We start from the raw sequence: 144,179 nt of genomic DNA, 5'->3' as shown, positions 1-144,179 counted from the left end.
TGAGTAAAAGTTTTCTTTTGCTTTTTTTTATACCGGTTCCTACCTGTGCTAAATAAAAACTAAAAACATTCAGAAAACCCTTTGAGCATTTCATAACACTGATGGAGATGGAGATAAACAGATTCTTATTATTAGAATCTTCCCAGTTTATATTATTGTTGTTTACATCAATGATCGCCATCTAGATAGCCCATCGCACATCTATGGTTTCCTTTATGTTGCACAATGCATTAGTGTTCTCTACTTATCTGTAGATAAATGATGTTTATTCTACAAATGTTATAGTTTTATTTTTAGTATCAACAAGAAGCTAATGAAGATTGCTGCCATTACATTATGTCTGTTGTGAGGGTTAGAAATACAGATTTAATCATATACCAAATATTTCCCCGTGCCCTCTGACCTGGTATATTGGTGCGGTGCCCAGTATAGTGTGAGCTCAAAGCACCTCTGGTTTATAACAACGCGGAGACTCCAGAACGTTGTTACCATAGAAGGCTGAGCATTCCTTCTGTGCATACAGATAAAAGTCACTAAAGATACAGCTCATTCTGCTCACCGAATGGTAGAAAACACATGAGAAACCTAAAGAAAATAATCATTAATCTAAGGAAAAGTGAATATTATGTGGTGAGGGTGTGATGAGGGCAGATGGAATTGCCCCAGGGGCAGATGGCATTAACCCCTTGTGTTCATGACACCAGGGCATGGTTTATCCTCTACACCACCCAAAGGAATACCGCTGGATCCTGGACTAGGCACAGGGGAAAATAATGACTCCGACGCCAAGTTACGGAACAACGGCAGCTTTACTGAGTCAGACAGGTGTAACAGTCTATACAGCTTGGCTAAGCCCACAAAGGTGACCAGTGACTTCAGAGACCTTAGGGCTTGCTGGGACTTATAGAGGACTTGGACAATTTAGATGCAGGCCAAGCTGACTTGAAACAGGATGACTTGGACGGACTTGAAAATCTGCGGCTGCTTGACTGACTTAAGGCCTCCTCTGGACTCCAGACACACACCTAGAACTTGACCTCACTGCAACTCAGCATGCAAGAGGGAGAGAGCAGAGGCTCCACCCAGGGCTTATATGGGGAGACTCTGGAGGAGTCCCATAAGTCACGCTTAGGTCACATGGTCACTGATACCTCACTGGGTTACAATCACATGACAACAGGTTAATCACATGTCAACTGTTCATAAACTATAACACATTTTAGGTATAATACATTATTTAACACGCTTACAAATGAATAGACAATAGAACAAATGCAGGGGGTGGGGGCAGGGGACACTGTATGGAGGCTGCCTGACAGAGCAGCAAAGGTACAGGGGTGCAACTCCTGTACTGGACCACCACAAACTCCCTCTTTTAACAACAGCCATCCTCGGTGACCAGTCCTGGAGGGCGGATGACATAAAAGTGGCCACTGGGGCCTGGTGATGACAAACAGTACCTAGGGCATTGACATCGAATGTCTTTCACAGGTCTGGTGACTAAATAATAAACAGTAGGGGATAAGTCCATGTAGAATAAGTTGGTAATGTCCTTACATGCTCCTTTTGTTAGGGTATGAATAACAGGGATAAAAAGACATATGAGGTTCTTGAGTCTTGCAATTGCATACATGAACACATTGAACATACTTCATTCAGATCAGGCTGCTGGAGGCTTTCTACCCAACTGCCTTAGCTACTGGGGCCCTTTGGCACTAGCTACTTCTCCCCAGAACACTACGGACATTTCTGGACAATATTACAAGATTACTTTTATACATGGCAACTCTGTCACTATACGTGTTTATCTAGCTCCCAGGAGACCTCTCTGGCCAGTACAGTAGCCTGTACATGATGGACAGGAAAATGGTTAGACATTACTGACTATTATGGACTGGAATATATATTTTTTCAGCTACAGTCCTAACTAGACATTACATTTGACTAGTTTATTCATAATACACTAAGTACTACATTGGACTTGACTGTACAAAATGACAATTAGCAGTATCTATGTTAGACTGACTAAATATGACCAGACTTTACACTGACAACTTTATACAAGGTACTATGACTATTCTCTGTACCTAGCTGGTAACTGTCATGACAGTGAGGTAGTGGATACGCTTCTCCTGACCTAGTCAGGATACCTCCTATATAAATTGCCATAGACACAAAGAGACATTCTTGTATGTACACGTTATATACACTTTATTACTAGTGTTGAGCGGCATAGGCCATATTCGAATTCGCGAATATTCGCGAATATATGGACGAATATTCGTCATATTCGCGAATATTCGCATATTCGTAATATTCCCGTTTTATTTTCGCATATGCGAATATTCGCGTGTGCGAAATTAACATATGCGAAAATTTGCACATACAAAAATTAGCATTAGCGAAAATTCGCACATGCGAAAATTAGCATATGCACATTTTCGCATATGCGAAAATTCGCGCACCAGTCTCACACAATAGTATTAGAGCCTTCTTACACCACATAAGCTGGAAGCAGAGAGGGATGATCACTGTGATGTGTACTGTAAAAAAAAAACGAAAAAAAAAAATGAATATTCGTAATTACGAATATATAGCGCTATATTCGCGAATATTCGCGAATTCGCGAATATGCGATATTCGCGAATAAAATTCGAATTGCGAATATTCGTGAGCAACACTATTTATTACAACACAGCTTAAACAACATAGTACAACAACATTTGCATTAACCTGTGCAAAAATATAAACAAAAATACATTACTCTGACAGTGTGTATATATATATATATATATATATATATATATATAAATGATAGTACCGCTCCACAGTTCTGGTACGGTTAGAGTTCTCAGTAAAGGATCACGGTTAGAAGCTGGGCACTTACACTTACGCAAATGGATACAGGAGTTCTTGGTGAGTCCACCAGGCACATTTTTTAAACGTTGCTGAAACTTGAAAAGAACAAGAATACTTCACACACAAAGTTAGTCTCACGACTTATTAGCAAAGTGGGTACATGTAGACTCTTCAGCATGGTAACTTGCAATCCCAGTCTCGCTTGTTAGACTGCTTCTGAGGCTGGGAAATGTAACGGGGTCCACAGGACTGTGACCCCTCCAATGGACTCACTCAGGAGTTCCAGTTTACCCGGGATAAGGTAGACCCAGTAATGGTGGGGCTGATGGTGACCACCATTTGTTTGTAAGCTTGCGCCACTGGGGGAATAGACGTTGGTGTCTGATGGACCGGCCAAACCTCCTCTGCAGGAGTAGCCGAAGCACTTTAGCTGGTGCCTGCTGATTAGGCCAAACTTCCTCGACAACAGGAGTAGGCCTGGGCACTTCTGTACATGACTCGTGCAGAAACTTTGGTGCCATGACAGGTGCCTCGGGCAAGTAGACCTCTTCCTCTTGGACGGTGCCTCTGACTTTAGGTGGCAGGAAACCAAAGGGATCTGTGTCCCAGTCGTCCGATGGGAAGTAGGCAAACAGAATCTGTTTTCGGATTTTTCGGACTGGTCACCGCAGTGGCCCATTCTCCTCATACTCTGTACAGGAGTATACTCCACAATCTCCCCGCTCTCTAGAGAATGCAGTGGTGGGGGGAGATAGTTTATTTGCACTGCTCGACAATTGACAAAGATGGTCCCACCATGACGACAGTCCAAGAGGGTGCCAAAGCCCCGCAGTTTGTAAAATTTTACAACCGTGGCTCTGCGGCGTCCCAGGGGCGGCTCTCCCTCTCGGGGATGCCCAAACTTTCTGATGTACATGGCCTCTAATGCTTTGGTGTCCTGTTACTGCGCCTGTCGCACCTCATATGGCAGCAGCTTTGGTCCATATTCTTTCATTGTTTGTGCCCATAGTCCTTCTACAATTGCGGCCACCTGGGCTTCTTTCCTAGCCCTCTCGGACTGGGCCGTCGGAACTGCGGGATGGGACTTCCCTGGCAAGGAAAGAAGGTGCTCCCTCATGTGCTGAATTAGTCCAGGCTCATCGCCAAATAGCCACCGGGGTTACGTGGTGACCGGGGCGTTCAGCATACTTCTGAATCTGGGGGGTTTGCTCTGGGCTAGGGGTAGAAGGAGGAGTAGAGAAAGCAGCCTCAGCCGGGGTACTCACTTCTGACTCCTCTGTATGGATTTCGGCCCAGGATCCCCAGGTCCGTTGGTGAGAGGAGAGCCTCAACAGCAATGATCCTCGGGAAGATGCCGGCGTTCCCTTTGCTGGGGTTGCTGGCCAGTCTCCATCATCCTCAGGCAGTGGGACTTGGTAGCAGGCCTCTTCGGCCCAGATGGAGATATGTTGTAGACGATCTGCCAGCTCCTGAAACATTTGTGCCGCGGCAACTTTCTGGGCCTCCAGCGCCATCTTGGGACTCTCCAACCTTATGCTTGCCTGTTCTTCAATGTTGCTCCACTTGCAGACTTCCGGCAAACTGAGAGGATCCGGAGGCGCTGCTCCTTATATGCAGGGCTTCGGGACTTATGCTGACTTCCGCTCCCACGGGAACAAGGTGCGGATCTTTACAGTTCCACTTCGGCATCCATACAGCAACATGGTTTCAACACCCAGGGGCGGGACAATGACCAGCATGGGACATTTTTGCCCACTTCTCCAGCACATCTTTAACCCTTGCAGGTACAGAAAACACTTTGTAACGTAGCATAGCTTCGGACCTGATTTTGCACATGGTCGGCACAGTACTTGAACGATTCACAATGGCAGATAACAGTCTTTTCTTCACCTCCCCCTCTATTTCACAAGCGCCTCGGATTAAACACTTTTCACTGACAGTCCCGTACACTTTCTGGGGCAAACTTTGTTCGCATCGGCGTGCAAATTTTACTCTTTAATATTGGACACAGTTCAGACTGGGGGGGAGGGGGTACTTTAGGTATAAGGCACACACCTGTATCCTGTTTGTAGGATGCCAAAAGTTGTGGTGAGGGTGTGATGAGGGCAGATGGAATTGCCCTAGGGGAAGATGAATTTGACCCCTTGTGTTCATGACACCAGTGCCTGGTTTATCCTCTACATCACCCGAAGGAATACCGCGCTAAGCACGGGGGCAAATAATGACTCCGACGCCAAGTTACGGAACAACGGCAGCTTTACTGAGTCAGACAGGTGTAACAGTCTATACAGCTTGGCTAAGCCCACAGAGGTGACCAGTGACTTCAGACACCTTAGGGCTTTCTGGAACTTATAGTGGACTTGGACAATTTGGATGCAGGTCATGCTAACTTGAGACAGGATGACTTGGACTGACTTGACTATGACAGACTATGACTGACTTCACCCCTTCTGTAACTTACCAGGCTTTGACTTAACCTGTGGGGCAATGGACTTGAGAATTTGTGGCTGCTTGACTGACTTTAGGCCTCCTCTGAACTCCAGACACACACCTAGGACTTGACCTCACTGCAACTCAGCAAAAGACTAAGAGAGAGAGCAGAGGCTCCACATAGGGCTTATATGGGGGAGACTCTGGAGGGGTCCCATAGATCACCCTTAAGTCACATTGTCGCTGATACCTCCCAACAGGTTAATCACATGTCAACTGTTCTTAAACTATAACACATTTTAGGTATAATACATTATATAACACGCATACAAATGAATAGACAATGGAACATGTCGCTCAGGGGACACTGTATGGAGGCAGCCTGACAGGACAGCAAAAGTACAGGGGTGCAACTCCTGTACTGGGCCACCACAATTATCTAAGGATCTGGTAACTGTCTTCATATACATGTATGTACAGTATCTGGAGGTTCTCAGAGCTGGAGATACGGATATGAGATAAGGTAGTCATTCTGGAGGAAAGGATTTTTCTGTGCTTCTGTATTTCCTGTAATTCGATAGACATTAGTCAGCCTCTGACCATCCACAGTGGCTGCATAAAGAGAACAATAGATTGCCAAAGACAGGAGTCCCTGCTCCTTTACATCTACTGTCCCACAAGTGAGAGGCAATGCTAATCACTATGGGGAGACTTCCATTAGCTCAAATTTTTGCGTATGTAAAACTAGCCGAGCAAGCGTGCGGTTTTCCCAGTTGCTGTGCAAAATGTATTCCGTTTCACACGTCACTTCATTAGTTTGCACAAATGACAGGAAGCCCTTGGATTAGACAGTACAGAGTGAAACATTTATATATATTCAAACTCCAGCTGGTCACTGGAGTACATATGTGCAAAAAATTGCTACCCCCCCCCCCCACCCACAGTTGATTCCTACCAAAGTGTCTCCATGTTAGGAACCCCAGAAATCAGCTGTAGCGTGTCAGAAAATGTCACAGTTAGGCCATGTTCACGTGGCATAAAATGTGCAGAACATTCCGCACATTTCAATAATCTGTCAGGTGCTAGGACCACTGGGAAATAGACGGCAATGCATTTCTATTGTTTTTGCAGATGCCAGGAATCGGGATTCCACTGTGTGAACAGTGCAGCAGAATCCCATTAAAATTAATGGAACTCTGCTGCAGTGGAATGTCTGTGCGGAATATTCCTGCTGAACTCCGCACGGACATTCTGCCTTATTAACATGGCCTTAGGGGGAATTTATCAACTGGCGTGCACCAGCAAAATGGCATGTGCAGTGGGGGAGATTTATCAAAACCTGTCCAGAGGAAAAGTTGCTGATTTGCCCATAGCAACCAATCAGATCACTTCTTTCATTTCTGAAAAGGTCTCTTAAAAATGAAAGAAGTGATCTGATTGGTTGCTAAGGGCAACTCAGCAACTTTTCCTCTGGACAGGTTTTCATAAATCTCCCCCAATGTGTTTTTATTTTGCACATTGACTTGTGCTACAATTATCATCTAATTATGTGCTATTTTTTGTTGTCTTCACTGGCTTTGTCATTTTCTTGTTTTGCGCTTCCAGGGGGTGTAGTCAGAAGATACACTGAATTTATCACTTGCACATAAGTTATTTTCTTCAAATATTTGGGCAAATGTACTCCAATGACCAACTGGTGCAGAAATGTGTGTGAATGTTTCATCTTTGTACTATTAAGGCTAGGATTCCACTTTTTTTTTCTTTTTTGCTGCATTTTTTTCACAGAAAAAAACGCCAGAAAAAACGCCAGTGCAACTTCCTGCATCTGACATTTTTTCTGCTGTCTGACATTTTTTCTGTGTTTCACTTCTCTTTCTTTATTTTTTTTTTTAAATTTTTTAGGTAGTACTACTAGTTCCAGCATGGAACAGACTGTTCCATGATGGGAGTAGTAGTACCTGTACAAATAGACATTTCGCCCGATGCGATGGTCCATAATATAGCAGAGATGCGGAGCGGCTCTATACAGCGCTCGCATCTCTGCTCTGTACTCCGGCCAGTGATGTGAATAGAACATCACTCATTCATATTTTCCGCCCAGAGTGGGGATTGGTCGAATGGTTGCAGCCAATCACCGCTTTACGAGGGAAATATGAATGAGTGATGTTCTATTCAGATCACTGGCCGGAGTATAGTGCAGAGATGCATAGCGCAGAAGAAAGACGCTCCACATCTCTGCAATAGATAGGACGATCACAGCGGATGACAGGAGTGATACCCACTGTGATCTGTCCTTAACTGTAGGTACTACTACTCCCATCATGGAGCACACTCTGCTCCATGTTGGGAGCTGTAGTAACTGCATTAATAGATCGCAGCGAGTGTAACTTCTGACACCTGTTGCAATCTGTCTATTAATGCAGGTACTACAGCTCCCATCATGGAGCACACTCTGTTCCATGTTGTAAGCTGTAGTACCTGCAGTTAAGGAAAGATCACAGTGAATGTCACTCCTGACACCCACTGTGATCCTCCTGTATAATGTTTGGATGTGGCCGGCCGCTCTTCTATGGTCCCCTGCACTGACGTATATATACACCTATTCATATTTCCCTCAGAGAGTTGTGATTGGCTGGAACCATCTGGCCAATCACAGCTCGCTGCGGGAAATATGAATAGGTGTATATATACGGCAGTGCAGGGGGACCATAGAAGAGCAGCCGGCCACATCTATACATTATACAGAAGGATTGCAACGGAACCCGGGCGATCTGTCAATTAGTACAGGAAGTACTACTCCCATCATGGAACAGTAGTAGTACCACCTTAAAAAAAAAAAGAAAAAAAGTGTAAAACACACACGCACTAGATTTTTATTATTGTCGGCTATATTTTTAGTGCCCTGACTGCCCACATAAATTGATCCCTGTTTAAAAATTTATAAAAATTTTGTTATAATAAACATTTCGTTAATTACAATTTTTTTCCATCACTACTGTATCTTTTTTATTATAATTTTTTATAATTTTTGAAAAACGCCAAAAGGATTAAAAAGACGCCAAACTGAAAAACGCCAAGTGGAAAAAGAATTTAGCCATTTCTCATTGATTTACAGCTAACATCTGGCAACAGAGTTTTTTTGGCCAAAAAAAACGCCATGCGGCAGAATTCCAGCCTAAGGGGCTTCCTGTCATTTTGCACAAATTTATGACGTGTGCGGAAATCTGCGCAAATGATCAATTACCCTCTTCAATTTAGCACTTCCACATGAGAAATTAAAGGGAATTTGTCAGCTTTTCTCTATAGCAGCATTTTAAGTTGTACAATAAGTCAGGGTTATTTATAGTGACATTATTCACCTTACAACGAGGGAGCAGTTTGTCAAGTCTGTGTGCATATTTATGTGCAGGCTTTGCCTAGCCATACCTGTAAACTTCCTTGCAAAATTCTATGTGTACCCCTGGTATAATTTACCTGGTATAGTATATGAAATGTAGGACAACCTGTATTTAAAGGATTTTCACCTTCATGATGATAATAAAATTCAAAAATAAGTTATACTCACCCCCCTGCATGCAGGTGGAACTGCCCAGGTGACATCACCATACAGTGTTCACGAGATGCTGCAGCCAATCACTGCCTCGCTGCAGAATCCTGTGCACAGTGTATGGTGATTGCAGAATTCTGGAGCGGTAGTAGTGCTTGATCTGAAGAGATCAGAGGTGTTACTTTAGGCTTATTTATTTGTTTGTTTATTTATTTAATTTGTTTATTTATTTAGTTATTTTAGATTTTTTATCCCCTGTTCCTGGATTTTTTTTTATGAAGCCAGAAAACCTCTTTTATGTTTCACACAACTAAATTGTTCATTACAGATGTGTTCTCCTTCCCTGAAATGATTAACCCAAGCTCACATGAAACAGTCAATGTTTAGTGGAGAATTCACATTTGGCTGTCCGGACATGCTGGAATTTGTAGTTTTGCAACAGCTAAAGGTACACTGGTTGGGAATTAATGTACTAAGATTTAAAGGGGCTATCCACCATAAGGTGATTTTATTACGTACCTGGCAGACAGTAATGGACATGCTTAGGAAGGATCTGCGCATGTCTTGGGGATAAATGGCTATGCTGTGAGATTACCATAACACTGTGGCTAGCTTTTTGTGAACTGGTATTTCCTTTTCGACTTTTCTTTTTTGCCTACAAATCCCATAATTCAATTTTCCTCCCTCCCACACATCAGCCACCCCACCCATTGAACATAAATGAGCTGCATCCATTCAAAAAGACCTGTGGTTTTCAATCAGGGTGCCTACAGCTGTTGCATTAGTTGCAGTTTGATCCCTCCAGCCATTGAAGCAGATAGGCTCCCTGTCATCAGCTGACTAGTGAATCAGGTCTCGGCCGCATTGCAACCTGGGGAAAATCTGAGACAACAGTAATATTGTATGCTGTTAAAAATAAAGATTGGGGTGAAAATCACAGAAGAATTGTGAGAAAACCGTCACACACAGGTAAAGACACTATATTATGAACTACACTAACTTTACAGCCCCTGTAGCATTGTCAAATAAAAAAAAATCCTGGAATACCCCTTTAAGCATTGTTCTAAGCATTTGCAGGTCTGAGTCACCAACTTTCACTTAAAACGTACCTGTTATATGTTGTATGTACTGTACCTGTTATACTGTTATATGTCACTCAGTTACTAGATCATGTAAATGTAAGTTTTTATGTCTCTATTAGAGATGAGCGAAGTTACAGTACTTTGATTCTGCACGAACCTTGCGGCTCGGCGGTTGCTGACTTTATCCTGCATAAGTTAGTTCAGCTTTCAGGTGCTCTGGTGGGCTGGAAAAGGTGGATACAGTACTAAGAGAGTCTCCTAGGACTGTATCCACCTTTTCCAGCCCACGGGAGCACCTGAAAGCTGAACTTATTTATGCAGGCTAAAGTCAGCAACCGCCGAGCCGCGAGGTTCGTGCACAATCGAAGTACTGTAACTTCACACATCTCTAGTATCTATCACCCATATTTCACAAAAAAATTGCATATTACAGCTGATAAATGTCTTTTCCTTCTTGTCAAAGGTTCAGTAAAAAGGATCCATTGCTGGGGAGATTTGTATGTGGTTTAATGGAGGGTGCTGTGCCCTCCCTGCAGGAAGGGGGCGCCACTCACCCGGTCATTATCAGCTATTTCTCTGCTTCTCTCCACACAGAGGAGACAGGAGCAGAGGAGGCAGAGAGAAGCCCCACCCACAGTCTGCCTGGCCAGAAACTCCAGTCTATACAGAGGGGGATGGAGCCCTTACTTACTGTAAGTGATTGTGTATAGATGTGGGTGATTGTATGTCAGTGTGTCTGTATGATGTGTATATGTGTGTGTGTGTATCTCTATGTATGTGCCTGTGCAGAGAGGGATGGCTGGGGCCTTAGTGTAAGTGAGTGTGTATATATTGAGTGACTGTATGTCAGTGTGATGTGTATATATGTGTGTGTGTATCTCTATGTATGTGCCTGTGCAGAGAGGGATGGCTGGGGCCTTAGTGTAAGTGACTGTGTATATATTGAGTGACTGTATGTCAGTGTGAGGTGTATATATGTGTGTGTATCTCTATGTATGTGCCTATATATGTGAGCAAGTGAATCATTGTATGTGTGTATGTATTTATGTATGTGTTTGTGTGTATATATATATGAGCAAGTGAATCTATGTATGTGTGTATGTATGTGTGTGTGTATGTATATATATATATATATATATATATATATATGAGTAAGTTAATCTATGTATGTGCGTATATATCTGTGAGTGATTGTATGTGTGTACCTGTATGTATGATGTGCTTATTGGCTATATCTTTTAGTATATATTCCATGTTATATGTGTGTCTGTGTATTTATGTTTCTATATGTATATTTGTACTTGTATGTATGTGTCAAAGTGTCTCTTTGTATGTGTGTATATTACCTATGTACTAGGTAATAACTATGTAAGCACAGTATATAGGGAATTTATGGAAGTACAGTATATATTTCATTATATTGGAACATTATATTTTTATGTATGCTGGCACTGTGTATAGATCCTTAGGGTGCGTTCACATGTGCCTATTTTTGCTGCAGATCTGCTGCAGATTTTGCTTCCCATTCACAATGGGAAGAGAAATCTGCTAAAGCAAATCTGCAGCAGATCTGTAGCAGAAAATACGCATGTGTGAACGTACCCTTAGTGGTGGCACAGTATAGTTAAATAATAGTGACACAGTATATAGTACATTAATAGTGACACAGTATATAGTTCATTAATAGTGGCACAGTATATAGGGAATTAATAGATGAATGGTGGCACAGTATATAGGGAATTAAGGGGGGTACGGTATATAATTAAAGGGAAACTGACAGGCTGTTTACTCGCACTAAACCCAATACACTAGGTTACAGTGCAGTATACAAAAATTGGTCTTCCTGTTTTCTAGGTATTGCCCCACATTGCTAGTAAGCGAAGTCAGTCTTGTGCACAATGGAGGCGGAGCTTCCCTGCCTCCATCCTGTATGCTGTGCTATGCCCGGCCGTCTTTGTATATTTATAATTCTTTTTTTTTGCCAACTTGTATATTGTAGCATGTAAGCATATATTAGTGTGGTGTCCATCTCTTCAGTGTAAGAACCAGAGCTGTGTGGAGATTCCTGCATAAGGTGGGTGCTGGGTGATTAGGGATGGGTGCTGGGTGATTGGGGATGGGTGCTGGGTGATTGGTGATGGGCGCTGCGTGATTGGGGATAGGTGCTGGGTGATTGGGGATGGGTGCTGGGTGATTGGGGATGGGTGCTGGGTTATTGGGGATGGGTGCTGGGTGATTGATGATGGGTGCTGGGTGATTGGTGATGGGTGCTGGGTGATTGGGGATAGGTGCTGGGTGATTGGTGATGGGTGATTGGGGATGGGTGCTGGGTGATTGGTGATGGGTGCTGGGTGATTGGGGATGGGTGCTGGGTGATTGGGGATGGGTGCTGGGTTAGGCCAGATACAATGCACGTTCTGTCATATAGAGCTCAGGTGGGGGCATATAGGGGGAGATTTATTAAAACCTTTGCAGAGGAAAATCCCTCTGCAAACTGAAAGAAATGTGATTGGTTGCTATGGACAACTGCACCGCTCTTTCTCTGCACAGGTTTTATATAAATCTCCTCTATAATACAGTATATTATAGGGCAGCTGTCACATGTTTTCTGTAAATAAGACTGACAGCACAGCCAAAGTGTATATACACATGGCAGACCTCAGAGAAACTGTTCTTGACTTTATTTTACAAAAACACCAACTTTTATGGGGATAGGAATGTCAAGGAGGCCTGGCGGAGTCTACTGTGTCCCTGGGCCGCAGCACATCTGCCCATTAAGTCTGGCAGACGTTTTTTAAATTATGAAAAGTGCCCTCTTTTTTTTACTTGAGCCCCTGCCCTTCAAAATGTCTGTGCACGTCTCTGGTGAGTGTATAACTTACATCTTCCTCTGTCATTCATGTGTGTCATCCTTTGTCAGTCCTGTAATGCTGGGACTTGTAGTTTTGGAATAGTTGGAGGTATAGTTTTTGGATAACTCTTTTTACAACAATGTTGCCTTCAGCAGTGTGCCTACAACTTTTGAAAAACTACAACTCCTAACATGCTCAGACATCCTTTGACTGTCCAGGCAAGCTTGGAGTTGTAGTATTGCAACAGCTGGAGGCACATGATTGGTAAAACTCTCTGTTACAGCAGAGTTGCTGCAGGCTGTGTTCCTCCTACAGCCTTGTCAATCAGCCATCTCATATGCATGACCCTTGGACACGCTCATGCTGTGGGACTCTTAAAGGGGTACTCAGGTGAAAAACTTTTTTCTTTTAAATCAACTGGTGGCAGAAAGTTAAACATATTTGTAAATTACCTCTATTAAAAAATCTGAATCCTTCCTGTACTTATTAGCTGCTGAATACTACAGAGGAAACTCTTTTCTTTTTGGAATGCTCTCTGATGACATCACGACCACTGTTCTCTCTGCTGACGTTATTATAATAAGCACTATGTTCGTGATGTCAACAGCATTCCAAAAAGAAAGGAATTTCCTCTGTAGCATTCAGCAGCTAATAAGTACTGGAAGGATTAAGATTTTTTTATAGAAGTAATTTACAAATATTCGTAAGGCAAAAGGATATGGATACCGCTCTCACCAGCGCTGGACACCTCTCACACCAGTGCAGCGGACTGCCGGCACCACCTCCCGCAACTCCTTATGCTAGAAAAGAACTCCGTCCGGCACCAAAGTATGGGGTAAAAGGCTTGTCTTTATTTATTCCACAGCAGGATACATACAGATCAAGATGTCTGACGTGTTTCGCCCTTTACAGGGCTTAATCGTAGACTCTAGTCTAATCGTAGTCTACGATTAAGCCCTGTAAAGGGCGAAACGCGTCAGACATCTTGGACTGTATGTATCCTGCTGTGGAATAAATAAAGACAAGCCTTTTACCCCATACTTTGGTGCCGGACGGAGTTCTTTTCTAGTTTACAAATATGTTTAACTTTCTGCCACCAGTTGATTTAAAAGAAAAAAGGTTTTCACCGGAGTACCCCTTTAAGTGTCCTAGGAGGTATGGGGACCCCTACTGGTGGGATTTTCTATGGCAGTTTTCTTTAACCCCTTAAGGACTCAGGGTTTTTCCGTTTTTGCACTTTCGTTTTTTCCTCCTTACCTTTTAAAAATCATGACCCTTTCAATTTTCCACCTAAAAATCCATATTACGGCTTATTTTTTGCGTCACCAATTCTACTTTGCAGTGATATTAGTCATTTTACCACAAAATTCACGACAAAATGGGAAAAAAATCATTGTGCGACAAAATCGAAGAAAAAACGCCATTTTGTAACTTTTGGGGGCTTCCATTTCTACACAGTGCATATTTCAGTAAAAATGACACCTTATCTTTATTCTGTAGGTCCATATGGTTAAAATGATACCCTACTTATATAGGTTTGATTTTGTCGCACTTCTGGAAAAAATCATAACTACATGCAGGAAAATTTACACGTTTAAAAATGTCCTCTTCTGACCCCTATAACTTTTTTATTTTTCCACGTACGGGGCGGTATGAGGACTCATTTTTTGCGCCATGATCTGAAGTTTTTATTGGTTTGATTTTTGTTTTGATCGGACTTTTTGATCACTTTTTATTCATTTTTTAATGGTATAAAAAGTGACCAAAATACGCTTTTTTTTACCGTGCGGTTTAATTAATACTATATTTTTACAGTTCGGACATTTACGCACGCGGTGATACCACATGTTTATTTTTATTTTTATTTACACTGTTTTATTTTTTTTTATGGGAAAAGGGGGGTGATTCAAACTTTTATTAGGGAAGGGGTTAAATGACCTTTATTAACACTTTTTTTTTACTTTTTTTTTGCAGTGTTATAGGTCCCATAGGGACCTATAACACTGCACACACTGATCTTCTACACAGATCACAGGCGTGTATTAACACGCCTGTGATCAGTGTTATCGGCGCTTGACTGCTCCTACCTGGATCTCAGGCACGGAGCAGTCATTCGTCGATCGGACACTGAGGAGGCAGGTAAGGGCCCTCCCGGTGTCCTGCAAGCTGTTCGGGACGCCGCGATTTCACCGCGGCGGTCCCGAACAGCCCGACTGACTAGCCGGGATACTTTCACTTTCGTTTTAGAAGCGGTGGTCAGCTTTGTCCGCCGCTTCTAAAGGGTTAATACCGCACATCGCCGCGATCGGCGATGTGTGGTATTAGCCGCGGGTCCCAGCCATTGATGAGCGCCGGGACCGACGCAATGTGATGCGGGGTCGCAGCGCAACCCCGCTTCATATCGCGGGAGCCGGCGCAGGACGTAAATATACGTCCTGCGTCATTAAAGGGTTAATAAAATCTGATTTTTTTTTTTTTTTTAAAAGAAGTATATTAGAAAAACTATTGTTTTGCCAAGATGTACAACATATAAAAAGTTTTTGTATCTGACAGTGCCCATTTAAGTGTTACATTTGCCACCATGCTAAAGCTTGGCATATACACTGAATGAACATCATTGATGATATTGATAATGTTAATAAGGGCATCTGAATGGTTTACACAAGTGTTATCTAACCCGTGTGCCTCTAGCTGTTGCAAAACTACAACCCCCAGCAACAGCTGGAGGCACACTGGTTGGGAAACACTGGTCTAAACCATTAAACGGGAAACCCCTCTAAGGCTGGGTTCACATCACGTTTTCTTAAATACGGTTCCCGTATACGGTTTGGAGGAGGGGGCGGGGCTTAATCGCGGCGCCCGCACTCAGCCGTAGTTGGGAACCGTATTTAATGCAAGTCTATGAGCCGACCGGAGTGAACCGCAGCCTCCGGTCGGCTTCGTTTTCGGCCGTATGCGGTTTCACGACCGCAGGCAGAAACGTGGTCGACCACGTTTCTGCCTGCGGTCGGGAAACCGCATATGGCCGAAAACGAAGCCGACCGGAGGCTGCGGTTCACTCCGGTCGGCTCATAGACTTGCATTAAATACGGTTCCCGAATACGGGCGCCGCGATTAAGCCCCGCCCCCCTCCTCCAAACCATATACGGGAACCGTATTTAAGAAAACGTGGTGTGAACCCAGCCTAAGGCTAAGGCTTGGGGTTTTTTTTCCCTGCGTTTTTTTTGTGTGAAAAAAAACATGCCAGAAAAAATGCCAGTGCAATTTCCTGCATCTGACGTTTTTTCTGGTGTTTTTTTATGACGTTTTTGCATTTGAGTGGAAATTGCATTTTTGGCCCCTTTGGCATTTTTTTCTAAATTTGTAGGGTACCCAAAAAAAAAAAAAAAAAGGATGCAGTAGGGATGGGAAAAAGAGTATTTAACAAAATTTTTTATTTTTTTTTATTTTTTAAAACAAAATTTTTATGCATTTTTAATAAAAAGTGTGTGTGTTTCACTTTTTTTTCTCAATGTTTTAAATATTTTAGGTAGTACTACTACTCCGAGCATGGAACAGACTGGTCCATGATGGGAGTAGTAGTACCTGTACTATTAGACAGATCCCCCCGGGTGTCACTCCTGACACCCGATGCGATCATCCATAATATAGCAGAGATGTGGAGCAGCTGTATACAGCGTTCGCATCTCTGCTCTATATTCCGGGCCGGCCAGTGATGTGAATAGAAATTCATATTTTCCACCCAGAGTGGGGATTGGCCGGATGGTTGCAGCCAATCCCCGCTCTCAGCAGGAAATATGAATGAGTGATGTTCTATTCATATCACTGGCCGGCCGGAACTAGGTGCAGAGATGCGGAGCGCAGGAGAAAGCCGCTCCGCATCTCTGCAATAGATAGGACGATCGCATCGGGTGTCACGAGTGACACCTGCTGTGATCTGTACTTAACTGCAGGTACTACTGCTACTCCCAACATGGTGCACACTCTGCTCCATGCTGAGAGCTGTAGTACCTGCATTAATAGACAGATCGCAGCGAGTGTAACTTCTGACACCTGTTGCGATCTGTCTATTAATGCAGGTACTACAGCTCCCAGCATGGAGCAGAGTGTGCTTAACTGCAGTTAAGGAAAGATCACAGTGGATGTCACTCCTGACACCTGCTGTGATCCTCCTGTATAATGTATAGATACGGGCGGCTGCTCTTCTATGGTCCCCTGCACTGACGTATATATACACCTATTCATATTTCCCACAGAGAGTTTTGATTGGCAATGGAACCAGGGCGATCTGTCAATTAGTACAGGTACTACTACTCCCATCATGAAACAATGTGTTCCATGCTGGGAGTAGTAATACTACCTAAAAAATATAAAAAATCAAGAAAAAAGTGAAAAACACACACACACTACATTTTATTATTGTCGGCTATATTTTTAGTGCCCTGCGCGCACACATAAATTGATCCCTGTTTAAAAATTAATAAAAATGTCATTAAAAAAAGATAAATTTCGTAAAATACTATTTCTTCCATCACTACTGTATCTATTTAATAATTTTTTTTAACCTCTTAAGGACGCAGGCCGTGACCCTGCATCATACCGTGTCGGTCCCGGCGGATTATTATAGCCGGGACCCTGGGCTAATAGCGTGCGGCACCGATCGTTGTGCCGAGCGCAATTAGCCCTTTAGACGCGGCGATCAAAGTTGATTGCCGCATCTAAAACGAAAGTAAAAGCTTCCCAGCAGCTCAGTTGGGCTGATCGGGACTATCGCGATAAAATCGCGATGTCCTGATCAGCTAGGACACGAGCGGAGGTCTCCTTACCTTGCTCCGTCGCGTCCGATCGGCGTTTGATTGCTCCAAGCCTGAGCTACAGGCTTGAGCAATCAACCCCCTATAACGCTGATCTATGGAAAGCTATGGCTTTGCAGGGATCAGTGTAAAAGATCAGTGTGTGAAGTGTTATAGCCCCCTATGGGAGCTATAACACTGCAAAAAAAAAAGTTAATAAAGGTAATTTATTCCCTAATAAAAGTTTGAATCACCCCCATTTTCCCATAAAAAAACAGTGTAAATAAAAATAAACGTGTGGCATTGCCGCGTGCGGAAATGTCCGAACTATAAAAATATATTGTTAATTAAACCGCGCGGTCAATGGCGTACGCGCAAAAAAAGTCCAAAATAGCGTATTTTTGGTCACTTTTTATATCATGAAAAAATGAATAAAAAGCAATCAAAAAAGTCAGATCGATACAAAAATGGTACCGATAAAAACTTCAGAACATGACACAAAAAATGAGCCCCATACTGGCCCGTATGCGGAAAAATAAAAAAGTTATAGAGGTCAGAAGATGAGAATTTTTAACATATACATTTTCCTGCATGTATTTATGATTTTTTTCAGAAGTAAGACAAAATCAAACCTATATAAGTAGGGTATCATTTTAACCATATGTACCTACAGAATAAAGATAAGGTGTCATTTTTACCAAAAAAATGAACTGTGTAGAAACGGAAGCCCCCAAAATTTACAACATTTAAAAAAAAATTAAATTTTGTCGCACAATGAATTTTTTTCCGTTTCGATCAAAAATAAGCCATCATATGGAATTTTATGTGCAAAATTGAAAGCATTATGATTTTTAGAAGATGATGAGGAAAAAATGAAAATGCAAAAACGGAAAAATGCTGAGTCCTTAAAGGGGTATTCCCGTGGAAAACTTTTTTTTTTTTAAATCAACTGGTGCCAGAAAGTTAAACAGATTTGTAAATCACTTCTATTAAAAAAAAAATCTTAATCCTTCCAGCACTTTTTAGGGGCTGTATACTAAAGAGAAATCCAAAAAAGAAATGCATTTCCTCCGATGTCATGACCACGGTGCTCTCTGCTGACCTCTGCTGTCTATTGTAGGAACTGTCCAGAGAAGGAGAAAATCCCCATAGCAAACATATGCTGCTCTGGACAGTTCCTAAAATGGACAGCAGAGGTCAGCAGAGAGCACTGTGGTCATGACATCGGAGGAAATGCATTTATTTTTTGGATTTCTTTTTTGGATTTAGTATACAGCCCCTAAAAAGTACTGGAAGGATTAAACATTTTTAATAGAAGTGATTTACAAATCTGTTTAACTTTCTGGCACCAGTTGATTAAAAAAAAAAATAAAATTCCACGGGAGTACCCCCACATGGCGTTTTTCTTGGCATTTTTACTTCCATAGCCTTCTATGGAAGAAAAACGCCACGATTTCAGGGGAAAAAATGGCATAGGCTCAATATGCTGCAATTTTGCAAAACCACCAAGGAGCTGAAAAAGAGTGAAAAAAAGCCAAAAGGATTTTAAAAAATGCCAAACTGAAAAACGCAAAGTAGAAAAATAATTTAGCGATTTCTTATTGATTTACAGCTAACATCTGGCCGCAATGTTTTTCTGCCCGAAAAAACGCCATGCGGCAGAATTATAATTTTTCTTGGTATTTTTACAAAAAAAAAAAAAAGTGGAATTCTAGCCTTATAAAGTTATTACTATTTGTTACTTCCTTGGCAAGAACACTAGATGGCACTAGTTACTATTCCATTCTTGCAGTCTGCCTTTAACCCCTTAAGGACTCAGGGTTTTTCCGTTTTTGCACTTTCGTTTTTTCCTCCTTACCTTTTAAAAATCATAACCCTTTCAATTTTCCACCTAAAAATCCATATTATGGCTTATTTTTTGCGTCGCCAATTCTACTTTGCAGTAACATTAGTCATTTTACCCAAAAATGCACGGCGATACGGAAAAAAAAATCATTGTGCGACAAAATCGAAGAAAAAAACGCCATTTCGTAACTTTTGGGGGCTTCCGTTTCTACGCAGTGCATATTTCGGTAAAAATTACACCTTATCATTATTCTGTAGGTTCATACTGTTAAAATGATACCCTACTTATATAGGTTTGATTTTGTCGCACTTCTGGAAAAAATCATAACTACATACAGGAAAATTTATACGTTTAAAAATGTCATCTTCTGACCCCTATAACTTTTTTATTTTTCCACGTACAGGGCGGTATGAGGACTAATTTTTTGCGCCGTGATCTGAAGTTTTTATCGGTATGATTTTTGTTTTGATCGGACTTTTTGATCACTTTTTATTCATTTTTTAATGGTATAAAAAGTGACCAAAAATGCGCTCTTTTTGGACTTTGGAATTTTTTGCGCGTACGCCATTGACCGTGCAGTTTAATTAATGATATATTTTTATAGTTCGGACATTTCCGCACGCGGCGATACCACATATGTTTGTTTATTTATTTTTTTACACTGTTTTATTTTTTTATGGGAAAAGGGGGGTGATTCAAACTTTTATTAGGGAAGGGGTTAAATGACCTTTATTAACACTTTTTTAAAACTTTTTTTTTGCAGTGTAATAGGTCCCATAGGTCCCTATAACACTGCATAGGGACCTATAACACTCCCATAGGGACCTATAACACTGCACACACTGATCTCTCATCCTGATCACAGGCGTGTATTAACACGCCTGTGATCAGTGTTATCGGCGCTTGACTGCTCTTGCCTGGATCTCAGGCAGGGAGCAGTCATTCGCCGATCGGACACCGAGGAGGCAGGTAAGGGCCCTCCCGGTGTCCTGCAAGCTGTTCGGGACGCCGCGATTTCACCGCGGCGGTCCCGAACAGCCCGACTGAGCAGCCGGGTCACTTTCACTTTAGAAGCGGCGGTCAGCTTTGACTGCCGCTTCTAAAGGGTTAATACCGCACATCGCCGCGATCGGCGATGTGTGGTATTAGCCGCGGGTCCCGGCCGCCGGGACCGACACCATATGATGCGGGATCGCGGGGCGATCCCGCTTCATATCGCGGGAGCCGGAGCAGGACGTAAATATACGTCCTGCGTCGTTAAGGGGTTAAAGACAAATCCTCATCAAAGAGAATGTTACATTAGAAATGGACCTCTTGTCTGATTTACTTTTTATCCACCATAAGGTGATTTTAGTACGTACCTGGCAGGCAGTAATGGACATGCTTAGGAAGGATCTGCGCATGTCTTGGGGCTAAATGGCTATGTCATGAGATTACCATAACACTGGGGCTAACTGTTTGTGAACTGGTATTTCCTGTTAGACTTTTCTTTTTTTTTTTACTTCAAATCCCACAATTCCATCTTCCTCCCTTCTACATATCAGCCACCCCACCCATTGAAACATAAATGAGCTGCATCCATTCAAATCAGTGTGGTTTTCAATCAGGGTGCCTACAGCTGTTGCATTAGTTTCAGATTGATCTCTCTCCCACCAAGCGATCCCTTCACCCATTGAAGCAGACAGGCTTCCTGTCATCAGCTGACTAGTGAGTCAGGTCTCAGCCGCATTGCAACCTGGGAAAAATCTGAGACAACAGTCATTTTGTATGCTGTTAAAAATAAATATTGGAGTGAAAATCAAACAAGAATTGTGAGAAAACCGTCACACACAGGTACAGACACTATATTGTGAACTACACTTACTTTACAGCCCCTGTAGCATAGTCAAATAAAAAAAAAATCCTGGAATACCCCTTTAAACACATTTATAAAAATAAATAAATGAATGCTAATGTTTTTCATGTTACAATGTGTGTTTAATAAAAAAAAATCTATCATAAGCAGAATTAAAGAGGTTATCCACCAAAACTGGGAATTTCCTGTTGAACTTTGTTCTCTAAACTACACATCCCATAGTTCCATGCTTGTAAGTGTGAGGTCCCTTTCCTCCCTCCCACACATCAGCCACCCTACCCATTGAAACACACACCTGTGATCCCTTCAATGCAATATACCAGTGTTTTCTAATCAGGGTGCCTACAGCTGTTGCAAAATGAACTCTCTCCCACACAGCGGTTACATTACCCATTGAAGCAGGACTGACTCCCTTTGATCACCTGACTAGTGATGTCAGGTCTCGACGCACTGCAACCTGGGAAATCCCGAGACATGAGTAATTTTGTATGCTGTTAAAAAAAAATATTGGGGCGGAAATCACAGAATTGTGAGAAAACCGTCACCCACAGGTACAGACACTATATTATGAACTACACTAACTTTACAGCCCCTGTAGAATAGTCAAATAAATAAAGATCCTAGAATACCCTTTTAGCCATTTTATACCGAAACGTAGCATGAAGTAAATAGAGGCTCTTGAATTTCTGGGTAGCACTGCCTTATTTTTGGACATAACTGGACCTTGGATCAGGCCTGGTGAGGCGTGTGCCCTGAGACTTTAATATTGACTCTCTTTCTGTGCTGTTTATTTTTTGTTTACAACTTGGGGAGGAATATTGGATTTTAAACCCCTTAAGGATGCTGCCTGTTTTTACCAAATTTTTCAAATCTGGTATGTGTATTAAGTGGTAATAAATCTATTAAGTGGTAATACCTCTGACATGCTTTTACTTAGTGACATGATTCTGAGATAGTTTTTTTGTGACATATTGTACTTTATATTAGTGGTAAATCTTTGTTGATTCATGCAGCATTTTTTGTAAAAAACTCTAAAATATTGTGGAAAAAGTGGAAAATCATTTTTGCAATTCATGCTACCTATTGATCTTTGTTATTCCACATTTTGAACCAAAATTAGAATTTTTAGCGTTTTGTTTATTGTTTTATTTTTTTCACGATGTTCACATGCGGGATGAATACATTATCATTTTATTGTACAAGTCATTACTGCCATGGAAATACCTATTATGTATAGGCTTGGGCATTTTTTTCATTTTTTTGGTGATAATATAGGGTTTTATTGGGAAAGGTGTATTTATAAAATTTTTATTTACATTTTATTAATTTATTTAAAAACCTTTTATTTTTTTTACTTTTCATTTTTATAGGCTATACTATGCTGTAGTACATCTGTACTGCAGCAGAGTATAACAGTATGTACTACACTGACTAAACGCCTGTGCGATCCAGCCTATGGCTGGACCTCACAGGCTGCCACACTAGGCAGACAGGAGGCCATCAGCTGGCCTCCTGCTGCCATGGCAACCAACGGAATCCCGTGATCGCCATTGATGGACGGGGGGAGCCCCTTCCCCCTGTCAACCCCATAGATGTCGTGATCAGGATTGATCTCGGCATCTATGGGGTTAATGCTGCCGAGACCGGCGCGATCCCAGTCTCAGAAGCTGCGGTGGGATCCCAGCTGTGATTGACAGCTGGGTCCAGCCAGCGATCTCCTGCAGCGCATGGCACTGTGAGGGAGATCGCTAGGCCTTATGCATATGTCCAGTTGCGCTAACTAGCTAGCAACTTGGACATATGCATACGTCCTAGGGCGGGAAGGGGTTAACTTGACAGATCCTTTGTTCTCAAGGGAGATAAGCTGTCCATGCATGCTGGAAGTTGTTGTTTTGCAACAGCTTGGGGCACACTGGTTGGAAAACATCTGTCTATACTATTCAAAGGGGAACTCCTCTTACAAAGTCATTAGAACTTGTTACTTCCTTGGCATAAACACTAGATGGCACTAGTTACTTTTCCATTTATTACAGTCTATCTTTAGAGACAGACAAGGTGTATGATGCAGATAACACAGGATCCACCATGACAATAGGTGATGGTCACCTTTTTCCCCTGCCATACTGACCTCAAACTCTTCACATTATATACAGTATTTTTGTACCCCAAGTGTTATAGGAAACTATAACTATATTGGGGCCGGGGGTTGGCTAAAACTACAAAGGGGAGAAAATTCCTAAATTTATTGCAGGATAATTTTATGGGCCAGTTTGTGGAGGACCCAACAAGAAGTGATGCCTTGTTGGATCTGATCATTTCCAACAACGCAGAGCTGGTTGGTAATGTAACTGTGAGGGAAAACCTTGGTAATAGCGACCACAATATAGTTACTTTTGACTTAAAATGTAGAAAACAAAGACAGGCTGGGAAGGCAAAAACATATAACTTTAAAAAGGCAAACTTCCCTGGGTTGAGGGCTGCACTACAGGGCATAGACTGGGGGGAGGTGTTCTCAAATACTGATACAGAAGGTAAATGGGACATCTTTAAATCAACTCTAAATAACTATACAGCTAAATATATACCAAAGGGGAACAAATATAAACGATTAAAACTAAATCCTACATGGCTGACAAATGAGGTTAAAAGAGCAATAAACAACAAAAAAATAGCCTTCAAAAAATACAAATCTGATGGGTCAGCTATAACATTTAAACAGTACAAGGAGCTTAATAAAATCTGTAAAAATGTAATAAAAACAGCAAAAAATCAAAATGAGAGACAGGTGGCCGAAGAAAGCAAAACTAATCCTAAATATTTTTTTTGATATATAAATACAAAAAAACCAAGGACAGAGCATGTAGGACCCCTTAATAATGATAATGGGGAGGTTGTCACGGGCGATCAAGAGAAGGCGGAGCTACTGAATGGGTTCTTTAGTTCTGTATATACTATGGAAGAAGGAGCTGACATTGGCCAGGTCAGTGCTGGTAACACATCATATAATGTATTGAACTGGCTTAATGTAGAGATGGTACAAGGTAAGTTAAGTAAAGTAAATGTAAGCAAATCTCCAGGGCCGGATGGACTACATCCAAGAGTTCTTAGAGAGGTAAGTTCAGTAATATCTGTACCCTTGTTCATGATATTTAGAGATTCTCTGGTGTCTGGTATTGTGCCAAGGGACTGGCGCAAGGCTAATGTGGTACCAATCTTCAAGAAGGGCTCTAGGTCTTCGCCAGGCAATTATAGACCGGTAAGTCTAACGTGCATTGTGGGTAAATTGTTTGAAGGACTTATAAGGGATTACATACAGGAATACATAGGGGATAATAGTATTATAAGTGATAGCCAGCATGGGTTTACTAAGGATAGAAGTTGTCAAACCAATCTAATTTGCTTTTATGAAGAGGTGAGTAGAAGCCTTGACAGAGGAATGGCTGTGGATATAGTGTTTCTGGATTTTGCTAAAGCGTTTGATACTGTCCCTCACAGACATCTGACAGGTAAGTTAAGGTCCTTGGGCTTGGAAACTTTAGTTTGTAACTGGATTGAACACTGGCTCATGGATCGTACCCAGAGAGTGGTGGTAAATGATTTGTACTCTGATTGGTCCCCGGTTATTAGTGGTGTACCCCAAGGTTCAGTACTGGGCCCGCTGCTGTTTAATTTATTTATCAATGATATAGCGGATGGTATTAACAGCTCTGTTTCTATCTTTGCAGATGACACCAAGCTTTGTAGCACGGTACAGTCTATAGAGGATGTGCATAAGTTACAAGATGACTTGGATAGACTAAGTGTCTGGGCATCCACTTGGCAAATGAGGTTCAATGTGGATAAATGTAAAGTTATGCATCTGGGTACTAATAACCTGCATGCGTCGTATGTCTTAGGGGGGATTAAACTGGCAGAGTCACTGGTAGAGAAGGATCTGGGTGTACTTGTAGATCACAGACTACAGAATAGCATGCAATGTCAGGCTGCTGCTTCCAAAGCCGGCAGGATATTGTCATGTATAAAAAGAGGCATGGACTCGAGGGGCAGGGACATAATACTCCCCCTTTATAAAGCATTGGTACGGCCTCACCTGGAATATGCTGTTCAGTTTTGGTCGCCTGTTCATAAAAGGGACACTGCGGAGTTGGAAAGGGTGCAGAGACGCGCGACTAAACTAATATGGGGCATGGAACATCTTAGCTATGAGGATCGATTAAAGGAGTTACAATTGTTTAGTCTTGAGAAGAGACGTTTAAGGGGGGATATGATAAACGTATATAAGTATATAAATGGCCCATACAAAAAATATGGAGAAAAACTGTTCCAGGTTAAACCCCCCCAAAGGACGAGGGGGCACTCCCTCCATCTGGAGAAGAAAAGGTTTAGTCTAAAGGGGCGGCACTCCTTCTTTACCGTGAGGACTGTGAATTTATGGAACGGTCTACCTCAGGAACTGGTCACAGCAGGAACAATTAACAGCTTTAAAGCAGGGTTAGATACATTCCTGGAACAAAATAACATTAATGCTTATGCAGAATTATAAAACTACATCCCTTTCCCTTATCCCCTTACATCCTTCCCTTCAATCCCCTGGTTGGACTTGATGGACGTATGTCTTTTTTCAACCATACTAACTATGTAACTATGTAACTATCAGAGATCAATTCAATTTAGCCCACTTACTATTGCTTGTTCAGCAGCTCGGAAGACATAGCATATGCTTTGTTGATGTGGGACGTCTTCTACCTTGAGCATACAGGCAAAACAATTGGGATCCTGACTATTGTGTATCAATTTCTTCACAAACTGCGGCTTGTGTTCAAAGATGCTAGACCAGATGAGAGGATCCCACTGGTGACTGTCACCGGGATCGGGCTCACAACAGATACATGTGGGCGATATGTACAGCCGGACAGGGCGCACAGGTTGGGAATCCTTTGACTTCACCAAGCTTTTCCTTTTGATCTCTGCCACAATCCACGGTAACATGGGCATCGTAGTAAAAGAATTCAGAGTCAAAGAGCCAATCAGCTGAAGTCTGTATTCTAGAATTTCACATGGTGCTGGGGTTTTAGGAGCCGTAAAGGATATAGGATCCATGGCAGAGAGTGAGCAATGTTCCTGTTTCCAGTCCCTTTCCAGTTTTCAGTAAGATAGGTGAGATCAGTAAGATTCTTGCATTTCAGTTACAAGGACATCTATAGGGAAGAAATACAGAAAAGAGCATTTTGAGTCATATATATATATATATATATATACATATATATATATATATATATACTAGTAAATGATAAATTATTAAAAAACACTGTTCTACAGATGTAGCCAAAGGTCTTGAGACTGACAAAAATTGGGTTTTCAGAAAATTTGCTGCTTCAGTGTTTTTAGAGAAATACATCAAATTTATGCAAAGACTTAATAATTACACCGTTAACTCTTCTAAGACTTCTGTAGTTCACCCTGGCCTCCTGGATATCAGCTTCTGGGCCAAATCCTGACTATTGACAACCCATTCTTGTCTAGTCAGTGCTTGGAGTTTATCAGGATCTCTATCATTTTGTTTGTTCACCAGCTCTTTGAGGATTGAGATCTGGGCAGTTTTCTGACCATGGATAATGCATTTGGGAAGTTTTCGGGCCCTTCCACTTTTTCACAATTTATGTTGTGCCCTTGTGCTAAAATTTAAAAAACAACTTTCCCCCCATCATTCTGCACTCAATATGCTATAATGACAAAATGAAAACAGAAATTTAGATTTTTTTTTTTATTAAAAAGGAAAAACAAAAATGTTGCAAAGAAGTATTCAGACCCTTTTCTATGATACTTAAAATTTAGCTCTGGCTTCTCCCATTTCTATTGATCATCTCTGAAATGTTTCTACACCTTGGTTGATCAAACTCAGTAGAATGGACATTATTTGGAAAGACAAATTCCTGTCTAGATAAGGTATCACAGCTAAGGCTGCTTTCACACTGTAAAACAGGTTCCGTTATGAACGCCCGTTATGAAATCTGCAGTTATACGGCCGGTACTCTATCACTAATGGCCGTTAGAAAATCCCATTATAGTCTATGGGATTTTTCTAAAAGCCGTTTTAACCTGTTATCGCCCATTATTAATATCAGCCGTTATTTTGTGACGGGCGAATGAATGGGAGAAGTAGTGCATGCACTAATTCTCCCGTTACTATCGCCTGTCACAAAGTAAATTAGAAAAATCCCATAGACTATAATGGGATTTTCGAACGGGCGTTCATAACGGAACTTGTTTTACAGTGTGAAAGCAGCCTAACAACATATATCAGAGAAACAACCAAGCCATGAAGAGGAAACAACTGCTTGTAGAGCTCAGAGACAGGATTGTATGGAAGCACAGAGCTGTAGAAGGGTGAAAAAAATTCTGCTACACTAAATGTTCCCCAGAGCAGAGTGGCCTCCATACTTCCTAAATGGAAGATTTGTGGAACAGCCAGGACTTTTCCTAGTACTTGCTGCCCCACCCAGGACTTTTCCTAGTACTTGCTGCCCCACCCAGGACTTTTCCTAGTACTTGCTGCCCCACCCAGGACTTTTCCTAGTACTTGCTGCCCCACCCAGGACTGCTGGGACAGGGAGAATGGTCGGTTGTTGAGGGAAAGCTGAATAAAGTACATAGATATTCTTAAAGGATAAGCATCATGAAAAAAAAAATGTATCCCCTATCCGAAGGATCGCGGGGGGTCCGAGTGCTGAGGCCCCTCGCGATCTCCTGTTTTTAGCCCCGGCTCCCCTTCACAGTGGCGCATCACGCCCCCCGCACAAAGCAGGGGGCTACCACGCCCCCTCCATATAGCGCTATGGGAGAGCCAATCAGCAATCTTCGGCTCTCCCATAGAACTATATAGAGGGGGCGTGGTGGCCCTGCTTTGGGCGGGGATCATGACACGCCACTGTGAAGGAGAGCAGGTGCTCTTAACAGGATTTAAAATGTATCCCCTCCTTCTGATAGGGGATACGTTTTTTTACATGATACTTGTCCTCAGACTAGGCTGAAGGTTCAACTTCCATCAAGACAATGGGGGAGATTTATCAAAACAGTGCAGAAGAAAAGCTGCCCAGTTGCCCATAGCAACCAATCAGATCGCTTCTTTCACTTTTCACAGGCCTTCCTCAAAATGAAAGAAGCGATCTGATTGGTTGCTATGGGCAACTGGGCAGCTTTTCCTCTGCACGGGTTTTGATAAATCTCCCTCAATGACCCTAAGCACACAGCCAAGACAACACAGGACTGGCTTAGGGACAACTCTGTGAATCCCGAAAATGTCTTCCACTGACCGTCCCCATCCAACCTGATAGAGCTTGAGAGGATCTGCAGAGAAGAATGGCAGAGAATTCCCAAATCCAGGTGTATAAACCTTATGGCATCATACCTAGACTAGAGGCTGTAACAGCTGGTTAAAGGGGTACTCCCGTGGAAAACTTTTTTTTTTTTAATTTTTTTTTAAATCTACTGGTGCCAGAAAGTTAACGTTAAACAGATTTGTAAATCACTTCTATTAAAAAAAATCTTAATCCTTCCAGTACTTTTTAGGGACTGTATACTAAAGAGAAATATAAAAAAAGAAATGCATTTCCTCTGATGTCATGACCACAGTGCTCTCTGCTGACCTCTGCTGTCCATTTTAGGAACTGTCCTGAGCAGGAAAAAATCCCCACAGCAAACATATTCTGCTCTGGACAGTTCCTAAAATGGACAGCAGAGGTCAGCAGAGAGCACTGTGGTCATGACATCAGAGGAAATGCATTTCTTTTTTGGATTTCTCTTTAGTATACAGCCCCTAAAAAGTACTGGAAGGATTAAAAATTTTTAATAGAAGTGATTTACAAATCTGTTTAACTGTCTGGCACCAGTTGATTAAAAAAAAATAAAAAAGTTTTCCACGGGAGTACCCCTTTAAGGGTCTGAATACTTATCTCCATGCAATACCGTATTTTAGTTTTTTTCCTTTTCAATAAATCAGCAAAGATTTCTCATATTATGCTACACTTCTTGAGCGCAGAACAATGGGGAAGACTTGATTTAAATTTTTTTTAAATTTTAGAACAAGGTCTCAACATACAAAACTGTGAAAGCGTCTGAAAACTTTCTAAATGCATTGTATATAAAGGACATTCAGACGCTACAAAAAAAGGGGAAGGAGTTGAGTATTCTGACCTTATTGCTACATGTGATTCTATGGAGGTTTGTTACCTTAGCACATTCTGTGGTCTGTGAACGCATGTGTAAACTGGTGTCAAGGTTATAATTGTAGAAATGGTAGACTGCACCCCCCTCCTCCCATCCCCAACCCCCCCCCCCCCTCCGGCTCACACTAGATCACGTTACATGAACTTTTCACAAACACCAAGCAGGCAGACATATTTAGAAGCAGGCTACTACTAAATAGCTAAATATTGTGACTGGTTGTTCTATGGGAAGTGAATGTATATGGAAGACGTACTAAGTAGCATAAAGCTAAAGTAAAATCCTGCATCTTTGTAACAAACTGTAGCTTAAAGGGTACCTCTCATCAAAAAAACTTTTGATATATTATAGATTAATGTATGCAGAATAACTTTACAATAGCATGTTATTAAAAAATATGCTTCTTTCTATTTAATTTTCCACTTTGAAGAAATGACCACTAGGGGTCTCCCTACCAGTCCTGGCAGCAAGCATTTCAGACTCATGCTGGAGTCCTAAACACTACGAGCTGCCAGTCTGCTTTGTTCACAAAGGAGAACACTCAGAACTGCCAGCCTGCTTTGTTCACAGCCTGTTTGGCTGTGAACAAAGCAGGCTGGCAGCTCTGAGTGTTTAGGACTCCAGCATGAGTCAGAAATGCTTGCTGACAGGACTGGTAGGGAAAAATACAATAGAAAGAAGCATATTTTTCATTAACATGCTATTGGAAAGTTATTCAACATTCATTCATCTAAAATATATGAAAAATGTATTTGATGAGAGGTACCCTTTAATGTTTTCCAAACAGTGTGTCTCCAGCTGTTGCAAATCTACAACACCCAGCATGCCCGGACAGCCTTTGGCTGTCCGGGCATGCTGGGAGTTGTAGTTTTGCAACAGCTGGAGACGCACTGTTTGCAAAACACTGCTGTAACTTTAGTGCTATATTTTATTTTAACCATGGCTTGGGTGAATATCCAGTGCAGATGAACTAATAATGTAAAAAAAAAATTACTTATTAATACTAAATTAATACTTTGTATTGTAGAATGTTAGAGGGGGCATGACACAGGGATTTAAAGAGTACCTTCCATGATCTTGTTACATTTTATATGCTATGATTGGATAAGGCTGCACACAACCCCCTCAGCATTTTCTGATTTTTGAATTTTGCCAGGCCAGCAGGAGTCCAAAGTCTGTGCAAGAGATAGGGGGAAATGTGCTCTGGACAAGTGGGGAGACACCTAGTGGCAGATTTCTTAAACACAAATAAAACATAGAAAACTTCATTTTTCTATGTTTTCTTCATTAGAAAGATTTTTTTTTAACTAACCATAAGGAGTGCAATAGCAAAAATTCTTTTAATGTGAGTGCCCATTTAAAGAATATAAAAAACAACAAAAAAGCAAACAACCAAATGTGACATGTTAACACCACGTACAACCTTATACGAGGCATAAGGCAATGTGACAATTTTGCCTGCAGTTTTCTTTTAATAGGTGATCACTATTGTGAAGGGTTGAGGGGTAGTTAAGGAGAACAAAATAAAAGTACACTTTAAATGGGCACTGTCAGATACAAAAACTTTTGATATGTTGTAAAGCATGCAAAACCAATAGAAAATGTTCAGTATTTCATACTGAAAAAGCCAGTCAAAGAACTGCCCCCCCCCCCCCCCCTGCCTGCTTGGAGACATACTAGTCCTGCTGTGTCCATGCATCATCACCTATGTCATGGACACACTTCCTTGATTGACAGCTGTGAGTGCAGGGCTCACAGCTGGAGGAAAAATGCTCCCCCTGTCAGCTTGTGTCCTGCTACTGTCAGTGAGGACAAGCTGGGAGTTGTAGTTTTGCTAATGCTAGGGGAGATGTGAGCAGACAGCATACTGAGGGAGGGGGCGGAGACCTGCACAGTAGGCCACGCCCCCTCCCTTTGATAGGAATTCAGACTAGTGAGCTAAATTAAAAGTGTAATAAAAAAATAATAAAGGTGCTAGACGCATAAACATTAGATGTACATGGTCAGGATTAGGTACTGAGTGATATATTCAAAAAAATGTTTTTTGTTGGATCTGACGGGTATGCTTTAAATAAACTTTTTATTTATTTATTTTAGGTACATTGGATAAATAAATTTTTTTTTTAGAATGGAGGGTATTTTAATATAAAAAAAAAATACTTTTAGAAATGTTTTTTCCTCTGACCCTGTACAAATCCGTATATTTTCCTACTAGTGTCTTTATTAGGAAGATATCAACACTCATAATTGGTGAAACTTAAAGGGGTACTCCAAGGAACTAGATTCCTGTGGATAGGGGGTAAGTGTCTGATTAAGGGGGTATAATTACTGGGACCTCAGCGATCTCCTCTATGGGGCCCGGCAACTCACCTGTTCTCGGAGTACTCCGGCTTCCACCCTCAAAGATAAGCAAGAGAGACAGACCGCTCAGTCAATCATCAGACTAGGGACCAGAGTGTTTCAAGGCCGGTGAGTTGCCAGACCCTGTACAGGGCACATTGTGGCTGCCCCCCCTGCTCTATGAGCTAGGCCGAGAGCTGCCGCGATGTGAGAGTATACTGCGCATGAGACTCGCACATCACACTGTGGCTGCTCGTAGTGACGTAGTGCCGCTCCGAGCAGGCACATGTAAAGGCAGAATACAGAGGTCATTCAGTGCTGGATCCACTGCGTAAAATCCGCTGCAAATCCGCTTATGTGAACGTACCCAAAGAGTGCAAAATAGCTACTTCAGCTGTTTTTCAGCTTTCCCAGTCAATTTCAGCCACTACAAGTGGCCCTTGTTTTCAAAATAAGTGCCGATCCCAAAATGCAAACCACATATATTAGACATTTTTAGAGCATATCCTAAGGAGATCCAGACAGGAAACCCCCTTTAAGGGTCTATTCACACGTACAGTATTCTGAACAGATTTAATGCACAGATTTGCTGTGCAGGATTTGAAACGGTGTTTAATCATTTACATTACATTGAAATCTGCAGCAGAAAATTCTGCGCATCAAATCTGAATATGTGTGAATACACTATAAAGGATTTTATGTGTGGAATGAAATTAGCTTTATCCATGCATTCCAATAAAAGTAGCTATGAGTCTCAATACACGGGATAAAAAGGTGACTGTATAGCATATTCCACATAATGGCATGCTGTTCACAGTGAGGATACATCACGTGGTGCAGCGGCCATGTCCATCCCAACTTTGGTACCTAGAAACCCGTTTAAAGGGACGTTTTAATAATGTCAACTGAGCCTCCCATCCTGCTATGGTGGCCTATTCTCTTAGGTGTCTTCCAAACATGGTTTTTACTTAAAGGGGTATTCCAGGAAAAAATTTTATTTTATTATTTTTTTTTTTTATATCAACTGGCTCCAGAAAGTTAAACAGATTAGTAAATTACTTCTATTAAAAAATCTTAATCCTTTCAATCATTATCAGCTGCTGAATTTGAGTTGTTGTTTTCTGTCTGGCAACAGTGCTCTCTGCTGACATCTCTGCTTGTCTCGGGAACTGCACAGAGTAGAAGAGTTTTGCTATGGGGATTTGCTTCTAAACTGGGCGGTTCCCGAGACATGTGTCATCAGAGAGCACTTAGATAGAAAAGAACAACTCAACTTCATCAGCTCATAAGTACTGAAAGGATTAAGATTTTTTTTTATAGAAGTAATTTACAAATCTGTTTAACTTTCTGGAGCCAGTTGATATATGAAAAAAAGTTTTTTTTCCTGGATAACCCCTTTAAATATGAAGAGATTTGTAAGGTGAGCTGCTGGTGCGTTCCCTCTTTCTTCCTAATCCATACCCCTGAAGGACAGATGGCTAGTGAATGCCTCAGATAAGAGAAGAGGAGTATTTACAGGTCCCCGCTGCCCAAGGAGTATGGACATTGAGCATCTTCTCTCCATGAGCCTAATAGTAATCTCAAGGTCTGTATCTTCATGGTTGATGGCCTATCCTCAGGGTGCTGAAGTAAATAAGAGCCAGGATGGAGTTACTTGGCGTCACCACTTTGACCAGAGCAGGCCTTCCAGCACCATTCATTCTATAGTCAGGGCCACCAAACATCTAATTGGAAGAGGGTGCTGGGTGTCAGCACCCCAATAATCTGCGTTTGATTGCCTATCCAGTGGAGAGACCATCAATCTAAAACCCCATTAAAAGGTACCTCTCATCAAATAAACTTTTGATATTTTTCAGATTAATGAATGTTGAATAACTTTCCAATAGCATGTTAATGAAAAATATGCTTCTTTCTATTGTATTTTTCCCTACCAGTCCTGTCAGCAAGCATTTCTGACTCATGCTGGAGTCCTAAACACTCAGAGCTGCCAGCCTGCTTTGTTCACAGCCAAACAGGCTGTGAACAAAGCAGACTGGCAGCTCTGAGTGTTCTCCTTTGTGAACAAAGCAGACTGGCAGCTAGTACTGTTTTGGACTCCACCACGAGTCTGAAATGCTTGCTGCCAGGACTGGTAGGGAGACCCCTAGTGGTCATTTCTTCAAAGTGGAAAATTAAATAGAAAGAAGCATATTTTTTAATAACATGAAATTGTAAAGTTATTCTGCATACATTAATCTATAATATATCAAAAAATTTTTTGATGAGAGGTACCCTTTAAACATGGCTGAAATCTCATAGCTAAAATCTTTTCAAATGTTACTAATGTGATGTGGGCAAAATACTAGATATATATTCCAACTTTCCTACATTTATCTGAAGTTCCTTTTTACAGAGCTGTAATTTTTTTTTTTTAACCAAATCTGTTGGTTGTTTTACCTGTTTATCAGTAGACACTGGAAGAAAGGTTGTCAGACGTATGAATATATCTACACTACAGCGGCCTGTGTGTGTGCTTTTCAGACCCATTGAGGACTGGTTTTGATGTGAGTGATGAGAATCTCTTTACGGAGATTGGGAATGTGGTAAAACCCTTTTAAAAGGCCATTTATTTGAGAAGACCACCCCCTTACCAAGACCAGGTTTTCTGTTCCTCATTATACATTGTTTGAGACCACCACCCTAGAAGAACACTTTTTTTTGTACATTTTGAGTGGTCATCTCAAAGAGGTGTTATTTTTCTTCTTTTTTTTTTTTTTTACGGTATATTGATGCTATATAAACAACAAACAACATCATTCTGCCTGGCGAAGCAAGGTCGGGATGTAGGGTCTCATAGGTCTGTATTATCTCTGCTGGTCCTTATCCCTATGTTTATATTGAGTTATTTTCTGCATGATAACGTAAGTGCAGAGTGCAAAAAGCATCTTCCTCTGTTAAAGACATCTATGCATTACATAGACCAGTGTTTCCCAACCCGGGTGCCTCCAGCTGTTGCAAAACTACAACTCCCAGCATGCTGGGAGTTGTAGTTTTGCAACAGCTGGAGGCACCCGGGTTGGGAAACACTGACATAGACAGTCTACTCATCTCAATGGGCACCATGTAATACTGTATATGTCCAGTGGTGGCACTGCAGAAGTCTGGAATTCTTTACCATTTCTCTTGGCTCAACATATCTTGAGATGAATGGCTCAAGATTATAAAAAAAAAAAAAAATATTACTCTATCACAGACAGTATTTCCCAACCAGGGTGCTAAAAGCTATCGAGGCATGCTAGGAGTTGTAGTTTTGCAACAGCTGAAGGCACCTGGGTTGGTAAACATTGCTCTGTCAGGAGATGTTTGTGTTATATTTGTCTATTTGTGGCCACCCAGAGGTTATTATGTGAATTGCAGGTTGTAGATTTGCTAGCATGCTGCAATAATGTATAGAATTTACAGTGTAAGAAATTGAAGACCTCAACAAAATTTGCAGAAGGACAAGGATGGACACATCTATGAGTGTTTAGTTCCGCTACAGACTACAGATGATCGTTGGGTGTCGTAGCAATAACGCACCTATAATACTAATTATTGTCCATATTTTAAAGGGTTATATATTGGGTTAAAATGGCAGTTTTATTTCCAAAAACACCACCACCCCTGTCTGCAGGCTTGGTGTGGTGTTGCATCCCAGCCCAATTTATTTCAATAGGGCTGACCTGCAATGCCATATACAATCCATGGACAGAGGTGGCGCTGTTTTTGAAAGAAAGCTGTACCCTTTTACGTTTCAGGACATCCAATGGCTGTTTCTTAAAGAGTACCTATCACAGAAAAAAATAATGCTTATATATGTTTCTCACTAGGTCATGCAGATGCTTAAAGGGGTACTCCGCCCCTAGACATCTTATCCCTTATCCAAAGGAGAGGGGATAAGATGTCAGATCGCGGAGGTCCCGCCGCTGGGGACCACCAGGATCTCGGCTGCAGCAGCCACCTGCTGCGGCTTCCGGAAACGTCACCTGTCACCGTGGTCGTAAGGCGTTAGGATGAGAGCCTCCAGCGCTGCCGGAAGCCACAACAGGTGGGTGCTGCAGCCGAGATCCCGTGGGTCCCCAGCGGTGGGACCCCCGCGATCTGACATCTTATCCCCTATCCTTTGGATAGGGGTTAAGATTTCTAGGGGCGGAGTACCCCTTTAACATGTTTTTATGAGTCTACCTTCTGTATTTGGCTGACAAATAACTCTATTCTGCTGCATTCACTTCCTCCCTGAGTCTGCTGTGATGTGCCGGGTCTCTTCATCCAATCACTGCAGGCTCCTCTGTAACCCTTTTCTCTCTGTTTTAAGACAGGAGTCTGATAGGACAGGAGTGAGCACAGAGGAGTGATAGTCCCACCCTCACTTTCTGGACTTTGTTCCAGACTGTGCTTCAGCTGGGACAAAGATGATGCTGCAGCTGGACAGGATTATGTTCTGGATGTTATGGGGACCCCAAACCATGACTTCTATAAAAAGGAGATAGTCTTTCTTATAAAGTATATTAGAAAGGTTAATGTTTTTCCAAGATGTAAAACATATAAAAAGTTTTTGATTCTGACAGAGCCCATTCAAGACTTATTGATCAATGGAAGTAACAGGTAGCCTTAAAAATACTTCAAACAGTACAAAAGAGACTCCCAGCAACCTAAATGTGCAATCAAGTTACATTATTGGAGCGGTCTTCAAACTGCTGACCTCAAGTTGATGCAAAACTACGACTCCCAGCATTCCCGGACAGCCAACGGCTGTCCGGGCATGCTGGGAGTTGTAGTTTAGCAACATCTGGGGGGGGGGGGGGGGCGCACAAAGACTTGTGATGAGATCAATTTGAGTCTACATTGTACATCGCTGCGGAATCTGTGTGCGCTATATCAATGAAGAGTTATTACCTTAAGAATTATTTCTCCAGTGTTGAATCTATCAAAGTAAAAATGCAAAGTCTAAAGGGAATGATGCATTCAATGTAGTATTAATGAAATTGGTTGTCACGCCAGGATCCTGTCTGTCCTCAGCATCTTCCTCTATAATATATAAGACTGATCACATACGTTACATTCTCATCAATGACTACCCCCTATAGGCTTGCTATGCTGTCATGTACACAGGTAGCAGTGCATAAGCCATCCCACTATATATACATTAATAAGACCCTGAATAGATCTGCAGGAGACGTCCAGCCTGGGCACAGCATCAGATCTGCATAGACTGCAAATACATGGTACAAATCAAGTGTCACCTACCTGACTGCAGAGTCTGGGGATGAATGAAGCATTAGGGGGGGGGGGATGATCCTCAGGCCAGCAAATAGCAACTCACAAGGACCCCAGAAGAAGCAGAGCCCTGTGCTCCCCCCTCTACTCTCTCAGCCACATTACACTGCAAAGCAACAAGCACAGTACAGCATGAGAGGGACAGGGATGGGGAGGGACAGAAAGAGGACATAAAAAGGATCAGTGCGGTGTGATTGGGTCTTGTGGGGGGAGACGAGTGCATGTTGTATAGGGTGGTATATGTATAGCAGGGAGGATTAGACTTGGAAGGACGCTGGGGGACTTTATAGTGTGAGAGTATGTGCCAATGTGTGAGGCAGGGGGGTATAGGTATGGGTAACAGGCTGGCAGTTACCATTATGGTGCTAGTTTTGCTAGTTACTTGTTCTCTCTGCTTTGTGCTATAGTTTACTAGGGCAATAAACATAACATTCAACAAATGATTCAACAGATGATTTATCATCTATAAAAAATAATGGCACAGAAAACATTTTAATATTTGACGCATAGAAAATACAATAGTGGAAATAGAGAAAAGAAAAAAAAAACTGACGGTATTTTTCAAAATAAAATCCAGGATCCGAATGGTTAGTAAGGCTGGGTTCACATCTTACCAAGTTCACCCGTCCGGTGCCGTGCAGTATCTCTGACGATCCAGTGTCCACATCGAGCTGGATGAATGTGAACTGTCCTTTTTTCAAATGAATTGGATGAATTCTAACATCAGTTTCCCTCCGGCACCGGATAAACAGCTGGTGAAATAAGCATTGAACACGTCACCATTTTTCTGACTACATATATTTCAATAGGTGCGATTTTCAGCAGATGTTGGTAAGAACTCAAGAAATCCATACATACAAAGAAACCAAAACAAATAAGCTCAGAAGTTATGTGTGATAATGAGAAATGCCACAGGCGAAAAAGTATTGAACACAAAAAGGCATGGAAATCCAAGACAACAGCTGGAATCTGTCAGTAATTAAAAAAACAATCCAGCCCCTTGTTAGTTTAAAGTAATATAAAAAGGTCTCATTGCCAAGATGTCATCCAAGACACATCTCATGCTGTGTAAAAGTAAAGATCTGTCTTTAAGGGGTTATCCAGGAATAGAAAAACAGAGCTAATTTCTTTCAAAAACCACTCCCGATCTGTCTCCAGGATGGGTGTGGTTCTGCAGCTCAGATTCATTGAAATGAATGGAGCCAAATTCTAATACCACACACAACCTGGATAACCTTTTAAGACCTTCACAACCTAATTGTAGCTAAACATAACAATGCCATTTGTTACAGGTACATTTCTAAGCTTCAGAATGTTCCAGTGAGCACTGTTGGGGCCATCATACAGAAGTGGAAAGACAATAATTTCACCATAAATTTGCCTTAACCAGGTGCTCTTCACAAGAGTGAATAGAAAAATCTGAAGAGTTGTCCAAGAGCCAAGAACCACTTGTGGAGAGCTTCAAAAATACCTGGAATTAGCAGGTACAGTATTTAGTGAGAAAAATTGTGACATGTTCAATACTTACAGTACTTTAACCGCTGTATGTGATGGGGGCTAAGTGGTCAAAAATTACTTAAAGGGGATGTTTATGTTGATACCATAGTGTGCATGTTTTTTTTTATTCTTTAATTTACACAGTGACCCCCGACCCACGACAACCCCAACACACGATGGCCTCAGCCACCGCCAGACAGCCACCAAAGGTGCCCCGCGTGCCGCGGCGAACGCCACCCACCCGTCCCCGATGCTCCGGACTGCCCCCCACCCCACAGGATCCCCCGCACGGACGACACCCCCCACCGCGCTGCCACGCCATCCAATAGCAACGACTCGACAATGGCGATGAACAACGATCCCGGGCAGTGCCGACGGCCCGGAGCGGCTGGGACACCGCGGGGACGCGACGACAAAGATGGAGAGTGACGGTCCGGAGCGGTGGGGACACGCGAGTATATATTTCTACACTATCACTGCACGGGTCCCTCAACACACGACGGCCCCAACAAACGACGGCCCACCCAGAACGAACCACCATCGCATGTTGAGAGATCACTGTACTCACGTGTCCCCACCGCCCCGGACCACCACCGCCGCCGCCAATGCACACAAAGGGAATAAATGTGTGTATAGCAAAACATGTGTTACTGCAATCCCTTTCTGTGAGAAATACTTCATTTTCTTGAAAAAATTCAGGGGTGCCAACATTTATGGCCATGACTGTATTTACCTTCATAATTGAAAAGTTGAAATGTGCCAAATATAGATTACCACCACTGATGTAAATCAATGCATTCCATTTCTGAACTCCAACTAAAGCCCTTATACACTGTAGAGAAATTTATTTTGAACCCAATAACATCGGTGGTGACAAATAAGGGATCGCGCATGCTTAATTTCAACACTTGTTTAAAATCTGAAGCATATTCAATTTGGTGTCATTTTTGTTGCCGATTTCCTCAGTGGAAAAACAAAAGTGTTTATCGGTTGGTTGGTACCTGGAACATTCAATTACTACATTAAACTAATACAGTATACAATACTAATATATGAAGTAAAAATTTTGCCTAAATAAATACAACCTTAGAGAGTTCAGGGGCATTATCCATGGCTCCCCTCTGCGCACCACACATAGCTCCTCCCTGTTTCCTCCCAAAATGCTCACACATTTTAAATGTAAAGATTTTTTATTTTACTTTGTATTAACTTAATAAAGGCTTAATATTCAAATAGCACTGATAATGGATTTGGCCACAAGCACAGGTAAAGTTGGTACTTGAAAATATATCATTTCCATAGGTCTTGAACGCTTTCTTGTACCAGTCCCGTCCTGGTGTTTCTCCAGTCATATTGATTCTTGGTAAAGCCACAGTATGTGTAGACAGTAATATTTGGCATCAGCCGTGTAATCTGCGATGTAATGTCTTGTCACAGTGATGAAGCAGTGAAATGTCTATGGCTTGTCACATCTACACGACAGCTGCCAGCCGGACCTCCCTTGTGCTTGGCCTTTTCTCTCAGCCGCCTTGTGTGTCTTCAAGGGAAAACATGGTGTAATTATAGAATGCAACTGGCAATAGCCCACATGTTCTGGACACATTGTAATCTACAGCTCCAAAAATATATTCCAGCAAAGCATGTTACTAGATCCCAACTTTGATAGTGAATCTGAACTCTGCTTGGACAGTATCAGAATATACCTAATAAAGATGCTTTAGAACCATACACATGTACATGTATTTATTGGCAGATCTCAGACAGGCCAGTTCATGTGCTTTCTTTAGCTGGAGGACCTTGCGGGTGCTGCAGGATTTCAGTCCTTTACAGCGTATTGTATTACCAATTGTTTTCTTGGTGGCTTTGGTCGCAGCCTTTGACCACTGACAACATCCTCCTGTGTAGTTCTGGGCTGATGCCCAACCATTCTGATAATCATTGGAACTCCACGAGGTGAGATCCTACATGGAGTCCCTAACCGAGGGAGATTGACAGGTATTTTGTAAACTGTTGTAATCATAGAAACATAGAATGTGTCGGCAGATAAGAACCTTTTGGCCCATCTAGTCTGCCCAATAATCTGAATACTATGAATAGTCCCTGGCCCTATCTTATATGAAGGATAGCATTATGCTTATCCCATGCATGTTTACACTCCTTCACTGTATATACAGCGACCACTTCTGCAGGAAGGCTATTCCATGCATCCACTACTCTCTCAGTAAAGTAATACTTCCTCATATTACTTTGAAACCTTTGCCCCTCTAATTTAAAACTATGTCCTCTTGTGGTAGTTTTTCTTCTTTTAAATATGTTCTCCTCCTTTACCGTGTTGATTCCTTTATGTATTTAAAAGTCTCTATCATATCCCCTCTGTCTCTTCTTTCTTCCAAGCTATACATGTTAAAGGGGTATTCCAGGCAAAACCTTTTTTTATATATATCAACTGGCTCCGGAAAGTTAAACAGATTTGTAAATTACTTCTATTAAAAAAATCTTAATCCTTCCAATAGTTATTAGCTTCTGAAATTTTTTGTCTAACTGCTCAATGATGATGTCCCGTCCCCAGAGCTGTGCATGATGGGAGAATATCCCCATAGGAACTGCACAGCTCCCGGGATGTGAGTCATCAGAGAGCAGTTAGACAGAAAACAACAACTCAACTTCAGAAGCTAATAACTATTGGAAGGATTAAGATTTTTTAATAGAAGTCATTTACAAATCTGTTTAATTTCCGGAGCCAGTTGATATATATAAAAAAAAAAGTTTGGGCCTGGAATACCCCTTTAACCCCTTCAGGACGGAGCCCATTTTGGCCTTAAGGACCGGAGCGTTTTTTGCACATCTGACCACTGTCACTTTAAACATTAATAACTCTGGAATGCTTTTAGTTATCATTCTGATTCCGAGATTGTTTTTTCGTGACATATTCTACTTTAACATAGTGGTAATTTTTTGTCGATACTTGCATCCTTTTTTGGTGAAAAATCCGTAAATTTGATGAAAAATTTGAAAATTTAGCATTTTTCTAACTTTGAAGCTTTCTGCTTGTAAGGAAAATGGATATTACGAATACATTTTTTTTGGGTTCACATATACAATATGTATACTTTATGTTTGCATCATAAAATTGATGAGTTTTTACTTTTGGAAGACACCAGAGGGCTTCAACGGTCAGCAGCAATTTTCCGATTTTTCACAAAATTTTCAAACTCAGTATTTTTCAGGGACCAGTTCAGGTTTGAAGTGGATTTGAAGGGTCTTCATATTAGAAATACCCCATAAATGACCCCATTATAAAAACTACACCCCCCAAAGTATTCAAAATGACATTCAGTCAGCGTTTTAACCCTTTAGGTGTTTCACACGAATAGCAGCAAAGTGAAGGAGAAAATTCACAATCTTCATTTTTTACACTCACATGTTCTTGTAGACCCAATTTTTGAATTTTTACAAGGGGTAAAAGGACAAAATTTTTACTTGTATTTGTAGCCCAATTTCTCTCGAGTAAGCACATACCTCATATGTCTATGTAAAGTGTTCGGCGGGCGCAGTAGAGGGCTCAGAAGGGAAGGAGCGACAAGGGGATTTTGGAGAGTACGTTTTTCTGAAATGGTTTTTGGGGGGCATGTTACCTTTAGGAAGCCCTTATGGTGCCAGAACAGCAAAAAAAAAACACATGGCATACCATTTTGGAAACTAGACCCCTCGGGGAATGTAACATGTGATAAAGTGAACCTTAATACCCCACAGGTGTTTCACGACTTTTGCAAATGTAAAAAATAAATAAAAAATTTTACCTAAAATGCTTGTTTTCCCCCAAAAATTTTATTTTTAAAAAGGGTAATAGCAGAAAATACCCCTAAAAATTTGAAGCCCAATTTCTCCCGATTCAGAAAACACCCCATATGGGGGTGAAAAGTGCTCTGCTGGCGCACTACAGGTCTCAGAAGAGAAGGAGTCACATTTGGCTTTTTGAACGCAAATTTTGCTCTGGGGGCATGCCGCATTTAGGAAGCCCCTATGGTGCCAGGATAGCAAAAAAAACCCACATGGCATACCATTTTGTAAACTAGACCCCTCGGGGAACGTAACAAGGGGTTAAGTGAACCTTTACACCCCACAGGTGTTTCACGACTTTTGCATATGTAAAAAAATATTTTTTTTTTTTACCTAAAATGCTTGTTTTCCCAAAAATTTTACATTTTTAAAAAGGGTAAAAGCAGAAAATACCCCCCAAAAATTTGTAACACAATTTCTCCCGAGTACGGCGATACCCCATATGTGACCCTAAACTGTTGCCTTGAAATACGACAGGGCTCCAAAGTGAGAGCGCCATGCGCATTTGAGGCCTAAATTAGGGATTGCATAGGGGTGGACATAGGGGTATTCTACGCCAGTGATTCCCAAACAGGGTGCCTCCAGCTGTTGCAAAACTCCCAGCATGCCTGGACAGTCAACGGCTGTCCGACAATACTGGGAGTTGTTTTGCAACAGCTGGAGGCTCCGTTCTGGAAACAGTGGTGTACCAGACGTTTTTCATTTTTATTGGGGAGGGGGGCTGTGTAGGGGTATGTGTTTATGTAGTGTTTTTTACTTTTTATTTTAATTTTTGTGTTAGTGTAGTGTAGTGTTTTTAGGGTACAGTCGCACGGGCGGGGGTTCACAGTAGTTTCTCGCTGGCAATTTGAGCTGCAGCAGAAAGTTTGCGGCAGCTCAAATTTGCAGCCCGATACTTACTGTAAGCCTCCGCCCATGTGAGTGTACCCTGTACGTTCACATTGGGGGGGGGGACATCCAGCTGTTGCATAACTACAACTCCCAGCATGCCCGTTGGCTGTCGGTGACTGCTGAGAGTTGCAGTTTTGCAACAGCTGTAGGCACACTGGTTATGTATCACTGAGTTTGTGACCTAACTCAGTGTTTCACAACCAGTGTGCCTCCAGCTGTTGCAAAACTACAACTCCCAGCATGTACGGTGCATGGTGTACGGTGACTGCTGAGAGTTGTAGTTTGCAACAGCTGGAGGCACACCGGTCGTGAAACACTGAGTTAGGTAAAAAAAAACTGAGTTTCACAACCAGTGTGCCTTCAGCTGTTGCAAAACTACAACTCTCAGCAGTCAGCGACAGCCAACGGGCATGCTGGGAGTTGTAGTTATGCAACCAGCAGATGCACCACTACAACTCCCAGCATGCACTTTAGCTGTTTGTGCAAGCTGGGAGTTGTAGTTATACAACAGCTGAAGGTACACTTTTCCATAGAAAGAATGTGCCTCCAGCTGTTGCAAAACCATAAGTCCCAGCATGCCCATAAGGGAATGCTGGGAGTTGTGGTGGTCTGCCTCCTGCTGTTGCATAACTACAGCTCCCAGCATGCCCTTTTTGCATGCTGGGAGCTGTTGCTAAGCAACAGCAGGAGGCTGTCACTCACCTCCAACGATCCAGACGCTGCAGGTCAGTCCCGCCGCCGCAGCTGCTCCTGGGGCCCCGATCCCAACAGGGGCGCCGGGGATCGGGGTCCCCAGCACCGGGGGTCGTCTTCCCACACCCGCTCACGTCCTCCGGAAGAGGGGCGGAGCGGGTGCGGGAGTGACACCCGCAGCAGGCGCCCTGATTGGTCGGCCAGTAATCCGGCCGACGAATCAGGGCGATCGTGAGGTGGCACCAGTGCCACCTCATCCCTGCAGGCTCTGGCTGTTCGGGGCCGTCAGAGACGGCCCCGAACAGCCAGTAATTCCGGGTCACCGGAGACCCGATTGACCCGGAATTGCCGCAGATCGCTGGACTGAATTGTCCAGCGATCTGCGGCGATCGCCGACATGGGGGGCATAATGACCCCCCTGGGCGATATGCCGGGATGCCTGCTGAACGATTTCAGCAGCCATCCGGCTCCGGTCCCCAACCGGCTAGCGGTGGGGGCCGGAATTCCCACGGGCGTATGGATACGCCCTCGGTCCTTAAGGACTCGGGATTCAGGGCGTATCCATACGCCCTATGTCCTGAAGAGGTTAAGGTCCTTTAACCTTTCCTGGTAAGTTTTATCCTGCAATCCATGTATTAGTTTAGTATCTTCTCTGAACACTCGCTAGAGTATCTATATCCTTCCGGAGATAAGGCTTCCAGTCAGGGGCATTGCTAGTCTTCAAAACACCCATGGCTAAAGCCCATAGCCCCAGTCATGTCTCTAACCACGCCCTCAGTCATGCCTCATACCACGTTCTCATCCACGCCAAATTGCACACAGGTTGTGTGAGGGTGCTAGGCATGTGGATGCAGCAATCACACTCCTATCTCTCTCAGGCAGCCTGTACAAACTTCACTTCTCAAACATAGAAAGTAAGATATATATATTTTTTTAACTAAGTATAAAGAAAAGTATGGAAAAAAATAAATATATATATATGAATTCAGGTAGAAGACAGACATGGTGCACATCTACAATCTTGCACAATGATCTAATTGCATCTCAGCATAATTTCAAAAACTAACAGGTTGTTAGTATACGTTTTGATCAAAAAGTACAAAGCCCACTCGCCATGTCAAGGCCACCTATTTAGAGTGGGTCCCTAACGTCCCTAGCATAAAATGGTGTAGCACTGGGCGGTGACCACCACCGCCGCGACACCAGTGCCCACAGGGGGAACGACCCACTGGCAGAGCGGCCCCAATGCCACTCAAACCCGTCCATGGGTCGCACCTCCCCACAGACACGGCAGCAACAGACGCCGCACAGCACCACACCAGTGTGAACAGGGTGCTACAGCTCACTTACCATGCTCTCCCAGTCAGACTGGGAGGCTGCTAGGAAAGAAATGGCCCATGTGTAGCTAACTACTACTTATATAGGGTTGGGCTGAGGGGGTGGGGAAGAGTGCAGACACATGTTCAAAACAAAAAAAAAATGCTGAGAAGCAATCAGATCATTATACAAGATTGTAGATGTGCACCATGTCTGTTTTCTACCCGAATTCACACTGTGTTTTCTATCCCCGCCTTTTTTTTTTTTGTTTGAACATGTGCTGCACTCTTCCCCACCCCCTCAGCCCAACGCTATATAAGTAGTAGTTAGCTACACAAGGGCCATTTCTTTCCTAGCAGCCTCCCAGTCTGACTGGGAGAGCATGGTAAGTGTGCTATTACACCTTGTTCACACTGGTGTGGTGCTGTGCGGCGTCCGTTGCTGCCATGGCGCCGTGTCTGTGGGGAGGTGCGGCCCATAGACTGGTTTGAGTGGCATTGGGGCCGCTCTGCCAGTGGGTTGTTTCCCCCCCGTGGGCACTGGTGTCGTGGCGGTGGTGGTCGCTGCCCAGTGCTACGCCATTTTATGCTAGGGACGTTAGGGACCCACTCTAAATAGGTGGCCTTGACGTGGCGAGTGGGCTTGTACTTTTTGATCAAAAATGTATACTAACAACCTGTAAGTTTTTGATATTATGCTGAGAAGCAATCAGATCATTATACAAGATTGTAGATGTGCACCATGTCTGTTTTCTACCCAAATTCATAATTTACAAATCTGTTTAACTTTCCGGAGCCAGTTGATATATAAAAAAAAGTTTTGGCCTGGATAACCCCTTTAAAGTTTGGCATTATTAAAATTGTTATGACCAGCATGTCAGTTGATTAACTCTAAAAATAAATAATTAGTGTAATATATGTAAAATATATATGTAAAATTACATACTTTTACATATCATAAAATAAGGTGCCAGTAAGAGACAATGAGACATGTCAAATGTTTTTATAGGTCGGGGTTTGGACGTTCGCACCCCAACCGATCACTAGAAATAGAGAGGAGAAGGCATGGCTGACCAAGACAATACCATAGGCTTACATTGTAAATTTGGCTCGCTTAGCATGCGGTTTTCCTAGCTAGTTTTAGCTATTGGTCACAATCTAAACACTCAGACCTCAACCAATCAAATCCTTTGACATGTCTCAAGTCTAAAGTTTTTTTTTTTTTCCTATGGTTTATGGTTTTATGGTTGTTTAAAATTTTTTGAAAATTTAATAAAGAAAACAACTCCTGAAAATCCCACCACTAGGGGTCCCCATACCTACTGGGACACTAACCAGTCTTGCAGCAGCATCAGCTTGTCCATAAGTCACAGACAAGAGAAGACTCATGGACAAGGCTGAATGAGAAGACACCAATCACCTCCCAATCATAATAAGCAATATGGTCAATTTTTACACCTGTGACGTATTAATAGTTCGGGTGAGTAATTTTTATCACAAGTTGGAGCATTGAGAGAGAGTTGAGGCACGAGTAATCAGATCAGATATCAATAAGAACTGGTCGTTGATTAAAAATGATGCAGAGCTAGGTAAGCTGGTACATTAGAAGGCCATTGATTGTGTTTCACGTAGTTACCAGTAGCAACTTCACTTCTAAAACAAAGAACACTGATTAGCTGTTGAAAACTGGCCCTATAGGAAAGCATAAATGCGGTTCATGTGCATGGTGTCAGCATTTTAAACCTGGAAAAATTGTGTTTACAGGAGGGGAGGAAATTCATGTGCGCAGTCTGATTACATGTAGAACCCAATGGGTAGTTTATGCGATGTCGTGTACATGCGGCCGTTTCCATATTGGTAGCACCAAAAGGTCTCAATATACCAGGTTTAGAGAACACATTCTGTTCGTTCTAAAAAAAGGTTCTCCCCACTTTATTGAGCATATGAATATTGTCCACAGAGGTAACTGCAGTGATCTCCTCTTTCAAGGCCTGGAACAACTTAAAGCTAAAGAAAACGCAGATAGAAAAAACGTCTTCAACAAACGGAGGCAAAGTGGATTATTAAAATGAATACCGCCGAAAACTTGGGGCTCAACGAAAGTAGATTACAGTGGGTTTCTCTAAATTGGTTTTAGAATGTCCGTTTTGCTTTTAAATTTTATGTATTTGTTTCACTATTTGGTTTTTCTAATTGTACACCTGTGTCTGAACACGTCATCAGGTGGAGCTTCTTTAACAGTGACGCGGGGCAGAACAGGTAGGGTATGACGAAGTGTGCTGATGCACACACAACAGCTATTACCCCGGCTCATTGCTGACTAGCTGCATCCACGAAAGTCTTGTCCGTGTGCACCCTGTCATGCTGCATCTTCAATAAAGATATTGTGACAGCGCTATCCTGGTGAGTGATGCCCTTCATTGCTCATAGTTTACTATTCGGATAGACTTGTTTCTTACAAGCTTGTGGAGCCCCAGTGATGGCTTGTGTCTACCGGCATTAATGGAACTATACTGCATATAAGCGTGTGCATACTGCTGTGAAGAGCCGTTGTGGAGTGAGGAGTTCAGGGGTAGGAATGCCGACTGCTTGAACTCTGTTTTATAATAAGCAATATGCTTGTTATGAAAAAGATCCAGCGAACAGATGATGAATGAGAAATCGCATGTTTGTCAGCAGATCACTGGGATTTCACGGTAGCAAAAATCATTGTTGGCCAGTTGCACATCTACCTAAGTAAACGGGATGTTCGACAGATGATGGACTAAGTAAAGAGAGACACATTCATTAAGCTGTGTAGAAGGCTCAGGTATTCTGGTGTTGTACAAATATTTAAAAAAACAGCTGGGGCCTAATAAAATAAAAAAGAAAAACACATTACTTAATCAAAGTACCCCAAGTCTAGGATCATACACTGTGCTGCCCATTTAAATCACAGTGTGAGTACCCCTTAAAGACATGGCATGCACCCCCTGAAGTAGACATTCTACAGGTAGTTAAGAAACAGAAATTGAAATGAGACATTTATTTTCCTTCTTAACCCCTCCAGGCTATAGAGGTAAAGCATACAGTGACCTTATGACTTTGTTGTTCTTCAGAAGTTTAATGGGAGTTCTTGGACTATAAATAGATAGTCTGTACTGTGGGTTTCAGATATCAGACAGAAGTACAGGCTGAAGGTACTGATGACATCATCACAGAAATAGTCATCGGTTCATTTATACCATTTCAACATAAATCTGTTGAATGGTATAAATCCTGGGTTTATTACATTTTACCAGCAGGAAAAGCAGCCAGGAAAGGAATACTCTGCAGTAGTTAAATGCCCCCATTATAACTATGGGACATACTTATTGATGCCAACTTAGAACTCAAGTTTAAGTCCATTGAAAAATGCATTCAATGCGGGCATTAAATAAAACTGCCTGCGCCATAAATATGGAACGATAATGGAGTAAGTTAAATGGTCTTTTCTCAATAAGAGGCAGGGCTTAAGCCCTTAAGGACCCAGGACCTACTAGAACGTCCTGGCACCCTGGGCTTTAAAGGACCCAGGACGTACTAGTACATCCTGGTGTTTCTCCGGTCTCTGCCACGCCCCGGGCAGAGATCGGAACGGCTGGCCGGCTGAAATCTTTCAGCAGGCTTGCCGTGCATATGCCGAGGGGGGTCCCGGGACCCCCGCATGTCGGCGATCGCTTGTGAATTCACGAAAGCGATCTTCGGCGATTCGGGTCACTTGTGACCCGATGACCGCGAAATACAGGGTGATCAGCGGTGTACGATACACCGCCAATCACCTGCCGTTGCTGGGGAGCGGTGACAATACTGTCACCGCCCCAGCATTGCTACTATTGGCCGGCGATCATCTGGCCAATAGTAGCGCAGCAGAGGAGGGGTTAACGGTCCTTCCCGCCGCTGTACCCGCTCGCTGCGTTCAGTCAGCGGGTACAGCAGTGCAGAAAGGACCATGGATCCCACCCTCAGAGCTCCGGAGCCCCCTCTAACTGCTCCTGACCATTAAGAGTCACACTTCCCCGCCCCCCCCCCCGCACACACACCCTCCCCCCGCCACCCCCCCCCCCCCCCCCCCCCGCCACTGTAGAAAAAAGGCGATGGCCCGCCAGGCATTTTTGGCAGCGGAGGCTTACGCTTTTTTAGCCTCCGACTCCGAATCTGCCAGTGAGGACGAGGAAGATCCTACTTTTTTGTGTTCTTCCTCGCCCTCCTCATCATCTAGTAGTGATTATGAGTCCCCTGTATGGCGGCGGAGACGCCGCCAGGCGAGGCCACGCACCCCCCATGAGAGTGACCCAGTGGCCGACATTATTACGAGTGGCAATGCCGCTCGTAATAGGAGTCCGGCCCCCCACACAAGTGCACCAGAGCCCCCTTCCGATGACCCTGTCTGGAGCCCCCCAGAGGATTATCAGCCACGGATTCCTGAGTATGTTGATGACTCAGGAATCCGGATTGACACGGCTGGCTTCACTGATCTGGACTTCTTAAAAGTTTTTTTTCAGTGACAGCCTGGTCAATCTAATGGTGGAGCAAACAAATTTGTATGCCCAGCAGTTCATTGCCCGCCACCCCAATTCCTTTTTGGCCAGGTCCAATGAATGGCGCGCCATTGATGCAGCGGAAATGCAGACATTTTGGGGCCTCTCGCTGCATATGGGCCTGGTCAAAAAACCAAGTGCTCGTCATTACTGGAGCCCGCTTTACAGTATAGCCATGACACGTAGGCGGTTCAAGGCCATTCGGAAATGCCTGCATTATGCAGATAATGCAGCATGTCCGCCCCGAGGTGATCCCGCCCATGACCGGCTTCATAAAGTGAGGCCGGTCATCGATCACTTTGGGGCCAAATTTTTGGAGGCCTATGTACCGCTCAGGGAGCTCTCGGTAGACAAGTCTCTCATCAGTTTTAAGGGGAGACTCATCTTACGCCAGTATATTCCCTCGAAGCGGGCGCGGTATGGCGTGAAGCTCTATAAACTCTGCGAGAGTACCTCCGGGTACACTTGCAGGTTTAGAGTATATGAGGGACGGGATTCCCGTATTGAACCCCCAGAATGTCCCCCCACTCTGGGTGTTAGCGGAAAACTCGTTTGGGACCTTGTGCACCCATTGCTGGATAAGGGGTTCCACGTATACGTGGATAACTTTTATACCAGCTTCCCTCTGTTCAGATCCCTTTCCGCCAGATCCACGTCCGCTTGTGGGACCGTGCGGAAGAACCAGAAAGGCCTCCCTCTAAATTTGGTCCAGACGCCTATCCCCAAGGGTGAGTCCCGTGCCCTGACCCATGATAACCTGTTGTTGGTGAAGTATAAGGATAAGAGGGATGTCCTTATACTCACCACTATTAATGGGAACGGCAGCACCCCTGTCCCTGTGCGAGGTACCGTGGGACCGGTCCTCAAGCCCGATTGTATTCTGGACTACAATTGGTATATGGGGGGGGGGGGGGGGGGAGTTGATCTCTCAGATCAAGTCCTCAAGCCATATAACGCCATGCGGAAAACACGGGCATGGTACAAAAAAGTTGCGGTCTACTTGGTACAGGTTGCCATGTACAACACTTTTGTACTATCCCAGTACGCTGGCAACACAGGGACATTCCTCCATTACCAAGAAGAAGTCCTAAGGTTCCTGATCTTTGCTGACCGGGAAAGATCAGGCCGGACTTCCCAAGGGTCTGGATTTATAGGCGCCAGGATCCCAGAAAAAATGCAGAGTGTGTCACAGGAAGGGGAGACGAAAGGACACCACGTATCAATGTGACACTGTCCCAGATAATCCGGGCCTCTGCATAGGCTGCTTCATGGAGCACTAAATTTTCCCTTTTCATTCGAATTTTCCATAATTTGACCAATGTACCAAGTCCAGAGTACATTCCAAAATTTAACCCCCATAAATCACTAAATTGCCCAAAAAAACCTGAGAAAAATAAATTAAAATCTGATAAGACCTCTGGGGGTGTTTTTTCAGAAATGGGTCATAGGTCACTGAGTCACTATCATCGGGGACTTATGTTGCCTGAAATGCGCAGCGCTCTCTCTCCACCTGAGCGGGTGCGCATTTGAGGCAACAGGTTAGGGACGGCCACACACATCACATTCCCAGAATTAGAGATGAGCGAACTTACAGTAAATTTGATTTGTCACAAACTTCTCAGCTCGGCGGTTGCTGACTTTTCCTGCATGAATTAGTTCAGCTTTCCGGTGCTCCGGTGGGCTGGAAAAGGTGGCTACAGTCCTAGGAAAGAGTCTCCTAGGACTGTATCCACCTTTTCCAGCCCACGGGACCACCTGAATGCTGAACTAATTTATGCAGGAAAAGTCATCAACTGCCGAGCCGAGAAGTTCATGACGAATCGAATTTACTGTAAGTTCGCTCATCTCTACCCAGAAGGATGATTCAGAGCATAGGGTTTGGGGCGGGCATATTTTTTTTAGTTTTGGCTATGCTCTGGGTCATCATTCTGGAAATATATCATTTTAAAAAAAATATGATTTATAATTTTCTGGCCCACTGTACCCCATATTACGGGCCTCTGTATCCCACCTGTCTACCCCAGTTACGGCTCGTTGTCCCCCATAGTGTTCCCCTATTTTAGGGCTCAGTGCTCCCTCCATTAATGCTCTTTGAGGGGGGGGGGGTCCCACATCCTGGCTCCATATCAAGCTCAAGGTCCCTGACTGAGCTCCCACTCAAGCAAGACCTGCTGTGCAACCGCCATGCCAAATTCATCAAAAAAATAAGGTATGTTCTTACTCCAAATAAATGTATTTACAAATTGTGGGGGGGGGGGGGGGGGTCTTTTCTATTAACCCTTGTAAAAATGTAAAATTTTTGGGAAAACCCACATTTTAGTGAAAAAACTAAATATTTTTTTTGACATATGCAAAAGTCGTGAAACCCCTGTAAAGGCTCACTTTACCCCTTGTTACGTTCCTCAAGGGGTCTAGTTTCCAAAAAGGTATGCTATGTGGTGTTTTTTTTGCTGTCCTGGCACCATAGGGGCTTCCTAAATGCGACATGCCCCCCCCTAGCAAAATTTGCTCTCAAAAAGCCAAATATTACTCCTTCTCTTCTGAGCATTGTAGTTTGCCCGTAGTGCACTTCAGGTCCACTTATGGGGTACCGCCATACTCAGAAGAGATGGGGTTACAAATTTGGGGGGGGGGGGTCTTTTCTGCTATTAACCCTTGCAAAAATGTGGAATTTGAGGGGAAACACATTTTAGTGAAATATTTTTTTTTTTTTTTTACATATGCAGAAGTCGTGAAACACCTGTGGGGTATTAAGGCTCACTTAATTCCTTGTTACGTTCCCCGAGGGGTCTAGTTTCCAAAATGGTATGGCATGTGGTTTTTTTTTGCTGTTCTGGCACCATAGGGGCTTCCTAAATGCAACATGCCCCCCAAAAACCATTTTAGAAAAACGTACTCTCCAAAATCCCCTTGTCGCTCCTTCGCTTCTGAGCCCGCCGAACACTTTACATAACATTTGAGGTATGTCCTTACTCGAGAGAAATTGGGCTACAAACATAAGTGTAAATTTTCTCCTGGTACCCCTTGTAAAAATAAAAAATAAAATGGATCTACAAGAACATGTGAGTGTAAAAAATGAAGATTGTGAGTTTTCTCCTTCACTTTGCTGCTATTCCTGTGAAACACCTAAAGGGTTAAAACGCTGACTGAATGTCATTTGGAATACTTTGGGGGGGGGGGGGGGGTGTAGTTTTTATAATGGGGTCATTTGTGGGGTATTTCTAAGATGAAGACCCTTCAAATCCACTTCAAACCTGAACTGGTCCCTGAAAAATAGTGAGTTTGAAAATTTTGTGAAAAATTAGAAAATTGCTGATGAACTTTGAAGCCCTCTGGTGTCTTCCAAAAGTAAAAACTCGTCACTTTTATGATGCAGACATAAAGTAGACATATTGTATATGTGAATCAAAAAAAAAAAATGTATTTGGTGTATCCATTTTCCTTACAAGCAGAGAGCTTCTAAGTTAGAAAAATGCTAAATTTTCAAATTTTGGGATTTTCACCAAGAAAGGATGCAAGTTACCACAAAAATTTACCACTATGTTAAAAGTAGAATATGTCACGAAAAAACAATCTTGGAATCAGAATAAGTAAAAGCATTCCAGAGTTATGAATGTTTAAAGTGACAGTGGTCAGATGTTCAAAAAATGGCCTGGTCCCAAGGTGTAAAATGGCCGGTCCTTGAGGGGTTAAAGGAGTACTCTGGTGGAATTTTTATTTTTTTTTTAAATGAACTGGTGCCAGAAAGTTAAACAGATTTGTAAATGACTTCTGTTAAAAAAATCTTAATCCTTTTAGTACTTTTTAGCAGCTCTATGCAACAGAGGAAATTCTTTACTTTTTTAATTTCTTTTTTGTGTTGTCCACAGTGCTCTCTGCTGACACCTCTGTCCGTGTGAACTGTCCAGAGTAGCATAGGTTTGCTATGGGGATTTTCTCCTGCTCTGGACAGTTCCTGATATGGGCATCAGGTGTCAGCAGAGAGAACTGTGGACAACACAAAAAAGAAATGTTAAAAAATAAAAATTTTCCTCTGTAGCAAACAGCTGCTGAAAAGTACTGAAATGATTAAGATTTTTTAATAGAAGTAATTAACTTCCTGACACCAATTCATTTAAAAATAAATAAAATAAAAAAAAAAAACATTTTCCACCGGAGTACACCTTTAAATGGGCGAAAAATGCACCAAAAACCAAGCCAACCTATACAAGGTAAACAAAGTAGAGAGTCCAAAAAATGCACCAGACATTCAAACAGCCTGAAAGCAAAAAACGGTCACCAAAAATATGCTTGTGAAGCTGCACTAGGGCTTCACAAGCATATTCTAGGCATACCTTTATTGTCACATTGGGCTGGTTTATACTTACACAATCAAGCTTTATAACCCTCTCCGGAGTCAGACTGACAGTCAGAGAGGTGGAGCCCAGGGTCAGCTCTGAACCAGATCGCACCGCCTCTTTCTACCTACATTGCGCAGTAAATAGACAGGTAGGGCTCGCCTTGGGCTGGGCGGTTCACCGGTTCATACCGAATTTTTTGGGCTGCACGATATGAATTTTCCCCCATACCGCAATACCGGTTGGTATTGCGCTGTTCTGCCCCCCCCCCCAATTAATGATCAGCCCAGCGGGGTACTACTCACAGATGTCACCTTCAAGCACTGCCCTCCTCCTCTTTGTTGGGGGCCGCCGGAAGTCTATACTGTACCCCAGTGGTCTCCAACCTGCAGACCTCCAGCTGTTGCAAAACTACAACTCCCAGCATGCACGGACAGCCGTTGGCTGGGAGTTGTAGTTTTGCAACAGCTGGAGGTCCGCAGGTTGGAGACCACTGTAGTACGCTGTATCCCTATGCCCGGGCTACAAAAGATACAGAAAAAAAATAAACGTTAAACTCACCTACGTCTGCCTCAGGCTGGGGACTGGAACGCTGGACAGCCGTCAGCCTATCACCGGCCGGAGCGATGTCCCACCCCTGCCAGTGATAGGCTGAGCCCACTGTCATGTAAGCAGCCGGCCAGAGGTTAAAGTTTATTTTCTGTATCTTTTGCAGCCCGGGCATAGGGATACAGCATACAGCAGTGGTCTCCAACCTGCGGACCTCCAGCTGTTGCAAAACTACAACTCCCAGCATGTCCCTGGGAGATGTAGTTTTGCAACAACTGGAGGTCCGCAGGTTGGAGACCACTGGCGTACAGTGAGTTCCAGCGCCAGCGGCCCCCCCAAAAAAAGAGGAGGAGGGCAGTGCCTGAAGGTGACATCTGTGAGTAGTACCCCGCTGGGCTAATCATTAATTGGGGGGGAGCAGAACAGTGCTGGTGGGTAACTAACATGATTTGGGGGGGGGGGGGGGTCGCCGAAACACCGCACGTGGGTCACATGATTGGGGGGGGGGGTGAAAATACCGTTATATACCGTGGAACCACCGTAAGTTAAAAAAATACCATGATACACATATTTGGTCATACCGCCCAGCCCTAGGCTCGCCTGCTTGCAGCGGCTCTGTGTAGCTATGCTGCCCGCGCGCCATACCTGTCAATGAACTGCGCAACGTAGTTAGAAAGAGGCGGTGAGGACTGGAGCAAAGCAGACCCCGGGCTCCACCTCCCTGACTGTCAGTCTGACTCCCGAGAGGATTATAAATCTTGATTGTTTAAGTATAAATTAGCCTAAGATGCCACTAAAGGTATGTCTAGAATCTGCTTGTGACGACCTAGTGCACGGTGTGTGCAGCTTCACAAGCATATTCTTGGTGATAGTTAAGTATGGTTATAAATCTTGCGCATTCTTACACTAAGTTTACACTGTAAGGGTATGTTCACACTATGGAAGCTGCTCAGCGATTCCGCTGCACAAACCTAACAATGGTGTAAATGGGTTTTTCGTTGACCCATTCACACTGCGGAATTTCAGCGGCGGAAAATTCTGCTGTAATTGATCTGCTGAAAGAATGAACATGTCCATTCTTTTGGTGGAATCCCCAAGCAGAGTCCCTTTTGTTTAAAAGGGAAAGAGACACCACATTTGCCCTGCCACTTCCCCTGCTAAAACATCTAGTGATACCTTTGTAATGTAAATGCGTTGAGCTTACAGCCTTCCACGTCATTGCTGAGGGTTCAATGGCACAGGCTCAGGCAAAGCTGCAGAATGGGACAGGCGACCACCCACAGTGCACCAAGGAAGTGTTAGCGCAGCGCATTTACATTGCAAAAAGTATCACTATAGCTTTTTGGAAGTGGCAGGGCAAACGGGGTGTCACTTTCCCTTTATTCGAAATTGCAGTGGAAATAACTCTCCACATAATTTCTGATGATTTGTAACATTAATTCAGGTTTCCAAGCAAGGGCAACACTACAGCAGCTATGCATGGAGGCTAGGGGCCTTTTTACATGAGCTGACGCTGCTAAGATAATGAACGGTGATCTCGTCCGCTGACAGCTTAAAGACAACACTGTTAAAGCGGCGTATTCAAGAGTCCCAGTCTCAACCCCACTATTAGGTTGAAGGGTGTTCCAAAATTTTTTTTGCTGGAGGACTGGTAAAAATAAAAAAGGAGTGATAAAGGTTACCTATCCCAGTCCCACGCAGCTCCTCGTCCTGTGATTTCTCAGTCCCCTATTGGTCTCAGTTCCTACTTCTGAGATGAGATGTCTCAGCAGGACCTGCCCGCTGAGCGGGCAGGTCCTGCTGAGACATCTCATCTCAGAAGTAGGAATGAACGGTGGGCAAGGGTAGGTGAATATCACACTATCACTGACAATTCGACACAATAGTGTCCTATAGCTAGTTGTAATCAAAATGACACTAAACCATGAAGCTAAAATTTTTAAATGTATTAATTCCGTATTAGAAAAAAATCCCAATACAATTATATAAAGTATAGAAAAAAGCATAAACACACAAAGAAAATTCTCCTATGATGAACACCTGTATATCCCAACGCGTTTCCCCGTGTATCTTATGGTATTACAGCGGTTCCCCTGATGAACCGCTGTATACCATAAGATACACGGGGAAACACGTTGGGATATACAGGTGTTCATCATAGGAGAATTTTCTTTGTGTGTTTATGCTTTTTTCTATAATATAATTGTATTGGGATTTTTTCTAATAAGGAATTAAAAAATTAAAAAATGTTAGCTTCATGGTTTAGTGTTATTTAGGTAAATATCACTTCTTTTTCATTTATACCCCTTTAAAGCTGGATTGACATTTTGTTGATTGTAACAAACTGAGGAAAGGAATCTTAGAATGTATTATAACCCTGAGGTAGACATCTCATTAGATGAGGAAAAAATAAAAAATGATATTTATAAAAGAGCAATCTGAAATGGAGGTACTGAGAACCACAAGGTTTAATGCACATAGAATTGTATATATAAAATTTAATGGAATAATGTGCGTCTACTCTAGAACACGTAAAGAGAAAACTATGGAATTGTGTAGATGTAATAAAAAAATGGATTTGTATAGCTGTAATAAAATATGTTTACAATGCAATAATATACCTGTTCTAGATGTTAATAATACAATCTCATAAACCATTGTCCTCTCATATATCAAATCTGCCCAAGTGGTCCCTATTGATACATGAGGGACAAGATGGTTTTTATTCTGCTTTTCTCTGCAATTTATTCTTTTCAGGCTGAAAGAAATGTTCTTCGATGGAGTCAGCGAGCTCGTTCAGTTCCTTTTTTAGTTGACTGTAGTCACTGTGAACACACAAACAATGGAGGTTTAAAAGGGGTCTCCAACCAAAAAGACGCAAAGCAATCACTGCTGTACTATCTGAAATGGCTAAATGGTCCAGAAAAAAAAAATTATAATAAAAATAAATAAATAAATAATAAAATAATAATTAGAGATGAGTGAATTTACAGTAAATTCGATTCATCACAAACTTCTCGGCTCGGCAGTTGATAACTTATCCTGCATAAATTAGTTCAGCTTTCAGGTGCTCCGGTGGGCTGGAAAAGGTGGATACAGTCCTAGGAAAGAGTCTCCTAGGACTGTATCCACCTTTTCCAGCCCACCGGAGCACCTGAAAGCTGAACTAATTTATGCAGGAAAAGTCATCAACTGCCGAACTGAGAAGTTCGTGACGTATCGAATTTACTGTAAATTCGCTCATCTCTAATAATAATAAGAAAAAAAAATAAAGATCTATTTCTTCTGCAAGCATAAAAAGCATGAGAGGATATCAGACACCCATCATATACCTGTTTCCGGGTGCAGCACACAGCTCTGCATAGTATTTAATTTTTGGTTCAGTGCCACTGGTTCTCATGGTTGCTACTCCGCCATTGGCAAATGTGAAGGTGATCATCTGGCTGCTCTTACTAGTTGGGAGAATCTGCAGGACAAAAAAAAAAAGAAAAATGAGCAATGATCAAAATGAGCAAGTGGATCTGTGCAGCCTAAACTGTCCAAATACATTAGATCAATGGTTTATAATATGTGGGTCCCCTATTGCAGGTCATCAGGGAATGCTGGAAGTAGGAATTTTGCAAGAGGTGAAAGATTTTGTCAGCTAATCCCCTGAGATTCTTATGTATATAGGAGAAGCCTAAAATCTGAGAAGGAAAGCAGGTTTGATTCCACCTGAGGTGTCCTGAAACTACAGTCGTGGTCATAAATGTTGGCACCCCCGAAATTTTTCTAGAAAATGAAGTTTTTCTCACAGAAAAGGATTGCAGTAACACGTTTTGTTATACACATGTTTATTCCATTTGTGTGTATTGGAACTAAATAAAAAAAAAAAAAAAGGGAAGAAAAAAAGCAAATTGGACATAATGTCACACCCAACTCCAAAAATGGTCTGGACAAAATTATTGGGAGAGCAGACGTATACATTTTTGCATTTTAAAAATGTATACAACCATATTGCTTGCCGTATCTATTGACCACCCCTATAAAAACATACACAAAAAAATGTATCCGGTTGTGTAGGTTTTTGTATGTTTCTGTTTATCACCCGTGCACAAAACTGTTGTCACCACGGTTTTCTGTCCATATTCACCGGATATGATTACATTGCAGTCAATAAGAATGTATGGGTCTATGCTACTATACGTTTTATTGTGTATGTTTTTTTTTACTTGAGCATGTGCAGTGGGACTTCAATTTTATTTATTTTTTTTAATTAAAAAAACGTAAACTTTATTTATTTTTTTACAAAAAGAGATGTAACCGGACATCAAAACACAATGAAACAACATCATGTGATTTAAAGGAGAACTCCAGAATATTAAAAATTGTCCCCCATACTGCCAGCAGTAAAAAAAATAAAGATGTACGTACCTTCCTCCGCTCCCCCGGCGCCTCCGGTAACCGGCTCCGGTCTCCGCCGTGATCCTCTTCCTGGTTGCCGGTGGTCGGAGAGTGTTACTGCGCTCAGCCAATCACCAGCCGCAGCAAAGTCCCGACTTGGCCGGCGATAGGCTGAACTGCAGTGTGATGTTTTCGGCCCCGGCAGCAGGTGCCGGTGTAGTGAAGAATTTTGTGTTCTGAAGCGTTCGCACACTGCCGCTCAGCCTATCGCCGGCAGAGTCGGACTTCACTGCGGCTGGTGATTGGCTGAGCACAGTAAGATTCTCCGACCACCGGCAACCAGGAAGAGGATCGTGGCGGAGACTGGAGCCAGTTACCAGAGGCCTCGGGGGAGCGGAGGAAGGTATTTACATCTTTATTTTTTTGACTGCCGGCAGTATGGGGGACAATTTTTATATTCTGGAGTTCTCCTTTAAGAACACACAATTTCATACAGTTTTGTTAAAACGGATTTAAAACACTATGCCAAAATCGTGATGTGAATACAGTCTTAGCTTCAGTTCCCTTTGGCTGGTATTTACAATTGATACTGTTTCTTTTGTGGCTAAAAACGAGAGCATCTAAGCAACAAAGATACCTGCGAGTAAAGGATGAATTTTACTTATATCACTAGGGAACGGAGGCTTTTTATATTCAAATGAATGTTTTACTCAAAGTGCCCTTCATATGTCGGATGTAAAAAACTCACTGAAAACATAACTGGATGAAGACGCTGTAAGATCCATGCTTGATACATAGAGAACAAAGAGGAACACAGGGACACTCACAGCTATGTTATCAGGCTGGTTGTCATCAAATCCTGTGGTTAAGTCACGTACTCCAGTAACATCAAATTTACCACAACGTTTAGGATATTTGGAGTCTTCATCAAAGTTCCGCAGGTTGTCAAACAAGTTTCTGATAGTAGTTTGGTCATAGCATAGGAAATAGGAGTTTCTGCTTATGTGGTAGCCATACCTGTAAAAAAATCATAATACATATTATAATAATACTGCTAATGTAACAAAACGTAGTATGTAAGAGACAAAGGACCGTTGTGTATGTCTGTGCAGTCATTACATGCGAACATACACTGGATACTCTAGATGTATATCTGTAATCCTTGTGTATCTTTTGCTCTGAAAAAGAATATATTCTGGGAATACAACATAAGGAAAGGCCATCAATAGCAGAATGGTAAGGGAATGATTCTTGGCACCCCTGCTGATCATGTGACTGATTTTCAGGTGCCCCAGTAAGCCTGGTATTACAGCTCAATCCTATGATATCTGCTGCAGTTTATATCTTCTTCCTATAATGGTGTAGATTTCCTTACCGAAAATGGGTGTATTCACACATACAGTATCCTAAACTAGTGCTGGGCGATATGACCAAAAAGGAGTATCACGGTATTTTTTTTATTTATTTATTTTTTACATTGAGACTTGCATTGAGGTGGCGTAGGGGAACTAAATGGCCTTTTGGAACTAAATGATCTGAACACGGGGGCAGTGGAGTACCCTTTTAAATAGATGTAACAAACAACCCCTACAGCCTCCAGCTGTTGCAAAACTACAACTCCCAGCATGTTGGACTATATAGTAGTGTATAGTATAGGTCAGTGTTTCCCAACCAGGGTGCCTCCAGATGTTGCAAAACTACAACTCCCAGCATACTACTCCCTACTATATAGTAGTGTATAGTATAGGTATAGTAGTGTTTAGTATAGGTCAGTGTTTCCCAACTAGGGGTGCCTCCAGCTGTTGCAAAACTACTACTCCCAGCATGCCCGGACAGCCGTTGGCTGTCCTGGCATGCTGGGAGTTGTAGTTTTGCAACAGCTGGTGGGCCTCAACAGCTGGAGGGCCTACTGTAGGTATAGTATATTATACAGACCCCTGTCCATCCCAGAACCCTGACTCACCTTCCCAGTTGCTGCAGGGACCGTCCGGGGAGGGTGGTCCGGGCCATCCATCCTTCCTGTAGCGTCCGGCGGCATTCCGGGTGGAGGGTGAACTGGTCCGGGCTGTCCTTCTCCACTCCGGGCAGGCTCCAGCCTAGTAACGCTGCATAGACGCCACGGCGTAGCGGACGTCACGGCGTAGCGGCGTCTATGCAGCGTTACTAGGCCGGAGCCTGCCTGGAGTGGAGAAGAGGACCCCTGGAGAAGGACAGCCCGGACCGGTTCACCCTCCACCCGGAATGCCTACACTACAGGAAGGATGGCCCAGACCATCCCCATTACGGGTAAGTAAAAAATTTTTTTAATAGACTTGGAGGGTGGGGGAGGGGCCCGACCGGTATAGCGGTATGGGCAAAAATCCATACCGTGGGAGAAAAAAAAAAAAACGGTATCCGGTTCATACCGGTATACCGCCCAGCACTATCCTAAACATATTTGATGCTCTAAATAGGAGGCTGCAGTTTTTATGCTGTGTTTTTATGCTAGTTTACATTCAAATCTGCAGCATAAAATCCTGCACATGAAATATGCGCAGGATACTGCACGTGTGAATAGAGCCATAAACTGACCTTCTATAAAGTTGGGCGATTGGGAGATACACATTGCTGCGTACTTCGCTGTGACATAGGTTGGTGATATCTATGCACCCGGAAACAATTATCTATAAAAAGCTTACTTGTTGAAGATGGCATCAAGCTGCTGAGTCAAAGTGAGGTTTTTAGTTGCTAGGTAACTGGCCATTTCTGCAGCGATGACCGCGGCACTCACTCCATCTTTGTCCAAGACCAAAGGGCAGCACATGTATCCTGAACACAACACATTCATGGATTAGACAGACATGGGCTCTATCAATAACCCTATGACACATTCTTTAACTACTTAAGGACCAAGCCCATTTTCACCTTATGGACCAGAGCATTTCTTGCACATCTGACCACTGTCACTTTAAGCATTGATAACTCTGGGATACTTTTACTTTTCATTCTGATTCCAAGAATGTTTTTTCGTGACATATTCTACTTTATGTTAGTGGTAAATTTTTGTTGGTACTTGCATCATTTCTTGGTGAAAAATTCCAAAATTTGATGAAAAAATTGAAGCTCTCTGCTTATAAGGAAAATGAATATTCCAAATAAAAAATATATTGATTCACATATACAATATGTCTACTTTATGTTTGCATCATAAAGTTGACATGTTTTTACTTTTGGAAGACATCAGAGGGCTTCAAAGTTCAGCAGCAGTTTTCCAATTTTTCACAAAATTTTCAAAATCGGAATTTTTCAGGGACCAGTTCAGTTTTGAAGTGGATTTGAAGGGCCTCCATATTAGAAACACCCCACAAATGGCCCCATTCTAAAAACTGCACCCTTCAATGTATTCAAAATGACATTCAGAAAGTTTGTTAACCCTTTAGGTGTTTCACAGGAATAGCAGCAAAGTGAAGGAGAGAATTAAAAATCTTCATTTTTTACACTCGCATTTTTCATTTTCACGGACCACTGTTTCAAAAATCTGTCAGGTACCTGTGGGGCGTAAATGCTCACTGCACCCCTTATTACATTACCTGAGGGGTGTATTTTCCAAAATGGGGTCACATGTGGGAGTCCATAGTCCTGGCACTATTTGGCTTTCTAAACACACGTGGCCTTCAATTCCGGACAAATTTTCTCTCCAGAAGCCTACAACTCCCAGCATGTACTGATCGCCGAAGGGCATTATGGGAGATGTAGTTATGCAACAGCTGGAGGTACGCAACTACAACTTCCAGCCTGCCGAGACAGCAGTTTGCTGTTTGGGCATGCTGGGAGTTGTAGTTTTGCAAGATCTAGAGGGCCACAGTTTAGAGACCACTGCACAGTGATCTCCAAACTGTAGCCCTCCAGCTGTTGCAAAACTGCAAATTCCAGCATGCCCAAACAGCAAACAGCTGTCTGGGAATGCTGGGAGTTGTAGTTTTGCAACATCTGGAGGGCTACAGTTTAAAGACCACTGTATAGTGGTCTCAAAACTGTAGCCCTCCAGATGTTGCTAGGCAACTACTCACCGGCTTCCGTGGGATCGCTGCACCAGGGAGCCGCATCGCCATCCGCTGCCGCCCGCCGATGGTAAGTGGACCTCTGGAGCCGGTGACCATCGGTTCCCCCGTTCTGCCCAGACTACTGTGGGTGGGCAGAACGGGGGACCTGAACTTTAACCTGCCCCCGATCTGCTATTGGTCGGTTACTTTTGACTGACCAATAGCAGGGATAGGAGGGGTGGCACCCCGATCCCCCTTATTTTCCGGGTCACCGGAGACCCGTATGACCCGGAATCGCCACAAAAAGATTTGCGCTGGTCGCTGACATGGGGGGGGGGGGGGGGTCCTGAGCATCGGCACGGAGACGTCTGCTGATAGATATCAGCAGTCATCCCAGTCTGGTCCCCACCTGGTACGCCCTTGGTCCTTAAGTACCAGGGTGTCAGGGTGTAACTGTACGCCCGTTGTCCCAAAGTGGTTAATAGACCTGATCTTTGCAATTTTACCTGCCAATTCCCATTATTTCTATGATTGTAGTATGTAAATGTATTCAGCATAGAGGGCACCATATGTGCCTCAATGTGTTCCTCATGTAAAAATATGTGCCATTTCCCCTTTATTCTAGGAAATGGAGGAGGTTCTTTTTAGAGGATTAGTTTTACCTTAGACGAATATGGCATAACCATAGGATATATCATATCAATACCTGGTAAAAGAGTCTTCTACCTTCAAAACTCTAGCTCAGTGTTTCCCAAGCAGTGTGCCTCCAGCTGTTCCAAAACTACAACTTCCAGCATGCCCGGACAGCCAAAGGCTGTCCGGGCATGCTGGAAGTTGTAGTTTTGCAAATGCTGGAGGCACTCTGTTTGGGAAACACTGCCCTAGCTGCTACAACCTGACGTAGACTGAACAGAGAGTTGGCCGAGATTATAGAAACAGCCAAGCTTGTTGTGTTCCATTGTATCCTTAACTCTCATAGTGGCAGAACCAGCTCTGCTGTTTACAGACGTTCCAGTGACTTCTGTGGTAGTTGTGGAAACTGTGGAACACTGAACACTTAGTTACTTATATAATCCTTGCCATGTCTCAGTTTTTGCCACCTCACCACACAGGAAGTTTTTGTTCTGGAGATATCCACAGGATCCACCTCTGGGCGTCTAATTTGGGAATAATGCTGTACTAGCTATAAGGCTACTTTGACACTGCATTTTGCAACATCCACTTCCCATATGGCATTGGGAAAGCTCCTGCTACATAGATCCATTGTATGAATAGGGCCCCATTCACCAGACAAGGGCCAAATCCTTTATCAGGTCAGTTTCTCTTCGTATAGTATACTGTTAGCGTCCATTCACACTATGGAATCTCCGCCTGGCAATATTCCTGGCAGAGATTCCACTTGCCGTTGTGACTGCCAAGATCCATCGATGGTAAGACTGCGAGGACAAGCACTGAAAGAAGGATAATGTTCATTCTTAGGCAGAGTATGGAAGTTAAATTTCCACAGTGGAAGACCTGTAACATATAGGCCCAGATTTAACAAACTGTGTGAGAGAAAAAGTGGAGAGAGAGAGAGAGAGAGAGAGAGAGAGAGAGAGATTTTCCCCCAGCAACCAATCACAGCTCAGCTAACAAGCTGTGGTAAAGTGAAAGCTGAGCTGTGATTGGTTGTAGTGGGAAAAACACTCCACTTTTTCTCTCACACAGTTTGATAAATCTGGGTCATAGGGTATGTGTAAAATTCCCAAATAATACATCTTCTATGAGCTCTAGCGACACAAAGTCTACCACATGCAACTCATGGCTCGGGATTTACCAATCTATCGGTCATGCCTCACCTATTGCTTCCTCAAAGGCAAACAACACCGTTTTCCCCTGGTCAATGAGTTCTTTAGCTCTATTTCCCATCCATTTAAATCCGGTCAGTGTTTCCTGCACGAAAGAAGAGATCGGGTTATTCAGTATAACATGTAGCATATTAGCAGACAGGAAAGACAGAAATAAGTACCTCAAAGTGAAAGCCTTCCTGCACAGCAATGGCTCGCAGTATCTTCGAGGAGACCGTGCTCGCCAGCATGTAGACGTTCTTCACTGCACTTGGCTCTGGGTTCTGTTCTTTCCAGCAGGTAAAGATCCACCAGCCTAGAAGTGCGCCAAGCTCATTGCCGGAGAAGACTTTCCACTCGCCACTGAAACGCAACACACAAGCCTTTAGGGCTGCAGCTAACGATCATTTTAATAATCGATTAGTTGGCGATTATTTTATCGATTAATAGGAAATAAACGTCAAAATAAGGGGTCCAGCTGATTATACTTGAAGAATTATGTACAATGGCCATATTAAAAGTATTCTAGCATGTGATGTGACCAAACAGCAGCAATTTTTTACTTTTTTTTTGTTTTTTTTAAGTTTATGCCGGTTGCTATACAGGGTCATTATTAATGATCCTGTACAGAAACCAGTGTAAATGTGATACTGCTGCATGGGTAACTGTCTGAACTATTACAATAAAATGAAAATCATTTACTAACATTTAATTTTAATAGTTCAGACAATCAATATCAGATATGTAAAGCAATGGGAAAAGGTGGAGCTAATTTTTATTGGGGGGTGGTCTATTTACATTTGATTTGTTTTTACTTTACACTTTTTTATATAGCACTCCTATACACATGGGGGTATTTGCAGACTGCAGAGCATTGCACCCGACCCATGTTTTTAGTACAGACAATAGGATGCAATGCTCTGCCCCCCCCATGTGTATAGCAGTGTATATGTACTACATACACACTGCTTTACCTATGGGGTTGTGTGCAGAGCATTGCACCCTTGTGTCTGTACTACAGACACAAGGGTGGAATGCTCTGCACAAACCCCCGTGGGTAAAGCGGTGTGCACTGCTTACCGATATACACATAGGGGTATATGCAGAGCGTGCACCCTTGTGTCTGTAGTACAGACACAAGGGTGCAATGCTCTGCACATAACCCCATGTGTATAGTAGTGTAAGTGTGTACTACATGCACACTGCTATACACATGGTAGTATGTCCAGAGCATTGCATCCTAATGTCTGTACTACAGACACAGGGGTGCAATGCTCTGCACGCACTGCTATACACATAGGGGTATATGCAGAGCATTGTACCCCTGTGTCTGTAGTACAGACACTAGGATGCAATGCTCTGTACATACTACCATGTGTATAGCAGTGTGCATGTAGTACACACTTACACTACTATACACATGGGGGTATGTGCAGAGCATTGCAGCCTAGTGTCTGTAGATGACACTAGGGTGCAATGCTCTGAAGATACCCCCTATGTGTGTGTCAATAAGCAATGCGGCAGTAACAGAGGCAGGGCGCATTAAACTGCAGGAAACTGTCCTACCGGCGGCAGTAGTACAGAGTCCTCCACGGCAGGCTGAGGCTCCATGAGTGTAGAGCGTCCACAAGCGGTGGGGGAGGGGAGGAGTTAAGAGAAGCAGCCGCACACGTGATTGGTGAGCAGTGAGTAGCGGATGGTGGGACAGGGACTAGACACAGAGGCTGCGGCGGTGCGGACTAGCATCTGACCGCGCGCACGCAGCAGTGTTATCACAGCCGGAACCCGGACAACGAATCGGCCGATTATTCGATAACGGGATTCGTCGACAACAAATTCAGTTATGGATTTTTATCGATAACATTGATTAATTGTTGCAGCCCTACAAGCCTTAGTCTCCAATCATTGGCAATTCTTACAACATTCATACTTGAGTAAGGAGCTGTTCACACAACTTTTTATCAGCATTTAAGTTTTGGGGGTTTAAAGGGGTATTCCAGGCAAAAATTTTATACATATCAACTGGCTCCGGAAAGTTAAACAGATTTGTAAATTACTTCTATTAAAAAATCTTAATCCTTCCAATAGTTATTAGCTTCTGAAGTTTTCTGTCTAACTGCTCATTGATGATGTCACGTCCCAGGAGCTGTGCATGATGGGAGAATATCCCCATAGGAACTGCACAGCTCCGGGGACGTGAGTCATCAGAGAGCAGTTAGACAGAAAACAACAACTCAACTTCAGAAGCTAATAACTATTGGAAGGATTAATATTTTTTAATCAAATTAATTTACAAATCTGTTTAAACGTTCAAGAGCCAGTTGATATATAAAAAAAAAGTTTTGGCCTGGAATACCCCTTTAAGTACAACGCCAATATGTTAAAATAGGTTAAAAAGGTATTTCAACGCATACTGTGGTGAATCCATGGCACAGCCACACACTTTAATAGACTAAGTTTAGATTGGTGTAAGTTTAGATATAGTGTATATAGTGGGATATCAACCTGGGAATTATATTACCACAATAGGTTGTGGCATTTGCCCCTTTTACAGCAGCTCAGCTTGGTCACAAGTGGACAGAACCCCATACAAGATCATTTTCCTACAGCTACTGGATATAGCATCAAAGTCATTCATCCTCTTGAGTGGATATGTGCGTCACTGCGGACCCTTCACACTGATTAATAAAACAAGGAGCGCTGAGGATTTACGTCACTGCAATGTGGCATCACCATAACAACTAGTGGGGGAAATGGACTGAATAACTTAATAAGAATCCATATTATACTATGGGAGGAAGGACTGTGCTGGAAATACACACAGCTTAACCACTGATTATTAGTTGTCTATTATGCAGAATATGCTATTTATCAGATTTTTTTATTAGATTTGCAGATTGCAATAGAAGAAACTGTACATAATACTGAGTTCAGAACTGCACAAATTTCACTTTTTTTTATATATATATATAGCAATTTCAGGCATTTACCCTAATCTTATCCTTTGCCTTGGCTCCTTTAGACTACAGTGGTGGCCAAACGGGAGATGATGCCGACATCCCAGCACATATGGGAGAACGGTAAACAGACATGCTTCATTCGATCAAATATAGTAGGATACATGTACCTGCCTTTGTAGGCAGCTATAGTTTGATCATGCGATTACGCTATTGCAGCCATGATTAAATTGGCACTGACAGATACAAAAACTTTTGATATGTTGTAAAGCATGCAAAACCAATAGGATTTGCAATTGCTTTCATTAGAAAATTTTCAGTATTTCATACAGAAAAAGCCAGTCAAACAACTGCCCCCCTGCCTGCTTGGACACTTACTAGTCCCGCTGTGTCCATGCATCATCACCTATATCATGGACACACTTCCTTGATTGACAGGCGTGAGTGCAGGGCTCACAGCTGGAGGACAAATCCTCCCACTGTCAACTTGTGTCCCGCTACTGTCAGTGAGGACAAGCTGGGAGTTGTAGTTTTGATTAGACAGCATACTGAGGGAGGGGGCGGAGACCAGTACAGTGAGGTCATGCCCCCTCCCTTTGGGAGGAATTCAGACTAGTGAGCATGTGCAGGGGTGATCTGGATTCTACTGCTTCTCTGTAATAAATCAATGGAATAGCCACTGTAAAATAATTAGTCCCAATGTTGTTCAATAGGCTTATTCCTATTTTTTCTGTGTGAAATCTGTTGTAATATATAATAGGCTACCTACTTCCAAGGAAATGGCAAATGTCCATGTGGAAATTTTTCATTGCATGTGAATAGGGTAAAGGAAACTCCACACATTGGTGCAGTGTTCCATGTGGATGAACAAGGTCTAACACAGACTAGCATGGAGCAGAGGCAGGAGTAATTTATACATGTAAGAGGTGACAAAGGTAAAAAACAGACAAGGCCTCATATCCATGTCTTGTACAATGATCCTTTTGCTTTTCAGCATATTTATAAAACCAACAGATCATTAGTGTGCATTCTGATCAAAATGTGCAAGTCCGCTCGTCACATCATGACCACCTGAGTAAAGCAGGTCCCTAACTTAAATGGTGTAGCGCTAGGCAGCGGCCACGTCCGCTGTGACACCAGTGCCCATAGGGGGAAGGGCCCATTGGTCAAGCATCCCAAATATTGCCCGACCTAGCCCCTGGGTCATGCCATGGCATCAATAGGTGCCGCACAGTGCCACACCAACGTTAACAGATCGTAAAGTTCATTCAGGTAGAAGAAACAGACATGGTCGCACATCTACATCTTGTATAATGATCTAATTGCTTCTCAGCATAATATCAAAAACAGGTTGTTCGTATACATTTTTGATCAAAAAGTACCAAGCCCACTCGCCATGTCAAGGCCACCTATTTAGAGTGGGTCCCTAACTTCCCTAGCATAAAATGACGTAGCACTGGGCGGCGACCACCACCGCCGCGACACCAGTGCCCACAGGGGGAACGACCCACTGGCAGAGCGGCCCCAATGCCACTCAAACCAGTCTATGGGTCGCACCTCCCCACAGACATGGCACCATGGCAGCAACGGACGCCGCACAGCACCACACCAGAGTGATCAAAACGTATACTAACAACCTGTTAGTTTTTGAAATTATGCTGAGAAGCAATTAGATCATTATACAAGATTGTAGATGTGCGACCATGTCTGTTTCTTCTACCTGAATTCACATTGTGTTTTCTATCCCCTCCTTTTTTTTTGTTTGAACATGTGTCTGCACTCTTCCCCAACCCCCCCAGCCCAACCCTATATAAGTAGTAGTTAGCTACACATGGGCCATTTCTTTCCTAGCAGCCTCCCAGTCTGACTGGGAGAGCATGGTAAGTGTGCTGTTGCACCTTGTTCACACTGGTGTGGTGCGGCGCGGTGTCCGTTGCTGCCGTGGCGCCGTGTCTGTGGGGAGGTACGACCCATAGACTGGTTTGAGTGGCATTGGGGCCGCTCTGCCAGTGGGTCGTTCCCCCTGTGGGCACTGGTGTCGCGGCGGTGGTGGTCGCCGCCCAGTGCTACGCCATTTTATGCTAGGGACGTTAGGGACCCACTCTAAATAGGTGGCCTTGACGTGGCGAGTGGGCTTTGTACTTTTTGATCAAAACGTATACTAACAACCTGTTAGTTTTTGAAATTATGCTGAGAAGCAATTAGATCATTATACAAGATTGTAGATGTGCGACCAAGTCTGTCTTCTACCTGAATTCAGATCATAAAGTTCACTTACCTGCCTGAGGACTGGTAGACTATGAGTGAAACCTACCATCTGTTTACACTGGCGTTGTGCTGTGCAGTGACCATTGTGCCTCGTCTGTTGAATGGTACGGACCAAAGCAAGAGGGGTAGGTTGGGTAGTATTTAGGATGCTCGACCAATAGGCTATACCTCCTCTCAACACTGGTGCTGCGGAGTGGGTGGTCAATGCTCATCACTACGCCATTTTAAGTTAGGAAAGTTAGGGACCTGCTCACATACACTAACAACCTGTTAGTTTCATAAATATGCTGAAAAGCAAAGAATCACTCTACAAAACGTGGATGTGCAGCCTTATCTGTTTTTCTTCATTTATATCAAATGTATAATAAAAAGGTATGACTGCAGATAATTAATAACTAGTAACCAACTATAGCTGCCACCATTGTTATGTGGTTTCAGTGAATAAGGCCCATGCAACAGGGCACTACTTTTAACTATCCCACATACCCTGGTCGATCACCTAACTGTCACGCCCCCTCCTATAGGTTTGCATTGAGGGGGCGGAGCGTGATGTCACACAGGGGTGGAGCCGTGACGTCACAATGCTCCGGCCCCGTAATCGACAGTAATCAGACCCGGAGCGAACACGCTCCGGGGACTGATTTTAACGGGGTGCGGCGAGCAAGATCCCCAGCAGCGGGAGCCCCGCGATCAGGCATCTTATCCCCTATCCTTTGAATAGGGGATAAGACGTCTAAGCGCCGGAGTACCCCTTTAAATGTACCCCCAGACTATATAAATGGCCAGCAAACTGCAGCACTGCGCCATAATCTCACCTCTCCTGCTTCTCCGCGACAGCCAGACGGTCAGCATCAGGATCATTTGCCAGGATAATCCTGGCCCCTTCTCTATCAGCCAACTCAAAGGATAATTTCTGCAAAATCCAGAGATAAGTAACCATCAGTGTCACCTGTATTCAATCCCATACAGCCCCTAACAGATATTTAATTTTATTAAAGCAAAATTGAATAAAATGGCTTAGAACAATATAACAGAAATGGTGCATATATAGGTCTCTGGTTCTTGAAGTGAATTGGTAAATCATCTACAGTATTATCATATTAACTATTGGCATGTATAAAGAGTAACACTATACAGTACTTTGCTTTCACTGCTGCCATCTGGAGGACAGATACTGTGGATGTATTGCCTACACTGAAGGAATTGCTGCTGGTTTGGAGGATGTACAGACTGTCCTCTTCTGCTATGACTTCAAGTGCACATAGTGAAACAAGGTCATGTCTCTTTATATCCGGCCTTGTGCCTTTCAGTCAGCCAAAACACATAGAAAACCAAGGCCAATGTAACTACAAGTTAAATGTTGTGCAGACCTGGACTGATTCAAGACCAGTCAAGGAAGAAAGGGAATTTGTCTATAATCACTAATATAACTTTTTACAACACCACCATCATTGTGGCAGGGAGGGATAGATCAGGTACCTTGTACAGAAGCCTAAGTGTGCATTCACACCACGTTTCAGCCATATGGCAGCTGGATCCGTCAGGGAAGTTTCAAAACCGTCCGCTACTGTATCTCTCATATAAATGCACCGACTGCCGTATGGCTGAAACCTGGTGTGAATGCACCCTAAGACTGCCAGTCTGTGTAAAACTAACATTCATGACACTCTGTAGTGCAAAGGTATTGCACTATATCTCATCAGTAATCAAACAATCGCTTGCTCAAGTTTGTTTGCGGGACTAGTAGTGCAAAAAAAAAAAGTTAAATAAAATAATTAATGTATTTCATTTATTTTCTTTTTTTCAATGGGGAAAAAAAAACAAACAAACAAACAAACACTCTTCATAACTGGTATAAATAAATAAAAATTAGCAACAACGACAAAAGCAACCAAAAAGGTACAAACCTTGAAGAAAAAAAAAAAAGAAAAAAAAAACCTTAAAGGACCAAGCCCATTTGGTCACCAATTTTATTTTTTTTTTTATATGTTGTAGTACTTATGTACTAAAACATCTCTCTAATATACTGCACAAGCCAAAGAAACATAGATCCGGCACTGCGATCCACTTAATGTCCCATCTTGGACAGCACGGGCCGGCACATAAACCAGTGTGGCTATACTGAGGGTGCACTCCTAAACAGGCAATAACTGATGCAAGGGAGAAAAAAGAGAGGATGCACTCACTCAGATAATCTTGCGAGACGAATTCTTTATTCCAGATCCATAAAAGTCAGGTATAACAGGCAGACACAGAGGAGCAGCCTCGCAGCGACAGACTGTTTCCTGCGCCCTAGACGCACATCCTCAGGCTGCTAACTTTTTGTGCCGTGATCTGTACTTTTTATTGATACGATATTTGCGTATATAAAACTTTTAATACAATTTCTATTAATTTTTTGGGAATATGATGCGACAAAGAAGCGGCAATTTTGGACTAGTTCGGACATTTATAAAAACGCGGCGATACCAAATTTGTTACGCTTTTTGGGGGTAAAATGCGAAAAGCGGATGTTTTACCTTTTTATTTGGGGGGAGGGGGAGGGGATTTTTCACTTTTTTTAACTTTTTTTTTTTAACACTTTTTATTACTCACTTGATTGCTAATACTGTTCAGTGCTATGCATAGGGCATGGCACTGATCAGTGATCTTCTGCTCTGGTCTGCTCAATTTCAGACCAGAGTAGAAGACCCCGGGAGACGGATGGAGCCAGGTGAGGGGACCTCAGTGACTGAGGTCAGATTGTTACAGGAACCAAAAAGCAGCAGTGAGCAATGGGGACTGGAAGACACCAGAGAAGCAGCCGCAGGGCATTGGGGCAGGAGAGTATTGTTTCATTCTTTATTTTTGTATCACCTGGAGTTTACTTTCAATTTTGTTCTGGGGCTGGAATAACCCTTTAATGGAGCTAACAATAAATATGAAGGTTTCTATTAATTGCTAAGTTTGTTAAACTCATCAGAACTGAACTACTTTCTGCTGGCTCCTTAGCATTGACAGCCAGATGCTTCTCTTATGTGGCCCCTGTAGGTGATTGGTCTATATTGCTGTGAACACAAAGCATATGAAGCATCACATCACATCACACTGCTTACCTCACACACAAGGAATTCATTCATTTCTATTATACTCAGGATTTAGAAATCAGACACAAGCAGTAAAAGAAGAAGAGGACATAAAGCACACGCTCATACCAAGACTCCTTTGCCCTCTTCAGGATTGGGGTATTTCACTGTAGGAAATTCTGGATCCGGATCCTTTTGTTCTGGGACAGCGAGTGGGGGGCTGAAGCTGAAAGCCTGGAACGCTGACTGCACAAACTCATGGCCCACACCGTGCACAGACGTGTGCACAAACTTCAGCTTGGACTCCTTGTTTATGTCCCTGAAACAAAGAGCAATTCACTGTTTATTATTATGTCCCTGAAACAAATTCACTGTTTAGGCTGAGAATAGAGATCGAGCAGGAAAAATATTACAACACAAGGGAGCATCGCTGCTAAAACTAAATCGCACAATAACCATCCATACAATGGACAGCTTCTATATAGAGATGAGCGAACTTACAGTAAATTCGATTCGTCACGAACTTCTCGGCTCGGCAGTTGATGACTTATCCTGCGTAAATTAGTTCAGCTTTCAGGTGCTCCGATGGGCTGGAAAAGGTGGATACAGTCCTAGGAAAGAGTCTCCTAGGACTGTATCCACCTTTTCCAGCCCACCGGAGCACCGGAAAGCTGAACTAATTCATGCAGGAAAAGTCATCAACTGCCGAGCCGAGAAGTTTGTGACGAATCAAATTTACTGTAAGTTCGCTCATCTCTACTTCTATACTTCCTGTATTATCAGTGATAAAGAGGATATTGGAGGAGAACGATTAATACCTGTGTAGAGGAAGAGTGGTGCAGTTGCCTATATCAACCACTCTGATCGCTTCTTTAATTTTTAAGCGGCCTTAATAAAAAATATAAATAAAAATAAAAAAAGCAATCTTATAGGTTGCTATGGGCAACTGCCCAGGTTTCAATAAATCTACCCACTGTCCATGCTGATTGGTGCTACTGCCATTTTGGCCCTTGTGTCATTTTATTTTTTAACATTCCTGCTGGCCTCACTGTATCAGTCTTTTTGCAGGGCGAGATTTATTTTTTAAAATTCATAATTTTTTTTTTTTACTTTATTCCACGCAATTACACGGATACCAAATTTATATAGTTTTTTTTTTTTTTTTTTAATATGTTTTACTACTTTTTTAATATGTTTTACTAGCTCCAGAAAGTTAAACAGATTTGTAAATTAATTATATTAAATCTTAATCCTTCAATCTATCAGCTGCTGTACACTATAGAGAAAGTTGTGAAGTTCTTTTCTGTCTGACCACAGTGCTCTCTGCTGACACCTCTGTCCATGTCAGGAACTGTCCAGAGCAGAAGTGTCAGCAGAGAACACTGTGGTCAGACTGAAAAGAACTTCACAGCTTCCTCTTTCCACCGGAGTACCCCTTTAAGGGGATTGAAAAATCAGAGGAGGAAGGAGACCAACCTTCAAACTTCCCTCCAGAAAAAAAAGATTATAAGTCTGTGCAAGAAAATATGAATAATGGAATACTTCCCCCACATCAATTCAACACATTGGAGAGGTTATAGGAAATGTTCTATGGAAGCAGGTAGGGACGCTGTACCATCTGGACAGAAGCTTGGGACAGGATATTGAGGAACAATGTGCCCAATGGAACAGCTGATGCTGATCAGGAGGGGAGCCCAATATGGCATAGATCACAGACTGGATGGGGGAGATTTATTAAAACCTGTGCAGAGTAAAAGTTATCCAGTTGCCCATAGCAACCAATCAGATTGTGCCATTTTTCACAAACCTTCCTAAAAATGAAAGAAGCGATCTGATTGGTTGCTATTGGCAACTGGACAACTTTTATTCTGCACAGGTTTTGATAAATCTTCCCCGATATGTCTAGTGCATAGAATTTCGGAGAAAGTTTTAGTTCTTTAACCCCTTAATGAACACGCGCACCAGGATGTACATTTCTGTCCTGTGTATGACCGCGAGCATCGGGGGACCCGCTGGTAATGGCGGACAGCGATCACGTCGATGTCAGCCATTAACTCCTCAGATGCAGTCATCAATACAGATCACGGCATCTGCGGCAATGCGCACGTTTAAAAAGATGATCGGATCATCTAAGATAGCGGCCGGATAACGTAAAAAAAAAAAAAAATTATAATTGCTACTTTTTTGTCACAATTTATTCCCCCCCAAAAAATGGAATATAAAAAAAAAAAATAATAATAATAATAATAATAATAATAATATAACACGTACAGATCACGTCACAAAAATATTAGCCTTCATACATTCCCTCCCCCCCCCCCATATAAGAAAAAAAAAATAGTTATAGGTGGTCAACACAGGGCGATTTTAAAAATACAGGATTTTGTACAAAAAAAAAGTTTGACTTTTTTTAACCTGTTAAGGACACAGGACGTACCGGTACGTCCCGAGTCCGCTCCCGTTCTATAACCTGGGACCTGTGGCTAATAGCGCACGGCACTGATCGCGGTGCCGCGCGCTACTAACCCTTTAGAGGCGCCATTCAAAGTTGATCACCGCGTCTAAAGTGAAACTAAAATGTTGCCGGCTAGCTCGGGGGGCTGTTTGCGAAATAGCGGCATCCCGAACAGCTGACACACAGCAGAAGGGTCCCTTACCTTGCCTCCTGGTGTCCGATCGCCGAATGACTGCTCAGTGCCTGAGATCCAGGCATGAGCAGTCAAGCGGCAGAATCATTGATCAATGGTTTCCATGGAATAAAGATCATATAACCCCTTCCCTAATAAAAGCTTGAATCACCCCCCCCCCTTTTTCACATTAAAATAAAATAAAAAAATTAAAAAAATTAAAATAAAAATAAAAGTAAACATATGTGGTATCGCCACATGCGGAAATGTCCGAATTATGAAAATATATCATTAATTAAACTGCACGGTCTATTGCGTAAGCGCAAAAAAATTCCAAAGCCCAAAATAGTGTATTTTTGGTCACTTTTTATATCATGAAAAAATGAATAAAAGCGATCAAAAAGTCCGATCAATACAAAAATGGTACCATTAAAAACTTAAGATCATGGCGCAAAAAATGAGCCCTCATACCGTAGAAAAATAAAAAAAAGTTATAGGGGTCAGAAGATGACAATTTTAAACGTATAAATTTTCCTGCATGTAGTTATGATTTTTTCCAGAAGTACGACAAAATCAAACCTACATAAGTAGGGTATCATTTTAATCATAGGGACCTACAGAATAAAGAGAAGGTGTCATTTTTACTGAAAAGGAGATTTATTTTATGCTTACCGTAAAATCTCTTTCTCAAAGGATCCATTGGGGGACACAGACCATGTGATATGCTGCTGTCACTAGGAGGCTCGACACTATGGCAACAAGAGAAGCCGGCTCCTCCCAGCAGGGTATACCGCCCACAGGCACCTGAGGTAATCAGTTTTAGTCCCAGAGCAATAGGAGAAGACCGACAGGTCAAGAGAAAACCACAAACTGTCCAAGCAATCAGAAGAAAAGGCAACGGAACACACCTTCGCACTTATAACTGAAATAGGAACACCAGAAAAAAGGGGGGGGGGGGGGGCTGTGTCCCCAAATGGATCCTTCAAGAAAGAGATTTTACTGTAAGCATAAAAAATCTCCTTTTCTCTATCGGCTCCATTGGGGGACACAGACAATGGGACGTACCAAAGCCGTCCCTTGGGTGGGTAAGGAATCAGACAGGTGGATGGTTGGACCACCGCTGTCTGCAACATCTTACAGCCCAGAGTAGCATTAACTGATGCGAAGGCATGAATCTGGTAGCACCTTGAGAAAGTGTACAAAGACGACCACGCGGACGCCTTACAGAACTGCAAGGCCGAAGCCATGTAGCAGAGGGCCCAGGATGCCCCGAAAAACGGGTGGAATGAGCCAAACCCCTGAAGGGTGGGATCTTCCCCTTGCAGCGGTAAGCTCCCAAAAAGAGCAGACCGGATCCACCGAAAAATGGTGGTCATAGAAGCAGGTTGTCCTATACAACGACCTTCCGGAAAAACAAAAAAAGGAATAAAAAACAAACACATCCCTAACTAGGAAAATAATAAAACATAAGACCTGGTCTCGGGAGAACTCCAGACCATGTCCACCTCCTTAAGACACTAAGCTAAAACTGATTACCTCAGGTGCCTGTGGGCAGGTATACCCTGCTGGGAGGAGCAGACTTCTCTTGTTGCCACAGTGTCGATCCTCCTAGTGACAGCAGCATACACCCATGGTCTGTGTCCCCCAATAGAGAAAAAATGTACTGCATAGAACCGGAAGCCCCCAAAAGTTTTTTTTTTTTCAATTTTGTCTCACATTGATTTTTTTTTTTCGTTTTGCCGTAGATTTTTGGGTAAAATGACTGAAATCATTACAAAGTAGAATTGGTGGCGCAAAAAATAAGCCATCATATGGATTTTTAGGTGCAAAATTGAATGAGTTATGATTTTTTAAGGTAAGGAGGAAAAAAAGAAAATGCAAAAATGGAAAAACCTCGGGTCCTTAACCCCTTAAGGACGCAGCCCATTTGGGCCTTAAGGACGCAGAAAATTGTATTTTTAAGTTTTCATTTTTTCATCCTGGCCTTCAAAAAAATCATAACTCTTATATTTTCATCCACAGACTAGTATGAGGGCTTGTTTTTTTGCGCGACCAGTTGTCCGTTGTAATGCCATCACTCACTTTACCATAAAATGTATGGCGCAACCCAAAAAAAAAAAAAAATACTATTTGTGTGTGGAAATTAAAAAGAAAACCGCAATTTTGCTAATTTTGGAAGGTTTCGTTTTCACGCCGTACAATTTATGGTAAAAGTGACGTGTTCTTTATTCTTTGGGTCAATACGATTAAAATGATACCCATGAGAACATACTTTTCTATTACTATTGCGCTTAAAAAAAAAAAAAAAAAAACTTTTTAACCAAATTAGTACGTTTAAGATCCCCCTATTTTGAAGATCTATAACTTTTTCATTTTTCCGTATAAGCAGCGGTATGGGGCGCATTTTTTGCGCCGTGATCTGTAATTTTTATTGATACCATATTTGCTTATATAAAAAACTTTTAATACATTTTTTATTAATTTTTTTTGGAATAAAAGGTTATAAAAAAAAAGCAGCTATTTTGGACTTTTTTTTTACGTTCACGCCGTTCACCGTACGGTATAATTAACATTTTATTTTAATAGTTCAGATATTTACACACGTGGCGATACCAAATATGTATATAAAATATTTTTTTAACACTTTTTGGGGTGAAATAGGGAAAATGGGACAATTTACGTTTTTATTGGGGGAGGGTGTTTTTCACATTTTTTTCTACTTTATTTTTTTACTTTTATTTTTACACTTTAATAGTCCCCATAGGGGACTATTTATAGCAATCACTCGATTGCTAATCCTGTTCAGTGCTTTGTATAGGACATAGCACTGATCAGGGTTATAGGTGATCTTCTGCTCTGGTCTGCGGGAAGGCAGATCAGAGCAGAAGACTCCCAGGAGACAGCGGAGGCAGGTGAGGGGACCTCCGGCTGCCGTGCTGGATGATCGGATTGCCGCAGCAGTGCTGCGGGCGTTCCGATCATCCAATTAAGTGACCGCGATGCTGCAGATGCCGTGATCTGTATTGATCACGGCATCTGAGGGGTTAATGGCGGACATCCGCGGGATCGCGGATGTCCGCCATTACAGGTGGGTCCCTGGCTGCGATCAACAGCCGGGACCTGCCGCGCATGATTCGGGCATCACTCCGATGCCAGCGGTTATGCTTAGGACGTAAATGTACGTCCTGGGGTGTTAAGTACCGCATCACCAGGAGGTACATTTACGTCCTTCGTCGTTAAGGCGTTAAGCAGTACAATAATAGAAAAGTATGCAAGCATGGGTATAATTTTAATCGTATTGACCCACAAAATAAAGAAAATATGTAATGTTTACCATAAAGTGTACAAGTGTGAAAACGAAACCATCCATAATTCGGGTTTTCATTTAAATTTCCTCCCTAAAAAAAATTATTTTTGGGCTTCGCTGAACATTTTATAGAAAAATCAGAGGTGTCATTACAAAGTACAATTGGTCACACAAAAAACAAGCCCTTATTTGGGTCTGTAGATGGAAATATTAAAAAAAGTTATGGATTTTAGAAGGCGAGGAGGAAAAAACGAAAATGCAAAAATAAAATTGGCTGGGTCCTTAAGGTAAAAATGAGCTTGGTCCTTAAGGGGTTTAAAAAAAATATATATATATATATAAATAAATAAAAAAGGATGAGGATAGTGAGGTAATGTTGAAGTTGTTGAGATCTCTAAAACTTGAGCCAGAATCCATCCCCATGAAGTTTTGTGTCAGAAACCTACCTGAGTCTACCCACTGAGCGAATACTTGGTCACACAGACCAGGAGAGAAGGCTGGGGAGATGTTGAAAAATGCGAGGTAACAGAAGGGTAGGGGGCAAGGTACCTATTTGCTAGGAATTTGTTGTAGATTTTTTATTAAGTAGGAAGGATGGTAAGGTGGGTAAAACTAGGCCTTAGAGAAGAGGTCAACCAGTGGGCTGAAAGGAGAGATAGGAGAAATTGTGTTTTTTTCAAAGAAAAGCATAACTCTGTGTCTATAACTTGGGAGTGATGTTAGGCAACAGAATAATGGTAAATGTGTGGTAGCCCTACCCTGATGGCAGTATGGGTCTATACAATATACAGATTTGGCAAGCCGGACCAGTTTGTTTGCCCAAAAAGGCACTGAGTGTATTAATATATTAATAATAAATACAGAGCATCTAGCAAAGTAAAAAAAAAAAAAAAAAAGTTTAAATCTCTGTATTTCAAGTGATTTTTGTTAAACTGACTTGGTAGATGTATTTCACTGGTTGTGAATGCTGTGGTCAGAAATTCATGAAGTGCGAACAGTCTGATCCGTAAAGCCTGACCAAAAGGAGCATAACAAATCCTGTAAATCAGGAGGTCTTCGTATCCCCATAGACTATAATGAAAGTTACTAAGCACAGCCTCTTCCCAGAATGGGTATCAGGTAAGGACATGATGGTGAAGTCCCAGCAGTCAGGCCCCAATGACAGCAGTTTTATGTCACATGAGGGGATTTCTAAAAGCCTACAAATCTGTATTACTGCCTTGATTTTTATTGGAACATTTACATAAATATAAAAAACACCCCTAACTATTTACCTGTGGTAGCAAAGAGTCTGTATGTCCGAGAAGTAATCCTTGTTTATGGAGCTGTAAGGATCTTTAAGGAGCGGGCTGCCATCAATAAGAGAGTCTTCCCAGGCTTGTGGCCATGGCTCTAGATTCTCCTCAATTGCCACAGCAATGCCCTTGTCATGTGGAGGAATGATCTGAGCTCCATTCTCCCAATAAACCTACATTAGATATAAAAAAGAACATTAGTAGTTTATTGCGACGGGACACCAGGGAGGAAAAACGTTGTCTCAGCTGATGGATGAACGGCATATATCAGTGGTCTTCAACCTGCGGACCTCCAGATGTTGCAAAACTACAACTCCCAGCATGCCCGGACAGCCGTAGGCTGTCCGGGCATGCTGGGAGTTGTAGTTTTGCAACATCTGGAGGTCCGCAGGTTAAAGACCACTGGCATATATCAGACAGCAGTAGTGCGAAGAGAGTTAAGAGTTAACCTGTTAGTTTTGGCAACAGGAATAACACAGTGAGTATGTGTAGGCCCCCGCACTATTATTAGAGCACTGAACAGGTGTCTGCACTAGGCCATGCTCAATGTCACGGGGCCTCAGCTCTGGCTGCTGTCAGCTCATTCATCTGCTTTACTCTTTCCTCCCATCACATTAGCACGTTGTGTAGATGCCCAAACACCTTCAATAAGCTGTCAGCCAAATACTTGTAGCTATCCCTGCAATCCTCTCCATACACAAGAATGTTTGCTTGGCCGATCCTGCATGTGTCCTCCATGGCGAGAGGGATCTCCCTTGATCGGACCTTGAAATTCAGCATGCCTTATCCCTACTTCTCCTGACAATCTGTTTTGGGAGAGTAAGCACAGGCCTATAAAGGCTGCATTCACCTCTGGTTTTTGCAATACAGTTCCCGTATCCGGTTTCAGTAAAAAAACGTAACGTAGGAAACCGTATGTATAGACATTTCATAGAAAACCGTATGCCAGACGTAGCATCCGGTTGTATTTTGCAACACTTACGGTTTTATCCATTTTTTTCCAGTACACAAAACCGTAGTCTAATACAGTTTTATGTCCGGGTGAAAAACCGGATACAACCCGTATACGTTATTTTTATTTTATTTTTTTAAATGGTGGTCTATGGTAACCATACTGAGCCGTATGTGCGTACGGTTCCATCCGGTGTGCACAATACAGTTTTGAAGTTTGCACATGTGCAGTGCCCGCTGAAAGTTCTTCCCACAAATAGAACAAGAAGAACTTTAATTAAGGACAAACATAAAACCGTATCAGTTTTTTTTTTCTCAAAAAAAACTTATTAAACCGTATGCAATCGGACATCCATTTTCTAACCGTATACGGTTTAAAACCGTACAGAGGTATATACGGTTGTACATGGTTGTATACGGTTCGGTCCAGTTTTGATACACACTTTTTTTTTTTTTTTTTTACAAAAAACCTCATATGGGAACCGTATTGCAAAAACGAGATGTGAATGCGGCCTAAAACAGTTGTCTAGTCCCACAAAAACATACGGTACATATTCTGCCAGCTTTCCTCTTATATGTTTAAATATCTTTAGAGATACCAGAAGGATGAGGCTGAATCAGAGGATAAATAAAAGCGGAGCACCCGAGTCTGCCGGGTGAGAGCTAGGTGGGGGTGATGGGTTGGGAATTTCTAAAAACTCAACATACCTTGTATCCATTGTCTTGCTTTGGATTGTGGGAGGCCGTAACCATAATCCCTGCACACAGATTAAGGTGAATCACGGTATATGGCTAGATAACAAAGAAAATGTGCCTGAATATACAGGTAGACTGATTTAACAGACATAGCATTACTTACAGATTAGGTAACATGACATCAATGAAACTAGAAGTCAGACGCAGCAAAAAAATAAATAAATAAAATTAAATAAAATTTAAAAAAAATAAATAAATAAATAAATAAAAACACCTCTTCAGTAAGGCTAGGATCACAATATGGCATTTCTGGCCTTGAAGCGCGATCAGTTGAATCAGTTGGTATTAGGACAGCGCATACCAAAAGAATTATTCTTTATTATCCACCACTGAAATGCCGTACTGTGCAGTGGAATCCGAATTCTGAGTGGAATTTTAAAGTGGAATTCCACTTGGAAATTCCATAGTGTGAACGTAGCCTAAAGCTTACAACTAGAGATGAGCGAACTTACAGTAAATTCGATTCGTCACAAACTTCTCGGCTCGGCAGTTGATGACTTATCCTGCATAAATGAGTTCAGCTTTCAGGTGCTTCGGTGGGCTGGAAAAGGTGGATACAGTCCTAGGAAAGAGTCTCCTAGGAATGTATCCACCTTTTCCAGCCCACCGGAGCACCTGAAAGCTGAACTAATTAATGTAGGATAAGTCATCAACTGCCGAGCCGAGAAGTTTGTGACGAATCGAATTTACTGTAAGTTCGCTCATCTCTACTTACAACTTGTAATTACCCTGACTCCACTACACCATTGTATAGGCAACTTCTATCTGGGCATACTGAAAAACATGGCAGTAATAATCCTCTAAGCAGGAAAAAAAAAAAAAAAAATAATCATACTGTGGACACAGAAGCAAAGTCATTTTTCAGGGGTTATCCAGGATTAGAAAAAACAGAGCTGCTTTCCTAAAAAAATAAAAATAAAAAATAAAACACACACCTGTTCTCAGGTTGTATGGGGTTTTATAAACTTGATTCCATTAAAGGGGTACTCCAGTGCAACACTTATTTTATTTTTTTGAATCAACTGGTGCCAGAAAGTAAAACAGATTTGTAAATTACTTCTATTAAAAATTCTTAATCCTTCCAGTGCTTATTAGCGGCTGTATACTACAGAGGAAATGCTTTTCTTTTTGGATTTCTCTTCTGTCATGACCACAGTGCTCTCTGCTGTCCATTATAGGAACTGCCCAGAGCAGGAGAAAATCCCCAAAGCAAACATATGCTGCTCTGGACAGTTCCTAAAATGGGCAGCAGAGGTCAGCAGAGAGCATTGTGGTCGTGACAGAAGAGAAATCCAATAAGAAAAGCATTTCCTCTGTAGTATACAGCCGCTAATAAGTACTGGAAGGATTAAGATTTTTTTTAATAGAAGTAATTTACAAATCTGTTTTACTTTCTGACACCAGTTAATTAAAAAAAAAAAATACAAAGTTTTCCACCAGAGTACCCCTTTAAAGGAGATGTCCGGTGCTCACTTTTCTTATTTTATCCGTTCCGGGCTGAAAAAAATAAAAAATAAAAATAAAAACATTTTCTCTTAGCTGCCTAGGCTCCCCCGGTGCTTCAGTACAGGTGTTCGGTACCCGGGCTGTATTCTTCTTACTTCCTGTTAGCCCGGCACGTCACACAGAGCTTCAACCTATCACCGGCCATAGCAATGTCCCACCTTGGCCAGTGATAGGCTGAAGCTCCGTGTGACGTGCCGGGCTAACAGGAAGTAAGAAGAATACAGCCCGGGGACCGAACACCTGTACCGGAGTGTACCGGAGCTCCGGGGGAGCCTAGGCAGGCAAGAGAAAGCTTATTTTCTTTTTTTTTTTCTGCAGCCCGGAAAGGATACAATAAGAAAAGTGAGCACCGGACATGTCCTTTAAGTTTAATGGAACTGACCTGCAATACCACACCAACCTGAGGTCAAGAGTGGCACTGTTTCTGTAGGAAAGCAGCTATGGTTATTCTAGTTCTGGACAAGCCAGGTATTTCTATTCATAAGTAATAACTGTGACACATGCAGCCATAACCTATAGTTTCTTCAAGAATAAATCTATACTAGAACTTACCACAAATGGTGTCGGAGTGATGCTGGAGAACAGGTAGACTGGAATGCCTTGACTAACAAATGTTGTCGCAGCAAGTCTGGCAAACCTGGACAATAAAAAGATACATTAAACTGCTTATGACTTAGATAACCATCTGCCATCTTTGTACACCTATTAAGCACTGCCAGAGGAGAAGTTGATTTTGGCTGGGACAACCCGCGACCCTCTACAGCAGTGTTTCCCAACCTGGGTGCCTCCAGCTGTTGCAAAACTACAACTCCCTGCATGCCCAGACAGCCGAAGGCTGTCTGGGCATGCTGGGAGTTGTAGTTTTGCAACAGCTGGAGGCACCCCGGTTGGAAAACACTGCTCTACAGTGATGAGTGACTTAGTCATGTCAATGCAGAGGGGTGGATGAATACACATGAGGAGGCATTGTTACACCAGTAAGTGGCCAGTGGTGTTGGTCTACTGACTGAGTACTTCCTATGGGTTGGGAAACAGAAGCTACAGCAGCATGTGAATACACGTTTTATGTTTTACTGCCACGCTGAACACTTCTAAATGAAAAATCTTTCCATGGACAACCCCTTTAAGCTAAATGATTAATGATAGGAATATATGGTGAGCTTTGAGGTACCAGCGCGTGTAAGGATAGTGTCCTGACCTATGACCTGGAGTCATGCCTATAGCCTGGCATTACAAGGATGACCTCCTGTAGCTGATGACCTCCTCATGTGATTATGGTAATATACAGTACAATAGGAATCCCAACCTCTTACTGCTGCCTCCACTAGCTGGGTGAGCTCGGGCATCATAGCCAATGACTACCCCTCTTTCCTTCAGGTCACTGATGTTCTTCTCCAGGTACCTGCAGAACCCCTGAGGAGGAAAACAAAAGAAAAAAAAAAAAAAGACAATGAGAACTTCTTAAACTGCACCTTTACCAGGTAGTGAAATATCTTATAAAGACCTGGGCCCTCCTTTTTCATAGAAAATCCATATTCATAGTTATTCATATTATTCAGTAGCACAACTCTACCCCTGATCTATCGTACCGTTTACTTAGGGCCTAAAAATAACCTAAATGTATATAATAAATGACTGTTTAGAAATTTTAGAAAAGGAGGAGGATGAACACAGCTGAAGTTCAGTTTTCTTTTGGTTGACAGGTCAGTGACCAATGACTAAACTAACCAGAGTAGGTGAGAGCTCTGTTCCATCTGAAGTTAAAGGGGTACTCCGGTGGAAAACATTTTTTTTAAACAGCTTTGTAAATTACTTCTATTAAAAAATATTTATCCTTCCAGTACATATTAGCGGCTGTATATTACAGAGAAAGTTCCTTTCTTTTTGGATTTCTTTTTTTTCTGACCACAGTGCTCTCTGCTGACATCTCTGTCCGTATCAGGAACTGTCCAGAGCAGGAGCAAGTCTTCATAGTATGGATCGACCGATTATCGGTAAGGCCGATATTATCACGATAATCACGATTTTGGGCATTATCGGTATCGGCAATTATCTTGCCGATAAGCTCATAATGCCCCGCCCCCCGCACCGCCCCCCGCACCGCGATGCTGGGCGGTATACCGGTATGGATTTTTGCCCATATCGCTATATCGGTCGGAAAGCCTCCCCCACCCTCCGAGTCAATAAAAAAATGTAACTTACTCGTAATGGGGGTGGTCCGGGCCATCCATCCTTCCTTCCTGTAGTGTCTGGGGGCGTTCCGGGTGAAGAGTGAACCGGTCCGGGCTGTCCTTCTTCTCCGGCGGTCATCTTCTCCACTCCGGGCAGGCTCCGGCCTAGTACACTGCATAGACGTCACTACGCCGTGACGTCAGGTGCGTCGCTGCGCACGGGTGTCACTGCGCAGCGGCGTCTATGCAGCGTACTAGGCCGGAGCCTGCTCGGAGTGGAGAAGATGACCGCCGGAGAAGAAGGACAGCCCGGAACGCCCCCGGACACTACAGGAACGATGGATGGATGGCCCGGACCACCGTGACAGGTAGGGGGAGAGAAGCGGGTGGCGGCGGCGGCCTATGGCCCCGCAAAAGCCACTGCAGATCATTGATTTAAAGTGCCCGCTTTAAATCAATGATCTGCAGCGGTGTCGCAGGGGGTTAAATAGCCGATAACTTATACCGGAATATCGGTATAAGTTATCGGCTATCGGCCCTAACCTGCACCGATTATCGGTATCGGCCCTGAAAAACCGATATCGGTCAAACCCTACTTCATAGCAAACCTATGCTGCTCTGGACAGTTCCTGATACGGACAGAGGCGTCAGCAGAGAGTACCGTGGACAGAGAAAAGAAATCCAAAAAGAAAGGAACTTTCTCTGTAATATACAGTCGCTAATAAGTACTGGAAGGATAAAGATTTTTTAATAGACTTAATTTACAAATCTGTTCAACTTTCTGGCACCAGTGGATATAAAAAAATAAAAATGTTTTCCACCCCTTTAAAGAATTGTCATCTGTATGTGTGTAGTAATCTTAGCACACAGTGGCTGTCAATCATGGGTGATGGGGAGCACGCTCTCAAGGAACCTGCCATAGTCTGCCTGAGCGGTAATTAATACAACCGGAACTATACCAGTATACCACATCATGACTATATGCCAGTGCTCCCAACCAGGGTGCCTCCAGTTGTTGCAAAACTACAACTCTCAGCATGCCCAGACAGCCGAAAGGAATGTTGGGAGTTGTAGTTTTGCAACATCTGGAGGCACCCCGGTTGGGAAACACTGCTATATGCTGTTGGCAGACCTTTTTCCCTAACCAAAGTTAAAAGGGTAGGCAATAAAAGGATATCCAATAAATGCACATTACATAACATTTTTTTCTCCAATAAAAGTATAGAACAAAGCTGTTTTTACTGGAATCTGCACAACAGGAGACTTCCCGGCATATACACTGTTTATGGTGTGAACAGAGCCTTATGGCCTATTATATGGGGTGATCGGACAAACAGGCCAATATTACCTTATGTAATAGGGCCAGCAATGAGCAAATGCTTGTTCGTTGGCTGATCACATCTGTTTGACAAGTTGTTGTTTTTCATTTGCACATCGTCTTTTGTAACTTCTAGATACAGCCGTCTGGGGGCAACAAGGCTATCCAGAAGTTATGTTCTTGCAGTGGATACTGAATTAGTAATATTATTATGAATGGAGAAATTTATATCTATATATCTTTATCATACTCCCTTTAAGATATATATTTTATTGTACTGAATATACATACTTTATAAGATTAGATAACATTTTCAGGATATTTAGTATAAATTAAGATTAAAAAGATGGAATGTAAATGTTTGTTCTCAGGAGGAGGTACTTGTGGTCCAGTGGGTGGTGTGTATGTACTATGCTACGATTTGGTGTCTGTAAGTGAGCACGATATGGTTTGTTGTATAGGGATGGGACAGAGACTTTATGCATATATGAGAAGAATATATCATTTTTTAATATCCATCATGTGAGGTATATGTTACATATAATGGGTAACGTATGTGCACAGTGAGATATAGATATGTGGTAGTTGTATATTGGAAACTGATGTATCTATATTTGGTTGTATATTGTTAACTGATATATCTATATTTGGATTTTACTGATGCACTCATTTGTGGCGAGACATACACCGATATTGAGTGAGATGTCTTATATGTATGTACCGGTTCATAATAATAACACTACTCTAAATTTCACCTACGGTATATGGAGCCTCATATACATGCAATGCCTCTATAATCCTAACCTTAATTCCATCTTTGGGATGTGAGAAGTAAACTTTATATGATGTGAGATATTTTAGACAGTTTCTTGCTATGTTTTGGTGTATGATTTATAATATTTGGTATAGGATCACTGTGCACTATGGCATATGTATGGGGCATCTGTCACATTTGAGGTCCATATTACGGTATGTGGTACAGAGCCATTAGGCATAAAAATAAGCTGTATCTTGATGTGTGGAGAAAAATGTATAGTGATTATGTATTCGTGTATATTATATAAGAATAAGGAATAAAATATGTTACCTCTACACACCAATGTGTGAACTGCAATTTTAATATAATGCTAAGATTGTGCTAATTGTAGTCGATATGGGGACACCGTGATGTATTGATATTAAAATGTAATATAATGCTATGGTTGTGTACAAAATATGAGTAAATTACAGTGTATTGATATTATGGTGTTGAGGTTGGCATAAGGATATCGTGATGCACTGACAATATGTATATATATATGAAATATATTCTATGTATACGTGAATGACTGAATTGGAATATAGGCGCAGAAGTTGGCCTATGTGAAATGTCATGTGTAGAAGCGCATGTGCGAGAGCGGTGAGACCGAGCGGATGTGAACAGGTACAAGCGGGCACCTGTTGGCATCCAAGCATGCATGCATTAGCCATACCATTGACCACCAGGTACCTCCTTCTGATAATTATTTGTTATATATATATATATATATATATATATATATATATATATATATATATATATGACAAAAGATGTGAAACACATCACTACACCTCTGAGGAAGTTGCCGACAGGCGATGTAACACGTGGGGTCTAGGGGGGCACCTTCTTGGTTATCTTCCATCTGCTGTCCTTAGCCTTGCTCTCCCAGCATTACATTGATTGTCCAATACTTACTATTGTTCTGAGGGAAGTTATACATTATACCAGTCATTATTTTCATATTTAAGGCTATTGAGAACAGTGCAATATACAGGTGCCCTGGGAGGGGTTCTTTGGGGCCCCCCCGTTGTGTAGTGGCCTTTGTGCCTTTTAGATGTTTTTAAGTGTTTCGTCTGCTGTGTATTGTTTTTGAAAATTTGTAATAAACTAATTTTGGCTAAATAAAACAATTGGGTGGCGCTATATGGTGTATCTTCCCTATGATAAGTCAGTTATCAATTTTTTTTTTTTTTTTTTTTTTTATAAAAGTGATGCTTTTAGTAAAGGGTTTTAGGTTTGGTTGTTAGTAATGATTTCTTGTCCAATTCTTCAGGTCACTGTAATACACAGTCATTCTGTCCTAATACCAGCATTACATCAGCTTTACTGCATTACAGAAAATCAGGAAATTCCAGCATTACCACAGCCTCCAGTAAATCTCATCATCTACTGGGTGTTTCACACATTTCCTACCAATAAAGAAATTCACATGACAGCAATGAATATTGAAATAGAAATAAATCCCTGCAGTTAATGGATCCAGCTCCTCTCCTGTGCCCGGCCCTTATATCTCAGATTACTCCATGTGGTATCCTCCTGGGGCACAAATAGTAGCCCTGCGTATGCACCTAAGCAACGGGTACTAGTCTTTACTATGTCTGGGCAAGATTCAATTTTGCCCTAGCTAAGGCAATGCAGCTTGTCGGCATCCCCTATGCAAGCACACAGAGCCCGGGTGGACCCCCAATTCCTGCCACACCCCAGTATTAGTCCCCAGTTACATTATTCTAAAGGAGGGTCAATAATTATGACAAGTAGGTTGTTCAGATCTGCATGAAATCTGCACCCAGCTGCATAGAAGATCTGTGTATAATAATTATATATTATATATACACACACACATCATCATGCTCTGAATTCAAAACGGAGGTGTGAACACAGCCTTACAGACTCACATTGATCATTAGAACAAGGCGGTAGAAGCATGCAGCTGTGCACTTCACTCCTTACTCTCTGTCCATTTGCAGATGACCTCTATTATAGGTCTATGGAGCCCTCCTAGTGTAAATAAACAGAGATCGCAGTAAGCCAGGTAGTGAAATGTACAGCCGCACGCTTCTCCCAGCTCATTCTATTGATCGCTGGGGCCTTAACACCTGAACTCTGAACGATCCTTTTGACTGTGGCACATAAAAAGTTTTGTTTATCGACAGGGACACTTTAAAGCATAGATGGAAACAACCTGCACTGTTTCTAGAGCCACACATAATGTGGGCAAAAACACTCAACAAAATGAAAAATACATGCAAACATATCTCCTCCAAAAAAGTCTGTACCTGAGTGGTCTGGATAATGGTCAGGTCATTCATCTGAGACACTCCAGGACCCATCGCTGCTCGCAGCCCCGCTGTACCGAACTCCATTCTGGAGCCAAAGCATTTCTCCAGCTCCTCTTTGTTCCCATCAGACACCAGCTTCTTCACCAGCTCAGAGGTCTTTGGATTCTGTGAAAGTGAACCCCATTTATTTACTATATGGATAACACATCAGAAATGTAGGGTAATACAGGGGAAATGTATTACTAACGCTACCAAAATACACAAGATGTTCTAAAACATTAAAAAGGCATCAACTCCAAAAGCAATTCTATCAAAAGTGAAGTAATACTTGTGAAAAACACTGATATGTCTGTGCCCATGAATGAATGAATGGAGAGTTTACAGAGAGCAGCACAATGTTCCATCCGCTGAGTGTACAATCCAGCATGGTGTCACCTGGAGCAGACTATTATTCTGTACTAAATAGTTAATGTTCCATCCGCTGAGTGTACAATCCAGCATGGTGTCACCTGGAGCAGACTATTATTCTGTACTAAATAGTTAGTATTCCATCCGCTGAGTGTACAATCCAGCATGGTGTCACCTGGAGCAGACTATTATTCTGTACTAAATAGTTAATGTTCCATCCGCTGAGTGTACAATCCAGCATGGTGTCACCTGGAGCACACTATTATTCTGTACTAAATAGTTAGTATTCCATCCGCTGAGTGTACAATCCAGCATGGTGTCACCTGGAGCACACTATTATTCTGTACTAAATAGTTAATGTTCCATCCGCTGAGTGTACAATCCAGCATGGCGTCACCTGGAGCACACTATTATTCTGTACTAAATAGTTAATGCTCCATCCGCTGAGTGTACAATCCAGCATGGTGTCACCTGGAGCACACTATTATTCTGTACTAGTTAATGTTCCATCCGCTGAGTGTACAATCCAGCATGGTGTCACCTGGAGCACACTATTATTCTGTACTAAATAGTTAATGTTCCATCCGCTGAGTGTACAATCCAGCATGGTGTCACCTGGAGCACACTATTATTCTGTACTAAATAGTTAATGTTCCATCCGCTGAGTGTACAATCCAGCATGGTGTCACCTGGAGCAGACTATTATTCTGTACTAAATAGTTAATTCTCCATCCGCTGAGTGTACAATCCAGCATGGTGTCACCTGGAGCACACTATTATTCTGTACTAGTTAATGTTCCATCCGCTGAGTGTACAATCCAGCATGGTGTCACCTGGAGTACACTATTATTCTGTACTAAATAGTTAATGTTCCATCCGCTGAGTGTACGATCCAGCATGGTGTCACCTGGAGTACACTATTATTCTGTACTAAATAGTTAGTATTCCATCCGCTGAGTGTACAATCCAGCATGGTGTCACCTGGAGCACACTATTATTCTGTACTAAATAGTTAATGTTCCATCCGCTGAGTGTACAATCCAGCATGGTGTCACCTGGAGCACACTATTATTCTGTACTAAATAGTTAATGTTCCATCCGCTGAGTGTACAATCCAGCATGGTGTCACCTGGAGCACACTATTATTCTGTACTAAATAGTTAATGTTCCATCCGCTGAGTGTACAATCCAGCATGGTGTCACCTGGAGCACACTATTATTCTGTACTAAATAGTTAATGTTCCATCCGCTGAGTGTACAATCCAGCATGGTGTCACCTGGAGCACACTATTATTCTGTACTAAATAGTTAATATTCCATCCGCTGAGTGTACAATCCAGCATGGTGTCACCTGGAGCAGACTATTATTCTGTACTAAATAGTTAATGTTCCATCCGCTGAGTGTACAATCCAGCATGGTGTCACCTGGAGCAGACTATTATTCTGTACTAAATAGTTAATGTTCCATCCGCTGAGTGTACAATCCAGCATGGCGTCACCTGGAGCACACTATTATTCTGTACTAAATAGTTAATGTTCCATCCGCTGAGTGTACAATCCAGCATGGTGTCACCTGGAGCACACTATTATTCTGTACTAAATAGTTAGTATTCCATCCGCTGAGTGTACAATCCAGCATGGTGTCACCTGGAGTACACTATTATTCTGTACTAAATAGTTAATGCTCCATCCGCTGAGTGTACAATCCAGCATGGTGTCACCTGGAGCACACTATTATTCTGTACTAAATAGTTAGTATTCCATCCGCTGAGTGTACAATCCAGCATGGTGTCACCTGGAGCAGACTATTATTCTGTACTAAATAGTTAATGTTCCATCCGCTGAGTGTACAATCCAGCATGGTGTCACCTGGAGCACACTATTATTCTGTACTAAATAGTTAGTATTCCATCCGCTGAGTGTACAATCCAGCATGGCGTCACCTGGAGCACACTATTATTCTGTACTAGTTAATGTCCCATCCGCTGAGTGTACAATCCAGCATGGTGTCACCTGGAGCACACTATTATTCTGTACTAAATAGTTAATGCTCCATCCGCTGAGTGTACAATCCAGCATGGTGTCACCTGGAGCACACTATTATTCTGTACTAAATAGTTAATTCTCCTTCCGCTGAGTGTACAATCCAGCATGGTGTCACCTGGAGCACACTATTATTCTGTACTAGTTAATGTTCCATCCGCTGAGTGTACAATCCAGCATGGTGTCACCTGGAGCAGACTATTATTCTGTACTAAATAGTTAATGTTCCATCCGCTGAGTGTACAATCCAGCATGGTGTCACCTGGAGCACACTATTATTCTGTACTAAATAGTTAATGTCCCATCCGCTGAGTGTACAATCCAGCATGGTGTCACCTGGAGCACACTATTATTCTGTACTAAATAGTTAATGTTCCATCCGCTGAGTGTACAATCCAGCATGGTGTCACCTGGAGCAGACTATTATTCTGTACTAAATAGTTAATGTTCCATCCGCTGAGTGTACAATCCAGCATGGTGTCACCTGGAGCAGACTATTATTCTGTACTAAATAGTTATTTCTCCATCCGCTGAGTGTACAATCCAGCATGGCGTCACCTGGAGCACACTATTATTCTGTACTAAATAGTTAATGCTCCATCCGCTGAGTGTACAATCCAGCATGGTGCCACCTGGAGCACACTATTATTCTGTACTAAATAGTTAATGTTCCATCCGCTGAGTGTACAATCCAGCATGGTGTCACCTGGAGCACACTATTATTCTGTACTAAAAATAGTTAATTCTCCATCCGCTGAGTGTACAATCCAGCATGGTGTCACCTGGAGCACACTATTATTCTGTACTAGTTAATGTTCCATCCGCTGAGTGTACAATCCAGCATGGTGTCACCTGGAGCACACTATTATTCTGTACTAAATAGTTAATGTTCCATCCGCTGAGTGTACAATCCAGCATGGTGTCACCTGGAGCACACTATTATTCTGTACTAAATAGTTAATGCTCCATCCGCTGAGTGTACAATCCAGCATGGTGTCACCTGGAGCAGACTATTATTCTGTACTAAATAGTTAGTATTCCATCCGCTGAGTGTACAATCCAGCATGGCGTCACCTGGAGCACACTATTATTCTGTACTAAATAGTTAATATTCCATCCGCTGAGTGTACAATCCAGCATGGCGTCACCTGGAGCAGACTATTATTCTGTACTAAATAGTTAATGTTCCATCCGCTGAGTGTACAATCCAGCATGGTGTCACCTGGAGCAGACTATTATTCTGTACTGAATAGTTAGTATTCCATCCGCTGAGTGTACAATCCAGCATGGTGTCACCTGGAGCACACTATTATTCTGTACTAAATAGTTAATGTTCCATCCGCTGAGTGTACAATCCAGCATGGTGTCACTTGGAGCACACTATTATTCTGTACTAAATAGTTAATGTTCCATCCGCTGAGTGTACAATCCAGCATGGTGTCACCTGGAGCACACTATTATTCTGTACTAAATAGTTAATGTTCCATCCGCTGAGTGTACAATCCAGCATGGTGTCACCTGGAGCACACTATTATTCTGTACTAAATAGTTAATGTTCCATCCGCTGAGTGTACAATCCAGCATGGTGTCACCTGGAGCACACTATTATTCTGTACTAAATAGTTAATGTTCCATCCGCTGAGTGTACAATCCAGCATGGTGTCACCTGGAGCAGACTATTATTCTGTACTAAATAGTTAATGTTCCATCCGCTGAGTGTACAATCCAGCATGGTGTCACCTGGAGCAGACTATTATTCTGTACTAAATAGTTAATGTTCCATCCGCTGAGTGTACAATCCAGCATGGTGTCACCTGGAGCAGACTATTATTCTGTACTAAATAGTTAATGTTCCATCCGCTGAGTGTACAATCCAGCATGGTGTCACCTGGAGCAGACTATTATTCTGTACTAAATAGTTAATGTTCCATCCGCTGAGTGTACAATCCAGCATGGCGTCACCTGGAGCACACTATTATTCTGTACTAAATAGTTAGTATTCCATCCGCTGAGTGTACAATCCAGCATGGCGTCACCTGGAGCACACTATTATTCTGTACTAAATAGTTAGTATTCCATCCGCTGAGTGTACAATCCAGCATGGTGTCACCTGGAGCACACTATTATTCTGTACTAGTTAATGTTCCATCCGCTGAGTGTACAATCCAGCATGGTGTCACCTGGAGTACACTATTATTCTGTACTAAATAGTTAATGTTCCATCCGCTGAGTGTACGATCCAGCATGGTGTCACCTGGAGTACACTATTATTCTGTACTAAATAGTTAGTATTCCATCCGCTGAGTGTACAATCCAGCATGGTGTCACCTGGAGCACACTATTATTCTGTACTAAATAGTTAATGTTCCATCCGCTGAGTGTACAATCCAGCATGGTGTCACCTGGAGCACACTATTATTCTGTACTAGTTAATGTTCCATCCGCTGAGTGTACAATCCAGCATGGTGTCACCTGGAGCACACTATTATTCTGTACTAAATAGTTAATGCTCCATCCGCTGAGTGTACAATCCAGCATGGTGTCACCTGGAGCACACTATTATTCTGTACTAGTTAATGTTCCATCCGCTGAGTGTACAATCCAGCATGGTGTCACCTGGAGCACACTATTATTCTGTACTAAATAGTTAATGTTCCATCCGCTGAGTGTACAATCCAGCATGGTGTCACCTGGAGCACACTATTATTCTGTACTAAATAGTTAATGTTCCATCCGCTGAGTGTACAATCCAGCATGGTGTCACCTGGAGCAGACTATTATTCTGTACTAAATAGTTAATGTTCCATCCGCTGAGTGTACAATCCAGCATGGTGTCACCTGGAGCACACTATTATTCTGTACTAAATAGTTAATGTTCCATCCGCTGAGTGTACAATCCAGCATGGTGTCACCTGGAGCACACTATTATTCTGTACTAAATAGTTAATGTTCCATCCACTGAGTGTACAATCCAGCATGGTGTCACCTGGAGCAGACTATTATTCTGTACTAAATAGTTAATGTTCCATCCGCTGAGTGTACAATCCAGCATGGTGTCACCTGGAGCACACTATTATTCTGTACTAAATAGTTAATGCTCCATCCGCTGAGTGTACAATCCAGCATGGTGTCACCTGGAGCACACTATTATTCTGTACTAAATAGTTAGTATTCCATCCGCTGAGTGTACAATCCAGCATGGTGTCACCTGGAGCACACTATTATTCTGTACTAAATAGTTAATGTTCCATCCGCTGAGTGTACAATCCAGCATGGTGTCACCTGGAGCAGACTATTATTCTGTACTAAATAGTTAATGTTCCATCCGCTGAGTGTACAATCCAGCATGGTGTCACCTGGAGCACACTATTATTCTGTACTAAATAGTTAGTATTCCATCCGCTGAGTGTACAATCCAGCATGGTGTCACCTGGAGTACACTATTATTCTGTACTAAATAGTTAATGCTCCATCCGCTGAGTGTACAATCCAGCATGGTGTCACCTGGAGCACACTATTATTCTGTACTAAATAGTTAGTATTCCATCCGCTGAGTGTACAATCCAGCATGGCGTCACCTGGAGCACACTATTATTCTGTACTAAATAGTTAATGCTCCATCCGCTGAGTGTACAATCCAGCATGGTGTCACCTGGAGCACACTATTATTCTGTACTAAATAGTTAATTCTCCATCCGCTGAGTGTACAATCCAGCATGGTGTCACCTGGAGCAGACTATTATTCTGTACTAAATAGTTAATTCTCCATCCGCTGAGTGTACAATCCAGCATGGTGTCACCTGGAGCACACTATTATTCTGTACTAGTTAATGTTCCATCCGCTGAGTGTACAATCCAGCATGGTGTCACCTGGAGCAGACTATTATTCTGTACTAAATAGTTAATGTTCCATCCGCTGAGTGTACAATCCAGCATGGTGTCACCTGGAGCACACTATTATTCTGTACTAAATAGTTAATGTCCCATCCGCTGAGTGTACAATCCAGCATGGTGTCACCTGGAGCACACTATTATTCTGTACTAAATAGTTAATGTTCCATCCGCTGAGTGTACAATCCAGCATGGCGTCACCTGGAGCACACTATTATTCTGTACTAAATAGTTAATGCTCCATCCGCTGAGTGTACAATCCAGCATGGTGTCACCTGGAGCACACTATTATTCTGTACTAAATAGTTAATTCTCCATCCGCTGAGTGTACAATCCAGCATGGTGTCACCTGGAGCACACTATTATTCTGTACTAGTTAATGTTCCATCCGCTGAGTGTACAATCCAGCATGGTGTCACCTGGAGCACACTATTATTCTGTACTAAATAGTTAATGTTCCATCCGCTGAGTGTACAATCCAGCATGGTGTCACCTGGAGCACACTATTATTCTGTACTAAATAGTTAATGTCCCATCCGCTGAGTGTACAATCCAGCATGGTGTCACCTGGAGCACACTATTATTCTGTACTAAATAGTTAATGTTCCATCCGCTGAGTGTACAATCCAGCATGGTGTCACCTGGAGCACACTATTATTCTGTACTAAATAGTTAATGCTCCATCCGCTGAGTGTACAATCCAGCATGGTGTCACCTGGAGCACACTATTATTCTGTACTAAATAGTTAATGTTCCATCTGTTGAGTGTACAATCCAGCATGGCGTCACCTGGAGCACACTATTATTCTGTACTAAATAGTTAATTCTCCATCCGCTGAGTGTACAATCCAGCATGGTGTCACCTGGAGCACACTATTAATCTGTACTAAATAGTTAGTATTCCATCCGCTGAGTGTACAATCCAGCATGGTGTCACCTGGAGCACACTATTATTCTGTACTAAATAGTTAATGTTCCATCCGCTGAGTGTACAATCCAGCATGGTGTCACCTGGAGCACACTATTATTCTGTACTAAATAGTTAATGTTCCATCTGTTGAGTGTACAATCCAGCATGGCGTCACCTGGAGCACACTATTATTCTGTACTAAATAGTTAATATTCCATCCGCTGAGTGTACAATCCAGCATGGCGTCACCTGGAGCAGACTATTATTCTGTACTAAATAGTTAATGTTCCATCCGCTGAGTGTACAATCCAGCATGGTGTCACCTGGAGCAGACTATTATTCTGTACTAAATAGTTAATGTTCCATCCGCTGAGTGTACAATCCAGCATGGTGTCACCTGGAGCACACTATTATTCTGTACTAAATAGTTAATGTCCCATCCGCTGAGTGTACAATCCAGCATGGTGTCACCTGGAGCACACTATTATTCTGTACTAAATAGTTAGTATTCCATCCGCTGAGTGTACAATCCAGCATGGTGTCACCTGGAGCACACTATTATTCTGTACTAAATAGTTAATGTTCCATCCGCTGAGTGTACAATCCAGCATGGTGTCACTTGGAGCAGACTATTATTCTGTACTAAATAGTTAATGTTCCATCCGCTGAGTGTACAATCCAGCATGGTGTCACCTGGAGCACACTATTATTCTGTACTAAATAGTTAATGTTCCATCTGCTGAGTGTACAATCCAGCATGGTGTCACCTGGAGCACACTATTATTCTGTACTAAATAGTTAATGTTCCATCCGCTGAGTGTACAATCCAGCATGGTGTCACCTGGAGCACACTATTATTCTGTACTAAATAGTTAATGTTCCATCCGCTGAGTGTACAATCCAGCATGGCGTCACCTGGAGCACACTATTATTCTGTACTAAATAGTTAATGCTCCATCCGCTGAGTGTACAATCCAGCATGGTGTCACCTGGAGCACACTATTATTCTGTACTAAATAGTTAATGTTCCATCTGCTGAGTGTACAATCCAGCATGGCGTCACCTGGAGCACACTATTATTCTGTACTGAATAGTTAGTATTCCATCCGCTGAGTGTACAATCCAGCATGGTGTCACCTGGAGCAGACTATTATTCTGTACTAAATAGTTAATGCTCCATCCGCTGAGTGTACAATCCAGCATGGTGTCACCTGGAGCAGACTATTATTCTGTACTAAATAGTTAATGTTCCATCCGCTGAGTGTACAATCCAGCATGGTGTCACCTGGAGCAGACTATTATTCTGTACTAAATAGTTATTTCTCCATCCGCTGAGTGTACAATCCAGCATGGTGTCACCTGGAGCAGACTATTATTCTGTACTAAATAGTTAATGCTCCATCCGCTGAGTGTACAATCCAGCATGGTGTCACCTGGAGCACACTATTATTCTGTACTAAATAGTTAATGTTCCATCCGCTGAGTGTACAATCCAGCATGGTGTCACCTGGAGCAGACTATTATTCTGTACTAAATAGTTAATGTTCCATCCGCTGAGTGTACAATCCAGCATGGTGTCACCTGGAGCACACTATTATTCTGTACTAGTTAATGTTCCATCCACTGAGTGTACAATCCAGCATGGTGTCACCTGGAGCACACTATTATTCTGTACTAAATAGTTAATGCTCCATCCGCTGAGTGTACAATCCAGCATGGTGTCACCTGGAGCACACTATTATTCTGTACTAAATAGTTAGTATTCCATCCGCTGAGTGTACAATCCAGCATGGTGTCACCTGGAGCACACTATTATTCTGTACTAAATAGTTAATGTTCCATCCGCTGAGTGTACAATCCAGCATGGTGTCACCTGGAGCAGACTATTATTCTGTACTAAATAGTTAATGTTCCATCCGCTGAGTGTACAATCCAGCATGGTGTCACCTGGAGCAGACTATTATTCTGTACTAAATAGTTAATGTTCCATCCGCTGAGTGTACAATCCAGCATGGTGTCACCTGGAGCACACTATTATTCTGTACTAAATAGTTAATGTTCCATCCGCTGAGTGTACAATCCAGCATGGTGTCACCTGGAGCACACTATTATTCTGTACTAAATAGTTAGTATTCCATCCGCTGAGTGTACAATCCAGCATGGTGTCACCTGGAGTACACTATTATTCTGTACTAAATAGTTAATGCTCCATCCGCTGAGTGTACAATCCAGCATGGTGTCACCTGGAGCACACTATTATTCTGTACTAAATAGTTAGTATTCCATCCGCTGAGTGTACAATCCAGCATGGTGTCACCTGGAGCAGACTATTATTCTGTACTAAATAGTTAATGTTCCATCCGCTGAGTGTACAATCCAGCATGGTGTCACCTGGAGCACACTATTATTCTGTACTAAATAGTTAGTATTCCATCCGCTGAGTGTACAATCCAGCATGGCGTCACCTGGAGCACACTATTATTCTGTACTAAATAGTTAATGTTCCATCCGCTGAGTGTACAATCCAGCATGGCGTCACCTGGAGCACACTATTATTCTGTACTAAATAGTTAATGCTCCATCCGCTGAGTGTACAATCCAGCATGGTGTCACCTGGAGCACACTATTATTCTGTACTAAATAGTTAATTCCCCATCCGCTGAGTGTACAATCCAGCATGGTGTCACCTGGAGCAGACTATTATTCTGTACTAGTTAATGTTCCATCCGCTGAGTGTACAATCCAGCATGGTGTCACCTGGAGCACACTATTATTCTGTACTAAATAGTTAATGTCCCATCCGCTGAGTGTACAATCCAGCATGGTGTCACCTGGAGCACACTATTATTCTGTACTAAATAGTTAATGTTCCATCCGCTGAGTGTACAATCCAGCATGGTGTCACCTGGAGCACACTATTATTCTGTACTAAATAGTTAATGTTCCATCCGCTGAGTGTACAATCCAGCATGGTGTCACCTGGAGCACACTATTATTCTGTACTAAATAGTTAATGCTCCATCCGCTGAGTGTACAATCCAGCATGGTGTCACCTGGAGCACACTATTATTCTGTACTAAATAGTTAATGTTCCATCCGCTGAGTGTACAATCCAGCATGGCGTCACCTGGAGCACACTATTATTCTGTACTAAATAGTTAATATTCCATCCGCTGAGTGTACAATCCAGCATGGCGTCACCTGGAGCAGACTATTATTCTGTACTAAATAGTTAATGTTCCATCCGCTGAGTGTACAATCCAGCATGGTGTCACCTGGAGCAGACTATTATTCTGTACTAAATAGTTAATGTTCCATCCGCTGAGTGTACAATCCAGCATGGTGTCACCTGGAGCACACTATTATTCTGTACTGAATAGTTATTTCTCCATCCGCTGAGTGTACAATCCAGCATGGTGTCACCTGGAGCAGACTATTATTCTGTACTAAATAGTTAATGTTCCATCCGCTGAGTGTACAATCCAGCATGGTGTCACTTGGAGCACACTATTATTCTGTACTAAATAGTTAATGTTCCATCCGCTGAGTGTACAATCCAGCATGGCGTCACCTGGAGCACACTATTCTTCTGTACTAAATAGTTAATGTTCCATCCGCTGAGTGTACAATCCAGCATGGTGTCACCTGGAGCAGACTATTATTCTGTACTAAATAGTTAATGCTCCATCCGCTGAGTGTACAATCCAGCATGGTGTCACCTGGAGCACACTATTATTCTGTACTAAATAGTTAATGTTCCATCTGCTGAGTGTACAATCCAGCATGGCGTCACCTGGAGCAGACTATTATTCTGTACTAAATAGTTAATGCTCCATCCGCTGAGTGTACAATCCAGCATGGTGTCACCTGGAGCACACTATTATTCTGTACTAAATAGTTAGTATTCCATCCGCTGAGTGTACAATCCAGCATGGTGTCACCTGGAGCACACTATTATTCTGTACTAAATAGTTAATGCTCCATCCGCTGAGTGTACAATCCAGCATGGTGTCACCTGGAGCACACTATTATTCTGTACTAAATAGTTAGTATTCCATCCGCTGAGTGTACAATCCAGCATGGTGTCACCTGGAGCACACTATTATTCTGTACTAAATAGTTAATGTTCCATCCGCTGAGTGTACAATCCAGCATGGTGTCACCTGGAGCACACTATTATTCTGTACTAGTTAATGTTCCATCCGCTGAGTGTACAATCCAGCATGGTGTCACCTGGAGCACACTATTATTCTGTACTAAATAGTTAATGTCCCATCCGCTGAGTGTACAATCCAGCATGGTGTCACCTGGAGCACACTATTATTCTGTACTAAATAGTTAATGTTCCATCCGCTGAGTGTACAATCCAGCATGGTGTCACCTGGAGCACACTATTATTCTGTACTAAATAGTTAATGTCCCATCCGCTGAGTGTACAATCCAGCATGGTGTCACCTGGAGCACACTATTATTCTGTACTAAATAGTTAATGTTCCATCCGCTGAGTGTACAATCCAGCATGGTGTCACCTGGAGCACACTATTATTCTGTACTAAATAGTTAATGCTCCATCCGCTGAGTGTACAATCCAGCATGGTGTCACCTGGAGCACACTATTATTCTGTACTAAATAGTTAATGTTCCATCTGTTGAGTGTACAATCCAGCATGGCGTCACCTGGAGCAGACTATTATTCTGTACTAAATAGTTAATGTTCCATCCGCTGAGTGTACAATCCAGCATGGTGTCACCTGGAGCAGACTATTATTCTGTACTAAATAGTTAATGTTCCATCCGCTGAGTGTACAATCCAGCATGGTGTCACCTGGAGCAGACTATTATTCTGTACTAAATAGTTAATGCTCCATCCGCTGAGTGTACAATCCAGCATGGTGTCACCTGGAGCACACTATTATTCTGTACTAAATAGTTAATGTTCCATCTGCTGAGTGTACAATCCAGCATGGCGTCACCTGGAGCACACTATTATTCTGTACTAAATAGTTAATGCTCCATCCGCTGAGTGTACAATCCAGCATGGTGTCACCTGGAGCACACTATTATTCTGTACTAAATAGTTAGTATTCCATCCGCTGAGTGTACAATCCAGCATGGTGTCACCTGGAGCACACTATTATTCTGTACTAAATAGTTAATGCTCCATCCGCTGAGTGTACAATCCAGCATGGTGTCACCTGGAGCACACTATTATTCTGTACTAAATAGTTAGTATTCCATCCGCTGAGTGTACAATCCAGCATGGTGTCACCTGGAGCACACTATTATTCTGTACTAAATAGTTAATGTTCCATCCGCTGAGTGTACAATCCAGCATGGTGTCACCTGGAGCACACTATTATTCTGTACTAGTTAATGTTCCATCCGCTGAGTGTACAATCCAGCATGGTGTCACCTGGAGCACACTATTATTCTGTACTAAATAGTTAATGTCCCATCCGCTGAGTGTACAATCCAGCATGGTGTCACCTGGAGCACACTATTATTCTGTACTAAATAGTTAATGTTCCATCCGCTGAGTGTACAATCCAGCATGGTGTCACCTGGAGCACACTATTATTCTGTACTAAATAGTTAATGCTCCATCCGCTGAGTGTACAATCCAGCATGGTGTCACCTGGAGCACACTATTATTCTGTACTAAATAGTTAATGTTCCATCTGTTGAGTGTACAATCCAGCATGGCGTCACCTGGAGCACACTATTATTCTGTACTAAATAGTTAATATTCCATCCGCTGAGTGTACAATCCAGCATGGCGTCACCTGGAGCAGACTATTATTCTGTACTAAATAGTTAATGTTCCATCCGCTGAGTGTACAATCCAGCATGGTGTCACCTGGAGCAGACTATTATTCTGTACTAAATAGTTAATGTTCCATCCGCTGAGTGTACAATCCAGCATGGTGTCACCTGGAGCAGACTATTATTCTGTACTGAATAGTTAGTATTCCATCCGCTGAGTGTACAATCCAGCATGGTGTCACCTGGAGCAGACTATTATTCTGTACTAAATAGTTAATGTTCCATCCGCTGAGTGTACAATCCAGCATGGTGTCACTTGGAGCACACTATTATTCTGTACTAAATAGTTAATGTTCCATCCGCTGAGTGTACAATCCAGCATGGTGTCACCTGGAGCACACTATTATTCTGTACTAAATAGTTAATGTTCCATCCGCTGAGTGTACAATCCAGCATGGTGTCACATGGAGCAGACTATTATTCTGTACTAAATAGTTAATGCTCCATCCGCTGAGTGTACAATCCAGCATGGTGTCACCTGGAGCACACTATTATTCTGTACTAAATAATGTTCCATCTGCTGAGTGTACAATCCAGCATGGTGTCACCTGGAGCACACTATTATTCTGTACTAAATAGTTAATGTTCCATCCGCTGAGTGTACAATCCAGCATGGTGTCACCTGGAGCAGACTATTATTCTGTACTAGTTAATGTTCCATCCGCTGAGTGTACAATCCAGCATGGCGTCACCTGGAGCACACTATTATTCTGTACTGAATAGTTAGTATTCCATCCGCTGAGTGTACAATCCAGCATGGTGTCACCTGGAGCAGACTATTATTCTGTACTAAATAGTTAATGTTCCATCCGCTGAGTGTACAATCCAGCATGGTGTCACCTGGAGTACACTATTATTCTGTACTAAATAGTTAATGTTCCATCCGCTGAGTGTACAATCCAGCATGGTGTCACCTGGAGCAGACTATTATTCTGTACTAAATAGTTAATGTTCCATCCGCTGAGTGTACAATCCAGCATGGCGTCACCTGGAGCACACTATTATTCTGTACTAAATAGTTAATGTTCCATCCGCTGAGTGTACAATCCAGCATGGTGTCACCTGGAGCACACTATTATTCTGTACTAAATAGTTAGTATTCCATCCGCTGAGTGTACAATCCAGCATGGTGTCACCTGGAGCAGACTATTATTCTGTACTAAATAGTTAATGTCCCATCCGCTGAGTGTACAATCCAGCATGGTGTCACCTGGAGCACACTATTATTCTGTACTAAATAGTTAGTATTCCATCCGCTGAGTGTACAATCCAGCATGGCGTCACCTGGAGCACACTATTATTCTGTACTAAATAGTTAATGTTCCATCCGCTGAGTGTACAATCCAGCATGGCGTCACCTGGAGCACACTATTATTCTGTACTAAATAGTTAATGCTCCATCCGCTGAGTGTACAATCCAGCATGGTGTCACCTGGAGCACACTATTATTCTGTACTAAATAGTTAATTCCCCATCCGCTGAGTGTACAATCCAGCATGGTGTCACCTGGAGCACACTATTATTCTGTACTAGTTAATGTTCCATCCGCTGAGTGTACAATCCAGCATGGTGTCACCTGGAGCACACTATTATTCTGTACTAAATAGTTAATGTCCCATCCGCTGAGTGTACAATCCAGCATGGTGTCACCTGGAGCACACTATTATTCTGTACTAAATAGTTAATGTTCCATCCGCTGAGTGTACAATCCAGCATGGTGTCACCTGGAGCACACTATTATTCTGTACTAAATAGTTAATGTCCCATCCGCTGAGTGTACAATCCAGCATGGTGTCACCTGGAGCACACTATTATTCTGTACTAAATAGTTAATGTTCCATCCGCTGAGTGTACAATCCAGCATGGTGTCACCTGGAGCACACTATTATTCTGTACTAAATAGTTAATGTCCCATCCGCTGAGTGTACAATCCAGCATGGTGTCACCTGGAGCACACTATTATTCTGTACTAAATAGTTAATGCTCCATCCGCTGAGTGTACAATCCAGCATGGTGTCACCTGGAGCACACTATTATTCTGTACTAAATAGTTAATGTTCCATCTGTTGAGTGTACAATCCAGCATGGCGTCACCTGGAGCACACTATTATTCTGTACTAAATAGTTAATATTCCATCCGCTGAGTGTACAATCCAGCATGGCGTCACCTGGAGCAGACTATTATTCTGTACTAAATAGTTAATGTTCCATCCGCTGAGTGTACAATCCAGCATGGTGTCACCTGGAGCAGACTATTATTCTGTACTAAATAGTTAATGTTCCATCCGCTGAGTGTACAATCCAGCATGGTGTCACCTGGAGCACACTATTATTCTGTACTGAATAGTTATTTCTCCATCCGCTGAGTGTACAATCCAGCATGGTGTCACCTGGAGCACACTATTATTCTGTACTAAATAGTTAATGTTCCATCCGCTGAGTGTACAATCCAGCATGGCGTCACCTGGAGCACACTATTATTCTGTACTAAATAGTTAATGTTCCATCCGCTGAGTGTACAATCCAGCATGGTGTCACCTGGAGCAGACTATTATTCTGTACTAAATAGTTAATGTTCCATCCGCTGAGTGTACAATCCAGCATGGTGTCACCTGGAGCAGACTATTATTCTGTACTAAATAGTTAATGCTCCATCCGCTGAGTGTACAATCCAGCATGGTGTCACCTGGAGCAGACTATTATTCTGTACTAAATAGTTAATGTTCCATCTGCTGAGTGTACAATCCAGCATGGTGTCACCTGGAGCACACTATTATTCTGTACTAAATAGTTAGTGTTCCATCCGCTGAGTGTACAATCCAGCATGGTGTCACCTGGAGCACACTATTATTCTGTACTAAATAGTTAATGTTCCATCTGCTGAGTGTACAATCCAGCATGGCGTCACCTGGAGCAGACTATTATTCTGTACTAAATAGTTAATGCTCCATCCGCTGAGTGTACAATCCAGCATGGTGTCACCTGGAGCACACTATTATTCTGTACTAAATAGTTAGTATTCCATCCGCTGAGTGTACAATCCAGCATGGCGTCACCTGGAGCACACTATTATTCTGTACTAAATAGTTAATGTTCCATCTGCTGAGTGTACAATCCAGCATGGTGTCACCTGGAGCACACTATTATTCTGTACTAAATAGTTAGTGTTCCATCCGCTGAGTGTACAATCCAGCATGGTGTCACCTGGAGCACACTATTATTCTGTACTAAATAGTTAATGTTCCATCCGCTGAGTGTACAATCCAGCATGGTGTCACCTGGAGCACACTATTATTCTGTACTGAATAGTTAGTATTCCATCCGCTGAGTGTACAATCCAGCATGGTGTCACCTGGAGCACACTATTATTCTGTACTAAATAGTTAATGTTCCATCCGCTGAGTGTACAATCCAGCATGGTGTCACCTGGAGCACACTATTATTCTGTACTAAATAGTTAGTATTCCATCCGCTGAGTGTACAATCCAGCATGGTGTCACCTGGAGCACACTATTATTCTGTACTAAATAGTTAATGCTCCATCCGCTGAGTGTACAATCCAGCATGGTGTCACCTGGAGCACACTATTATTCTGTACTAAATAGTTAGTATTCCATCCGCTGAGTGTACAATCCAGCATGGTGTCACCTGGAGCACACTATTATTCTGTACTAAATAGTTAATGTTCCATCCGCTGAGTGTACAATCCAGCATGGTGTCACCTGGAGCACACTATTATTCTGTACTAAATAGTTAATGTTCCATCCGCTGAGTGTACAATCCAGCATGGTGTCACCTGGAGCACACTATTATTCTGTACTAAATAGTTAATGTCCCATCCGCTGAGTGTACAATCCAGCATGGTGTCACCTGGAGCACACTATTATTCTGTACTAAATAGTTAATGTTCCATCCGCTGAGTGTACAATCCAGCATGGTGTCACCTGGAGCACACTATTATTCTGTACTAAATAGTTAATGCTCCATCCGCTGAGTGTACAATCCAGCATGGTGTCACCTGGAGCAGACTATTATTCTGTACTAAATAGTTAATGTTCCATCTGTTGAGTGTACAATCCAGCATGGCGTCACCTGGAGCACACTATTATTCTGTACTAAATAGTTAATATTCCATCCGCTGAGTGTACAATCCAGCATGGCGTCACCTGGAGCAGACTATTATTCTGTACTAAATAGTTAATGTTCCATCCGCTGAGTGTACAATCCAGCATGGTGTCACCTGGAGCAGACTATTATTCTGTACTAAATAGTTAATGTTCCATCCGCTGAGTGTACAATCCAGCATGGTGTCACCTGGAGCAGACTATTATTCTGTACTAAATAGTTAATGCTCCATCCGCTGAGTGTACAATCCAGCATGGTGTCACCTGGAGCACACTATTATTCTGTACTAAATAGTTAATGTTCCATCCGCTGAGTGTACAATCCAGCATGGTGTCACCTGGAGCACACTATTATTCTGTACTAAATAGTTAATGCTCCATCCGCTGAGTGTACAATCCAGCATGGTGTCACCTGGAGCACACTATTATTCTGTACTAAATAGTTAATGTTCCATCTGTTGAGTGTACAATCCAGCATGGTGTCACCTGGAGCAGACTATTATTCTGTACTAAATAGTTAATGTTCCATCCGCTGAGTGTACAATCCAGCATGGTGTCACCTGGAGCACACTATTATTCTATACTAAATAGTTAATGTTCCATCCGCTGAGTGTACAATCCAGCATGGCGTCACCTGGAGCAGACTATTATTCTGTACTAAATAGTTAGTATTCCATCCGCTGAGTGTACAATCCAGCATGGCGTCACCTGGAGCACACTATTATTCTGTACTAAATAGTTAATGCTCCATCCGCTGAGTGTACAATCCAGCATGGTGTCACTTGGAGCACACTATTATTCTGTACTAAATAGTTAATGTCCCATCCGCTGAGTGTACAATCCAGCATGGTGTCACCTGGAGCACACTATTATTCTGTACTAAATAGTTAATGTTCCATCCGCTGAGTGTACAATCCAGCATGGTGTCACCTGGAGCACACTATTATTCTGTACTAAATAGTTAATGCTCCATCCGCTGAGTGTACAATCCAGCATGGTGTCACCTGGAGCACACTATTATTCTGTACTAAATAGTTAATGTTCCATCTGTTGAGTGTACAATCCAGCATGGCGTCACCTGGAGCAGACTATTATTCTGTACTAAATAGTTAATGTTCCATCCGCTGAGTGTACAATCCAGCATGGTGTCACCTGGAGCAGACTATTATTCTGTACTAAATAGTTAATGTTCCATCCGCTGAGTGTACAATCCAGCATGGTGTCACCTGGAGCACACTATTATTCTGTACTGAATAGTTAGTATTCCATCCGCTGAGTGTACAATCCAGCATGGCGTCACCTGGAGCAGACTATTATTCTGTACTAAATAGTTAATGCTCCATCCGCTGAGTGTACAATCCAGCATGGTGTCACCTGGAGCACACTATTATTCTGTACTAAATAGTTAATGTTCCATCCGCTGAGTGTACAATCCAGCATGGTGTCACCTGGAGTACACTATTATTCTGTACTAAATAGTTAATGTCCCATCCGCTGAGTGTACAATCCAGCATGGCGTCACCTGGAGCACACTATTATTCTGTACTAAATAGTTAATGTCCCATCCGCTGAGTGTACAATCCAGCATGGCGTCACCTGGAGCACACTATTATTCTGTACTAAATAGTTAATGCTCCATCCGCTGAGTGTACAATCCAGCATGGTGTCACCTGGAGCACACTATTATTCTGTACTAAATAGTTAATGTTCCATCTGCTGAGTGTACAATCCAGCATGGCGTCACCTGGAGCACACTATTATTCTGTACTAAATAGTTAATGCTCCATCCGCTGAGTGTACAATCCAGCATGGTGTCACCTGGAGCACACTATTATTCTGTACTAAATAGTTAGTATTCCATCCGCTGAGTGTACAATCCAGCATGGTGTCACCTGGAGCACACTATTATTCTGTACTAAATAGTTAATGTTCCATCCGCTGAGTGTACAATCCAGCATGGTGTCACCTGGAGCACACTATTATTCTGTACTAAATAGTTAATGCTCCATCCGCTGAGTGTACAATCCAGCATGGTGTCACCTGGAGCACACTATTATTCTGTACTAAATAGTTAATGTTCCATCTGTTGAGTGTACAATCCAGCATGGCGTCACCTGGAGCACACTATTATTCTGTACTAAATAGTTAATATTCCGTCCGCTGAGTGTACAATCCAGCATGGCGTCACCTGGAGCAGACTATTATTCTGTACTAAATAGTTAATGTTCCATCCGCTGAGTGTACAATCCAGCATGGTGTCACCTGGAGCAGACTATTATTCTGTACTAAATAGTTAATGTTCCATCCGCTGAGTGTACAATCCAGCATGGTGTCACCTGGAGCAGACTATTATTCTGTACTAAATAGTTAATTCTCCATCCGCTGAGTGTACAATCCAGCATGGTGTCACCTGGAGCACACTATTATTCTGTACTAGTTAATGTTCCATCCGCTGAGTGTACAATCCAGCATGGTGTCACCTGGAGCAGACTATTATTCTGTACTAAATAGTTAATGTTCCATCCGCTGAGTGTACAATCCAGCATGGCGTCACCTGGAGCAGACTATTATTCTGTACTAAATAGTTAATGCTCCATCCGCTGAGTGTACAATCCAGCATGGTGTCACCTGGAGCACACTATTATTCTGTACTAAATAGTTAGTATTCCATCCGCTGAGTGTACAATCCAGCATGGTGTCACCTGGAGCACACTATTATTCTGTACTAAATAGTTAATGCTCCATCCGCTGAGTGTACAATCCAGCATGGTGTCACCTGGAGCACACTATTATTCTGTACTAGTTAATGTTCCATCCGCTGAGTGTACAATCCAGCATGGTGTCACCTGGAGCACACTATTATTCTGTACTAAATAGTTAATGTCCCATCCGCTGAGTGTACAATCCAGCATGGTGTCACCTGGAGCACACTATTATTCTGTACTAAATAGTTAATGTTCCATCCGCTGAGTGTACAATCCAGCATGGTGTCACCTGGAGCACACTATTATTCTGTACTAAATAGTTAATGTCCCATCCGCTGAGTGTACAATCCAGCATGGCGTCACCTGGAGCAGACTATTATTCTGTACTAAATAGTTAGTATTCCATCCGCTGAGTGTACAATCCAGCATGGTGTCACCTGGAGCACACTATTATTCTGTACTAAATAGTTAATATTCCATCCGCTGAGTGTACAATCCAGCATGGCGTCACCTGGAGCAGACTATTATTCTGTACTAAATAGTTAATGTTCCATCTGTTGAGTGTACAATCCAGCATGGTGTCACCTGGAGCAGACTATTATTCTGTACTAAATAGTTAATGCTCCATCCGCTGAGTGTACAATCCAGCATGGTGTCACCTGGAGCACACTATTATTCTGTACTAAATAGTTAATGTTCCATCTGTTGAGTGTACAATCCAGCATGGCGTCACCTGGAGCACACTATTATTCTGTACTAAATAGTTAATATTCCATCCGCTGAGTGTACAATCCAGCATGGCGTCACCTGGAGCAGACTATTATTCTGTACTAAATAGTTAATGTTCCATCTGTTGAGTGTACAATCCAGCATGGTGTCACCTGGAGCAGACTATTATTCTGTACTAAATAGTTAATGTTCCATCCGCTGAGTGTACAATCCAGCATGGTGTCACCTGGAGCACACTATTATTCTATACTAAATAGTTAATGTTCCATCCGCTGAGTGTACAATCCAGCATGGCGTCACCTGGAGCAGACTATTATTCTGTACTAAATAGTTAGTATTCCATCCGCTGAGTGTACAATCCAGCATGGCGTCACCTGGAGCACACTATTATTCTGTACTAAATAGTTAATGCTCCATCCGCTGAGTGTACAATCCAGCATGGTGTCACCTGGAGCAGACTATTATTCTGTACTAAATAGTTAATGTTCCATCCGCTGAGTGTACAATCCAGCATGGTGTCACCTGGAGCAGACTATTATTCTGTACTAAATAGTTAATGCTCCATCCGCTGAGTGTACAATCCAGCATGGCGTCACCTGGAGCACACTATTATTCTGTACTAAATAGTTAATGTCCCATCCGCTGAGTGTACAATCCAGCATGGTGTCACCTGGAGCACACTATTATTCTGTACTAAATAGTTAATGCTCCATCCGCTGAGTGTACAATCCAGCATGGTGTCACCTGGAGCACACTATTATTCTGTACTAAATAGTTAATGTTCCATCTGCTGAGTGTACAATCCAGCATGGCGTCACCTGGAGCACACTATTATTCTGTACTAAATAGTTAATGCTCCATCCGCTGAGTGTACAATCCAGCATGGTGTCACCTGGAGCACACTATTATTCTGTACTAAATAGTTAGTATTCCATCCGCTGAGTGTACAATCCAGCATGGTGTCACCTGGAGCACACTATTATTCTGTACTAAATAGTTAATGTTCCATCCGCTGAGTGTACAATCCAGCATGGTGTCACCTGGAGCACACTATTATTCTGTACTAGTTAATGTTCCATCCGCTGAGTGTACAATCCAGCATGGTGTCACCTGGAGCACACTATTATTCTGTACTAAATAGTTAATGTCCCATCCGCTGAGTGTACAATCCAGCATGGTGTCACCTGGAGCACACTATTATTCTGTACTAAATAGTTAATGTTCCATCCGCTGAGTGTACAATCCAGCATGGTGTCACCTGGAGCACACTATTATTCTGTACTAAATAGTTAATGCTCCATCCGCTGAGTGTACAATCCAGCATGGTGTCACCTGGAGCACACTATTATTCTGTACTAAATAGTTAATGTTCCATCTGTTGAGTGTACAATCCAGCATGGCGTCACCTGGAGCACACTATTATTCTGTACTAAATAGTTAATATTCCATCCGCTGAGTGTACAATCCAGCATGGCGTCACCTGGAGCAGACTATTATTCTGTACTAAATAGTTAATGTTCCATCCGCTGAGTGTACAATCCAGCATGGTGTCACCTGGAGCAGACTATTATTCTGTACTAAATAGTTAGTATTCCATCCGCTGAGTGTACAATCCAGCATGGTGTCACCTGGAGCAGACTATTATTCTGTACTGAATAGTTAGTATTCCATCCGCTGAGTGTACAATCCAGCATGGTGTCACCTGGAGCAGACTATTATTCTGTACTAAATAGTTAATGTTCCATCCGCTGAGTGTACAATCCAGCATGGTGTCACTTGGAGCACACTATTATTCTGTACTAAATAGTTAATGTTCCATCCGCTGAGTGTACAATCCAGCATGGTGTCACCTGGAGCACACTATTATTCTGTACTAAATAGTTAATGTTCCATCCGCTGAGTGTACAATCCAGCATGGCGTCACCTGGAGCACACTATTATTCTGTACTGAATAGTTAGTATTCCATCCGCTGAGTGTACAATCCAGCATGGTGTCACCTGGAGCAGACTATTATTCTGTACTAAATAGTTAATGTTCCATCCGCTGAGTGTTCAATCCAGCATGGTGTCACCTGGAGTACACTATTATTCTGTACTAAATAGTTAATGTTCCATCCGCTGAGTGTACAATCCAGCATGGTGTCACCTGGAGCACACTATTATTCTGTACTAAATAGTTAATGTTCCATCCGCTGAGTGTACAATCCAGCATGGCGTCACCTGGAGCACACTATTATTCTGTACTAAATAGTTAATGTTCCATCCGCTGAGTGTACAATCCAGCATGGTGTCACCTGGAGCACACTATTATTCTGTACTAGTTAATGTTCCATCCACTGAGTGTACAATCCAGCATGGTGTCACCTGGAGCACACTATTATTCTGTACTAAATAGTTAATGTTCCATCCGCTGAGTGTACAATCCAGCATGGTGTCACCTGGAGCACACTATTATTCTGTACTAGTTAATGTTCCATCCGCTGAGTGTACAATCCAGCATGGTGTCACCTGGAGCACACTATTATTCTGTACTAAATAGTTAATGCTCCATCCGCTGAGTGTACAATCCAGCATGGTGTCACCTGGAGCACACTATTATTCTGTACTAAATAGTTAGTATTCCATCCGCTGAGTGTACAATCCAGCATGGTGTCACCTGGAGCACACTATTATTCTGTACTAAATAGTTAATGTTCCATCCGCTGAGTGTACAATCCAGCATGGTGTCACCTGGAGCACACTATTATTCTGTACTAAATAGTTAATGTTCCATCCGCTGAGTGTACAATCCAGCATGGTGTCACCTGGAGCAGACTATTATTCTGTACTAAATAGTTAATGTTCCATCCGCTGAGTGTACAATCCAGCATGGTGTCACCTGGAGCACACTATTATTCTGTACTAAATAGTTAGTATTCCATCCGCTGAGTGTACAATCCAGCATGGTGTCACCTGGAGCACACTATTATTCTGTACTAAATAGTTAGTATTCCATCCGCTGAGTGTACAATCCAGCATGGTGTCACCTGGAGTACACTATTATTCTGTACTAAATAGTTAATGCTCCATCCGCTGAGTGTACAATCCAGCATGGTGTCACCTGGAGCACACTATTATTCTGTACTAAATAGTTAGTATTCCATCCGCTGAGTGTACAATCCAGCATGGTGTCACCTGGAGCAGACTATTATTCTGTACTAAATAGTTAATGTTCCATCCGCTGAGTGTACAATCCAGCATGGTGTCACCTGGAGCAGACTATTATTCTGTACTAAATAGTTAGTATTCCATCCGCTGAGTGTACAATCCAGCATGGCGTCACCTGGAGCACACTATTATTCTGTACTAAATAGTTAATGTTCCATCCGCTGAGTGTACAATCCAGCATGGCGTCACCTGGAGCACACTATTATTCTGTACTAAATAGTTAATGCTCCATCCGCTGAGTGTACAATCCAGCATGGTGTCACCTGGAGCACACTATTATTCTGTACTAAATAGTTAATTCCCCATCCGCTGAGTGTACAATCCAGCATGGTGTCACCTGGAGCACACTATTATTCTGTACTAGTTAATGTTCCATCCGCTGAGTGTACAATCCAGCATGGTGTCACCTGGAGCACACTATTATTCTGTACTAAATAGTTAATGTCCCATCCGCTGAGTGTACAATCCAGCATGGTGTCACCTGGAGCACACTATTATTCTGTACTAAATAGTTAATGTCCCATCCGCTGAGTGTACAATCCAGCATGGTGTCACCTGGAGCACACTATTATTCTGTACTAAATAGTTAATGTTCCATCCGCTGAGTGTACAATCCAGCATGGTGTCACCTGGAGCACACTATTATTCTGTACTAAATAGTTAATGCTCCATCCGCTGAGTGTACAATCCAGCATGGTGTCACCTGGAGCACACTATTATTCTGTACTAAATAGTTAATGTTCCATCTGTTGAGTGTACAATCCAGCATGGCGTCACCTGGAGCACACTATTATTCTGTACTAAATAGTTAATATTCCATCCGCTGAGTGTACAATCCAGCATGGCGTCACCTGGAGCAGACTATTATTCTGTACTAAATAGTTAATGTTCCATCCGCTGAGTGTACAATCCAGCATGGTGTCACCTGGAGCAGACTATTATTCTGTACTAAATAGTTAATGTTCCATCCGCTGAGTGTACAATCCAGCATGGTGTCACCTGGAGCACACTATTATTCTGTACTGAATAGTTATTTCTCCATCCGCTGAGTGTACAATCCAGCATGGTGTCACCTGGAGCACACTATTATTCTGTACTAAATAGTTAATGTTCCATCCGCTGAGTGTACAATCCAGCATGGCGTCACCTGGAGCACACTATTATTCTGTACTAAATAGTTAATGTTCCATCCGCTGAGTGTACAATCCAGCATGGTGTCACCTGGAGCAGACTATTATTCTGTACTAAATAGTTAATGTTCCATCCGCTGAGTGTACAATCCAGCATGGTGTCACCTGGAGCAGACTATTATTCTGTACTAAATAGTTAATGCTCCATCCGCTGAGTGTACAATCCAGCATGGTGTCACCTGGAGCAGACTATTATTCTGTACTAAATAGTTAATGCTCCATCCGCTGAGTGTACAATCCAGCATGGTGTCACCTGGAGCACACTATTATTCTGTACTAAATAGTTAATGTTCCATCTGCTGAGTGTACAATCCAGCATGGCGTCACCTGGAGCAGACTATTATTCTGTACTAAATAGTTAATGCTCCATCCGCTGAGTGTACAATCCAGCATGGTGTCACCTGGAGCACACTATTATTCTGTACTAAATAGTTAGTATTCCATCCGCTGAGTGTACAATCCAGCATGGTGTCACCTGGAGCACACTATTATTCTGTACTAAATAGTTAATGCTCCATCCGCTGAGTGTACAATCCAGCATGGTGTCACCTGGAGCACACTATTATTCTGTACTAAATAGTTAGTATTCCATCCGCTGAGTGTACAATCCAGCATGGTGTCACCTGGAGCACACTATTATTCTGTACTAAATAGTTAATGTTCCATCCGCTGAGTGTACAATCCAGCATGGTGTCACCTGGAGCACACTATTATTCTGTACTAGTTAATGTTCCATCCGCTGAGTGTACAATCCAGCATGGTGTCACCTGGAGCACACTATTATTCTGTACTAAATAGTTAATGTCCCATCCGCTGAGTGTACAATCCAGCATGGTGTCACCTGGAGCACACTATTATTCTGTACTAAATAGTTAATGTTCCATCCGCTGAGTGTACAATCCAGCATGGTGTCACCTGGAGCACACTATTATTCTGTACTAAATAGTTAATGTCCCATCCGCTGAGTGTACAATCCAGCATGGTGTCACCTGGAGCACACTATTATTCTGTACTAAATAGTTAATGTTCCATCCGCTGAGTGTACAATCCAGCATGGTGTCACCTGGAGCACACTATTATTCTGTACTAAATAGTTAATGCTCCATCCGCTGAGTGTACAATCCAGCATGGTGTCACCTGGAGCACACTATTATTCTGTACTAAATAGTTAATGTTCCATCTGTTGAGTGTACAATCCAGCATGGCGTCACCTGGAGCACACTATTATTCTGTACTAAATAGTTAATGTTCCATCTGTTGAGTGTACAATCCAGCATGGTGTCACCTGGAGCACACTATTATTCTGTACTAAATAGTTAATATTCCATCCGCTGAGTGTACAATCCAGCATGGCGTCACCTGGAGCAGACTATTATTCTGTACTAAATAGTTAATGTTCCATCCGCTGAGTGTACAATCCAGCATGGTGTCACCTGGAGCAGACTATTATTCTGTACTAAATAGTTAATGTTCCATCCGCTGAGTGTACAATCCAGCATGGTGTCACCTGGAGCACACTATTATTCTGTACTAAATAGTTAATGTTCCATCTGCTGAGTGTACAATCCAGCATGGCGTCACCTGGAGCAGACTATTATTCTGTACTAAATAGTTAATGCTCCATCCGCTGAGTGTACAATCCAGCATGGTGTCACCTGGAGCACACTATTATTCTGTACTAAATAGTTAGTATTCCATCCGCTGAGTGTACAATCCAGCATGGTGTCACCTGGAGCACACTATTATTCTGTACTAAATAGTTAATGCTCCATCCGCTGAGTGTACAATCCAGCATGGTGTCACCTGGAGCACACTATTATTCTGTACTAAATAGTTAATGCTCCATCCGCTGAGTGTACAATCCAGCATGGTGTCACCTGGAGCACACTATTATTCTGTACTAAATAGTTAGTATTCCATCCGCTGAGTGTACAATCCAGCATGGTGTCACCTGGAGCACACTATTATTCTGTACTAAATAGTTAATGTTCCATCCGCTGAGTGTACAATCCAGCATGGTGTCACCTGGAGCACACTATTATTCTGTACTAGTTAATGTTCCATCCGCTGAGTGTACAATCCAGCATGGTGTCACCTGGAGCACACTATTATTCTGTACTAAATAGTTAATGTCCCATCCGCTGAGTGTACAATCCAGCATGGTGTCACCTGGAGCAGACTATTATTCTGTACTAAATAGTTAATGTCCCATCCGCTGAGTGTACAATCCAGCATGGTGTCACCTGGAGCACACTATTATTCTGTACTAAATAGTTAATGTTCCATCCGCTGAGTGTACAATCCAGCATGGTGTCACCTGGAGCACACTATTATTCTGTACTAAATAGTTAATGCTCCATCCGCTGAGTGTACAATCCAGCATGGTGTCACCTGGAGCACACTATTATTCTGTACTAAATAGTTAATGTTCCATCCGCTGAGTGTACAATCCAGCATGGTGTCACCTGGAGCAGACTATTATTCTGTACTAAATAGTTAATGTTCCATCCGCTGAGTGTACAATCCAGCATGGTGTCACCTGGAGCAGACTATTATTCTGTACTAAATAGTTAGTATTCCATCCGCTGAGTGTACAATCCAGCATGGTGTCACCTGGAGCAGACTATTATTCTGTACTAAATAGTTAATGTTCCATCCGCTGAGTGTACAATCCAGCATGGTGTCACCTGGAGCACACTATTATTCTGTACTAAATAGTTAATGCTCCATCCGCTGAGTGTACAATCCAGCATGGTGTCACCTGGAGCACACTATTATTCTGTACTAAATAGTTAGTATTCCATCCGCTGAGTGTACAATCCAGCATGGTGTCACCTGGAGCACACTATTATTCTGTACTAAATAGTTAATGTTCCATCCGCTGAGTGTACAATCCAGCATGGTGTCACCTGGAGCACACTATTATTCTGTACTAAATAGTTAATGTTCCATCCGCTGAGTGTACAATCCAGCATGGTGTCACCTGGAGCACACTATTATTCTGTACTAAATAGTTAATGTTCCATCCGCTGAGTGTACAATCCAGCATGGCGTCACCTGGAGCACACTATTATTCTGTACTAAATAGTTAATGTTCCATCCGCTGAGTGTACAATCCAGCATGGCGTCACCTGGAGCACACTATTATTCTGTACTAAATAGTTAATGTTCCATCCGCTGAGTGTACAATCCAGCATGGTGTCACCTGGAGCAGACTATTATTCTGTACTAAATAGTTAGTATTCCATCCGCTGAGTGTACAATCCAGCATGGTGTCACCTGGAGCACACTATTATTCTGTACTAAATAGTTAATGTTCCATCCGCTGAGTGTACAATCCAGCATGGTGTCACCTGGAGCACACTATTATTCTGTACTAAATAGTTAATGTTCCATCCGCTGAGTGTACAATCCAGCATGGTGTCACCTGGAGCAGACTATTATTCTGTACTAAATAGTTAGTATTCCATCCGCTGAGTGTACAATCCAGCATGGTGTCACCTGGAGCACACTATTATTCTGTACTAAATAGTTAATGTTCCATCCGCTGAGTGTACAATCCAGCATGGTGTCACCTGGAGCACACTATTATTCTGTACTAAATAGTTAATGTTCCATCCGCTGAGTGTACAATCCAGCATGGTGTCACCTGGAGCACACTATTATTCTGTACTAAATAGTTAATGCTCCATCCGCTGAGTGTACAATCCAGCATGGTGTCACCTGGAGCACACTATTATTCTGTACTAAATAGTTAGTATTCCATCCGCTGAGTGTACAATCCAGCATGGTGTCACCTGGAGCACACTATTATTCTGTACTAAATAGTTAATGTTCCATCCGCTGAGTGTACAATCCAGCATGGTGTCACCTGGAGCACACTATTATTCTGTACTAAATAGTTAATGCTCCATCCGCTGAGTGTACAATCCAGCATGGTGTCACCTGGAGCACACTATTATTCTGTACTAAATAGTTAGTATTCCATCCGCTGAGTGTACAATCCAGCATGGTGTCACCTGGAGCAGACTATTATTCTGTACTAAATAGTTAATGTCCCATCCGCTGAGTGTACAATCCAGCATGGTGTCACCTGGAGCACACTATTATTCTGTACTAAATAGTTAATGTTCCATCCGCTGAGTGTACAATCCAGCATGGCGTCACCTGGAGCACACTATTATTCTGTACTAAATAGTTAATGTTCCATCCGCTGAGTGTACAATCCAGCATGGCGTCACCTGGAGCAGACTATTATTCTGTACTAAATAGTCTGTAGTGCCCAATACACAATAATAATACCACCAAATATTTATACCGCATTGTGCTCAATTTGACACAAATAGGGGGAGATCAAATTTTTTTTTTACCCACAGGCCTCTTTAAAAATTAAACAAGCAATCGGAATGGTTGCTATGGGCAACTGCACTACTCTTCCTCTATACAGGTTTTGATGAATCTTCCTCATTTTGATTTGCTGCAGCTGTTGTGGATTTGTACCATTGATTTCAATAGAAGGGAAAAAAAAATCTTGTGTTGAGGTTCCCCCCCCCCCCCATTAAAATTACACTCGAAATCTTTTGCAGCAGACTCTCATTGTTTTCAATGGGACTCTGCTGCACCGTGCACAAGGCTGATCACTGATCAGTGCTATCGGCAATCTATGTCTATGGTCTGCCAGAAGGCAGACAATAACGGAAGATCGCTGGAGTCAACCGGAAGCTGGTGAGTGGAGCTCCGGCAGCCCTCCGACTTATCGGACCCCCGCAATCTCACTCTAGTCCATTGTGTCTGAACAGATACCCCAGCTGCTTTAGGTACTGTGATTAGTATTGAAATGGTTAATGGCAGACATCAGCAGGATCGCTAATGTCTAACACTAACTGTGGGTCCCTGCCTCCTGCACACGCTTTATGTACAGGACATAAATGTACATCTTGGTGTATGTAAAAAAAAAAAAAAAAAAAAAAGAAAAGAAAAAGCCAAAATTGCAGATTTCTGACCACTTTATATGTCAGACAAAAATAAAATGTGAAAAAATCCCACCTAAACAAAAAACAAAAACTACAAATCACAGTACAAAGAATTAGCACCGTATACGGGACAAAAAAGTTATTATACAGAAATGTAAACATATGTATTTAGTATTAATAAGTATTGAAATAAAACAAAACCTACATAAATTGGGTATCGTAACTGTATAAGCCAAAATAAAGATAACATCATTTTAACTGGAAAGTGCATTTCATATTAACAAACCCTATCTAAAGTTGCTAAACTGCGCATATATTTATATATTTTATTTTATTGTTTATTTCGCCCCGCAAAATATTTTTTTTTTTGTAAGGAGGAAAAAAACGGAAAACGCAAAAATAAAAAATCTCTACGTCCTTAATGGGTTATAACTAGAGATGAGCGAATTTACAGTAAATTCAATTCGTCACGAACTTCACGGCTCGGCAGTTGATGGCTTTTCCTGCATAAATTAGTTCAGCCTTCAGGTGCTCCGGTGGGCTGGAAAAGGTGGATACATTCCTAGGAAAGATTCTCCTAGGACTGTATCCACCTTTTCCAGCCCAGGGGAGCACCTGAAAGCTGAACTAACTTATGCAGGAAAAGTCATCAACTGCAGAGCCGAGAAGTTCGTGACGAATCGAATTTACTGTAAGTTCACTCATCTCTAATTACTAGCATTAACTTCTGCTTCCATTGCATTTTACAGAATTAAAAACCAGGTGTGTGTGTTTTTTTTTTTTTGCTGCCAAGAAACTGCGCCACTCTTGTCTGCAGGTCTCGTTTAGTACTGTAGCTCATTCTCAACAAAAGTCAATATAGCTAAACTGCAATACCAGACGCAGCCTACAAACAAGAGTGGCGCTGTGTCAGGAAAAATCAAAAACAGAGGACCCCACATTTTCTGATCCTGGACAAGAACTATAATATATATTGCAAGGAAAAGGTGTGGTGACATCCTGGGATATATCTCTGCATTGCATCATAATGTACATACAAGTGTCTGATACAGATACATAGGCATCCCCAACAGATGCAAAACTACAACTCCCAGCATGCCCTGACAGCCGAAGGCTGTCAGGGCATGCTGGGAGTTGTAGTTTTACAACAGCAGGAATTGGAAAGTGAATAATGTGCCCCGCAGAGGTGACATTCATTGGGCTCCTCACCTTATCCCATGTCAGCCATGTCCTGGCGGCTCTGTCCAGCGCATCCCCCCCGGAGCTGTCTCCCTTCCCGGCCATGTCAGCGATACTGTCACGTCTTACTTGCCGGGCACTATTCATTAATAGAAACAGTACTTCCGGGACAGCGACGTCACAGCGTCATGTGACTGTCACGTGTCGTTTAGTAGTGGGCGTGGCTGTAGACTGTATGCAGAGCGTGTGTGTCTACTAGGAAGTGTTACTGTATAATAAAGCTTCTTAAAGGGGAAGAGGATGGGAATAAAGACGGAGATGTATTAAAATCTGCCTAGAGAAAGAGGGGTGCAGATGCCCAAAGCGACCAATCAGATCGCTTCTTTCATTTTTCAGAAGCCTATTTAGAAAGGAAAGAAACGATCTGGTTGGTTGCTATGGGCAACTGCCTCATCCAGGTTTTGATAACTCTCCCACAAAGATCTGAGTTAACCCCTTAAATTCAGCTTCTTTGTTTTTTCCTCCTTTCAATAGCCATAACGCTTAACATTTTCCACCTACAGACTCATTTGAAGGCTTGTTATATGCGCCACCAATTGTACTTTGTGATGATATCACTTATTTTTCCACAAAATCTAACGCAAAGCCAAAGAAAAGAAATTGTGGGACAAAAATAGGAAAAAAAAATGAATTAAATTTTGCTTACCTGAAAATTTCAATTCCTGGAGTCCGTAGGCAGCACAGAATGGGTTAAGTTCGTCCTCCCGAACTTGTCAGAAGAGGTAATTAGCATAAAAAAATTAACAAATTAGCGTAATTAGCCCAATTAACAGACCCCTCCCTCTAGGTATAAATGGACAAACCCACACACAGGCCATAGAGTAGTTATAAAGCAATATTTAATTAGGGTGGGATCCCTGTGCTGCCTACGGACTCCAGGAATTGAAATTTTCAGGTAAGCAAAATTTAATTCATTCCTGGACGTCCTACGGCAGCACAGAATGGGATTTAAGTAGCAGAAAATAATAAAGGGAGGGCATTACTTCTTAAACGCTTCTTCCAACACTGCCTTGCCTAGGGCTGAGCTACTGGAGACGTCCAGACGGTAGTGTTGAATGAATGTGGTTGGCGTTGCCCACGTAGCCGCTCTACAGATCTCCTGAAGTGATACCTGAGAAGCTTCAGCCCAAGATGCCGAGGTTGCCCTGGTAGAATGGGCTTTTAGATCCCTTGGAGGCTCCAGGCCTTGCTTTTGGAAGGAAAAACTGATAGTCTTCTTAATCCAGTTGGCAATAGTGGATTTGGCTGCCTTGGAGCCTTTAGATTTGGCTCCGAACTGCACAAACAAATGTTCCGAGCACCTGAATGATGCTGTTCTAGCAATATATTCTAACACTGTACGTCTGACATCTAACTTGGAGATTTCTTGATGTTCAGCTAGAGCCGGTAGAATAATTTCCTGTTGAAGGTTATGCACAGAATGGACTTTCGGGATAAACCCGGGAAGAGTACGAAGTACTAAGGCATCCCCAAGATCTCTTAGATATGGCTCACGGCAAGAGAGTGCCTGAATCTCACTGACCCTGCGTGCTGAAGCGATAGCCACTAAAAAACAAGTTTTCCACGTGAGAAACTTTATATCAATGGATTGAATGGGTTCAAAGGGGTCTGATGTGAGGCACTTCAAGACTCTGGAAAGATCCCAAGACGGTATAGGCTTGCTGACTTTCGGGCAAATATTATTTACCCCTTTGAAGAATCTTTTGACCAACGGGTTTCCAGTAAATCTTCCTGCTAGAAAAAAATTTATAGCGGCAAATTGGACTTTCAGAGTGGACTGCTTGAGACCCTTACTGAGTCCGAGCTGAAGAAAGTTCAGAATATCAATAATTGACGGATTATCTCCAGGAAACTTGGACTTGAAGAGACTCCATACTCTGGAGTAACACTTTCTTGTACCTGTTTTGCTTGATTTGTCCAAAGTAGATAAGACCTCACTAGATAGCCCTTTGGACCTAAGCAGGTTCAATTCACCTCCCAAGCAGTCAGATGCAGGGAGTTGAGCTCCTGATGGCAAATCCCCTGCTGGGATAGAAGATCCCTTGTCTTGGGCAGATGCCAGAAACGATTGTGAGATACTTCCATGGCTAGGGAGAACCAAGCCCTCCTGGGCCAATAAGGGAGGATCAGGATCGCTCGAGGGTTCTCCTTTTTGACCTTCAGTAGGGTCCTCTGGATTAGAGCAGGAGGAGGAAACAGATACAGGAACCTCCCCTCCCAGGATAATGACAGACCGTCCAGATGATATGGGTGGTCCAGACAAGAGAGAGAGCAGAACTTCTGCAGCTTGGCATTCCTCCTTGTCGCGAATACATCTATCTCCGGGGTACCGAACCGCTCTTCTAATTGGTTGAAGATCTCCATGCTCAATTCCCATTCGCCTGGATGAAGGGATCTCCGACTGAGAAGATCCGCTTTGACATTCAGGATACCTTGTAGGTGTACTGCCACAAGACTGTTGACGCTGCATTCCGCCCATCTGAAGATCCTGGCACACTCGGACATCAGGGATTGAGACCTGGTTCCCCCCTGTTTGTTCAGATAAAAAACTGTAGGCAGATTGTCTGACCTGACTAGGACATCCTGGTGAAGCAAAACAGGGGTGAAGTGAAGCAGTGCTAAACGCACTGCTTGCAGCTCCTTCATGTTTGAGGACAGCGAATCTTCTTCCTGGGACCAAAGGCCTTGGGTCCAGCGATTGCCAATGCAGGCTCCCCATCCACGAGCTGAAGCATCGGTCGTGATGACAATTTGTTGCGATGGTAGTAACGATTTTCCTTGAGAGAACCTGTTCCGCATGAGCCACCAACGAAGTTCCCTGCGGAGAATTGAAGGAATCGAGACACAGCTTTCCAAATCTGTCTTTGATCTGTTCCAGCATGAGAGAACCCTTGTCTGCAGACTGCGCATATGGGCCTTTGCCCAGGGGACCGCATCTATCGTTGATGTAAGGCTGCCCAGGACTCTCATTGCTTGACGAATAGATACCTTCTTGGATCTTATCAGGAATTTTATCTGATTCCTCAACTTCGTTTCCCTCTCCCGGGAAATGGAGATTTTCATCGCTAGGGAATCTACTATGAACCCTAAAAAAAGAATCTGCTGTGATGGAATCAACTGAGACTTTTCCAGGTTGACTAGGAAGCCATGATTTTGGAGAAAATAAATTATTTCCTTCATGTGATGGGACAAATCTAGGCTGGACCCAGCTCTCACCCACCAGTCGTCCAGGTACGGCACCACCGTGATTCCTTGGAGGCGTAATGCCGCCGAAAGAACCACCACTAGCTTCGTAAACACCCTCGGTGCTGAGCTCAGCCCGAAGGGAAGACACTTGAATTGTAGATGCCATGTTGTGTTGTCTACCATTAATGTGAATCTGAGAAATTTTCTGTATGCCGGATGGATGGGAACATGTAGATAGGCGTCTGACAAATCCAGAGTCGCCATGAAGTCTCCCTGGTTCACCAAAGGAAGTACTGATCTTATAGTTTCCATTTTGAAGTGTTTCTTGATCATGAACTTGTTCAGGTACGTGAGATCCACAACTAATCTCCACTTCCCGCTGGACTTCGGTACTGCGAAAATCCTTGAATAAATCCCGGTGAACCGCTCCTGATGTGGTACCCATTCCACTGCGTTCTTCTCCAGAAAACTCTTGACCAGAGAAATCACATTCTGGTCCTGCTTTGTGTTGAGAAGAAATCTCCCCGGAGGGGAGTAAAGAAGCTCGAGTTTGTAGCCTTTCTGAATCACTGAAAGAACCCACTTGTCCTGTGTCGTATGAGCCCACACTTGAAAAAATTTTTCTAACCTTCCTCCAACCTTGGGGGATGTTAAGGTGGCGTCATAAGGGCTTCCTTTTTTCTGGAGGTTTGCTCTTAGAGGCAGAGCTAGAGTTTGCGCCTCTCCTCTGCCTACCAAACCTAGGCCTATTATACTGGCCTGGCTGAAAATTCCTCCTTTAGAATTTGGGAGACCTCCGCCATTTTGGACGGCCTTTAGATGCATCCCTTTTGGATGTTCCTGGGAAGGCATCGTTGTCATCATTCATGTCTTTGAGGATACTCTTTAGGCTTGGCCCAAAGAGAGATTCTGGGGAAAAAGGTAAGGAGCAGAGGTTATTCTTGGCTGCTACGTCCCCCTTTCCCCATTGCTTGATCCAAAGGGCTCTCCTTATAGAGTTTGATTCAGCCATATTTTGGGCTGATAGACGCAGTGTGTCCAGTGGAGCATCGCACAGGAACTCTGCCGCAGACTTCATGACAGGAATTTTCCTGATGATGTCGTCCCTAGGGACTCCATCCATAAGATCTCTGGATAATTGACTTATCCATATTCGGAGCGCTCTGGCCACCGGAACAGAGGACATCGCTACCTTGGATACTGCTGCAGCAGTAGAAAAAGCTTTTTTAGACAGAGACTCTGCTTTTCTATCCATAGGATTAGCTAGAACAGAAGATTCCTCGGAAGGAAAGTATGACTTCTTGACTAGCTTGGCTACAGGCAAATCCACCTTAGGAGGATTGAACCATGAGGAGGTAGCCTCGGATGACAGCTTGTATACCGCCCTAAAACGGGATCCAACATCTACTCTTTTCTCCGGCTTATCCCAGTTGGCCGTGAACCACTTGGTGATGGCAGGATGAGAGGGTAACACCCTGTCCTTGGAGACAGGAAAGTAATAAAGACTTTCCCTGGGAATTCTCCCCTCTGTGGAACGATCAGTCTCTAATACGTGTTTCACCGATTTTATTAGGGAATGCATGTCATCCTTGTGAAAGATATAGTAATCCTCCGGAGAGTCTTGTGACTCTACAGAGGACCTTGATTCAGATGCCTCAGAGTCTGCAGGAGAGACAGCTCTGTGTTGTATCTTACGCCTTTTTGCTGAGGGACTCTCTCCCGGTAGTATAGTGGATATCCGTTTTTTAAACCACTCAAAGAAGGAGGAAGCCTCATCTCCAAACCTATCATCTTCCACTGGTTGCTGTAGTGAACATCTGCCGCACACATCCCCTTCTGCATCATCTGCTAGAGGCTGGGAACATGATTCACATAGCCTGTGTTTTGCCTTGCTGGACCTTTTACCCCTAGGTGCCTCGTCCGACATCTGTAGACAAAAAGGGGGGTCAATAGTAAAGCAATTCTGAACTGTATGACCAGACCACAGCATAAACAACCAAGATAGTAGTGACAGTAATTAAACGGGAAGGTACTTCACAGTAACCTAATAGATGCATATCCACAGTATGCTAACCAATCAACTACTATATATACATATTGGCAGTGTGGGAAACTTCACAGTAAACCATGCATACCCAGAAGCAAACAAAAAAACTTACTTTTAATCTCCAGAGCCCTGCTGCCCCAAGCACAGTGTCTACGGCAGCAGGGATGACAAGGAGCAAGTTTATAAGCCTCACATGGCGGGAAACGCAGGCGTCCCGCCCACTCCCCGTGACGCGCAGCTCATTTCCGGACTCCCGCGAATCGCGACTCACTGCACGCGGGAACGCCCCTTGGATCGCGGACCTCTAAGCGCTCCGGAGACCGGAGCTGCGTTGACTCGGAAGCAAACACGCCGAGCCCAGAGCACACCAGACCGGGCAGGCACCGCATGGTAAGCTAAGTACTTCACAGTACCTGCTAGGCTCAAAGTACACATCTTCATGCGAACGGGACTTCACAGTCACCTTAACATAGCGAGAAAAGCGGAGTGCTTCACAGCTTACCCGCATAATCCAGGCCAATAACCTGTAAAAAAAGAAACAATAGTATATATAAATACAGGAGGGAAAAAAAACCCCTAATACCCCTTCTGAGATCAGAAGAAAAAAACTCTATGGTCTGTTTGTGGGTTTGTCCATTTATACCTAGAGGGAGGGGTCTGTTAATTGGGCTAATTACGCTAATTTGTTAATTTTTTTATGCTAATTACCTCTTCTGACAAGTTCGGGAGGACGAACTTAACCCATTCTGTGCTGCCGTAGGACGTCCAGGAATGCAATTTTGCTAGGAAAAAAAATTAATAAGGGGATTAAAGGAGTACTCCGGCGCGCACTTTTTTCCATTTATCCCGTCCGGGCTGCAAAATAAAAGAAAACACACTTTCTCTTACCTGCCAACGAGCCCCCGAGCTCCGGTACACTCCGGTACACTCCGGTACAGGTTTTCGTCCCCGGGCTGTATTCTTCTTACTTCCTGTTAGCCCAGCACGTCACACAGAGCTTCAGCCTATCACTGGCCGAGGCGGGACATCGCTGCGGCCGGTGATAGGCTGAAGCTCCGTGTGACGTGCCGGGCCAACAGGAAGTAAGAAGAATACAGCCCAGGGACCGAACACCTGTACCGGAGCTTCGGGGGCTCGTTGGCAGGTAAGAGAAAGTGTGTTTTCTTTTATTTTTCAGCCCGGACGGGATAAAAGGAGAAAAGTGCGCGCCGGAGTACTCCTTTAAGCTTTCATTCAGTGCACTTTAAGTTTATCTTTATTCTGCTGGTCAATGTGATTTCAATGATACCCAACTTAGAACCATTTGGCCCATCTAGTCTGCCCAATAGTCTGAATCCTATCAATAGTCCCTGTCCCTACATTATATGAAGGATAGCCTTATGCTTATCCCATGCAGGGACGTGCACAGACATTTTAGAGGGCAGGGGCTCAAGTAAAAAAGGACACAATCCTGCAGTCAGCCTCAGCAGCCTGTACTTATGGAGCACTGATAATGTTGATCGATGCTGTGCTATGGCCCAGTATTGTTCAGTGTTTGCAATCAAAAGATTCCAGGTAATAGTCTCCTATGGGAACTAAAATATAGTGAATAAAATGTAAAAAAAAAAAAAAGGTAATAAATGTGAATAAGCCCCTCTCTTAATAAGTTTGAATCATCCCCTTTCCGAATAAAAGTAAAAATAATAATGTAAACAAAAATAAACATAAATATTTGTAGTATTGCCACGTGCGTAAATGTCTGAATTATTAAAATATAATGTTAAAGGACAACTGCAGCACAATATACACTTATCCCCTATCTACAATATAGGGGATAAGTGTTTGATCGCGGGGGTCCGACCGCTGGGACCCCCCTCGATCTCCCTAACGGGGGACCACCATTAGCACTCATAGTGAGCACTGAAGGCGAGTAGCGTCGACCTAGAGGTCAACGGTCACGTCCCGTCTCCTCCCCGTCCCAATACAGTTCTATGGGAGAGACGGGGAGGCAGGAACACTGCCTCCCCGCCTCTCCCATAGAGATGTATGGAGGAGGCATGCCGGCCGCAACGTCATGCTGTGGCTGGCATGCCCCCTGCACGGGAGAGCCACGGCATAGCCGCGGCCCGTACAGGAGATCACGGGGTCCCAGCGGTCAGACTCCCCGCGATCAAACACTTATCCCCTATCCTGTGGATAGGGGATAAGTGTTAATTACGCTGCAGATGTCCTTTAATGGTCAATGGCATAAACATAAAAAAAATACAAAAGTCCATAATTACCGATTTTTGGTAATTTCATTTATCAGAAAAAATGCATAAAAGTAAACAAAAAAGGCCCATGAAAACAAAATAAAATCTACAGTGGAAAGATAACTTGTAATTTTTACTGAAAAGTGCCCTGCATAGAAACAGAATCCCCCAAGAGTTAAAAAAGTGTCACCACTCGTCACCGCTGCCCTAGATGTCGCCTTCCATCGCTGTCGCCGCGTCCCCTGGGTGTCCCCGACGCTCCGGTAAGGCCTCTGCTTCCCCGACATCTTCGCTCTCCGTCGCCGCCATCACGTCGCTACGCACGCCGCTCCTATTGGATGACGGGACGGCGTGCGCTGCGACGTGATGACGATGATGGAGAGCGCCGACGATGCAGGGATCCCGAAGAGGACGCGCCAGAGCCCCGAGGACAGGTAAGTGATCGTCAGCGGACCACACGGGGCACCGTAAACGGCTATCCGGTGGCAGCTGAAGCAGTCTGCGCTGCCGGATAGCCGTTTATGCGATGGCCCCGACATACAAAAGCATCGTATGTTGATGCGGCCTTCAACATGCGATGGTCTCTGAGAGGCCATTGTATGCTGAAATTATCGTATGTCAGGGCCATTGTAGGTCGGGGGTCACTGTATATGCAAGGAGAAAGAAAGCTGGCAATTATAAATATTTACAGACTACATTAACAACCTGTACAAAATAGCATAAGACAATGTTTGCTTCCAGTCCAGAATGAGGAGGGTGACCATGGCGGGACATTACGGCTTTATCAGGGACAGACATTTTGTGCATTTTAGCAGTTATCAATTCCCTAGTTATATCTTTTACTGGGAAAGCTGGTGGACAATCAATATGCCTGCTATGACACATAAGCAGGACTGTAGACCTCCAGATGTTGCAAAACTACAAACTACAACTCCTGTGCATGCTGGGAGTTGTAGTTTTGCAACATCTGAAGGTCCACAGTTTGGAGACCACTGATGTAAGCAATCAACAGGTTAAGCCTCAATGTCAGAGGTCACTGCTAGAAGCTGGGATTGTCTCGTCACTCATCAGGCTACCTGGCTGCTTCATCTTCCTCTGCGGGGCCCAGTGTTGAGGAGCTGGAGATGACACGTCCAGACTGCGGCCGTATGGCTGCTGGAAGGTAGGGAGGGATTTATTAGGCCAGGGCTCAATAGTGCAGGGGGCAGAGCAACCTTACAATGGCCGCAGCCTTACTGTGAGAAACATATCCCTGCGTCGGCCACCTCTGAGCTTTCACAGAACACTTGTGCTGTGCAGCGGCAAGGTCCTCTTTTCGGAAGTTCCTTTTTGACTGAGGGCATCAAAGGGCTCAAGGGCTCAAGCCCCCTTTTAAGCCTATGTGTGCACGTCCCTGATCCCATGTATGCTTAAACTCCTTCACTGTATTTGCAGCTACCACTTCTGCAGGAAGGCTATTCCATGCATCCACTACTCTCTCAGTAAAGTAATACTTCCTGATATTACTGCATAAACCTTTGCCCCTCTAATTTAAAACTATGTCCTATTGTGGAAGTTTTTATTCTTTTAAATATGCTCTCCTCCTTTACCGTGTTGATTCCGTTTATGTATATAAAAGTCTCTATCATATCCCCTCTGTCTCTTCTTTCTTCCAAGTTATACATGTTAAGGTCCCTTCATCTTTCCTGGTAAGTTTTATCCTGCAATCCATGTACTAGTTTAGTAGCTCTTCTCTGAACTCTCTCTAGGGCAGTGATTCCCAACCAGGGTGCTGTGGCACAATGGTGCGCCGTTCGGCACTGCCTGGGGTGCCGCAGGATTTTGCTGTCAAAAATGTATTTATTTTATTTTTTTTAAATCTCTCTCCCCGGCGCCACAGGGGGAGGGAAGTTTGTGTGCGCTGTGCATGCGCCTGAGGCTGTAACAGGACCTTCGAAGATGTCACAGTCATGTGATCAGTCACATGGAGGAGGAGGAGTCACTCCTGTCCACCTCTGTCACCCATGTACAGTCTTCTACAACCCTCTGCCACTCATGTACACCCCTCTGTCACCCATGTACACTCCTCTACACCCCTCTGTCACCCATGTACACTGCTCTACAACCCTCTGCCACCCATGTACACTCCTCTACAACCCTCTGCCACCCATGTACACTCCTCTACAACCCTCTGCCACCCATGTACACTCCTCTACACCCCTCTGTCACCCATGTACACTCCTCTACATCCCTCTGCCACCCATGTACACTCCTCTACACCCCCCTGCGACCCATGTACACTCCTCTACACCCCTCTGTCACCCATGTACACTCCTCTACACCCCTCTGTCACACATGTACACTCCTCTACAACCCTCTGCCACCCATGTACACTCCTCTACACCCCCCTGCCACCCATGCACACTTCTCTACACCCCTCTGTCACCCATGTGCACTCCTCTACACCACTCTGTCACCAATGTACACTCCTCTACACCCCTCTGTCACCCATATACACCCCTCTGCCACTCATCCACCCATGTACACCCCTTTATACCCCTCTGCCACTCCTCTACACCCCTCTGTCACCCATGTGCACTCCTCTACACCCCTCTGTCACCCATGTTCACTCCTCTACACCCTTCTGTCACCCATGTACACTCCTCTACACCCCTCTGTCACCCATGTACACTCCTCTACACTCATCTGTCACCCATGTACACTCCTCTACACCCCTCTTTCATCCATGTACACTCCTCTACACCCCTCTTTCATCCATGTACACTCCTCTACACCCCTCTGTCACCCATGTACACTCCTCTACACCCCTCTGTCACCCATGTACACTCCTCTTCACCCTTCTGTCATCCATGTACACTCCTCTACACCCTTCTGTCACCCATGTACACTCCTCTACACCCCTCTTCCACCCATGTACACTCCTCTACACCCCTCTTCCACCCATGTACACTCCTCTACACCCCTCTGCCACCCATGTACACTCCTCTACACCCCTCTGCCACCCATGTACACTCCTCTACACCCCTCTGCCACCCATGTACACTCCTCTACACCTTTCTGTCACCCATGTGCACTCCTCTACACCCCTCTGTCACCCATGTACACTCCTCTACACCCCTCTGTCACCCATGTGCACTCATCTACACCCCTCTGTCACCCATGTACACTTCTCTACACCCTTCTGTCACCCATGTACACTCCTCTACACCCCTCTGTCACCCATGTGCACTCCTCTACACCCCTCTGTCACCCATGTACACTCCTCTACACCCCTCTGTCACCCATATACACTCATCTACACCCCTGTGCCACCCATGTGCACTCCTCTACACCCCCTACACCCCTCTTTCACCCCCGTATACTCCTCTACACACCTGTCTCCCTTGTACACCCCTCTGTTACCCCTTTACACCTATACGCCCCTGTATTCCTCTTCACTTGTAAAAGGGGAATCTGGAGGCTAATGCTGGTAAAGTGCGGAGCCTAATAGATTTGTTTTGCAGGTTTAACGGTGAAGAGTTGTGGCTGGAAGAAATGGTCAGGACGGTCCGGACCAGACCAACAATGCTGATCAGAGAAGACGTCTCATGTGAGTTGCTGTATAAAACAGCACTTTAAACTACACACCCACTGATAAATAGATATTGGAATTTGTGTGCATTGTGGCTTTTTTTCCGGAAGGGTGCCCCGAGCTGAAAAAGGTTGGGAAACACTGCTCTAGAGTATCAATATCCTTTTGGAGATACGGCCTCCAGTACTGTGCTCAATACTCCAAGTGAGGTCTCACCAGTGTTCTGTACAGCGGCATGAGCACTTCTCTCTTTCTACTGATTTATACCTCTCCCTATACATCCAAGCATTCTGCTAGCATTTCCTGCTACTCTATTACATTGTCTTCCTACCTTTAAGTCTTCTGAAATAATTTCTTCTAAATCCCTCTCCTCAGATACTGAGGTTAGGGCTGTGTCAAATAATCTATATTCTGCCTGAGGGTTTTACGCCCCAGGTGCATTATCTTGCACTTATCCACATTAAATTTCAGTTGCCAGAGTTCTAACCATTCTTCTAGTTTTCCTAAATCCTTTTCCATTTGGCGTATCCCTCCAAGAACATCAACTCTGTTACATATCTTTGTGTAATCAGCAAAAAGACCAATATCTTACCATCGAGACATTCTGTAATATCACTAATGAAGATATTAAACAAAATTGGTCCCAGTACAGATCCCTGAGGTACCCCACTGGTAACAAGACCTTGCTCTGAATATAGTCCATTGACTACAACCCTTTGTTGTCTATCACTCAGCCACTGCCTAATCCACTCAACAATATGGGAGTCCAAACTCAATTACTGTATTTATTGATAAGTCTTCTATGTGGGACAGTGTCAAAAGCCTTACTAAAATCTGTCCCTCCGCCATCTATTATTTTAGTCACCCAGTCAAAAAATAAGATTTGTTGACATGATCTCTCTGAAGTAAATCCATGTTGTTTTTCATCTTTCAAACCATGGGATTTTAGATCTTCTACAATCCTATCTTTTAGTAGGGTTTTCATTAATTTCCCCACTATTGATGTCAGACTTACTGGCCTATAGTTGCTTGCTTCCTCCCTACAACCTTTCTTGTGAATGGGCACAACATTTGCTAAGTTCTAATCTTCCGGTATGACTCCTATTACCAGTGAGTGGTTAAATAAATCTGTTATCGGTTTTGCTATAAAATTGATAGGTTTAGTTTTATTTTACTACTTGCAAAAAAATTATAACTTTCTGTAAGAAAATTGGCATGCTTAAAATTGTCCTCGTCTGACCCCTATAATACTTATTTTCCTGTATACAGGGATGTATTAGGGCTCATTTTTTGCACTGTGATATGTAGAAGATAAGTAGAACATACAAACTTCTTGCAGATCGGTCAGACCGTTAGAACAACCTGGTAATTTTAATGGGCCTTTGGCTGTCTCGACATGCTGGGAGTTGTAGTTTTGCAACAGCTAGAATCACCCTGGTTGGGAAATACTGCCATAGAGAATGAATGAAGAGCCAGCAAGTCCACCACTCTATTCAGCGGGGAGACTGATCCCATTTCTTACAATTACCAGGTTGTCCTAATGGTCTGACCACCCAAGATTAGACTCGGGAATTTGTTTTGTCTTTTGTAAATGCATTTCAAAACACCAGATAACAAGGCAATAAACTGTCCATGCTATGACTGTCATAGAGCTGGTAGAACATCAAGGACTATGGGTGCTGTGTATTACTACACTTTCCCTTAAAAGGAGATCTCCATCAAAAAATAACTTATCCCCCATCCACAGAATAGGGGATAAGTAACTGAGAATACCTGAAAAGGGGGCATGGTCATCAGGGAAAGGGGGCGTGGTCGTCGAAAAGGGGGCATGTCCCTGACATTTTCAAAAAATCCCAACATATTTACTAAGGTTTCCACAGAAAATGTGGTGGATTTGGGCTGAGGAAAACCTGACAGATCTGAGCATGTGTAAAAAAAGCAAAACATAAGGAAAAGAACAAAATGTAGGGAAACAAAAAATACCTTGGAAAAATATCTGTTGGACCATAATGTATATAAATTACAATACCATGTGATTTACTGCAGTGCATGCACATGGTGCCACCCTCAGTATATAGGATGTACTACATGCAAGCTCAAAGGAGCATTCCAGTGTATAAAAAAATAAAAAAAAAAACATGTATCAGGGGTATGGGGAAATAGAGAAAAGGCATACTAACCGAGCCCCAGTCCCCCACTGTTCCCCCACAACTCCTGTTCTCCTCTGTCCAGTCCGCAGATCTTAGCTCTTTTTCATGCTTCTTAAACAAGTTCCAAAACAGTAGATCATTTTAAATGTGCCCTAAAGAAACATCTCGTCTATAACATTCCCTTACTGGTCTCCCCCAACTATCACTTTGCCCCTTTTTTAAGACCCAAGGGCAGTGTTTCCCAACCAGTGTGCCTCCAGCTGTTGCAAAACTACAACTGCCAGCATGCCTGGGCAGCCTTTGGCTGTCCGGGCATGCTGGGAGTTGTAGTTTTGCAACAGCTGGAGGCACACTGGTTGGGAAACATTGCCTCAGGGTCTTGAAGAAATCAAAAGTGCCATATAATACATAACATACACCAATGGACACAAAGAAAGATGGAAGTAATTCCACGCTGCCAGTCATCACTCGATAAGGTAGGATTTCAGTATTACCCCTGGCTCCTAAGTTTTATTATGGCTTTTTCATCAGGCTTGCCCGGCCTGATGATATTTGGCACGTAAGACATATGGAGATAAGCTAGTGAATGGTTCCCCCTACTTAACCTCTTAGGGACCAAGGGCATACCTGTACACCGGCGGGGACCAGACCGGCAGCAGACATCCCGTGCAAATGCCTGGGGGGGGATTTGACGATTTGCGGAGATTCCAGGCTGAACGGGTCTCTGGTGACCCGATAGCCCGGAAAATAGGAATGACAGCTCTGACCATCCTGAAGGATAGGAGCGAGGTGGCAGTGGTGCCACCTCCTCTTATCCCCTGTGATTGGCTGATCAGGACTGACTGATGAATCACAGGGCAGGGAAGGGAGTTACAGTTGAGATCCCCCACTCTGCCCATCCCTGAAAGGCCGGACAAAGCAGAAGAAGATGGCTGCAGGTATCGTGGGGACGCGGGGACCGGCGGCAGGTACCTTGAGCACGCGGGGACCGGGGATCTGCCATTGGAGCAGCGGAGGACCGGCAGGCAAGTGGAGGCAGCCCAGCGTCAGAGGCAGCAGTGAAGATTGCCATAAAGTGATTGTCACTGCTGCTTCTAGGAGTTTCAAAACTACAACTCCCAGCATGCCCAGACAGCCTTTGGCTGTCTGGGCATGCTGGAAGTTGTAGTTTTGCAACATCTGGAGGGCCACAGTTTTGAGACCACTGTGCAGTGATCTCCAAACTGTGTCCTTCCAGATGTTGCAAAACTACAACTCTCAGCATGCCCAGAGAGTCCAGGCATGCTGGGAGTTGTAGTTCTGTAACATTTGGCCCTTCAGATGTTGGAGAACTACAACTCCCAGCATGTCTGGACAGTCTCGGCATGCTGGGAGTTGTAGTTTTGCAACATCTGGAAGGGCACAATTTGGAGACCACTGTACAGTGGTGTCCAAACTGTAGCCCTCCAGATTTGGCAAAACTACAATTCAAAGCATGCCGAGACTGTCCAGACATGCTAGGAGTTGTGGTTTGGCAACATATGGCCCTTCAGATGTTGCCGAACTACAACTTCCAGCATGACTGGGCAGTCTGGGCATGCTTGGAGTTGAAGTTTTGCAACATCTGGAGGACTACAGTTTGGACACCACTACACAGTGGTCTCCAAACTGTTCTCCTCCAGTTGTTGCATAACTACAACTCCCAACATGCCTTTTGGCTGTCCGTGCATGCTGAGAGTTGTAGTTTTGCAACAACTGGTTGGGAAACATTGTCTGTTTCCTAACTCATTGTTTCCCAACCCATGTGCCTCCAGCTGTTGCAAAACTATAACTCCCAGCATGTACATTTGAGGTGATTTGCACAGGGGTTGCTGATCGTTACAGCGGTTCTGACATAAACACACAAAAAAAAAACATTTTGGAAATTACACCCCTCATGGAATGTAACACTGGGTATAGTGAGCCTTAACACCCCACAGGTGTTTGAAGAATTTTCATTAAAGTTGGACGTGAAAATTACATTTTTTTTTTTCACTAAAATGCTGGTGTTTCATTTTCACAAGCGGTAATAGGAAAAAAGCCCCCCAAAATGTGTAACCCCATTTCTCCTGAGTATATAAATACCCCATATGTGGACGTAAAATGCTCTGCTGGCGCACTACAGGGCTCAGAAGAGAAGAAGCGCCATTGGGCTTTTGCAGAGAGAATGTATCTGGAATTGAAGGCCATGTCTGTTTACAAAGCCCCCATGGTGCCAGAACAGTGGACCCCCCCACATGTGACCCCATTTTGAAAACTACACCCCTCATGTAATGTAATAAGGGGTACAGTGAGCATTTCCGCCGCACAGGTGTCTGACAGATTTTTGGAACAGTGGTCCATGAAAATGAAAACTGTAATTTTTCATTTGCACAGGCCACTGTTCCAAAGATCTGTGAAACGCCAGTGGGGTGTAAATACTTACTGCACCCCCTGTTACGTGCCTTGAGGGGTGTAGTTTCCAAAATAGTATGTCATGGTTTTTTTTTTTGCTGGTCTGGCACCATAGGGGCTTCCTAAATGTGACATACCCCCCAAAAACCATTTCAGCTAAATTTGCTTTCAAAAAGCCAAATGTGACTCCTTCTCTTCTGAGCATTGTAGTTCGACCGCAGAGCATTTTACTTCCACATATGGGATATTTCCATCCTCAGAAGAGATGTGGTTACAAATTTTGGAGGCCATATTCTCCTATTACCCCTTGGAAAAATGTAAAATTTGGGGGAAAACCAGCATTTTAGTGAAAAAAAATTATCATTTACACATCCAACTTTAACGAAAAGTCGTCAAACACCTGTGGGGTGTTAAGGCTCACTGGACCCCTTGTTACATTGCTTGAGGGGTGTAGTTTCCAAAATGGTATGCCATGTGCGGTTTTATTTTGCTTTTAGGGCTTCCTAAATGCTACATGCCCCCCAAAAACCATTTTAGATAAATTTGCTTTCCAAAAGCCTAATATGACTACTTCTCTTCTGAGCATTGTAGTGCACCCAAGGAACACTTGACATCCACACATGGGGTATTTCCATACTCAGAAGAGATGAGGTTACACATTTTGGGGGGTGTTTTCTCCTATTACCCCTTGGAAAAATGTAAAATTTGGGGGAAAACCAGCATTTTAGTGAAAAGAAAAATCATTTACACATCCAAATTTAACGAATAGTCGTCAAACACCTGTGGGGTGTTAAGGCTCATTGTACCACTTGTTACGTTCCTCAAGGGGTGTAGTTTCCAAAATAGTATGCCATGTGTTTTTTTTTTGCTGTTCTGACCCCATAGGGGACTTCCCAAATGCGACATGCCCCCCAAAACCCATTTCAGCAAAATTTGTTTTACAAAAGCCAAATGTGACTCCTTCTCTTCTGAGTATTGTAGTTTGCCCGCAAAGCACTTGACGTCCACACATGGGGTATTTCCATACTCGGAAGAGATGGGGTTACAAATTTTGGGGGGCATTTTCTCCTGTTAACCCTTGTAAAAATTTGGAGAAAATCTGCATTTTAGTTAAAAAAATTATAATTTACACATCCAACTTTATCTTTAACACCTGTAGGGTGTTAAGACTCACTGTACCCCTTGTTACGTTCAATGAGGGGTGTAGTTTCTAAAATAGTATGCCATGTGTTTTCATTTATTTATATTTGATGTTCTGGCACCATAGGGGCTTCTTAAATTTGACATGCCCCCCAAAAACCATTTCAGAAAAACTCACTCTCCAGAATCCCATTGTTGCTCCTTTCCTTCTGAGCCCTCTAGTGCACCCACAGAACACTTAACGTACACATATGAAGTATTTCCTTACTCGAGAGAAATTGGGTTACAAATGTTAGGAAGATTTCTCTCCTACTACCCCTTGTAAAAATTCAAAAGCTGGGTCTACAAGAACATGCGAGTGTAAAAAATGAAGATTTTGAATTTTCTCCTTCACTTTGCTGCTATTCCTGTGAAACACCTAAAGGGTTAACAAACTTTCTGAATGTCATTTTGAATACTTTGAGGGGTGCAGATTTATAATGTGATCATTTATGGAGTATTTCTAATATGAAGCCCCTTCAAATCCACTTCAAACCTGAACTGGTCCCTGAAAAATTTAAATTCTGAAAATTTTGTGGAAAATTGCTGCTGAATTTGAAGCCCTCTGATGTCTTCCAAAAGTAAATGTCAACGTTATGATGCAAACATAAAGTAGACATATTGTATATGTGAATCAATATATAATTTCTTTGGGATGTCCATTTTTGAAGCAGAGAGCTTCAAAGTAAAAAAAAAAATGCATTATTTTACATTTTTCCATCAGATTTTGGAATTTTTCACCAAGAAATGATGCAAGTATCAACAAAAATTTACCACTAACATAAAGTAGAATGTGTCACGAAAAAACATTCTCGGAATCAGAATGAAAAGTAAAAGCATCCCAGAGTTAGTAATGCTTAAAGGGACAGTGGTCAGATGTGCAAAAATGCCTGGGTCCTTAACCCCTATAACGCGGGGCCACAGCATCTGGGACCTGCGGCTAATAGCGCGCGGCACTGATTGCGGTGCCATGCTCTATTAACCTTTTAGAAGCGGCATTTGGCGTGCGCGCAAAAAAATTAAAAAGTCCAAAATAGTGTATTTTTGGTAACTTTTTATATCATGAAAAAATGAATAAAAAGCGATCAAAAAGTCCGATCAATACAAAAATGCTACCACTAAAAACCTTAGATCACGGCGCAAAAAATGAGCCCTCATACTGCCCCGTACGCTGAAAAATAAAAAAGTCTTAGGGGTCAGAATCTGACAATTTTAAACGTATAAATTTTCCTGCATGTAGTTATGATTTTTTCCAGAAGTACGACAAAATCAAACCTATATAAGTAGGGTATCATTTTAATTGTATGGACCTACAGAATAAAGAGAAGGTGTCGTTTTTACTAAAAAATGGACTGTGTAGAAATGGAAGCCCCCAAAAGTTACAAAATGGTGTTTTTTCTTCAATTTTGTCGCACAATGATTTTTTTTTTTGTTTCGCCATAGATTTTTGGGTAAAATGACTAATGTCATTACAAAGTAGAATTGGTGGCACAAAAAATAAGCAATCATATGGATTTTTAGGTGCAAAATTGAAAGGGTTATGATTTTTTAAAGGTAAGGAGGAAAAAACGAAAGTGAAAAAACGGAAAAACGCTGAGTCCTTAAGGGGTTAAGGTGAAAATGGTCTGGGTCCTTAAGGGGTTAAGGTAACCTTCCCTTTTTCTAAAACATGGCTAGAACATTGTATCAATAAAGCACTTTCTGCCTCAACCCCATTCCTCATTAGTGATGAGCGGCAGGGGCCTTATTGGAATTTGTGATATTTCGTGAATATATGGACAAATTTTTGTCCTATGTTCGCGAAATTTGCATATTTGCTATGTTCGTTCCCTTTTTTTTTCCATGCGAAAATTCGTAATAAAATTTGCATAGTTCGCATGCGCGATTATATCTTTCACCTAAAAGACGAGAGGGATCAGTGTCCTCTGGAAGTGCGCGAATATTTCGTATATGCAAATATTCGCGCTCCACACCGACTCACAGTAAGGCTAAGTTTTCACTTTTTTGGGGGAAAACTGCCACTGCATTGTTTGAGCAAAAGCCAGAAGTGTATTCAAAAGGAATAGGACATATAAAGGAAGGACTTACACTTCTCCTCCCTTATGGATCCACTTCTAACTTTGGCTCAAAAACTGCATTGGCAGTTTTCGAAAAAAAAAAAAAAAAGAAGGTGGAAACTTAGCCTAAATAATATTGGAGCCTTCTTTGGACCACAAGCTGGAAGAAGAGAGGGATAATCACTTTTTTTTTACTCAGTACACATCATTGTTGTGATGTGTACTGTGAAGAAAAGAAAAAAAAGAAAAAACTAATATTCGTCATTACGAATATATCGCTATATTCTAAATATTCTCGAAATCGCGAAGTGCCGATATTCGCAGTAAAAAATAGCATTTCGAATATTCATGCTCAACACTATTGCTCATAGACTGTATAAATATCTAATGTGTAATTTTGTAATATCTTCTTGATACTTGTCTTTATTTGTATACCCAAAATTGTAAAGTTCTGCACAATCTGTTGGTATGATATCAATGAATATTATTATTATTATTTTCATCATCCACAAAACTGAGTTTCTTTTTGTTCATGTTCAGTATGGAATGTGAGTGAAGAATGAGGTTAATTGAGAGAGGAAGCTCGGGGTAATTGAATTTTTTTAGGAAACATGTTCATCTCTTACTAAATTGAGGACGTTTTGTTCATTACGCAGGTCATGTGCCCTGAAAGGAAGCTACACAGATGAACAGTTGTTTCACTTACAGCACAAGTATGTGACCTGCACTGTACAGCTCCATGGGTCATATTCACTTACTAGAGACATGTACATTATTGTTCTTTATCAGAGTAGTCTAAAATAAAAAAGATATAGCCTCCTAGTCTAAAAACATAGAAAAATAGCCCAGTGCCACCTTTCCAGACCACCACACTGCCTCTTTATACGTTGGCCGATGATGCACCCTCCATGCCCAGGTGATGACATTGCGAACCCACTGCAGCCAATCATGGGCCTTGGCAGCAGTCAGACAGGTATAGTATATTTTGTTATTTTACAATAATAGCAGTCATTGTTTTGATTTATACCAAAGAATCTCTTTAAAGGGGTACTCCGCTGTTCAGCGTTTGGAACAAACTGTTCCGAATGCTGGAGCCGGCTGTCACTCAATCATACAGTTACTGACCAAATCCTGTATACTAAGAGCAATATTACCATAAATACCAGTATACAAAGAGAAATATTATCACAGTACATATTATCATCATACTGTTACTGTCCAGAACCAATACTGAGACCAATATTATCTATAATACCAGTACAAAACATAAAAATGGTCAGCACCTCCAAAAAAATAAATAAAATAAAATAAAACAAGCATAGGTGCACCTATAGTTTTGTGTGTTACCAGTGAAGGACAAGGGACAAATAATACCGCAACATCATGACCACCACTAATTACCACTTACTAATACTGCTTTATTGTTAATGAGTAAAATACACTATACAAAGACCAATATTTACACCATATAAATAATTACAGTTATATCCAGTGACTCACAAGTGATGTCCCACACAGTAAGGGCTCATTCACACGGATGGATCCGCAGCGTATTGTATGCTGCGGATCCGGCGGCAATAGACCCTACAGTGCTGCCTTCTCTGTTCCTGTTCATAAAGGCAATCCTCCACTACAAGCAGACACACTGCGATGTGTGAGTCGGCGCGTGCATCCAAAGTGTACTTGCACACATTGCGGCCGCTACATCTGCTCCCTGAGCTAGGCAGAGAGCTGCCGCAATGTGTGTGAGTATACTGCTTATGCGCACAGCAACTTGCACATCACAGCTTGTCTGCTCTTAGCAGTGGATTGCCGCTATGAGGTTTTTACCAGAGATCGCCGCAAAGCAGGATGGACTTGCTGCGGCAGGTGGCACCCAGGTCGCTACCCCTGGCACGCCTCGTCCACACAGGTGGCTGAGGAGATTCGAGGTACAGATGGGAAGCAACAACTGGCAGCAGAGGTGAGTACAAAGCAAAGTCAGGAACAAAGCAGGAGGTCAGTAAGCAGGCGGCACAGGAGTAAGATCAGGAACATAGCAGGAGGTTAGTAACCAGGCAAGGCAAAACACAGTAATGTTTTCTCAATGGTACAAGGCAACAGAGATCCGGTAGGGATGTGGGGGAGGAGCAGGAACTTATAGAGGAGACACAGGTGTTGCACATGATAATGGGTGTACTGGCCCTTAAAAAATTAAAGCTCCAGCGCGCGCACGCCCTCGGAGTCGGGGACACGCGCGTTGGAGCTGAGAGGCAGAAGAGGAGGCAGCAGGGGACCGAGGTGAGTGACGGTCTGGGATCCGCATGCGGGCGCGTCCTGCGATGCTAACCCCAGCCCCATCGGCAGCAGGGAAGAGCAGGGAAATGCGCTCACAGCCAGCACTTGCAGCCGGAGCGCAAACCGTAACAGTAGGTATATCTCCGACAGTTGGAAGGTAGTTTTCCAATTAGGTAGGTATGTCCCACAGTAGTTAGATGGTTCCCTTATTAGTTAGTCCTATCCTTAGGTTGGTAGGTAGATCGATCCCCCAGTAGGCAAATAAGTTGGTAAGTAGCTAGCTAGCTAGAATGGCTAGAAAGGATGGTATCTAGCTAGGTAGGTATGTAGGGTTCTAAATAGCCAGGTAGGAAGGTATGTAGCCAGGTAGATAGGTAGGTAGATAGCTAGCTAGGTAGGTAGGTAGTCAGGTAGGTAACTAGTTAGGTAACCAGATAGGTAGGTGGCCAGGTCGGTAGGTAGTCAGATAGGTAGCTAGCTAGGTAAGCAGATAGGTAGGTAGGTAGCCAGGTAGATAGCTAGCTAGGTAAACCAAGTAGGTAGGTAGGCAAGTAGGTAGCTAGGTAGTAACTGACACACAGGGCTTATCTGACCCATCAAGGCATGGACTCCACAAGGGATGCCATTAAGAGTGTCTGCATATCATTTTCAAATTAAGTTGGTCCTTGTAAGGATGATGGATGTGGTTACACTGACCTGAGTGGCTGATGACACGGGCCGTATCAGGGAGCGGAGTCTAAAGTGCTGCTGGTCTTCAGCAGAGCCCGCCGCAAGGCATGATGGATGTGCTGCGGCAGGCGATACCCAGGTCGTTACCCCCGATACAACACAGGTAGCTGGGCGATGCAAAGTACAGTAGGATCAGGCAGTGGCATAGTTGGACTTAGCCGAAGGTCAAGGCCGGCAGCAAAAGTGCATATTCAATAACGTAGAGGAAGGGTCAGAACACGGGCAAGGCAAACAGACAGTATGTAACGCTTAACCTCAGGCAAATGGCACTGAAGATTCGTCAGGGAAGAGTGGGAGGTGCAGGGACTTATAGAATAGTGTCAGGTGTACACTGCCTCTGAGAGGCAGAGGAAGAAGCAGCAGAGGAACGTGGTAAGTGACAGGCTGGGATTTGCATGCGGGTGCGTCCAACGATTCGAATCCCAGCCCTGCCAGCAGCAGGGGACAGTGCGCTCATGGCTAGGGGAAGTGGCCGGAGCACAAGGTATAACAGTACCCCCCCCCCCCCCTTTGGTCTCCCCCTCCTTTTGCGGTTCAGAAATTTACTGAGTAGATCACGGTCCAGGATATTTTCTTTAGGCTCCCAAGATCTCTCCTCTGGAGCGAATACTTCCCAATCCACAAGATAAAAGCGTTTTCCTCTGATAAACTTGGAGTCCAAAATCTGTTTTACAACATAAACATCAGGGGTACCAGAGATGGGAGTAGGTGAAATGTCTTTTTTAGAGAAGCGGTTGTGAATGACAGGTTTCAAGAGGGAGACA

The 144,179-nt window shown here is 42.9% G+C and overlaps 2 protein-coding genes and 1 long non-coding RNA gene across 12 annotated transcripts in view; 1 reads left to right on the top strand and 2 right to left on the bottom strand.

Annotated features, from left to right (window-relative positions):
- Nucleotides 1-37,923, bottom strand: part of TBC1D1 (TBC1 domain family member 1) — a 254,893-nt gene extending 216,970 nt beyond the window's left edge. The window contains exons 1-3 of one of the 2 annotated variants that reach the window (XM_056556519.1): nucleotides 37,737-37,923; nucleotides 37,093-37,228; nucleotides 25,948-26,462 (exon numbers count right to left, since the gene is read on the bottom strand). In XM_056556519.1, the coding sequence (XP_056412494.1) occupies nucleotides 25,948-26,364 (417 nt within the window). In that variant the 5' untranslated portion in view covers nucleotides 26,365-26,462; nucleotides 37,093-37,228; nucleotides 37,737-37,923. The remainder of the gene's footprint in view (nucleotides 1-25,947; nucleotides 26,463-37,092; nucleotides 37,229-37,736) is intronic. The other variant, XM_056556526.1, reaches the window with a different exon arrangement.
- LOC130355835 (uncharacterized) overlaps nucleotides 1-40,806 on the top strand; it is a 94,961-nt gene extending 54,155 nt beyond the window's left edge. For 3 of the 8 annotated variants that reach the window (XR_008888675.1, XR_008888681.1, XR_008888676.1), the window contains 3 exons: nucleotides 10,513-10,610; nucleotides 38,513-38,606; nucleotides 38,764-40,804. This is a non-coding gene — a long non-coding RNA (uncharacterized LOC130355835). Of the gene's footprint in view, nucleotides 1-9,164; nucleotides 9,285-10,512; nucleotides 10,611-28,512; nucleotides 28,648-38,414; nucleotides 38,607-38,763 lie in introns of those variants that run through there. The other 5 variants (XR_008888680.1, XR_008888678.1, XR_008888679.1 and 2 more) reach the window with 4 other exon arrangements.
- Nucleotides 40,807-57,254: 16,448 nt separating this feature from the next.
- Nucleotides 57,255-135,439, bottom strand: PGM2 (phosphoglucomutase 2). 2 transcript variants are annotated; one of them, XM_056556515.1, is made up of 14 exons: nucleotides 135,389-135,439; nucleotides 90,332-90,499; nucleotides 85,074-85,180; nucleotides 84,320-84,404; nucleotides 82,214-82,297; nucleotides 80,534-80,727; nucleotides 73,455-73,644; nucleotides 71,076-71,173; nucleotides 65,218-65,398; nucleotides 65,048-65,141; nucleotides 61,866-61,995; nucleotides 60,015-60,204; nucleotides 58,137-58,270; nucleotides 57,255-57,629 (listed from the first exon to the last, which is right to left on the bottom strand). In XM_056556515.1, the coding sequence occupies exons 1-14, from the start codon at nucleotides 135,422-135,424 to the stop codon at nucleotides 57,527-57,529; spliced, it is 1,794 nt and encodes a 597-aa protein (XP_056412490.1). In that variant the 5' UTR covers nucleotides 135,425-135,439; the 3' UTR covers nucleotides 57,255-57,526. The 2 variants fall into 2 exon arrangements, with proteins under 2 accessions (XP_056412490.1, XP_056412486.1); XM_056556511.1 differs by lacking the exon at nucleotides 135,389-135,439 and adding an exon at nucleotides 121,547-121,715.
- Between the last annotated feature and the right edge of the window lie 8,740 nt (nucleotides 135,440-144,179).

This window comes from Hyla sarda, chromosome 1, assembly GCF_029499605.1.
Source record: "Hyla sarda isolate aHylSar1 chromosome 1, aHylSar1.hap1, whole genome shotgun sequence".
Lineage (NCBI taxonomy): Eukaryota > Metazoa > Chordata > Amphibia > Anura > Hylidae > Hyla > Hyla sarda.
The sequence above is the reverse complement of the archived record's forward strand: the minus strand, read 5'-3'. Positions and strand labels throughout refer to the sequence as shown.

What these genes read in the sequence shown, in the direction of transcription:
- PGM2 (XM_056556511.1), bottom strand. Translation starts at nt 121,663, where the DNA reads ATGAATAGTGCCCGGCAAGTAAGACGTGACAGTATCGCTGACATGGCC. An exon ending in AGTGGAGGCAGCAGTAAGAG is followed by an intron (nt 84,405 to 85,073) that starts GTTGGGATTCCT and finishes TTTATTGTCCAG; the next exon opens with GTTTGCCAGACTTGCTGCGA. An exon ending in AGCAAGACAATGGATACAAG is followed by an intron (nt 80,728 to 82,213) that starts GTATGTTGAGTT and finishes TATCTAATGTAG; the next exon opens with GTTTATTGGGAGAATGGAGC.